Source organism: Pelobates fuscus, chromosome 5 (genome assembly GCF_036172605.1).
Source record: "Pelobates fuscus isolate aPelFus1 chromosome 5, aPelFus1.pri, whole genome shotgun sequence".
Taxonomy (NCBI): domain Eukaryota; kingdom Metazoa; phylum Chordata; class Amphibia; order Anura; family Pelobatidae; genus Pelobates; species Pelobates fuscus.
This window is the reverse complement of record NC_086321.1, coordinates 207,312,462-207,456,640: the sequence shown is the minus strand read 5'-3', so window position 1 is coordinate 207,456,640 and position 144,179 is coordinate 207,312,462. Positions and strand designations below refer to the sequence as shown.

At 44.1% G+C, this 144,179-nt stretch overlaps 2 protein-coding genes across 3 annotated transcripts; both read right to left on the bottom strand.

Annotated features, from left to right (window-relative positions):
* Window positions 1-25,252: 25,252 nt before the first annotated feature.
* Window positions 25,253-113,071, bottom strand: GOLM1 (golgi membrane protein 1). Of its 2 annotated transcripts, none has more exons than XM_063454983.1 (10): window positions 112,950-113,071; window positions 54,886-55,027; window positions 54,457-54,636; window positions 52,509-52,563; window positions 44,687-44,780; window positions 42,615-42,726; window positions 40,874-41,012; window positions 38,920-39,279; window positions 28,927-29,052; window positions 25,253-27,283 (listed from the first exon to the last, which is right to left on the bottom strand). In XM_063454983.1, the coding sequence occupies exons 2-10, from the start codon at window positions 55,009-55,011 to the stop codon at window positions 27,210-27,212; spliced, it is 1,266 nt and encodes a 421-aa protein (XP_063311053.1). In that variant the 5' UTR covers window positions 55,012-55,027; window positions 112,950-113,071; the 3' UTR covers window positions 25,253-27,209. The 2 variants fall into 2 exon arrangements, with proteins under 2 accessions (XP_063311053.1, XP_063311052.1); XM_063454982.1 differs by lacking the exon at window positions 112,950-113,071 and adding an exon at window positions 112,809-112,940.
* Window positions 113,072-119,737: 6,666 nt separating this feature from the next.
* ISCA1 (iron-sulfur cluster assembly 1) lies at window positions 119,738-143,528 on the bottom strand. The gene is made up of 4 exons (XM_063454980.1): window positions 143,332-143,528; window positions 138,060-138,113; window positions 135,766-135,871; window positions 119,738-122,741 (listed from the first exon to the last, which is right to left on the bottom strand). The coding sequence occupies exons 1-4, from the start codon at window positions 143,410-143,412 to the stop codon at window positions 122,593-122,595; spliced, it is 390 nt and encodes a 129-aa protein (XP_063311050.1). The 5' UTR covers window positions 143,413-143,528; the 3' UTR covers window positions 119,738-122,592.
* Between the last annotated feature and the right edge of the window lie 651 nt (window positions 143,529-144,179).

The following is a 144,179-nucleotide window of genomic DNA, read 5'->3' as shown; positions in this document are numbered from 1 at the left end:
GAGTAACATCAGGCGGGTGTTCGTCCGTCTTGCGTGGTGCTGGATTGAGAAGAGTCGGAGGGTGCTGTCTCTGGCTTCTCTTCCGGGGATGAAGCCCGTTTGCTCTGCGTGGATCAGGTCCGGGAGAAGATGTTTCAACCTGGTCGCCAACACTTTGGTAAACAGTTTAGTGTCCACGTTTAGTAAGGATATCGGTCGGTAGCTGCCGCATGACAGTGGGTCTTTCCCTGGTTTCAGTAAGACCATTATAGTCGCCGTCATGGATTCCGTACCCAGGGTTCCTCCGTCTCCCACCGCAGCAATTGCCTTAGTCAGCCATGGCAGTAGTGTACTCGAGAATTTTTTATAGTACTCGACAGAGAAGCCATCCGGGCCAGGCGCCTTGCCCGTCTAAGACGATTTAAGTGCTGCCGCTAGTTCTTCCACGGTGATCGACAAGTCAAGGGTTAGAGCCGCGTCCTGAGGGATCGTGTTCGTGATCGTATCGGTTAAGTACTTTTGTATTTGTGAGCGTCGGAGCGTGTTTTGTTCCCCATCTTCTCCTGGTGGGTGTAGGTTGTATAAAGCCTGGTAAAATGACCTGAATTCATCAGCGATTTTCTGTGGTAGGGGTGTCGTTTCCCCTGAAGCGAGGCGTATTTTGTGTATTTGTCTGTGGGGCGTAGATCCCTTCAGAAGTCTCGCCAGGTACTTACCTCCTTTATTCGCGTGGACGTAGTAGAAGTCCTTCGAGCGTTGCATTGTCCTGAGGTGTCGTTTGGTAATAAGTTCTTTAAGAGCATGCCTTTGTTCCATTAGTTCGCCATAGATTGTGTTTAGTTGGGATCTCTTGTGTTGGCGTTCCGGTAGTGCTTTAGAGCGATATAGGTCAGTCATTTCCTGTATTGCTGCTTTCCTCTTTTGCGTGGCGATGCGTATAAGTGTGCCGCGGATGACACTCTTGTGAGCTTCCCATATGGATATTGGGGATATATCTGGAGTGTCATTTTCCTGGAAGTACTGCTCCAGCTCCTGGTTTATTTGCGTCTTGGTATCCAGGTCCATCAGGAGCGTCTCATTGAGATGCCAGGTCCACATGGAAGGCCGGAATAGGGGGGACGCCAGTTCGACCTTCACCGAGTTATGGTCTGACCATGTGGCTGGGTCGATGTCTGCTTTTTGAAGGTGAGAGAGTCCCTCTTGTGTAACAAAGAGGTAGTCAATGCGGGAGTAGCGGTCGTGGAGAGCCGAGTAATATGTATAATCTTTAGTGGAGGGATTAAGTGTCCTCCAGCAGTCAACTAACCTCAGAGATTCCAGCGTTCGGCGTATAGCTCCGATGTTGCGTTGTGAGAGACAGCTATGTCCCGTGGATGAGTCTAGCGTTGGGTCCAGTGGGGCATTAAAGTCACCCCCTACCAGAAGTATCCCATCTGTAAATTCGTCTAGGACGTGTAGTGCGTTCCTTAAAAAGGAAGCTTGATTCCTGTTGGGAGCGTACACTGTCGCTAACGTATAAACTTTATCTGCTATGATGCCTTTTAAGAAGAGGTACCGCCCCTGTGAGTCCTGTTTGCGTTCTAGTTCCCTGAATGACAGCTCGGCAGCCAGGACAATGGCCACTCCAGATTTGTGGGCTGTAGGGTGGTTGGAGAAGTATGCGTCCGGGTAGTGTTTATTTCGCAGCCTAGGTGCCGAACCCTCCCTAAAGTGGGTTTCCTGGAGCATGGCCACCGTGATGTGTTTTTTCTTCAATTCTCTAAGGAGATGTGTCCTACATTCAGGAGTGTTCAGACCTCTGCAATTTTGGGTAAGCACCCGCAGGGGCGTGTCGCGGTAGGCCATAGCGCCTATGGGCACCTCAAGACACCCTAAGTCGCGGAAATCTTTTAACCCCGCGTCGTGTGGTTCTCGGATCCCTAGCACAGATCCGTACAGGGAAAGTCGGGGTGAGGGACAAGGCATAGAGAAAAAAAGGGGGGGGAGGAGTTGTGAGTGGAGTGCAGGAGCGGGGCCCACCAGGGTTGGAGGCCCTAAGAGAAAGAGTCAATAAAGAGCTTTGTTGTGTAAAATGAGGAGCACCTCAGGGAGGTGGAGATCCTCGTAGATGTCGGGTGTGTCCCGAATCTAAACCCCCTGTCCAGAGAGGAGGGGGGGGGGGTCTCGTGCCACAAACAGCACCAGTAGGTATTCGACCCGGGACCTGCCCAGAGGTCGAGGGGACCCACAGCCTGGTCGTGCAATCAGAGCACGAGTGTAAAATGTGGGTAGCACGGTATGACAAATCACGGCTTGAACTATCTTGCTTTGCATGTAATGCGTCTATCTCATATATTAGTTTCCCCTTTTACTTTGCATTAGTGAAATAAATTAACTTTTGTACAATATTATAATTTTTCGAGTATCACCTGTATATTAATAGTTTTTAATCTTTCTTCTTTGATTTCCTTTAATTTACATGCTTGTGAGACCTGTTTTAGTTGATAGGAGAAAAAAACATGCCACGGTGTCTCACGGTATAGATTCGTGTATATTTTGTGGTTTCTTCACTCTGCACATGTTGTCAATCACCATATCTTGATTTCCCAGGTTGATGTCTAAGGCAGTTAAAAAATCCAATAGAAATTGTCTCCTTTTATCATGAGTGACAGTCTCTGGAATATTTCTTATTAGAATATTCTTCATTCTGTGTCTGTCTTCCATTATATTTATTTTTTGTTCTAGTGCTCTCATTTCCATTTCAATTTTTTCTTGTGGTTCTAAGATCATCTTGTACTGAAATTCCATCTGATCATATTTTTCTTCCATCTTTGTTAATTTCATTGCTAATTCTTCTATTTTTTTTTTTATTTAAATTCTTTATTTTTGCACACGATAGGTAAGGCAAGATTCATACAACTTGAAGGCTTGCGCAGAAGCCAAAATATACACAAACAGTTTTGTAAATGCAACAATGCAACAACAGCATATATTACAAGCCACCTTGATAATTCTATTCAACTTGCCCCCCATCGAGGGTTTTATATTGTTTATACAGCATAAGTATTAAAATTCCTCACTTTTGCCCGAGGGTGTCATAACAGGAACGGTACTATTGTGTGTCCTGCTTAAAAGCCTCAGTGGAAGAGATCGGTCTGAGGAAAACAGTCTTAACGACAGCTGTCCTCCAGACACGCTTATCCCTAGTTTCCGTGGCGCCTGATCCCCATCGGGGATTTGGAATTATGCTATACTTTTTGGCTGTTGTCTTCCAATATCTATTCGAATAAAGGACCAGGAATATAAGGTAACGTGTCCGGTTAGCGTTAACCCACATTAGTGATACAAGAGGTCACCTAATAGCCATAGCCAAACCATCCCGAGCTTCCCCGTACAGGTCGTCACAGTCAGCTGACTCTAGTTGGAGGAAGTTTATATGACTCGGGGAATTACCCTTTGTCCCACAAGGGGCCTGTCAGGAAAAAGGCATCCGGAGAATATGATATCTCCGCATTCCCTTATCGCACCGATCGTATCTGAGGAGATGTTGGGTATACAGGCAAAGTGAGGAACCAAGAAGAATAAGACCTTCAATAAAAAGAGAAAACCTACCCCCGAAACCCGATGCCGAGAAATCAGGGGTGGTTGTAGGAGAAAGAGAAGTAAAAGATCAGAAGAAGAGAAGAGAAAAAGAGGTGAGGCGCTGGAACTGGGACGCAGCGAGAGCGGGGCAATCAGCCCGGGGCATCGCGTGACCGGCAGTGGGAAAGCCTAAGAGCCCCCCATGCCCCATCTTCCTGGTGAACATATTCCGTTTACGCTGATCCTGCTACGCTATTATCCCAGGGCTCCCAGAGTTTTATGAACTTCTCTGTCGTACCCTTCACCCGTGCCGTCAGGTCGTCCATCAGTCGGCAGTCTCGGATCCGTGATATCACGCCTGAGATCTCTGGGCCTTCCGGGGAGAGCCAAGCTGTCGCGATAGTACGTCTAGCCCCGAGGGTTAGTTTATGTACCAATGTCTGCTCCCGTTTGGTCCATCCGTCAAGGGGTCTATTCAGTAAGTATACCCATGGATCCAGTAGTAGGGGTTTGTTAAAGGTCTGAGTCAGTAAGTCCTCTACTGCCTTCCAGAAGCTACGTAGTTTTGGACAATCCCACCACATGTGGAGGTATGTACCCTGGTTACCACATCCCCTCTAGCAATCATCGGTATCCAGTTTGTGCATCTTATATAGTTTGACAGGGGTGGTATACCAACGGAACATAGTCTTCCATGATTGTTCTTGGAGAGTGACGCAGACGGAGGAGTTCTTATTAGCCTCCCATATGTCCTGCCATTCCACCCCCTCCAGAACCTCTCCCAGATCTGCCTCCCACTGGTTCGGCGTAGGTCAGACGTCCCCATTCTTTGTTCTCTGAGCTAAGGTGGGCGTACAAGAGTGTGATCATACCCTTAGGGACGGATCCTTCTCGGCACAGCTTCTCATAGAATGTCATCCCTGTTTGTGCAGCTCCCTTTATATGGGGCTTTTTGGCGAAGTCCCGAATCTGAAGATAGCGAAAGAAGTCTGATGGTGTTAAGTGGGAGTCCCGTCACAGGTCGTCGAACAGGATTATCTGTCCGTTGCGGTAAAGTTGGTGAATCCGCCTTAACCCTAGTCCCTCCAGATTCCTGAAATCTCTAGGAGCCATTCCCGGTGGAAATTCCCTGTTCCGGAGAATCGGGGTCAAGGGGGAGGGGGAAGAGGACAGTCCGTATTTGCAATTAGTCTCGTCCCAAATGCGGAGCGAGTTCTGGATGGACGGGCAGAATGCCCGTGTCGGGGGCCTGTATTCCTTCTGGACCCACATGGTAAAGTGGGGGACGTCGCTCCCCGTCATCCTGGATTCAATCTCCACCCATCGCCTCTCCCCTGTCGACGAGTGCCACATCGCAACCTGAGTCAACTGGGCTGCCAGGTAGTAGAAGTAGACGTTTGGTAGGCCCAGTCCCCCTCTATCCCTACGTCTGTAGAGGACTTGGCAGGATATCCTATGTCTCCTATCCTGCCATATAAATGCGCTGATTGATCTTTGTAGCGGTATCAGTTGGGTTTTTGTAACTCGGATCGGCAAGGCTTGGAATAGGAACAGGATGCGCGGGAGGACGTTCATTTTAACCAAGTTAATCCGTCCGATCCAGGAGATGGGCTTGTCCGTCCACTTCTCCAGGTCTCCGGTCAGAGTGCGAATCACGGGGTCATAATTAGCTGAGTATAGGCGTAGAGGGTCGGCCGTAAGTTGTATACCCAAGTATTTCAGGGCGTCTCTTTCTATTTTAAGGCCGTAGGTCTCTTGAATGCTGTGAACGGTGGCATCTGTGTTGCGGTCACCGGCCCGCCGAGCCTCACGGTCGTGCCCGACCGGCACGACCGCTCCGACTACACGAGCTTACCTGCTCGTCGGCGAGCCGGGAACCGCGCACGTAGTTCTTCCGGGCATCGCGCCCAGATCCAAGTTGGCGCCGACCGCGTGGTCGCGTCTATTGCTAGCCCCGCCCCCGAGAATTATACCAACGTGCGCGTGACGTCACGACGTCAACGCACACGCACGTTTTGGGGTCAGAGGTCGCCCTCTGACCAATCATAGCCTAGAGAGGGGTATTTAAACCCCTAGCTTTCCCCATTACTTTGCCATGTCGTGGTTTCAGTTTCCTGGGTTCCTGAAAGTGCTGATTCTGTGTTTCTGATTTCCTGGTATCCTGATCCTTGGCGTTTCCCTGGTTATTCTGATCTCTGGTTTCCCTGACTTGGCTTGTTTTATCGGTATTGAGTATTTTCTGGCTTCCTTGACCTCGGCTTTCCCTTTGACCATTCTCTGTCTCTAGCGTATTAGTCCGGCCATTCTAAGGTCCGGTTTACGCTCTATCCTATTATTTTCCTTTTCTTACTTATGTATATGTTTACATAGTTTCTGCGTGCTGGACCACATTACTAGTCGTGACATTACGACATGGCCATGGATCCTGCAGAACTATGCAAGCATATGATCGCATGTGAGAGTAGGGTGGAGGATATGGACCACAGGTTAGACCAATTTGCCCAGGCATTTCAGACCTTGCTCCAGAGGACTGCCTATTTAGAGGTTCCTCCGGTACCACCTGTGGTTCCGCCACCTGTAGTGGTTCCCGTACCACATAAACCACCGTCCATAACCTTGTCACCGCCCCCTCGCTATGGAGGTGATTCCACGGAATTCAGAGGTTTTTTAAACCAAATTGAATACCACTTTGAGGCCTCCCCAGGTTCATTCCCAACAGATAGATCGAAAATTGGCTATCTGATGAACCAATTAACAGGAAAGGCCTTAACCTGGGCTAACCCCTTATGGGAAAGTGGTGACGCAGTAGCCCGTGATTACAATACTTTTCTTACGACCTTTAAGGCTACGTTTGAACCTAAAGGCAGGGAGAAGAACGCTGCCAAAGCCCTTATGAGAATCAAGCAAGGCAATCGTTCTGTAGCCGATTATGCAATAGAGTTCAGGACATTAGCATCTGAGGTTGATTGGACCAATAGTGGTCTGGTGGCTGCTTTCTCTGAGGGTCTAGCTGAGAGTATACAAGATGAGACTGCAGCTAGAGACCTTCCGGTTAATCTTAACGAGTTTATTGCATACATGATAGACATTGATAACCGGCTCAGAGAGAGAGAGAAAAACAAACAACGTAACAGACGTTCTAATTTGTCCATAGCCCCTCGTTTCTCTAACCCAGTGGTGAGTAGCCAAACTCCTCTTCCGGAACCTGAACCCATGCAATTGGGTAGCGCTAAACTCACTGAGGCAGAGAGACAACACAGACGTAACGAGGGGTTATGTATGTATTGTGGCAAGAAGGGACATCTAAGATCGTCATGCCCGGTTCGGCCGGAAAACTTGCACACCTAAGGCACGTACGGGGACCGACCTTAGGTGTGATGTATATGTCCCCTAAATTGACTAAGAACCGTTTCCTTGTCAAAGTAACCTTATCTTTCAAGAACACTACTGTTCAGTGTGAGGCTATGATTGACTCTGGGGCAGCGGAGAATTTCCTAGACAAAGAATTCTCTGCAAAACATCTCATGCCCTTAAGACATAAAGAGAAACCTATAGCAGTCGAGGCCATTGATGGAAGGCCTCTTACCCAGGCTTTCATCACACACGAAACCCTGCCAATCACTATTTCAGTGGGTATTCTCCATTCTGAAGAAATGACCTTTCAAATTATATCTTCACCTACAGTGCCGATAATACTCGGTTTTCCTTGGCTCCTGAAACACAATCCACGTTTGGATTGGATTGAAGGAGAGATTGTGAGTTGGGGTGAGTGATGCAAAGGTGTTTGCTTTAAGCAAATCCCACAACCTATTTGCACCATCAATGTTCCTGTTACACCTCCCTTGACCACACAAATTCCACAGCAGTATATGGATTTGAAAGAGGTATTTAACAAGGTCCAGTCAGAAGGGTTACCTCCTCATAGACCTTATGACTGTACTATAAACTTATTACCAGGGACTATGCCTCCCAAGGGAGGAATCTATGCCTTGTCCCCCCAGGAAAATCTTTGTTTGGAGGAATATATTAAGGATGCTCTCAGAAAGGGTCATATCCGTAGGTCCTCCTCACCAGCCGGGGCTGGATTCTTCTTTGTCTCTAAAAAAGAAGGAGACCTACGCCCTTGTATTGATTATAGGGGTTTGAATAGGATTACCATTAAAAACGCCTACCCTATTCCCCTTATATCAGAGCTATTTGACAGATTGAAGGGAGCTCGAGTCTTTACCAAGCTCGATCTCCGAAGTGCATACAATCTAGTCAGGATTAAGGACGGTCACGAATGGAAGACCGCATTTAACACCAGAATGGGACATTACGAATACCTGGTTATGCCGTTTGGATTATGTAACGCTCCAGCGGTATTCCAGGATTTTATTAACGATGTCCTAAGAGAGTACCTTCACATGTTCGTTCTAGTGTATTTGGACGACATTCTCATCTATTATCCAGATCTAGAGACACATCACGATCATGTGAGAATTGTACTGAAAACCCTGTTACAAAACGGCCTTTACTGTAAACTGGAAAAATGCCAGTTTGACCAAACGGAGATACAATTCCTTGGATACGTTATATCTCCGTCTGGTTTCCAGATGGATCCTCGCAAACTGGAGGCAGTCTTACAGTGGCCATTACCCAAGGGCCTTAAAGCTACTCAACGCTTTATAGGTTTTGCAAATTACTACCGCAAATTCATAAGGGGATTTTCCTCCGTGATTTCCCCTATAACCAATTTAACAAAAAAAGGAGCAAATTGTATATCTTGGCCCAAAGAAGCAAGAGAGGCATTTGAACAATTAAAATTTTTATTTTCCTCAGCACCTGTCCTGACCCATCCTGATCCATCCAAACCATTTATCCTCGAGGTGGATGCATCAGAGACAGGAGTTGGAGCCATTCTGTCTCAAAGAGAAAGTCCTGATACACCTTTACATCCCTGTGGATTTTACTCTCGCAAACTCACACCTGCAGAGAGGAATTACGGCATAGGGAATAGGGAACTTTTGGCCATTGTACTTGCCCTTAAGGAATGGAGGCATCTCTTGGAAGGTTCCAAAGAGCCACTTTTGATCTTTACTGATCATAAGAATTTGGCTTATATTGGGGACGCTAAGAGACTGTCCTCTCGTCAGGCTAGGTGGTCATTGTTCCTCTCCCGATTCAATTTCGTAATTACGTACAGGCCTGGTACTAAAAACACCAAGGCAGATGCACTTTCTCGGCAGTTTGAGACAGATGAAGTACCAGAACAGGTGATATATCCTATTGTACCTCCTGAATGCCTCATTGCCACTACTGTTTCCGAAGTGTCTTCTCCACTCTTCTGTGCCATAATAGCAGATCAAACTCAGGCACCTGTGGGAAAACCTCCGGACAAACTGTATGTGTCACCTCAGTTTCGAAAGAAGGTACTAGATTTGTTCCATGACAACCTCACAGCGGGCCATCCTGGAGTCCATAAAACTCTCTCAGCCGTCTCCAGGAGATTTTGGTGGCCTGCTCTTAGAAACGATATCAAAGATTATGTTGGGGCATGTCAAATATGTGCCGTTTCTAAAGTTCCTCCTAGGTCACCTCCTGGACTGTTACAACCACTGCCCATACCTAGTGCTCCATGGACCCACTTGGCCATGGATTTCATTGTGGATCTACCCAGTTCTAACGGGTTTAATACAGTTCTTATGGTTATTGATAGATTCACGAAGATGGCACATTTCGTCCCACTTAAAAAATTACCATCTGCCCAAGATCTAGTTCAAATATTCTTGAGAGAGATTTTTCGGTTGCACGGTGTACCCAAAAACATAGTATCTGGCAGAGGTACCCAGTTTGTTTCTAGGTTTTGGCGTTCCTTTTGCAAACAATTGGGCGTCGAACTCTCCTTTTCATCAGCATATCACCCTCAAACTAATGGAGCAGCAGAGAGGGCGAATCAGTCTTTAGACTAGTCTTTACGTTGCTTTATAAATGCCAATCAATCTAACTGGTATGAGCTCTTACCCATGGCTGAGTTCGCCAGAAACAATGCCACTCATGAATCTTCTAATCACAGTCCATTCTTTGTTAATCAGGGTTATCACCCCACTGTTTTACCTTCTGCATTCTCAGACACAGATATCCCCGCTTTGAACACCCGTTTAGAATCGATTCATGATACCTGGGATTCCGTCCATTCAGCTCTGCAAAAAGCCTCATTCCGAGCAAAGGTCCAAGCTGACAAGAAACGGGGCGCTAATCCTGTCTATCTTCCAGGTGACAGGGTGTGGCTCTCCACAAGACATATCAAGCTTAAGGTCCCATCCATGAAATTTGCCCCTCGGTACATTGGTCCCTTTCGAGTTACCCAACGTATTAATCCAGTGACCTATTCTTTGGCACTACCGGCTCATATGAGAATAGCGAATACTTTCCATGTGTCTCTGCTCAAGCCCCTTACTTGCAATCGCTACACCAGGGTATCCACTCCTCCTCCGCCCTTGGTAGTGGGTGATCAAGAAGAATACGAAGTCCATTCTATCATGGACTCCAAATTATCCAGAGGTGTCTTGTCCTATCTCGTTGACTGGAAGGGTTATGGTCCCGAGGAACGTTGTTGGGTTCCTGCTGACCGGGTCCATGCGCCCCGTCTTATCCGGTCATTTCACAACCGCTTTCCTCTTAAGCCGGGTCCTTCCCGCCCGGTGCGCGGTCTTCGAGTGGGGGGTACTGTTGCGGTCACCGGCCCGCCGAGCCTCACGGTCGTGCCCGACCGGCACGACCGCTCCGACTACACGAGCTTACCTGCTCGTCGGCGAGCCGGGAACCGCGCACGTAGTTCTTCCGGGCATCGCGCCCAGATCCAAGATGGCGCCGACCGCGTGGTCGCGTCTATTGCTAGCCCTGCCCCCGAGAATTATACCAACGTGCGCGTGACGTCACGACGTCAACGCACACGCACGTTTTGGGGTCAGAGGTCGCCCTCTGACCAATCATAGCCTAGAGAGGGGTATTTAAACCCCTAGCTTTCCCCATTACTTTGCCATGTCGTGGTTTCAGTTTCCTGGGTTCCTGAAAGTGCTGATTCTGTGTTTCTGATTTCCTGGTATCCTGATCCTTGGCGTTTCCCTGGTTATTCTGATCTCTGGTTTCCCTGACTTGGCTTGTTTTATCGGTATTGAGTATTTTCTGGCTTCCTTGACCTCGGCTTTCCCTTTGACCATTCTCTGTCTCTAGCGTATTAGTCCGGCCATTCTAAGGTCCGGTTTACGCTCTATCCTATTATTTTCCTTTTCTTACTTATGTATATGTTTACATAGTTTCTGCGTGCTGGACCACATTACTAGTCGTGACAATCTGGCAAATGGATCGGCATTGCGCTGGTCTTGCTCATGTTGGCCTTATAACCCGACATCGCACCATACTCTCTGATGACTCCTTGTAGAGCGGCCATGGAGTCCAGAGGGTTAGTAATGGTAAGGAGGATATCATCGGCGTATGCCGATACGGTGAACTCACTATTCCCCACCCGTGCTCCCTGTATGTTTGGGTGATGCCTTATGGCTTGGAGCAGAGGTTCCAGAGCCAGTACAAATAAGAGGGGGGAGAGTGGGCAACCCTGTCTTGTACTGTTAAACAGCCGAAACTGCGTCATAGGGGCTCCTGTGATCCGCACTTGTGCCTGAACGTTGTGGTACATGGCCTTCGTGGTTGTTATGAATTCATCCGGGAACCCCAGGTGTTTCAGTACCGTAAATAGAAATTGCCACCGCACCCTGTCAAAAGCCTTTTCTGCGTCGATAGCTACCACCAGCGTCGGTACTTTCGAGGTCACTTGTTGCCAGATCAAATCTATATTCCTCCGAGTGTTCTCAAACTGCTGTCTATCCGGAATAAAGCCAACTTGGTCGGCATGTACCAGAGAGGTCAGTAACGGGTTTAGTCTATCTGCTTGTATTTTCACCAAGATCTTAAGATCATGGTTGATCAGCGAGATAGACCAGTAGTTTTCAAGTGCGAGTGGGTCCTTATTGGGTTTGGGTATCAGTACAATTGTAGCGAGGGCCATTGTCGGATCCAGCCGACCCCCCTGCCGGAGGTCGGTAAAGAGCCTGGTCAATGGAGGCACTAATTCTTCCCTAAATATTTTATAATAAGAGCCCTCGAAACCATCAGGTCCCGGTGCCTTATTGCTTTTTAAGTTAGAAATGGCTTTACTTACCTCCTCCTCTGAGATATCCGCCGCAAGAGTACCCACGGCCTCCCCCTTAAGTTTGGTCATCCCAAGTTTATTAAGGTATTCAAGTATGATCTCTTCCTCACCTACATCACATGTCTGCTGGTCCGGCGTATGGTTGTATAATTGTTTATAGAAGTTTTCAAACACCCGAGCGATCTCATCGGGCCTCGTTTTGGTCGATCCGTCTGGGTGTCTTATGGCTGTTATATGAGAGCGTTCCTGTCTGGGTCGCAGAGTCCTGGCAAGGAGCGAGTCCATTTTGTTGGATTTTTTGTAAAAAGACCGCCGCGACCATACCATGGATCGCACCGCATCGTCAAGCAGCAAAGTCCGGATGTCCCTCCTGACAACCTCCAATCGTTCGAATGTCACCGTATCTGGGGCCGTTTGGTGTTTCAGTTCAAGGGTCCTCAGTCGTTCCATTCCTCAGAGTTTCCAATTGAAGATGTTTCAGTTTCTTTCGTCTAGTAGCCAGCTTTATGAGGGAGCCCCTGATGACAGCCTTGTGGGCTGCCCAGATCGTGCTCGCGGAGACGTCTGGGGTATCGTTTGTGTCAAAATATTCATGGATTTCCCGACGGATCTGTTCCCTCAAAGCGGGATCCTGTAGCAAGGATGTGTTTAACCTCCAATTCCATGGAGAGGCCACGCAAAGGCTGCCCAAAGTAATGGTCACGTCGGCGTGGTCGGACCATGAGATGTTACCGATTCTCGAGTCGACTATCCTGGGCATCCCTGTTGCATTGGCGAAAAAGAGATCGATCCGTGAATACGTACCATGCGGCGCCGAGTAGTACGTGTACTCCTTATCCCCCGGGTGGTGGGCGCGCCAGACATCCACCAGGCCTGAGTCCGTCAAAAACCGGTTGAGCAACCGATCTTGGCCCCCTCGGCCCCCTCGGCCCTGGGACATCGGGGTACCGTCCCTAGTGCTCCTGTCTACTGCCGGGTTCGGAGTGGCATTGAAGTCCCCGCCGACATAAACCATACCATGGGGCAATGTCGCAATTTTCTCCTGGAGATTCTGCCAGTAGGCGGGGTCTGGTTGATTAGGGGCATACACGTTGATGAGGTGAATCGTATGCGAGTGCAAGATGCCCGAGACTATAATGTACCGCCCCTCCGGGTCTGACTCTTGGGCCGTTCTCCTGAAGGGGCAGCTGGATTTGACCAGGATGGCCACTCCATTGCGTTTACGGAAAGACCTGGCTTCATAAGAACCCTTGAAGACATGGTCCTTCAGGCCAAACTTGGCCTGCTTAGGAAGGTGCGTTTCCTGTATAAATGCTATATCCGCATGTAGCCTCTTGAGTTCCTTAAACAATAGGCGACGCTTCCTGGGAGAGTTGAGACCCTTGACATTCAAAGTAGTGATTTTAAGTGTCATCTTGTTTCACGGTCCCCCCGCTTTTGAAGACCGGGACATACGGGTCTCCACTCCCCCCCCGGGTCCCGCGACCCCACCAAGGCCCGCCCCCCAGCTCCGCACCTCTTGAAGAGAGAAGAAAGAAAGAGAAAAAGGAAAGAGGAAAAGGGAAAGAAGAACCAGGGCATCCAAACCCAATTGGATGCAGAGAAGCACTGATCTCACCAGTAGCCAGTGTTTTGTGGGTAGCGTGTTCCCTCATCCCTCACCACGATCAATGCGATAAGGGAGCAAGGGTCCCTGCGCTCCCACTCGAAACGCGCCCGCTAAGACCTATATAGACCTAAATGGGCATAAGTAGAGCCTCCACCGGTTATTGAACCATTTGAGACATGAAAAACTGCCACTGTGGTACCCTGATCAGTCATCTGTCTATGTCTCGTCTGTTGGGCCCGCGGAGCCGTATCCACCCTCCCCCCGTCTGGGCCATAGCAAGGTCAGGGCGGGTCAGACCGTATGGGCGGGCCTGGGTCCGGAGTCTGAAAGTATCTCCCGAGGGGAGATCCACTACGCTCCTCCATCCGTCTACAGCCCCGCAGCGTCCACGACGGAGCAACATGTATAGGGGGCCCACCGCAAGTTATATCTAGAGTTGCAAATGTGAACCCCAATAAGAATGAGTATAAAACAGTGATAAACATATGTGTCAAAACGTGTGTACAGAGCATATAGTGTAAGTACAATTAATAATGCAGCAAGGTTAGCAACAGTACGCAGCCCATGTCTGGATGAAGCGCCATCGCCATGCCGGGGGGGGGGGGGGAAGAAGCAGGGCAAGCCCCACAAAATCAACCCGTGGGCCGCCACGCCCCCCAAGGGGGGGGGCCCCGCAATGCGAGGAAGTATAAGGTGAGAATCTGAAACAGGAGAAGCAGGGGGGGGGGCAAGGGGCCCACCCCCCCCCCGCATGCCGACGGCGCAACCATTGGGCCCAGCAGCCGGAGGGAAACCAGCCGCGTCATAACTGATACAATGTGGCTATATTCAGGCCTTTACCAATAAACTTTCAAGCTGTAAGTTGTAAGTCAGGGGGTCCAAATGACATCCCTCAATCCCTTTAATGAGGCGGAGCCTCGACCTAGATACAATGCTAGACAATGTGAAAAGCCATGTACAAAAATCAAAAACATCGGACAACTTGATGCCCTTATAAAAATACCAGCATACTAATCATATCTGTTCCCTTTAAGTACTTACATATATTTTTTTTTTTTTTTAAACAAAAAATGAGTTTTGCCCGTAACATAGGGGCGGAGGGGTACACAGTGGCGGGGAGACACGTATGGAATTAAGGTCATAGCAACTTGTCCCAATTGAGCTAATAGTCCCCCCCCCCCCCCTTTTTTTTTTAAGCTTATTTACTGAGTTAAACATCTAAATATATATACTGTGCTTGGCGTTTTTAACAGTTTTTAATTATTTTTCCTCATCATTTTTTTTTTTTTTTTATTATTTAAATAATTATGTCGTAACTTTGTCAGAATCAAAAGTCCAAATACCTGTACACTTGATTTTTTTATTTTTTATTTTTTTTTTTGTGTATGTTTTGTGCTTTCGGTGTTAAGGAGTTAGTGCATTACCAACTTCAGTGTCCCCTGTCATCTGTGATTTTTGGAGGCATTAAATGTGTGTGTTAGGCTGAGAAAGTGCCGAACCCTTTCCTAAGGCATACACTGAATCCTATAGGAGGCAGAGGGGGGGGGGAGGTGAGGTGGGGGAGGAAGACGGGGGGAAGGAAGAAGGGGGGAGGGAGGAGGGGGGAGGGGGAAGGAGGGAGGGGGAGGGGGGAAGAGGGGGGGAGGGGGAAGGAGGGAGGGGGAGGGGGGAGGGAGGAGGGGGGAGGGGGAGGGGGAAGGAGGGAGGGGGAGGGGGAAGGAGGGAGGGGGAGGGGGGAGGGGGAGAACGGGAGGAGGGGGGAGGAGGGGGGAGGAGGGAGGGTGGATGAGGGAGGGGGGAAGAGGGATGAGGGATGGGGGGGGGATGAGGGAGGGAGGAGGGGGCACAACGATCCAAAAAACATAAGTGGCATAGCAATACAAATACAGGCTAATTACAATAAACGTGACAATTACAGTTCCGTCCTGGTGTAATTTCACTTAGGGACAGGTAAGGCAGGAACCGGATGCCCAGGAGGCCGGTGACTTCGGGTCGGAGCCCCAAGCCCACTGAAAAAGCCCACACATATTGACACCCAGCCTCGAGCCCCCCTAAACCAAGTGAGGGGTACCCGGGCTGCCCAAAAAAAAACTTCCTTCCGTGGCAGAAGTGGTATACAGTAAATAAGGGGAAACAGACAAACCGGGGGTAACAAGTGTTTCTGCAGAGGAGTCCCGCAGTGAAAGCATTAAAACAGAGGCAGCAGGGGGGGCAAAACAGGCACCGCTGGTCTAGACCCGGCCAGGGCTTTAAAAAGGCCCAGCATTGGCCCCAGCCCCATGACCCGTACCCCCACCCAAAAGGGAAGACGACAGCCTCCCCGACCTGTGTGGACACCCCCCCAGAGCAGAAAGGCAGGAGCCCCCCGGGTACGGTGTGGGGAAGGCACATACAATACCCTGCGACCTTCAGCGATGGCTCCTGGCTCCGGCGGCACTCCAGTCGTCGGCAGCTGAGGGAGGTCATCGATGTACAGGGAGACGTCTGGGATCTCCGAGGGCGGCTGAACTCCAAGGCTCCGCAGGAAACGCTGGGGATCGCCGCCAGGTGATAGAACGTGCGCCCGGTCACCCCTGAACACCTGCAGCTTGAAAGGGAAGCCCCAGGCATACTTCAGGCCTGCTCCTCGCAAGGCCTCAGTGATCGGCCGCCACTCCCTCCGGCGCTGCAGTGTCGAGGGCGCCAGATCATGGTATCGGGAGACAGCAACCCCCTCGTGCCGGATGGGCCCATCTCGGCTTCTTCTCATGAGGGCCTCCTTGGTGCCAAAGTAGAGGAAGCGTACAATGACGTCCCGCAGGGTGTTGATATCCGCCCTCTGGGCTCGCAGGGCTCTGTGCACCCGCTCAATGTGCCACTGTTCTTCAGGGAGGTCAGGGAGGAGAGGCCGTAGGAGAGTAAGCAGTGTCTCCCGCAGATTTTCGTCCCGCACCTCAGGGAGCCCCCTAAGGCGGAGGTTGTTCCTCCGGGACCTATTCGCCATGTCCTCCAGTGCCAGGTCAGTGTCAACCATGCGGGCCGCCATCCGATTCACCCGTTCAACTACATCGTTGTGGGCTCGAGCGGTGGTATCCATGCGGTCCTCCAGGGCTGCAGTGCGTTCCCCCAAGGCCCTGATATCTGCCTGGAGCACAGCCGTGGACCTGGCTATTTCACCCGCCAGGAAGGCCCTGACTTCAGCCAGCTTGGCCAGGACAGTATCCTGTTCAGCGGTCGATGCCTCAGTATCGGCCCGGGTCGGGGTGCGCGGAGATCCTCCGTCGCCATCTTGGCTCCCTGTCCGACCAGGCCGTTGCATGGCGAAGTGGTCGAGGACGGAGGCCCCGGATTCCGCTGTTTTTTCCCCCTGCTTTTTTGTAATCCTCCTCTCCATGTCTGGGGACCCGTTTTGGGGTAATTTGCGTATAGATAGGTCGCTTTAGTGGGCTTTAGGGCGCGATGAGTGCGGAGCACTAGTGAAACACGTCCGTGTTCATCGACGGTTCGGCCACGCCCCCTGCTAATTCTTCTATTTGTTGTTTTAGTTGGTTTGAAATTATTTGAATCTCTTTTTTTTTTAAATTTCCGTTTGACTTTCTAGATTGATTTTAATAAATTCTTGTAAGTCAGACACAGAATTTCTCCTATCTTCCATAATTTTTTTTAATTTTTTTTTAATTCTTTATTTTTTGTTGTGCATGGGAATAACATAGCTGTGCCTGCAATGCCCCAACAGCATGTGCATGCGCCAGAATAAGCAAAATATGGATAACATAACAGTTGGTCAGCATTTTGAGTAGGCTGCACATTTTAAAAATAGATAAAAAGAGTAACGCTCGGGTAACCAACAAACGTGTAGCTAAATAGGTCTTGGGTGTCCGGTTAGTTAAGGGTGTGTGGGCAGATCTTTCCTCCATGAGGCAAGGGTGTGATAAGGTGTGTTTGGTGTAAGTGCGAACCTGTCTTTGTAGGGCTAGTTACGGGAGCACTGCCTCTTTCTTGCTTCGCCTATATGTAGTGTCCCAGCCACAGTGCAATATGTGGTGGGGACCAGTCGTGGAACCTGTAGTTCGAGCGAGACATGCTTGTCTATGTGGCAGTTGGAGTGTAGGTAGGTAGGTGCCTCGTTCTCCTGAATGGGACTCCGTGTAGCGGGGGCCTGTTTTCCGGCGGGCTTACGCCAGGACAGACTCCCCTACATCGTGCCGGCTACTAATGTAAGGAACCCATTAGGTGCTTCATTTTAGGTAGGGCGAACAAGGTGTATTCGTCGCTGTGTCTCTCCACCTCAGAACAGTGATGCCCAATTTAAGGTAAACCCTTTCTACCCTGTCCTGTTCCCATTAGCCGTATGTGGGTTGTAAATAAAGGGATAGCTGGTCGTACCACAACCTAGAACTATGTACAGAGGGATAAATGTCCGTAAGGGGAAGCGTGGTGGCGGCCACCTCCATTTAGCAGGCTGCCGGGTGTTCTTAGTGCTATCCAGGGGAGCTTTGCTGCAGTGTCATGTACCCTGTGTATGGGTAAGCCAGTGTTTGGTGGTATGCAGATTTGCCTTGGGAGGTGCCTTTGTTGGTCTCGGGATCCTAAACAAGCGCTCGATTACCACCGTTTTTGCCTGTTTGGGGGTCAGTATCGCTGCTAGGAGTCTTCTCATAAAGTGTGGTAGCTCTGCATTGGGTACCGTATCCGCTACCCCTCTGATTTTTATATTTTTGCTGCGCCTGCGGTCTTCCAGTGCAGCAAACTGCCGTTCAGTGGCTATTTGCTGATGATGAAGCATGTGAATCTCGTTGTGGGAGTCGCTTTCCAGGGTTCCCATACGGCCAGTCAGGCCTTGCAGGTCCCTGCGGAACATTGCCATGTCTGTTTGGAGGTCCCTTCTGAGTCCTGCCAACAGTTCCTGCATGTCAGCCTTAGTGACCGGAGCCGAGTGCGGTTTGGAGGTTTTAGATGCCGGTTTCGGGTTTGGTTCCCTCAGGGCAGGTAAGTGGGGGCCCCCTGGTTCCAGGGTTTGGTCATCTGAGAAGTCGGAGCTGTCTCCCATGTAGGCGCCCATCTTGGGCAGTGTGTCGCCATGTGCCTGCCGCCATAATTTAGCATTTTTTGTCATTAGCTATGTAGATAAGTTAAATATTTTTCAAGTAAAAGTCCAAAAACATGTATTTTTTAAAAAAAAATCTTTTACCTTACTTATTTATTTATTTTTAAAGTAAAATATATGACATGATACAAATAATGGTATGTAAAGAAAGCCCTTCTTGTCCTGAAAAAAACCCAATATTTAACTTGTATGGGAACAGTAAATGAGAGAGAGGAAAGTTACAGCTGAAAACATGCACCACAAAAGTGTTAAAACAGCCCTGGTCCTTAACGTACAACATGGCCAAAACAGTTCAGTCCTTAAGGGCTTAAAAAAATTGGGAAGTGATGTATGCCCGTTTAGACAGAGGCAGTCTTTTATAGACATTGACAGAGTTACATTGTGACTCAAACATTCTCCCTCCAAATTGTCTCAATGAGCTCAGTAAAGCTCTAACACCACAAGCACAATTTAGAATTTTTTGGCATACACTGTTTCATTATGTTTACCTGATTTATGATGTACTATTTAGGAAATGTTATGCTATACTGTTAACTTGCAAAATATCGGATTCTATTGCATGTATATACTATAAAACACTAAATAAACAATATAAATAAGATAAAAGGGCAGTGTCAGCAAACTTAAAAAAAAATAGGGATGACCAAAAGGTAGATCAATACTAAAATAAAAAATCCCCATGATGCTTTGCTTTTTTAAGGTTGGCAAAGCTTCATTCAGATGTTTCTTCGACAAAATCTTTGATTTAACCTTTTGGTCAATCCTGTTTGAGAGGGTATAAATCAGCAGGTAGTACATGGTAAAAAAAAAATAAAAACATTTGGAAATGTTGACAGGTAATAACAAACAGCAGTGAAATTGTGGATCATCAGATCTAGAGTATAACAGTGTTTATTTGAGATTGTTTTTCTGTCAGCTTTTACAGCCTAACATTAGCATATTCTGTTTTCAACTGACCACAATTCAAAGCTTAGAAAAAATAAGAAACAAGAAAAAAAATAAAAATGATGTTTCAATGCAATGACACTCCCCTGAAATAAGTGCTTACCACTGGTGCACAAATCTAGTATGACTGAATTATAATTTTCCTTAAAAGCTTTTATGTAATTTACCAGTATCATAAATGTGATTCCAGTACTCATTGTTCAATGGTGATTCCACTGGGACTGCCAACATTTTACTTTGTGATCACGTGGTAACTAACTACAACATGAGCATTTGGGTTAAGCCCTTTCCAGCCCTAGTGCTGGCCAGTGGTGTACACACAATCTATGGGGCCCCGGTGTAAAACTGATCCCCCCCCACCTCTTCCCCCCCAGTCCCTCCCCCCGACACACACACACACACACACACACACAGACTCACATACATACATACATACATACATACATACATACATAGAGACACAGGCACACACACACACAAGACACACATACATACAGACAGGCACACACACATACAAAGACACATACAGACAGGCATACAGACAGGCACACATACATACAGACAAACAGACAGGCACACAATGTTTTAGTCACCCTCCTGTTTACTACCTTTTAGGTGCAGGAGGGTGACTTTCCCAGGGGTCCAGTGGAGGCTCAGTTTGATGGGAGTCAGAGTACCCACTCTGACTCCCTCTGCCTTATGGGCAGTCACTTCCTCCCAGCGTGTGATGTTATCACAGGGGGCCCGGTCGCACTGCTAAAGCACCCTGCGCTGACCATGCCTCCTGACAATCCATCTCCATCGGGGGGCCCTGACAGCATGGGCCACCCGATGGACCCCTCGGACGGCGGCCCCGGCGGTTTACCGTGCGTGCCGGGGCCGCAAAAGATGGTGAAGGGTACCCCGTCGCAGGGGTCCGGGCCCCCCCAGAGTGACGGGCCCGGGCGCAGCTGCGACCCCTGCGACCGCGGTATGTACGCCACTGGCACTGGTATTACTGTGGCCAACAGGAGTTTGCCATCTGTATGCCTTACATTTAGATTCAATTTGAAGCTAAAGGGAACCCTCATAACCCATATTTTTAATAGTATGCTTACTTGGGTGTGATGGTGTGTACAAAGGACATTCAATGTAGAACTCCATACATCTCTACCTGGTACCTCCATCTTAGCTCCTTGTCAATTACGATTACAGAGAGGTGGAATGAAACAATATTTCTGTTTCTCTTCCTCAGTGTGCCCTGTCTGCACCTGGAGTGAACTTGATTATGACATAATTTGCTAAATAAAAAAATAAAAAAAACAGAGCATCACACAAAAAGGTTATCACAATTTATAGGTGATTTGCAATATTTTATTGAGAAATATTGCATTTTTCCTATTCTCTGTATGCTTTCTCTATGCTGACTGCCAGGTGCAAAGGACACGGTTTATAACAATGATTGACAGGGAGCTAACATGGAGACGACTAGTTAAAGGATCAAGATGTGTTAATGTCTGCATTTTATTTTTCAAGCCTCACAAAACACAAATTTGTTAATGTGTGTGTGTGGGGTTAAATATAATGCCATAGGAATTTAAGCAAGTTTATTATCTGGTAAATGAACCAGAATTCTGAAGAGAAGCAGCACCTTTTTTTTTTTTTAATTCTTTATTTTCGTTGTGCAAGTGATAATGCATCTTACACTGCCACAGCGGCGTATGCAAATGCAGTTTGACACAATAGTACAATATGTATGACAGTTTGGTCTTAGCACAGTTTTCATATTATGAAGATATTCAAGCTATTATAACATGGTTTATGCGGGACTCGACAAGTTTAGCATTCAGAGTTACTCGAGTAAGAGAGGAAAGAGACGTGGCCCGCTTAAAATAATGATTTGCACGCTACGTAGCACGTTTAGGTTTCATGGCATTAGGTCCCCGGCCATAGGTCTCCCTGTGTTCTGCTAGTACGTTAACATATTAGCTGGAGCAGAATAGACTTAGGTGGAGTATACATATTGGTAAGGCCAGTATTATTAGGTACGTTAAGCAGTGGTATTAGTACAGTACCCTATCTCCTGGAGTGCATGGTCAGGTAGCATACAATTCTAGTATAGGAGAGCTTACATGTGAGGAGGCATTTAGGGAGAACATGCACAATTTTTGTAGATTATAAAGGCAAGCGCAGAACCATATCTAGCTGTGACTAGTGGTATGCACTTGTGGGCGACTAAAGGCCTTCAAAACAGTATGACATTTAGCAAAAAACATAACATGACAACCACAAAAAAGAAAAAGAAACAACGTTATGCTGAATAACGCTTAGCGCCTAGCGTGGTCTTGTTTGGCAAGATCTGATTTTGGTCTCGGAAATATTACTTGCTACTATTTCACCTTACAAAGAAAGGAAAAGCAAATCAACTTAGAATCACAGTGCTCGTAAGGATGTCCGTGACCAGTGTCTCTGAGTGAGTGCTGCTGAGCCTCAGCCTATACCAGTCAGTGGCAGAATTGCTTCATGGCTAGGGATAACTTCTCTCCAGGGTCGGGTGCCTCTCCAGCCCCAGGTCCAAGTGAGAGCCGCCATCTGTGTACCACCGACTCGGGTACTTCTAGAGTCCGAGCCTGACCCTTTTTTAGGGTAATCGGAGGATATAGATGCTGTTCGCCGCTGTGTGCGGTCTATCTTCCATCTTCGTGGGCGATGTAGGGCTTGCTTGCCCCGTGTGGCTCTCGGCCTGGGTGGGCATACGTTTGGGTATACATGCTGCTTCACTGTAGTTGTGCCCTGAGTAGGCCCCTGTGCCGCTGGTTTCCCGCCTTTCCTCACTCTCTTCACGGGCCCCGCTGCAAGGGGTCGCCGGAGTTTGAGCCAAAAGCGGTGGAAGATCAGGTCAAGCCGTGTCATGGCCTCAGCGATATAGTCGCGGGAATCCCCCAGGGTGGAACTCGCTGTGTTTGAGTTCACATGAAGAGGATCCGCCATTTTAGGATCTCAGAGAGCCGGTCACCGCAGTGTTCTCGCCTTGGTAGGTAACTGCGGACGTGCTTAGTCAGCTCCGGGGAGACCGGGATAACCCCCACCGGTCGGGGGGGGGGGGAATAGGGGTGTTGTCGAACCCAGTCTAGATTCAGAGCTCGGAGTTCAGAGCTTCTCCCTCGCCCCGCTCCCAGCAGGCCGCAACAGGACTCCCTGGTAAGTAATAGGACAAGTCCTCGTTTGAAGTGACAGACAGCTTGCCCGGGTGTCCCCTGCTTCCAGGAACAGTTAGATTTGGTCTCGGAGGCCAGTAAATCGGGAATTAAATCCTTTTGTTGATTTAATAGAGCAGGGGAGCTCCAGCGTTTCACGTCTGGCTCGCTTGGCGGTCAGGCCCCGCCCCCCTGAAGCAGCACCTTTTGACAGGAAAATAGAGGTAGACATTTCAGAGTTCAGAGCAGGCAGTGAAGGTTTAGTAAAAAAAATCCAAAGATCAGCGGTCAGGTACCAAAAAATAAAATCAAACAGAGTGTAAAACAGCCAGAATCATCTGCATGTGACAGCACTGGCTTAACAACAGGGAGCTGCTTTTAACCCCTTAAGGACACATGACATGTGTGACCAGGGCCGGCCTTAGGCATTTAGACGCCCTGTGCGCCCCCCCCTGTCATCCATGTATGCTGTAATGTTTGTGTTGTCTGTGTATGTGATAGTAGGTATGATGACTGTGTGTGATATGTATGCTATGTGTGATATTTGTAATGGGTGTATTAACAGTGTGTGATATGCGTGTATTGGTTGTATGTGAGTCAGACGGCCATACACACACACACAGGCAGACATCCACACACACACACAGGCAGACAGTCATACACACACACACACACAGTCAGACGGCCATACACACACACACAGGAAGACATCCACACACACACACACAGGCAGACAATCATACACACACACACACAGGCAGGACAGTCAGTCATACACACAGACACAGACAGTAATACACACAGACACACACAGAGGCAGACAGTAATACACACAGACATAGACAGTCATACACACAGACACACACAGAGGCAGACAGTCATACACACAGACAAACACACAGACAGCCATACACACAGAGGCAGACAGCCATACACACAGAGGCAGTCATACACACAGACACACACACAGAGGCAGACAGTAATACACACAGACACACCGTGGCAGACAGTCATATACACACACACACAGGCAGACAGTCTCACACACACAGACACACACAGGCAGACAGTCAGTCATACACACAGACACAGACAGTAATACACACAGACACACACAGAGGTAGACAGTAATACACACAGACACACACAGTCATACACACAGACACACACAGAGGCAGACAGTCATACACACACACACAGACACACACAGGCAGACAGTCATACACACACACACAGGCAGACAGTCATACACACACAGACAGTAATACACACAGGCAGAGAGTCACACTCACCTGACAATCCCACAGTTACCTGTGGAGTTCATTGTGGAGGCAGTGCAGCTCCTGGTGACTGTTTGGTGGGGAAGCAGGGACTCCTTCCTGCTTCCCCTGCAGCAGTTTTCCGGCGCTTTTAGCTCCGCCCCCGCCGCATGGTAAGCTCTGCCCCCGCTGCAAATTTGAAAAAAAAATTAAAAATCCCAGCCGGCTGTGCGGCCGCACGGCGCCCCCTGCTACATGGCGCCCTGTGCGGCCGCACAGCTCGCACACCCCTAAGGCCGGCCGTGTGTGTGACATGTCATGATTCCCTTTTATTCCAGAAGTTTGGTCCTTAAGGAGAAGGTGTGTGGAGCTCAGGTCCCATCTGTTTTATTTGTACGTCCAGTGTTGGTTAACGTCTACAATCTGCCTGTTTTGTCTGTACATCACTATGGTACCAAAAGGCAGAGTTGGAAACCCACCTACACCTACCCACCACAGCTGAGATTTGGTTGCCGGATGCCAGGAACACATAAGTGTTACAAATGTCAACCTAATGAGTTCTAAATATTCCCAATTTAGCATTTATGTTGGAAACGAAAAATAACTTACAACAGTATTGTTTGGGACCAGTTTTGTTTTAAGTTTTTTGTTATTTTATTTCTACAATAAAAAGCTTTTCAAGTTACCAACTATTCAGAGTCCTGGTTGGTTTCCTGACTAACAGTGGTGACTACAGATCTGAGAAGGGGATTATAGCCCCCCCAACTACATCTGAGCTCTTTTAATTTTATACTCTTGTGAGTGCAATCTATCGCAGTGAGTGCGGTTTTTGTTTTACCTTATTGTATTACATTATGTTTTGTTTATGTATTTTCTTTTAGACTATATCAGGTTTATTAGATTTTGTGTTGTATATATTTATGGTTGTGTCAAGATTACTACCTGGGAAGTGATCTGTGGAAAGCTTGCACATTTTTTCAGTTTATTTATTTTTATTTTTTGTATCACTGGTTCACAGATTAGTATTAAGTGTCTTATACCATTATAGACTATTTTAGTGCCTAAACATTAAAGACTATTTTTTAACAATTATAACTCTATGCCCCTATTTTTTGAGTTATTTATTTTATGTATGGGTAAACCTTTGGCTGGTTTTTGAGAGTTAGCATCTGAGCAAGATTTTGGTTCTTTCTCTCAATATACCCGCTTTAAGAATTTTCTCTCTTCATCTGTGGAAAGCTGTTTAAATTATAAAGTATTTTTTTGACATATTTCATATTGTGGTGGAGGTCAAAGGTTGTTTTTGTAACAATATTTCCTGTAAGCAGACTACTTAAAATGTAAAATGGACATACGTATTTAAAAAAAAAAAAAAAAAATGCTTCATAAGCAAAATTAAATGTTCATTATAAAACCGAGGAGACACAGAGGACAAAACACACAAAATAGTTTTTGAAGAAATGTAATCAAATATGTTCAGAAAATACAAAACAAATGACATAAATTAAAACAGAACTTCTAATGTACAATTTTAAGCCAAGTGGATACAAACAGTACCAATCCCAAGAAAAATATCCAATTTCTTGCCCCACATAGATAAAAATTAAAAGCTTAGACTATGTAGTGATTGAGGATTGTTTGTTTTTTTTTGTAACATTTATGCAAAGCATGCTAAGGTATTAAATGTTTGGCAAACATTCTGACATTAATTTTACAATCAAATGTTAGAAGGCAAAAAAATACATCAAACGAATGTACCAGATATCTGCATGTTTCTTGCAAATGTTATAAAACATCTACCTCTGTGATTAGCATTTTATATGTAGAAATTGCATTGTGAGTTTGCTTTTAAGAGTCAATAAGTTATTTTTTTATTTTATCTAATCAATTAACAGTAGAAAAATCCTGCCTCTGGTCTACAGATTATAGTGACATTCTCAAAGTAACAATTTATTTTTAATCTACAAAAAAGGCTATTTTAATTGGTTTTATTTTTTTTAAGGCACACAGAGAGAGAGAGAGAGAGAGAGAGAGAGAGAGAGATGTGTGTGTGTTTTCAGCATTCTCACTAATATTACTAACTGTTTGAAATGCCCCTGCCGATTCTTCACTGTTCCATACTGTTAAATACAGTTCTCTAGCTGTTAGTGAGCTAGAATATCCATAAACCTTTTCAAAAAAATAGTGGTGGATAAGTGAGTTCTAGGTGATCTATATTGGACAAACCCTTGCCTAATCTTTGGTTATTCACCTCTTGGGGGTCAATTACAGCTGGTGGACCACAGTTTCTAATTCCCTACACAGTAACAAAAAGTGTGTCATACTCAAGAGTTGTTCTGAAGATCCTGACTAAATTGAAAGTGCAACCTACAATCACACCAAAATACATTCTTAAATAATATATATATATACTTACTGTGTTTAGTCAATTTCAATGTAATTCATTATAAATCATTAAAAGCACTACATTTTTCATTGTTTCCACTTTCCAAGTATTTTGTAGAAGTAAAACACGTGTCCATCTAATTAGCATTTGCGTGTGTTCTTGACAAGGTAGAGAAATGAGACTTGACAATAATTTCATCAAAGCAATGTTTACGAGAATTATGTCACATACGTCACTTTGTCCTATCCCAGTTTATACTAGAAGTAGGACATGGTTTTTGCCTATTTCTTAAACCATTAAATAAAATGACATATTAAAGCACTGTGTTACAATTAAATTGGACTCATTGCTTTTATCTGGAACAATAGTTCTCCTACAAAGAATACTACATGGGTAAAAAATTAATTAAATTTGTCTGAAACTAGTCGCTTAGATGTTACCAGTTTCTAAAATAAGTTAAGTTCTTAAAAACCGAGTCATTAAACAAGAAGGAAGGCAAGTTTATATTACCCCACAAATGGAAGTGTAAGATCTGCATGATTACCTAACCCAATTAAACCTAAAAAGTTACTCTCTTGAAATATTAATGGGAATATTTAGATTTTCAACTGCTCTGAATGGATTTAAATGTTATTTAATCTGTAAACATACATTTATTACAACAGACCCCGTCCTGTACATATTTTTTTACTATAAAATTGCACTGCAGTTTTTTTTTATTTTTTTTTTTAAAGCCTACATTCACTAAAAAATAATATCACACATTCTAGTTAATGATTTAAAAATAGTCAAATGAATGTTACATTTTTCTATAATTAAGTCTTTCTTAAAGCTGCAAGGTGTCTTGTGGATAAAAGGAATCTCTTGAATTAAAGGAATTGAGATTTGTCTTCAAGTTTTGCTGGAGCGTGCATTTTCTACTTCATCTGGTCCCATAGACAGTGGCCTTTCTTTAAAGGCATTGTTCAGTCAGTTGACTGAGAACAATTCATGTTTCTCACAAGTGTTTGAAATAGTTTATTTTTTTAGATTTGGATCGCGGTTGTCGTCTCCTTCTTGAACAAATTTTTTAGCATCCATTGCTTTGCGATCTAAAATGTGAAGACAAATGAAATAAATTATTGTTCGCAAGTACTAATTGTACTGTATGGATGAGCACTCATTGCCTTGAATATTGTTAACCATGTTAATGAATTGTATGATCTACACCTAGGTTTCACCAACCTTTGGTACACAGGGGACAGTATCAACATATCCACCATTTGTCACCCCCATGGGACATTCCATTAACTGGCAATTGTGCAGAACTGACAAGTTGATATGCAGATTTTTTTTTTTTTTTTTTTTAAGCCATCTGCTATTTTGGCAATTCCCATGTCAATTTTCTACAGTTCCTAATTTAGAAGATAACCCTGTCAAAGTCTTCAATAACATATTTTGTGTCCACACAGCAAACAAGGGAAACTATGGTGCCAGCAAAACAAAGTTGTTTCAAATCCCTTCTGTCACTTACCTGATTCCATCGCCGATGTCTCTTGGTGCTGGATCAGGTTCTGCATCCACTCGCGTAAGTATTTCCCCCATAGGAAAGCATGTATAATGTTTTCCAATGTGGTTTTACATGACGCTGGATGTCCTCGTGCATATCACGAGGACGTCTTTCGACAGTTAGACGATCAAAAATTGCCTACCCACGCAAAAGTCTGGATGGTTATTCACTAGAGGTGGAGTTCACTAGAGGTGGAATTAAAAACTGCAATAATTACCTTTGCAGTGTTAAGGGATCTGGGTCTATGCACCCAAACCACTTCAATGAGCTTAAATGGACACTCCAGGCACCCAGACCACTTCTGCCCATTGGAGTGGTCTGGGTGCCAACTTCCACCACTCTTAACCCTGCAAGTGTAATTATTGCAGTTTTTTATATACTGCAATAATTACCTTGCAGGGTTAACTCCACCTCTAGTGGCTGTCTACTAGACAGCCACTAGAGGGCACTTCCTGACTCATAGCAAAGACTTTGCTAGAGCGTCGCTGGACGTCCTCACGCTGTGTGAGGACCTCCAGCGTCGCTCAATTCCCCATAGGAAAGCATTGAAAATCTTTTTTAAATGCTTTCCTATGGGGAGTGCTAATGCGCATGCGCGGCATTGCCACGCATGCGCATTAGATCTCCCTGGCCGGTGGGCGGGATCAGTCTCGCCCACCGGCCGACGGAGTCAGAGGGAGGAGCGGCGCGGAGGAGGAAGCAGTGACGAGGGACATCGTCGCTGCCTTAGGTAAGTTACTGAAGGGGTTTTCACCCCTTCAGCAACTGGGGATTGGGGGGTGGGAGGGAGAGGGAACCTGCAGTGCCAGGAAAACAACTGGAGTTTTCCTTTAAGTTGTCTGGGTGCCTATAGTGTCCCTTTAACAATTAAATACCAGCCCACTTGTGACGTAAATTAGTACAAGATCAAAGGCAAGATGTATTATATGCAAGATGGTTAACAATAGTTCTTAGTTTTATTCCACAGTAAAGAAAGTTGTAAAAAAAAGTATTAAGCATTAAAGTCTAAGAACATTGTAATTCAAATAACCAACCTTTTTTTATCCCTTGGATAAGGTAATTGCAAGTATGGAGGCACAGTCATCAATCACCAGTTTAGCAACCAAAATGGAAACTAGCACACGTACTGGCTGATCAGCAAGCCCTTGAGCTAAGCAAAAGATGTAAGAGACATGGCAAACCTACCGACTAAGTTCTGATTGTTTTCCAGTTGTGCTTGCTTGTCTGCCTCCGGCTCAGCTACATTGCCCTCATCTCCATTATAATCATCCTGTGCATCTTTACCATCATTGTTTCCAATCTGGTTTGGTACTGTGGAAAAAAAAAAAAACTATACTTAGCAAATGTTGTTTTGCAAATGCAATTTTGTTGATTTAGTCCGCATTCACTGTTCGGAATTTATGCTTGAAAATGGAGAGTATGACTGTTGATAAATTAAACAAAATATAATGTAGGTGATAAATGTACAGATAAGCCTGGCATGGGTGGATTGTAATAATACACCTGTGCCAAAGGAAACACTAGCACACACATCGACCTTAAACAGAAAGCCAAAAAAAAAAAAGGCAACAGAAATGATATAAATACCAGGCAGAACAAATTCTTGATTTAACATTTGTTATTATGTGCAAGTGCACAGACTTGGAAGTCACAACACTTTACTGATTTGGACATTAATAGAGGTGTGTCATTTGGAATAAATATATGTATTTTGCTACCACGTTGGTACATTTAATATCCGGACATTTGTGGATATATTGTGGGCTTTAACTTTTGGTTTGTTCTTCAGGATGTCTAACACTTTTGAAAAGTCCTCATCTTAAGATGTCTGCTGGTATTGACTGATTGATGGATTAAACATCACAAAGTCACCAATAGGTAATAGTATATCACAAAAAAAGATCATACATTATCCAGGCTCAAAGGAACAATATCACATTACAAACACAAACTTGTATTACCTTCTCCCCGCACCAGGCTGCTCTCTATGTAGCCATCCTGCTTCCTTGGCTGAGATCACCCATCTTCAGATATGAGACCAACTGATAAAAATAGCGGAGGTGCCTCTAGTGATGATCAGATTGACAGCCACTAGAGGCATTTAACCCCTTAACGACACAGCTTCAGAAGTAAAAGGTCAGCATGACAGAAAATGTCCATCATGTGTCCTTAAGAGGTTAAACCTTGCAATGTAAACATTACCATTTCTGCAGCAAAGTTTTCAACTATAGGGACATGGCATCCAGATCACCTCATTGAGATGAAGTAGTTTGGGTTCCTATAGTGTCTCTTTAATTCCCAAAATAAAAGCCAATTTTTAAATAATGTTCTTTTGATTTAGATATTAAACCTCAATGCTTACCTACAAGTACTATAAGTGAAAATAGTTCTCAAAATATTTGTTTGGATTATTTTCTTTTTTTAGCTTCTGAACTGCATAAACAACTCCTACATAGAAGTACTTGAGAGTCTGCTTTTGTAGACAAAAAAAAAGTCATAAGAAACCCATGTTCTGAGCACAATTTCAGAAAAAACAACACAGAATGCCTACAAATGTACCTGATAATTATTTTGATAAAAGGTTCTAGGTTGAGGGGGCGTGGCTAGCCGAGCTGCACATCAGACGTGTTTATGTGGAGCTCCTGCTTCACCAACTCAAAATAGACTTTAAACGCCACAAAAAGAAGAGCAAATACCTGGAAGTTAAGCTACAACCAGCATTAAACCCCACAACAGAGAGATGGGACGGAGGAATAAAAAAAACACCCACCTGGAGAGTTCCTACCAATCTGATATGAGGCGATCCTTCAAAAGGCCAAAACAGCCTCCGCAGCCTAAAATGGCACTGAGTAGGCCCCGAAGCGCCAGCAATTCCGACTCATCCATAGAAGGGGAGAACCCCCAGGCCGCAACCTCGACCGCCGAAATATATGGGTCATAAGCGTCGGACTCAGATGACTCACCCTCCACAAAAGGCGACATTAAAAAGCTTCTCCTGGACCTACGGGAGGTGTGGAAGTCTGACCTAGCTGGAGTACGGACAGAGGTAACCAGCATAAAAGAGCGCTTAGAGGGGGCGTGGCCGACTGCCGGACAAGATGGACGCATAATCCTCACCTCCGGCAAACGGGCAGACAATCCAAGCTAATCCTACCATACAGAACACAATTTTGACCTTGATACCGACGATGTCGCACAATAAAGGCAAGAAGCACTCAGCTAAGGCGGAAAAATCGAGCTTCTTCCAGCCCAAGCTTCAATCTCTGCACTCGGGCCTACTGCCGCCCAACCAAGATGGTGACGAGAGTACCGGAGATGAAAATGCAGCACAACTCATGCCTGAACAGGGGGTCGTCCTAACAACTAATTACCTTACCCAAGCACTGGAGACCCAATCCCGCAAGCTCATCGGATCTTGGAAGCACGATATGGACTCCCTCCGCAAGGATGTCCAAGAGATAGGGAAAAGAACATCGCACATCGAAACGAAGCTCGATGAAATGGCGGAGGCACATAATGATCTTGCCACACATGTGGAGTGTCTCGAGCACAAGCTGTTACTCACAGAAACGAAGCTGGCGGATATGGAGGACAGGTCACGGCGAAATAACCTGCGATTGCGAGGGGTACCCGAAACGATACTCCCAGCGGAGTTACAAGCCTATGTGAGAGGCCTGCTCCACGCTTACGCGCCCGAGATCCCATCCGACATGCTGTTGCTGGATAGGGTTCATAGGGTGCCACGTCCGCGCCACATCCCTGAAACCTCTCCAAGGGATGTTCTTTTACGGGCCCATTATTTCCACATCAAGGAGCATGTCCTTCGGGCTAGCAGGAGCAAGCCCAAGCCCCCAGAAGAATATGCCGCAGTACAAATCTTCCCAGACATCTCGGCAACAACCCTGCGCAAGAGGAAATAATTTTCCGCCATTACCACCGCCCTTCGCTCTAATGGAGTAAGATACAGATGGGGTTATCCAACGAAGATATTGGTTACCAGAGAAGGCTCCCTCAAAGCCATCCTGACTCCTGAAGAAGGCGCCAACCAGTTAAAGTCCTGGGGTATTAACCTACAGCAAGAACCTGCACAGGGCCCACCCCGAGGCAAGCTTTGCCTGGACTGGCAGAAGGTGCCCGGCACCCGCTAAATCATGACGCCGGCTGCATGAGAGACACGCAAGTAATGAGCACCACACATCCCCTTTACACAGGCATATTGGAGTTGGAGGGGCCTGGCGAGACTCCCACCCCGACAAATCTCTCCCACCACCAGTGATCTTACCTATTTACTAACAATGGGACATCTTTCATAGTTGGCACTGAACTTACTGATGTGCCGCGGGACAATCGCCCCTGAAATGGCCTGATGAGCATTGTAAACTTTTCCAGCTGTCCTGTGATGGTAACGGTGGGGAGGAGGGAAGGGTTGCATGGTGGTTGTTGGTCCTAGCGAGGTACATGCAAGTTAAGAGAGGTCTGGGCCGACTAGATGGAGCTGGGAGGTGGGGGCCCGGCGCCTTCCCCCGGTCGTTCCCCTCATAACGGGGGGGGGGGGGGGCGGGGGGACGCGTGGGGTACTCCGGTGACAGTATATATGCCTCATACAGCAATTAAGCTCCCGCGCCTGTGTGGATCTGTGTGGACCGCCCCCGCTGGTTAATTGTTCTTGATGTATGTTACAGGACACTGACGCAGACTCCTGAGCCCCCGAGCAGCCATGGGTAAATCACAGAGGTGACAGGGACTCCCCTGGGCCTGATTGGAGTCTGAGTCGGGGAATATGTGGGGGAGTGTGGGTACTGCACGGGGGGGTGTCCTCGCGGCGGATGGGTGGTGTGGGCCCTGGCTCCTTCCCCTTGTCGTTCCCCTCCGAGGGGTGGGGGGGGGATGGGGGGGACATGCGGGGTGCCTCGCGATCCGCACTGGGGTTCTTTATATTTGTACTCTTGAGGTGCGACTCGTGTTGCTAAATTGTACAGTAATTTCTTGGCACCAGGCCCTAAAAATTGATGTTGAAATTGTACTCGCTGGGCTACCATTAACAAACTCCCGAGTTAGCATGCAGCTACGGACTACTCCTGTGGAGTGGTTGCCCCCTAGGCCCCAGATAAGGTTGGAAACCATGAGGTCTATTGAAAAGCTTACATTGTAATATGACCGCGGGCTCCTCCAACGTGCCAACAAGGCCCGAATAGCTCGATACCTGTTACACAGGCTATTATACATACCTCTCATAACGCAGCACTTGCCGCTGTGGTCGCTCATGCGGCTGGCCCATCCCAGCTCTTTCCTGAAACTCACACAATCCACACAATATACAAAAAAAAAAAAAAAAAAAAAAAGGTTCTGTCATGATTTGAAACTAACAAGCCCACACGCCACACCACAGGAGACGAATGTTTCCGCACCCCACGGTGCTTCTCTACCGCACCAATCCCCTGGTATGGGGAACATGTATATATCCTACCCCTAACACCCCTATCTCTACTATATCCCAGTTGTCCCCTCCCTGCCTGAGGTATACTAGTTTCACAAAATGTAGACCTACCAGAATACTCCAAATAAACCACCTAATAATACAACCTGAGAATACAAACTATTAATGTGTGCGGTCTGAATACCCCGCACAAGCGACGTGTCTTGATAGACATGGCCAAAAAAAAACAAAATAGATGTTCTATGTGTTCAAGAAACCCACTTTACGCACACCAAAATACCTAACTTTGCACAACAAGAATATCCCACGCAATACCACTCCACGCATTCTTCTAAATCCAAAGGTACTTCCATACTAATCCATAAATCGCTCTCGTTTGAACTACTCCAAATCAAAAAGGATTCCCAAGGTAGATATGTCATTCTCCACTGCACGATCAACGAAATCAACTACACACTCGTCTCAGTGTATAGCCCGAACACTAACCAACGTAATTTTTTACACAAAGTTCTATCTAAAATACCCGATCCACAATTACAAAACTTGGTCTTATGCGGGGACCTGAATCATGTACTCGACCAAAGTTTGGACACGACTACCTCCGCTGATACTAGGAGGCAGGCCACCTTGAAACCCCAATGTAAAGCAATAACGAAATTGCTGCTTGAATACAACATTTATGACTCGTGGCGCACAACCCATCCAAACACACGTGAATATACACATCACTCGCGTGCTCATAAAACGAGCTCCCGTATTGATCACATTCTCATAGCTGCACACCTCCTTACATCGATGATAGACTGCACGATAGGGGACCTGACATGGTCGGACCACGCGCCTGTAATGTTAACGCTACAAGACAAATTCCCTTTCAGAGGCACCTCCCCATGGAAACTAAATGATAGTCTTCTGTTTGATACCGCATTCAAAGATACCTTAGAACATGAAATACAATTATACTTTGATACAAACTCAACACCACACATAAGCCCTAAAACTGTATGGCTCGCCCACAAGGCGGTAGTACGGGGCCTAATCATCAGCCGAGCGGCTTATTTAAAAAAGAAAACACAAAATGAATATACCACACTCCTCAAAAAACGTAGAGACCAAACAAACGCCCAACTCATCTCTCCGTCTACAGCAGGTCAAGACGAGATATATCACACCACCAAGATGATAAATGACCTACTTTTCCAAAAGACATCAGATACGCTGATTAAGCTGAAGATGAAACAATACTCCCAAGGTAATAAAGCGGGGAAGGCGCTAGCTTATCTATTAAGGCAGCAGCAAACTAGATAAAAAATACCGCACATTTTTAACCCTGCAGGTACCAAAATCACAAACCCACAACGGATAAACGACACTATGGCAGAGTTTTATGATCAACTCTATAATCTTCAACAAGATAATAAAACACACCAACCCACAAGTCAAGAAATTCACAGTTTCCTAGCACAGGCCCAACTTCCCTCCATCAGCCCAACACAACACGCAATGATTCAACAACCAATCACTATCGCCGAAATAGAAAAAACTATAGACGCCCTACCACAGGGGAAAACACCGGGCCCAGATGGCCTTACGAATAGGTATTATAAATGTTTCAAATCCCAATTGGCCCCACAATTAGAAAAAACGTTCAACGCCATAATCGCGACCAGTTCTATGCCCCCAGAGATGTTGATAGCCCATACAGCAACGCTTCCCAAACCGGGGAAGCCACCAACCAAACCCCAAAATCTGAGACCTATCTCGCTCTTGAACACTGACACAAAGTTGCTAGCAAAAATCTATGCAAACAGACTGGCCTCAATCATCCCATCAATTATTCACACTAACCAAGTGGGATTTGTCAGGGGGAGACAGGGCTCGGATGGCACCAGGAAGTTACTGGACTTGATGTCCAGCGCACGGGCCTCGGGAAGACCCAGTGTATTCCTTTCGTTGGACGCTGAAAAAGCGTTTGAAAGTGTGCACTGGGGATTCCTTGAGGCCACGTTGATAAAATTTGGTTTCCCTTCGAGTTTCATGTCCCTACTGGCAGCACTATATTCCACACCGTCCGCTCACGTTGCAAACAGTGGCTTCCTTTCTAAAAAATTTAATCTCTCTAACGGGTCACGTCAAGGGTGCCCATTATCCCCGCTGCTGTATATCCTAATACTGGAACCGCTAGCGCAACACATTAGGCTGAACCGCAATGTCAAAGGCATACGAATAGGACCCATAGATCACAAACTTACCATGTTTGCGGATGACATCATGCTATCCATGGAAGCACCGCACACCTCACTTCCGCATCTACACAGCATCCTAACTGAATACAGTGCATGCTCCTACTATAAGCTGAACATCTCAAAAACGCAGGCAATGGGTATACACCTACCACTCCACGCTTTACAGGAGCTAAAACAAGCCCACGCCTACGATTGGCGAACTGATCAGCTCACTTTTTTGGGGGTGGCATTCACGGCTGCACCGCATGCCATGCTACAGGCCAACTATACCAAACTAGTACACAAACTGAAAAGCCAAATCATAGGTTGGTCGGGCAAGTATGTCTCCTGGTTGGGGCGAATTGCAGCTACAAAAATGTTGCTTCTACCCAAACTCCAATACTTATTTCGTGCGTTGCATATCAAACTCCCAAACACCTTTCTCCGAGACACACAAACTCTTATAAACACATTCATATGTAACATGAAAAAATCGAGAGTGGCAGCATCCACACTACATAAACCCTTCAAACAAGGAGGTCTGGGACTCCCACATCTCCACACGTATTACTCAGCGTCCATTCTCAGTCCAATAATCACAGCATTCCATCAAGACCCCCCGCCAGAATGGCTCACCATTGAGTCCGCTTACACAGACGGACTTGATATCACTACACTGGCATGGATACCTCGCTCACTTAGACCCAAATACAAAAATATGCTACCTACGACAAGGTTATCCTTGTCCACATGGGATACACACCACACAAAAACATGGCCATCAGCGCACCCGTCGCCGGCTATGAAACTACTAGCCCTCACAACTCTCCTACCCTAATTTAATGCAAAAGAGTGGATCTCACATGGAGTAACGCATCTCCACCAACTATCCAATAAAGGCACAATGCTCACGTTTGAACAATTACAAACTAAATATCACTTACCGCAGACATTTTTTTTCTCACACATACAACTCAAATCATGGCTAAGCAAACACTATATGCCGAAAGTCCAACCAGGGCAAATCAGGCAGTTGTCGACGATTGAACAACTGTGCCTGCAGCAAAAATTGCCAACCAAACCCATGTCTCATATGTACCACGAGATTATCCGTAAATCATATCTCACAAAACCCCTATTCCAATCTGCATGGGAACTAGATTCCAATATGGAATTAACCGAAACACAGTGGCTCCGCATATTTTCTGCCAACAGACACTTATCGATGTGTACCTCACATATAGAAATATCCAGGAAACTACTATACCGATGGCACATGACACCAATCAAGTTGAAACACATAAATGCCCAAACCACAGGGAAATGCTGGAGATGCATGGCCCATCCTGGCACAACATATCATATCTGGTGGTCGTGCCCGAAAATTATACCATTTTGGATACAAATCTCTGAACTAATAAAAGCCGCCACAAAGGTCGCTATGCCACCATCACCTTCCCTATACCTGCTGCAACTATTCCCCCCTAACATACCAAAGGCAGTTAAATACTTAACGTATCATATACTAATAGCGGCACTACAACTAATAAGCAGGTGTTGGCTGTCGGAGCACACTCCACAAATATCAGCGTGCACCCAAATCATAGAATTATCCAAACAATATGAAACTATGGCCAGAAAGACGAAGCCCATGCAACTGTTCTGGGTGATAGCCTGGGAGATGTGGGATACGCGGGCAACTGCTTCCCTCCCGGTTAGGGATAACACGCCCACATGAACCACTCCTCATAACGAACGACACATAGTATAGTCAAGACAAACAAGGAAAAATAGGAAAATGGAGTACTGTATACCTTGATAACCCCCCCCCTCTTTCCCTCCCCTGTTATTATTATTATGTTAAACACACAAAAAAAGGTGCACCAGTTCTCAAAGAACAAGAACCCTACTGTTGTAGGAATGTAAAGTCATGCATTAAATGAATATAGAGTAGAATTATTGCAAACCTGTATGTAATATTTCAATTGCACTAATGAACATGTGACAATTTATGTGGAATTATATGATGGTATATTTCCAGAAATGCATGCTGTATTAGCATTGTATTAGCATTGTATTAGCACTGTATTAGCACCGCTTTAAAAATATATATAAAAAAAAAAAGAGCGCTTAGAGACAGTTGAAACATGAGGGGGTGAAAGAGACACCTTGCTGACTGATGCCAGAAGACAAATAGACACACTAACGCTCCAACTCCAAAGACTCACCCACTCAGTTATGGCGCTGGAAACACGCCACCGCAAAAGGAATATCCGCATTCGCGGAGCCCCGGAAGAAATAGGCTCGGAGGCCCTACTGACATACATAAATAAAATGGCAGTGATAATGGGGGCGAAAAAATGAGGGGATACCTGGCCGATAACGGCAGCATTCAGAATCCGGAAAGTCCCGACCGCCCCAGTGGACGCACCAAGGGACATCATAGCCGTCACCCGAGATGTTGCGGTTAAAACTACACTGATGAGCTACTCCAGAAAGACTCCCACCATCACAGTAGACAACCACCATGTGAAAGTTCATGCCGATCACCCGCCAACTGAGGGACAAGGGCATCAGGTACCGATGGGGAAAGGCGGGTACTCTAGTGGTCCCACTAAAAGACTCAATTTTAACACTGTCCGCAGATGAGGACCCTGCAGGATTTCTTTAGGCCCTACAGCTGCAACAACAAGTGCCCACGGAAGGAGTGGGAGAGAATAAGAACCGTGAGAATAGCACTGGGGCAGAGAAAAAACTGGGAAAACGGCACCCGCAGAACTCCTCACGGACCTGAAAGGGTAAAAGACTGTAGCTTGCGCACCACATACTGAGACAGAACTTGAGACAAAAGAAGCACCGAGTTGCAAATGACCTATCTGACCCTAAGTTTATGTACCTATGTTTTATTTGCAGTCATAGACCACCTTTGATAAGTATATTTCGATCTCTTAAACAGATTATGCACGCAACAGGACAAGATAAGATGCAAACCACTGTTGATTATTTTTTATTTTTTTTGTTTAAAATTGTATTTCCTAGACTTGGACATCCGTTACCAGGTGTATGATTATAGTTATATTCTTTGTCTTCTGTCCAGATGGGAGTATGTTTAGACTAAAATACCGTCCAATTAGTAGATATTAACTATATTGTCAAGAGCAGGTTTATCTTACATGTCTTTTCTTAGAAGGGCATATCCTGATTACATAGAGCATGCCTCATATGTATAGACAACGTACCCAACATCAGCATGCTCATAGATTGGAGAATGAAAAATGTCTAGTTTACATTGTTTACTCTTATTGTAAAATGTACAGTATTTTGACCTTTTTTTTTTTTTTTTAAGGGCCGTGAAACTATAACTAATGTATGCTTGTCAGATGTTCATTTCTGCTGTCGTGGCCAACTACATGTGTAAGTACATTTCTGCACACCACAAATAAAGAATATTAAACAAAAAAAAAAAAAAAAGGTTCTAGGTTAGTTATTACACATATGTCAACCATATATGCCCACCTTTATCTTCTGACTGATCTTCCATATTTAGCAGTTCCTCTCGTTCCACTTCCTCATTTTGTGCTTCTTTTTGCGCTGCCTTGTTTTGGACATCTTTCTTTAGCTCCTCATTATACTCCTTTTCTGCGTCTACTGCTTCTTCCAACGTATCCTCATTTTCAACTGCTACACCTTCTACTTTATTCTCCTTATTTTGCAGGGGTGCATCTTCTGCCTTGTTTTTCTCATTTTGTACTGGAGCGTTTTGTGCCTTATCCTCCTCTTCTACTCCATTCTCTTTGTTTTGCTTGGGAACTTCATGGATTGGGGCAAGGTTTTTATTGGAGAGGTCAATGATTCCTTTTCCTGCAATTCCGTTTTCTGTAAATAAAGGAATTCAGTTACACTGCAGTTACTGGCAGGGCCACCCATAGCATTTGTGGTGTCTGTTTGTAAATGTGCACTGGTAGTTTATCTATTAGAGGAGTATTTCATGCAATTCTGTTTTTCTTTATTTTATTAAACACTGTACTTTAAAGGTACACCGCAGGCACCCAGACCACACCAGCTCATTGAAATGGTCTGGGTGCAATGTTCCTGTCTCCCTTAGTTCTGCAATGTAAATAATTAGAAATAATTACATTGCAGGACTAAGACTGCCTCTAGTGACTGTCAGACAGCCACTAGAGGCACTTTCTGCTTGCTAGGCAACTTTTGGTCGCCTTACTGTAGCTGGATGTCCTCACGCTCTGCATGAGGACATCCAGCAAAGTTAAATCCCCATAGGAAAGCATTAGAACAGTTCTTTCCTATATAGAGGACCTAAAGCACTCGCCGCACTGACACATTGTGCCCCCCCACCTCTTTCAGATGGGTGAGGTCAGAAAGGATTTATTAACCCTTTACATGCCGGGGGTTCCGAGGGAGCTATAGTTAGTGTAAGGAATACAACTTTTCATTCCTTACACTACAGAATCCCTTTAGGAAAAAATATAAAAAGCACACATCTACACTACATTCTGAGACAAGCCATTTGCAGCTGAAATGATGAATTCTATATTTATACAGTCAGATGCAGACTTACACGGATTAATACACACAGGCTCACACAAACTGAGAACTTCATTTGCTGGGCCTGGATCCTTGATGGTCTAGCAGCTGCAGCTGGAGCTGTATTCAGTCCATACACCCTATGCATTTCAGCTTCACTACTTCCTCAGCACAGAGATGTGACATCATATAATGTCATAACTTGGTAAATGGTCTCATATTGCATGAATGGACGTCTATGACCATTGTTAGAGGCTTGAGCAGTGGGTGAACATGTGCCACACTTCCTGTGCCCCAGATCCCAGACAGTTCTGTCCTTTGCACCTGGTAGTCAGCACAGAGAATAGAGAAAAACATGCAGACAAGAGGAGAAATGATACAAGGATTCTATTTCTCCCCATTACCAATGTTTGCCCTGACTCTGCCTTTTCTAAACTGGTTTATAATGTAATATGCTCTATCTTTAATGTAAGTTCAAAAGAAAAAACAGAACATCTCAAGTAAAAAAATAACATTCTTTGAACGGTTGCGAACTCCTACTCAGTGAGCTTTCAAATCAGAAATGGATGTATTTTTTGGAGATGCTGTACAGCTGTCAGGTCTCTACTTCAACAAGCTGAGAGCCGATCTACAAACTTCTACAACCTTCGTGCCCTTAGTATTATATCAGCATGTCAAACACACAGAGATGTGTCAGAAGGTGTGGGATTTTGGAGAATAACAAATATAAAAAATAAAAAAAAAATAAGAAAATCTATACAAAAATGACACCCAAAATAATAATCAGCATCTAACACACAATTACATTAGTGAGTGCCAGGACTGTGCCTTTAATTAACACCTAGACAAAAACCAAGAGAAACCTGCTTCAAAAAAAGCAATATCTGAAATAGCTTTTACACAAGGAAATAGAATTGGAACATACCATCACTGTTTGGAGGCTCAACTTTTTTGACATCCTCTACTTGTTTATTGACATCATGAATTGCATTGTCTTCAATTTCCTGTGGGATCTCCTTTATATTGTTGTCTTTTTTGTCAACATCTGGATTTGGGATTGTTGGCTGGGTGAAAATGTAAAACAAAATTAAATGCGCCCAATGTACATTAAACAAACCCATATTATAGACATATTGTATCCTAAAACAGAGTTGAACAACTCTCATTTGTGTATCTGACAGTTTTGACATTTTACCTGCCTGGAAATTAGTACTTAAAATTGTACTCAAATACAACATTCCAATTTCAGCAATGAAAGTGTTAAAATCAATCAAACTAACATTTATTAGAATCCCTGAAGAATCTCTTCACTCCAGCTCCGATCCACCTCTTGTGAAGTCATCATTACCGATGACTTATGTCCTAACAGATGCTCCTCGTGGATACAAATACTTCATTGTGATTCACAAACAATACATCTCTAGGAGAAGCATATAAACCAATTCTTTATGAGAAGCATTCACCTCTGCTCTGAATTATAGTGCAAACTTGGCAAGGTAGGACATCCTCCCAGCTGTCTGCTTGGCAATACTAATGGGGATTTATAAACGTGTGGATTTCTCTTGAAATTGGTGTTCTTATGAAATGAGCCTGCAGGAGCATGAGATTAACCCCTAAAGTACTTCAGTATGCTGAAGAGCATTAGGAGACTTTGAACGGAATTGAATTTTTATATTAATACTCTTAACAATATGAATAGTCACACCTAGGCTGACACGTCATTTTTTTTTGAGTTGAGAACTTAGTTTTTTGAGTTGAGTACAGAACTGTTTTGCTGGTCACTGTGAAAACAGGCTTTAAAAATTGATTTCTACAGATTTCACAAATAACATCTGCACATAATTTTGCCACTGTGGCATCACCATGAACATTCTATTTCAGTTTTAAGACAAGTCGTGGTTCAGGAAGGATTACTAGAGAAGAAAGCAGTAATAGGACACATTTCCATCATTTAGCAAGAAGGCAGTAGCCAAGATTGAGAAGGGCTTATCATAAAGCACAGAGATAAAACGGGGAAGAGATGAAGATAATGTATATAATAAATTAAACTAATGTGAGGGAGCTTCCAATATAAAACATTTCAACGTTCCTTTGATGACGTACACGAATAGTCCCATGTATATTTTCCTGTTTAATTATTAGCATTTTTCCCATTACATTTTTTAACTGGACTTATTTTGCATGTTCTCTGTGTGTTTATGATTACACACATTTTTGTCTGCACTTTCCATCAGTGTTGTGAGAACATATTTTTTTCCATGTCGGCTCTTTCAAAGGTTGTTGAGGAATGACTTTACAGAACTTCATCGCTGAAGTACGCAGCTATTACATAACACAGATTAGGTCTGTCTTCGGCCAACTGGTTGTTTAAGTGCTTTTCAGATTCATTATTTTTAAACAGACGACTGAATAACAAAGTTTTTGTCAATTCAACAACCACTTGGCCACTACAATTAATATCGAGCTGACAAAAATGAACTAGATAAAGCCGAGAGCTTTTTTTTAGCTAAGGCTTGTTACCTGAACATAATGTTAGTATTTGTAATTATTCTTTTTAGCCATAACTAACAGGTACATAGTTACGCGGTAACACTTTATTAGAGATGTGTACGTTCATACTAACCAAATGCTATATTTTAGATCACGCAAAATGTCAATAAGTATACCTTAGACTGCTCAGATTTGATCAGATCCTGATTGGGATCGTTCCCTCTCGCCCTCCGTAGCTTTTCTTCGCACTGTTCCATCTGCTCATTCATTTTGCTTCTGCACTGGGTTCTATTGAAAACAATGTATACTTTTCCATTAAACAAAGATATATACATAAAAACATATTCAAAGGAGGTGTATTTTAGAGTAAGGGAAAACATTGGTGAGGAATGGGTTATGGCCTATTTTGAAAACCTTTTTATTGACCTGGTTTTGTGCTGTGCATTTTGATTTGAAGAGTTGCCACAGAGCCAGTTCTACAGCCAATTAAAAGTTTTTAGGGCTTATGAAATATTTCTGCACATTTTTGTAAATGTATATTTTTTATTTTTGCAACAAATATGGACATGAACTAGCCACTTCAATTTCAGAATTAGCTGCAACATCTCCAAAGGCAACAAATATCTAATTTATAATAAAGAAAAATTATTAAATTTGGGAGCTGTTAAAGGGTATCTTACCTGTTTTGTTTGCTTCTAAACAACCATTTTTGGCGGGGCATTACATATGGCAACCCTCACCCTATACTGCCACCCCTTCTCTGTATCTATAGGCCCTGCAAGAGGACACTTCTCATAGCAAGAAAATCCTGATGACATCGACATGCTGGCTTCACAACATCAAAAAAGTCATAAAAAAATAATTTAATAACATATCTACTGCTCTATTTCCAGAGCCAAAGTTCCCTGCTCACTTCTCCACCTCCTCCTCATTGATCCAATTTAATGGTGTCCAATTGCACATGTGTGGAAAACGCCATGTGTGCATTAAAGTTTACCCTTAGAAACCATTGTATTTAATGCTTTCCTACAGGCTTTTCTGTCACATGACCAAAGTTATTTCTTCAGTGTAGCAGAAGTGCCTCTAGTGGTTGTCAGTATGACAGTCACTAGAGGTGGATTTAACCGTGCAATATAACAAATTATTCTAAATTGCAGGGTTAATAGGACAGGGTCACTGCACCCACTGAGATGCAAACAATTCCTTGACTGCATTACACATTTTTAACTTGTTTTATATTATGAATAATACAAAACTGAGCTACAAGTGAAAGTTTAACTTTAATGTACACAAAATTATTAACTAAAAATTAATACATGAACATGGTGTGTGGCTTCATACAGTTATTTAGAAAAAAAAAACCAGACATTCAGAAGCACAAATCTCAAAACTACACAAGAAACTAGACATGTGCAATTCGTTTCGTTCCAAATATCAATTCGGACAAATTTCGGGCAATTCGGACATTCGGATACTTCCGAATGTCCGAATAGCTGAATTGCCGAGGTTCTGAAGCGTCAAAGTTCCAAAGCACAGAATTGCCGAAGTACCAATATACCCAGTGGAAGAATGAAGAATGTTACACTGTATACCAGTTTAAATAAAAAGTATACAAACATAGCCAGGATTCAGCTGTAAGCATTTGCAAAACTTACAACAATCGAGTAACACGTTCATATAAAATGTAACTTCCATTACAGTAAGTAGATAACTCCCTAATTTCCACAGTATTATGGATTTATCTACCAAAAGGCTGGAAGACCTAACTTGGTCTTTCAGACAAATTTACTAATAGTAAGTAAAAATTACTTCCTATTAGTAAATTCTGCCCCTGCTCGCTATACCGCGAGTAGGGGCATGTCTAGTAAACAATGAGCCGGCTGCAAGAGAACATCCGAAGTCCCGAAATTCCAAAATGCCGAAGGTCCGAAGTGTCGAAGTTCTGAATGCCGAACTGAATATTTTCCCCATGCACATCCCTACAAGAAACCCTATTTATTTCTATAAAAATTTAGTAAGCAGTTTATAATGGGAAATTACAGCAGACAAGGTTCTGGTCAGGATCTCATGTCCTCTTGAAAGTGAGTCCGTATTCTCTTTCCAAAACCTTGTCCTACTGAACAAATATTTTTTCAGGTTAATATTTTTATTTTATTATCATCACCAAGAGTTTCCATATGCATCTATACATCTAAGATGTTTGAACTCATATTTATTTCCTTTCAATATCAATGAAACAAGCACTTACAGCTCAAATGTAGACTTCTTGTTCTGATTCTCTTGTAGTTCCAAAAGCTCCTTCTCTGCATTTTGTAAGTTCACCTCGAAGTCCCTGACCTGACCTGAAATAAAATGATGAATTTACAAGTACAGTTTATTCGGGGTGTACTTATTAAAAGTCTGAAGCCAAAACATTTGCAAACGAGAGAAATCTCAATGTATCAATCATGGTAAAATATTTTATAAATAAATATAAAAAAAAATAATAAAATGGTCAAATTATTCCCTCCCTTGACCCCACCCATGGGTGATAGGTTGGACCCTAATATTAATAACAATTAGGGAGGAGGACCTATAGCCAACAGCCAACTCCCTTGATAAATGCCATCAACAAAGTACTTTTTTTTTTTGAGGTAGTGGAAAGTTTATTTACAATGGAGTTACAATGAAAGATATAAATTAGATTAAGCATGCTGACCAGATTTAATGAAAAGGGTCACAAAACTAGCTAAAGATACAAATTGTCTGAAAAACCGGAGGAGTAAGGGAATGTCATGTAAAATTTTCACTACCAGTTTACGGTCGACTACCCTACAATTAACAAACCCTTTATAAAAGACACACTTATGTACAATTTGTAAAAATGAAATTTCAGAACAAAAAAACAAAACCCCCAACAAAAATGAAGCACGTTCTCCACAGATTCTCCTTGCTAGCTGTATATCCTTTGGCATAATGGTTACTCTCTTGGCATGGATAGCACACAAGTTGGTATCTTCAAAGAGACCAACAAGTTAAGCTGCACTCTGGAACCTTAAGCTGCACTCTGGAACCTCAGATCAGTTCTTGAAGTCTTGAGCAATTTCCCTCACAAGATGCTGAAATGGCAGATAGTGGGTCAACAGCTCAGTAGACTTCTGGTATCTTCTGATTTCTCTCAGAGCAACAGTGTTGACACCCCCTGTAGAAGGGGCACTCTTCCTAGTTGCTTTAGTGGCAAGCTGTTTCCTTTGAGCTTAACCTCTAGTAGACTTACGAGCAGTCTGCTTGGTACTATCCATTGCTTTTCACTTGCAAAACCGGGCAGGTCACGAGAGCGCACACATCGGTCAAACGAGGCGAGCGACTAATCACAATGTCCGTATTCTGTCGTCCAGATGTCCCTATACAGCAGCAAATCATTTTGCTCCGTTTGGTACGGGGCCATTTGAACTTTATTGTTCGTAGTAACTATCAGAGCTATTCACTAATCACGTGATAGGAATACAGTTACCTATTTTGCCAAAATGTAAAAAAGTTAATTGCTGACAACATTCACAGTTGCAATGTTGGATAATGTTTTGCAATAGTTTGCATTACTAAACTGAGTCTATCAAGAACAATAACACTCTCATAGACTTGATTGTTCCAGAGCATTTCCCTTTCAGCTCTGTCTTCTGCTAGTGAATGTGTTCTCTGTTTCCTTCAAGCAGAGTGAATGTGATTGCTAGTCATGAATAGCCAGAAAAGCTACTTGGTCCCATTAGCAATACATTTAATTTGCTGTCCTTCTATGAGATCATATGCTTCTATCCTCATCATGTTGACAGACAATAGCAACAGAATCAAATGCAAAAGCCACACCTAGAATCACCTCCAGACCTTTTGTTAGCCATCCTTTCAACACGGCAATGACATTCAAAGGGCCAAGAAACTGCCTAGCAGCCACATGCCTGCTTAAAAGGAAGTACTGCCCACAAATTAAAGAATGTGCACTCTCTTGTTTCATTTCAAATTTTTTTTTTTTACTGAAATATAGGGTTGGGGGTAGTATGTGGCTTATTAGCCACTTTCTCAACCACATACCTAATAAAGCTGTCAGGCCCCACGTGCAAGTGTTTTTTTTAACCCCTGCAGTGACATTCCGTGTATAAGATGACCCCAAATTTAGACTAAAGAAAATGTCGAAAAAAAACATTGTCTTATACACGGAAAAATACGGTAATCATTAATGTATGAGTCATCTGGTGTTCAATGTTAGGCTTAAATAACCAATTGTTTTAGAATTTGCAAGCTGTAGCCTCAATTGAATAAGCTTAACCCCTTAAGGAGCAAACTTCTGGAATAAAAGGGAATCATGACATGTCAGACACGTCATGTGTCCTTAAGGGGTTAAATACATTCATAGCTGGCAAACATTGTAACCTTTCAAATTGGTGGTAATCCAGAGGGTGAATGTCCAAGCAAGTGACAGGCTATATTATAATAACTGTTTTTATTACTCTGATCTATGCTGTCAATAAAATGCACAACTTAATATGTAAAATATTAACTATTTTCTAAAAGTCCACAAGTCCTATTGAACATGTTCACAGTATAATCAGACTTGTTCTACTTGTTTTCATGATACTCTGATTGAAAAGGAGCTAAAATGACATTTACATATATCCAGTGAGTTAATTTTTGTACAGGACAATCCTTGCCAAGATCCAGTTCCCCTGCACTTCATGGTTACCCTGTGTAACGGACCGTTTCAGCATGAAAGGGGAAAAAATCCGTTTAGGCGATAATCCCCTTTTCTGGACACAGGCACAGCTACTGCAGAACACCACACTCCCGATCTGGATACGAAATAACACTCCGAACTGGAACAGCTGAACAAGAAAAGCATACAATCGGCTTATACTCTTGGCAGTCAGCTTACAATCCAATCCCCCCCAAGAACGAGACGACACTTCATTTTGAGGGTTAAGCAGGAACTCAAGACTGGGACACCCAGTCTGGCTTTTATTACCAACAAGTACATACAGGACACTCCCAGGGGGAGGATGAAATTAACCAATCACAGGGATGTACCTCCCACACATTTCCTCCCCTTAGATTAACACTTAACACAATTATACTGTACACCTTTTTCCCCAATTCCTGGATGTACCCCAAAAACAGGGGGTACACCTTTAAATCCAGCATCGCTGGATAGCCCTTATTCAGGGGGACAACATATCCAAAGTTCAAATAATTCGGATGAATGGTTCGTGAGATATGGGGTTCCAAAGATTTGACCGACCGCATGGGTAAAGTATCCGAAAACAGTTCCATGCATTTTGGCCCTGCGGTCGGTCACAAACAAGGGAATGAAAACAGGCGAATTGCCTGTGTTATAGAGCCTGGAGAGGGTTTGAATGAATTCCCTTGTTTGTGGGGTTCTTTCTACCGAACGGCGGGTCATTCGGTAGTTTCCATACGAATTTCTGGAAGTATGGAGGTCTCAGCGGTGTTTGCCTAGTCAAGTGTCCGATTTTAGTTCCAGACACTCGACGGCAAAACACCGCTGTTCGGTAGTTAAAGATGGCCGCCGCCACGTGTTTGTTTCCCGAATGGCGGCCACCCAGAGGACAAAGGATACATTACACTGATTGCCAATTACCCGTTTGCAACATTGTTGCAAACTGTAATTGGAGGCACACTTATTCCTGGGTGGTCTGGTTGTTCGGTAGTTTCACTCAATACAATGAATGGAGTGATTCTACCGAACAATCAGATGAATGCTGTACATATATATAACCCAGGTAACTGCATACAACAATACATACATGACATTAAAGTATTAAAGGCAGGATTACTGTACTACGCTCCACAGTCTTAAAGGTACAGTAGTCCCAAAAGTTCCAATATGTCCATCGCTGCTTTTAAAGGGCCAGCAGCAGCAATACAAATTATTACCTGCCCAAGTATAGTTTCTAAAGTGCAACACGTCCAGGGGCCATAGTCAGCGGGCAGGAGGCCAGCAGCCAGGCCTCTCCAGTTCACAGTGGCGAAGCTGGTTTCGCCACATTTCTCCCCTTTGCCAATTAGACTAACAGGGTACCTGACTTTCTGCCGGTCAGTGCCCTGGTTAGTCCAGCAACCCACCCACAAAACAGAAATAACAGAGCAGCCCACCCACACTAACCGGTTACTACATCTGGGTGAGGAAGGATTTTGTCCAAGTTCTGGTGTTTCACCACTGCTGGGTGGGAGACGGGTAGGCTGCCTTGGTGGGTTGCTGAGGGGGCAGAGACCAGCGGTACTCTGTCCTGTTGCCAGCACTACCACGGGAGTAGTCTGGTGGGCGTCTGGTTGCTGGAGACTGGCTGTCTCCCCTTTAGGTGCACAGCTCGACTGCTGGAGGGGGAGACCGACTGTCTCCCCTTTGGATCCATCACACTGAGGCTGGGGAACAGGACCGACCGTCCCTATCCCTTGTGCTGTAAGTGCAGAGACTACGGTCCCATCTGCACAGTTGTGGGGCTTAACATCTCCCCTTGGTGGGTTAGGTTGCCGTGGGAGAGAGGGTGTAACAAGTTCCTCTCTCTGGATGGCAAACTGCCGCTGGGGAGAAAGGATGGCACCTTCTGCTCCCTGGGGTACACACTGCCGCTGGGGAGGAAGGACGACACCATCAGCTCCCTGGGGTACACACTGCCGCTGGGGAGGAAGGATTGCACCTTCTGCTCCCTGAGACACACCCTGCCGCTGGGGAGGGAGGACACGGCTCTCCTCTCCCTTTACTTCACACTGCCTTCCAGGCACATCACTTTGCTGCTGGGGGGCAGGAACAACAACCTCTGCCCCCTGTAACTCAGCCTGCCGCTGGGGAGGAAGGACGACACCTTCATCTCCCTGGGGTGTACGCTGCCACTGGGGAGGAAGGACGACACCTTCATCTCCCTGGGGTACACACTGCCGCTGGGGAGGGAGGACGCTGCTCTCCTCTCCCTTCACTTCACACTGCCCTCCCGGCACATCACTTTGCTGCTGGGGGGCAGGAACACCAACCTCTGCCCCCTGTAACTCAGCCTGCCGCTGGGGAGGATGGACGACACCATCAGCTCCCGGAGACACACACTGCCGCTGGGGAGGGAGGACGCTGCTCTCCTCTCCCTTTACTTCACACTGCCTTCCTGGCACATCACTTTTCTGCTGGGGGGCAGGAACAACAACCTCTGCCCCCTGTAACTCAGCCTGCCGCTGGGGAGGAAGGACGACACCTTTAGCTCCCTGGGACTTACTCTGCCGCTGGGGAGGATGGACGACACCATCAGCTCCCTGGGTTACACACTGCCGCTGGGGATCTGGGCCGACTGCCCAGCATCCCTGTAGGGCCGGTAGAGAGACCTCGGTCCCATCTCCACCTGCCTGTTGTGGTTCCTCACAGGACCAATCTATGAGGACCCCTACTTCGGGTTCTTCCTGCCGCCTCGGGGGGGGGCGGCTAACCTCCTCGGATGCAGCCTCTACTCTGCTGCTGTACCACTCTTCCTGCTCATCATACTCTTCGTCCATCTTTGAGTTTTGCTCAGCCATGACCTGGTTCCAGATCCCCTGGAATGTGTCCATGGATATATAACCCCCATACTGGGCCACTTGCTGCCTCACCTTGGCCATAAAATCATCTTCAGCGTCAGAGCCTTCCATACTTGTCTGCTCCAAGTCGCTGGATACCTCTGCTGCCAGGGGCGCTGCACGAATGCTAACGTTGCCCTCAATTTGTAACTCCAAGGAATTGGTGTTCTGTAGCTGTCCTTCTGGTTGTAGGAACGATCCCGCCGCTTGCCACCAATTGTAACGGACCGTTTCAGCATGAAAGGGGAAAAAATCCGTTTAGGCGATAATCCCCTTTTCTGGACACAGGCACAGCTACTGCAGAACACCACACTCCCGATCTGGATACGAAATAACACTCCGAACTGGAACAGCTGAACAAGAAAAGCATACAATCGGCTTACACTCCCGGCAGTCAGCTTACAATCCAATCCCCCCCAAGAACGAGACGACACTTCATTTTGAGGGTTAAGCAGGAACTCAAGACTGGGACACCCAGTCTGGCTTTTATTACCAACAAGTACATACAGGACACTCCCAGGGGGAGGATGAAATTAACCAATCACAGGGATGTACCTCCCACACATTTCCTCCCCTTAGATTAACACTTAACACAATTATACTGTACACCTTTTTCCCCAATTCCTGGATGTACCCCAAAAACAGGGGGTACACCTTTAAATCCAGCATCGCTGGATAGCCCTTATTCAGGGGGACAACATATCCAAAGTTCAAGTAATTCGGATGAATGGTTCGTGAGATATGGGGTTCCAAAGATTTGACCGACCGCATGGGTAAAGTATCCGAAAACAGTTCCATGCATTTTGGCCCTGCGGTCGGTCACAAACAAGGGAATGAAAACAGGCGAATTGCCTGTGTTATAGAGCCTGGAGAGGGTTTGAATGAATTCCCTTGTTTGTGGGGTTCTTTCTACCGAACGGCGGGTCATTCGGTAGTTTCCATACGAATTTCTGGAAGTATGGAGGTCTCAGCGGTGTTTGCCTAGTCAAGTGTCCGATTTTAGTTCCAGACACTCGACGGCAAAACACCGCTGTTCGGTAGTTAAAGATGGCCGCCGCCACGTGTTTGTTTCCCGAATGGCGGCCACCCAGAGGACAAAGGATACATTACACTGATTGCCAATTACCCGTTTGCAACATTGTTGCAAACTGTAATTGGAGGCACACTTATTCCTGGGTGGTCTGGTTGTTCGGTAGTTTCACTCAATACAATGAATGGAGTGATTCTACCGAACAATCAGATGAATGCTGTACATATATATAACCCAGGTAACTGCATACAACAATACATACATGACATTAAAGTATTAAAGGCAGGATTACTGTACTACGCTCCACAGTCTTAAAGGTACAGTAGTCCCAAAAGTTCCAATATGTCCATCGCTGCTTTTAAAGGGCCAGCAGCAGCAATACAAATTATTACCTGCCCAAGTATAGTTTCTAAAGTGCAACACGTCCAGGGGCCATAGTCAGCGGGCAGGAGGCCAGCAGCCAGGCCTCTCCAGTTCACAGTGGCGAAGCTGGTTTCGCCACACCCTGTTATTTCTCTTTTTCATGAGATCAGCTTGGTTGATGTATATGAGTATATCCCAGAGCTTTGTGGACATAATGCTGGTATTAAAGTGTATCAGTACATGTAAATAAAACACATTCTTATTCTAACGGACCTGAATGAATTACTATGACGAGTTCACAGAGTCACGTAGAGTTTCTTTGTAACACCTTTTCCCACAGCCACTATCTCTGGAACAATGTGTCATGCAACAAGTTAGTGGCTAAGCTTGGTGAGATGGTTTAAGCTTGGTGAGATTCAGTATTTAAACTCCTCTGTTTTTCATGAATCCTTGATGCCTGAGCGTCTGATTATTCAGGTGGCCAACTGTTTTTCTGCCCCTTAGACTACTTTCACTGCCTATATAGTTCACACTGTCAAGATTGCCTTCCTTAATTTCTCAATCTCTCTTTATGACCTTGGCTTGAGATGGTTTTTCTGACAGTCTAATGCACAGAACAAACAGTTCAACATAGATATATGAAGGGGGATGGGGGGAGCTGGTCAATTGGAGAGGGTAGTCTTATCATATAATTAGCAATTAGCTATGGAGTTGAGGTTTGAAGAGGAAAGTAAGTAAGACATATTTATTTTTGTTAGTCTACACACAGGGTGACTGAAACTGTTCTCTAAACGGATAGCAGCTATACGACGGCTGCTATCAGTTTATACACAGCTCGGTTCACTGCTTAGTCGGTGGCTTGGCGCTCTCTTTGGGGAGGAGAAAGAGCATTCTTTACTGCAGACACACCCAAGAGGTTTTGCCTTGACGTGGCAGGTGAGCTTACACTTGAATGGCCATTGGAGTGATACTAAAAAACTATAGTTATTTAAATGTGCACAGGGATTTGGGATAGTCCGCAAGTAACTCTATCCTTTAGTATTTGTTTTATATTTAATAAATCCAAAGTATTTCTGCAGCTTAGATTATTTACCTTGTAGAATCTGTATCCGTCTATCCTTTAGCGTTATATTGTTTATTAAAGATTCCTGTGCAAACAGAAAAGTGAGAAGGAATAAACACAATGTTATTTCATAGTATAGGTTTCTGCATTATTCCATGACCTCACTAACCACATGACCTGCATTAGATTTAATACAAGTACATTTATTTTCCAAGAAGTCATTTAAGCACAATGCATGAGTTTTCTCATAGAACAAGGCACATATTAATCCTATTGTAGAAACACAGCACTTGCCTCAACATCAAAGGGGAACGTAGCCTTGTTCATAACCGGATGTAAAAAAATAAATAGGCATATGTACAGGACTGGAATAGAAATCGTCATTTTTTCTCCCCAATAAATGTCTTCCCTGTCATTGATTTCCAATACTGTGCTTGTTTGTTGTGTGTCCTGTTGTATGTGCTGTCTCAAAGCTAGATATGTGACATCGCAACTACACAAGAGGGACAATTCAAACACAGCGTAGATCAACGTTAAATTTGCTATTGTGACAGCTAATTTGCAAATTAAATTTCCCTCATTAAAGGACCACTATAGTGCCAGGAAAACATACTCGTTTTCCTGGCACTATAGTGCCCTGAGGGTGCCCCCACCCTCAGGGTCCCACTCCCGCCCGGTTCTGGAAAGGGGAAAAGGGGTAAAACATACCTTTTTCCAGCGCTGGGCGGGGAGCTCTCCTCCTCCTCTCCGCCTCCGTTCCGCCCCGTCGGCTGAATGCGCACGCGCGGAAAGAGCTGCGCGCGCATTCAGCCGGTCGCATAGGAATGCATTATCAATGCTTTCCTATGGACGCTTGCGTGCTCTCACTGTGATTTTCACAGTGAGAATCACGCAAGCGCCTCTAGCGGCTGTCAATGAGACAGCCACTAGAGGATTTGGGGGAAGGCTTAACCCATTTATAAACATAGCAGTTTCTCTGAAACTGCTATGTTTATGAAAAAAAGGGTTAACCCTAGAAGGACCTGGCACCCAGACCACTTAATTAAGCTGAAATGGTCTGGGTGCCTAGAGTGGTCCTTTAAACCCATCAAACCTTCAGCTCTATTTTTTTTTCTCCGTTTCACTTTGCAAGTATTGGTTTATACATATATGCGTGTTGTCATGTTCCTTTTTCTGCATTTGTATACCCACTTTAACCAAGTATATGCAAGTATGTCAATAAAACTTTTATTGGTGAAAACAAGCAAACCTTCAGCGCTAGGCCCTAAAACCAGCACTCATTCAGCCCAGGGCAACACTGCATTTATTTAAAGGCAAACCTCTAAAGCTTAATTTAATGGTTCTGGGGCATGTAGCCCACACTTGCAGGATCAGCAGTGTGGTCTATATGCCCCAGAACTCAGACAACCACTAGAGGGACTTCCTGGGTGAGGTCCTGCAACTTTTGCAGAATCTACATTCACCGTGCCAACGTTTTACATCCCCAGGTTCTGCGTGGGCGGCAATTAAAGGGACTTCCGCTGCACTGAGAGCATAAAGCTTGGTCACGGGACTCATAAGCCCATAGAATAGCCTATAGCGCACATTTTAGTTTTTTCATTTTTATGGCAAACAGTGGAGCTGTATTTGTCTAGGGAAAGGGGCACTATAGCAGTAAGAATACAGATTAGTATTCCCAACGCTCTAATATTCCTTTACATAGTTCAATATTCAAGCACCCTCCTAATAACAGTATGGCACAGACCAAAATAAACTACTAGTAAAACAGCCCACTTGTCTCAGATTGTAGAATGTCATTAAATAGTATTAGATTCTTGTCTTTAAATGTAAGACAAGATATCTTTTAATCCTATAACAATGTTTGCAGTGCTCTTTTTCCCCTCAGGCAGACTGTCACTGTCTGCATTTATATGTAAATAGATATAATCCCGTTTGGATTTCCATTCTGCTGTGGAGTTCGCCCTTAAGACCTACTTACCTTTTCACTGTTATACAACAAGTTTACACTTTGCAACTGGGAACTGTGCAAAGACTGGATATTGTCAATTTGTTCTTTCTGCTTAGCCAGCTTTTCTTCAAATTCGTTCTTTTTCATTTCCACAGCCCCTCGCTCAGCGGCTGCCCTGTGCATTTTCCCCTCCAGCTCCAACACGTGACTCTAGAAGAGGCAGATTAACATTGCTCATGTACACCTAAAAAGCCACATGCATGTCAGAAAATGTTTTAGAAACCATTGCAGCTCTTTACTTTAGTCGCCTGAAAACTTTTTGATGCCCTGCTGCCCTTTAATGGTGTCCTTGTAGGTCTAACAGAAACTCCTAATACTCAATTTGCTGAAAGCAACACACAAAACATTTAACCGTCAGTTGTTTTCTGGCTAATAATTCTTTGAATAGAAGAACCCTACCTGTAGTTCCACACATCGGGAGCTTGTCATCCAGTAGTTTATCCCCAAAACCAAAATACACGACAGGAGGACAGCAATGAGAAGAGGTGGGGACTTCATTCCTCTGCGGCCGCTCCCCAATCCCATTACACTTGTGGTAAACCTGAGACAAAATAAGACCGTACACGTCAAAAATCATCTACACTGCACTTTAGTTTAACATTTTTAACTACTAATACGGTCCCTTACAGCTTCTGTGTACCTAGTCAAAATTGTTGAATCATTTTTTGTATTTTTTTAAAAGTGATTAATTACTGGAAACTAGCTAACACGCTGACTAAGTCTTAGATTGCCTCTAGCAAAAAGATCATGCAATGTTAAACAGCTCAAAAAAAAAAAAAGGAAGTGAGGAAAGTTCCCCGTGAAAAACGGAGCTCTAATCTCACGACCGCTACCCCCAATTTACAATGTCAAAACAGTTAAAACTAAAAATAACAAAAACTTTAATAGAACACACATAATATCACACTAACACACCTAGTGTATTACCCCCAAAAATGTGAGGGTTTAGGAAAAAATAATAAAAAGTGAAACAATGCGACTGCAGTAGTACAGTGGCAGGACAGTACGGCAAAAAGCCTTATGGGGTAGGGGCAGCAACAGCCTTCACATAAATGCAGTTAGTTACTAGAGCATTGAGACAAAATTGCAATAGTGAGGAAACATAGTTGCTGACAAAGACCTCCCACAAGGCTACAGCCTATTTATAACTCGTTCGTACCGAGAAGCAAGGAAAGAGAACATTGAATTCTCCTAGTCCAAGCTATTCTTGGTTTCCCTATACCTTTCGATAATCCTAAGGAGTATATGCTTAATTGTAGCCAGTAAAAAAGTCCCTGGTCTATCTGGTGCCATCAAAGGAAAATAAATCGAAAGGATAGCGAGATAAAAAATAGAGGAAAAGAAAGTATGAAAGTGGCTGAGTCTAAACAGAGCTAAACAGAAGGCTAAATCGCCATAAATGCTCCTAACCCAGAATCATAATAGTCACTCTATTAAATCTCGAAGACTGCAGGGTTTCCTGCAAGCTGTCCAGGCACTCGACAAAAGTTCTATCCAAATACAGGATCGTTTCAAGTAACAGTGAATCAGGCTGCCCAACGCGCGTTTCGGCGGTCTAACCGCCTTTCTCAAGGGCAAATCGTGCATACTGAGCCTCTCCTTGCCTCCCTTAAATACCCAGGAGTCCCTACCTGTTCAGAAGGGGCGGGGGTCCATAAGTGGCCGCCAGCCGAATGAGCTTGATTACGGCTTATGGTATGCGCATGTCCGTACTTGATTCCAGGCGCATGCGCAAGGACTTTAATTTATTTCCTTGTAAGTATTCATCCAGGCATGCGCCTGGACTTAGTCTCCGGACCTCCGATTATTCCACTACGCCAATGCGTCCTCGTCCGAATGCCAGCGCATGCGCAGGGACTTAGTTTTCAGTATGCGCATGCGCGCGGACATAGTCGTCGAGCGGAACGATCGGTCCCCTAGAGAAGGCTGATCCGCTTCTAATAGAGAGCGGGTCAGCCCCATACGAGGGGATACTTTTAGTAGTCTTACAAGGACTTAAGTCCTAAAGGGAATTAACTTCAGTATATATAAAAAAGGGCTGACAACATAGGTATGATTCCTCAATCAGAACTCTGTCGGCCAAATCATATCTGCTATTGGGCATCAATAGTCTCTGTCGTAATAAGACAGATAGCCTCATCAGTCATCCCGAAAATCAATTATGAAAGGGGATATGTAAGGTAGGGTATTACTCCTGGTATTGTCTATTATAGGCGCTCAGATAGAGGAGGGGAGGCAGAGTATATGGTCAGTAGTAAATTAAGTGTCAGTGAGAAGAAAAAAATAGTTCAATCAAAAGTTATACATTAGATTAATATGTACAGTAAAAGAGTGGTGTATGCAAAAGGAAAGGCATGGTTCACAAGAGGACCTGCGCAATTGGTCCCTATCCGAAGATAGGTAATGAGACAAAATACTTATCAAATAAATGGGGCAAAGGAAAAGCCCTCATTGAGGCCACCAGGTTGGAGTGTCTTTAACCTATATATCCATTTGGATTCTCTCTGCCTAAGGATTCTGTCAAAATCCCCACGTCTCTGATTCCTCTTAACCAGTTCGAGGCCACAGAATCTGAGGTTATTTGAGTCACCATGGTGGTGTTCCTTTAAATGTCTAGATACAGGTGTTTCTAGGCGGTTCCTTGGGGACCTTACATGCTCCAAGATTCTTTCTTTGAAGGCCCTGAAGGTCTTGCCCACATACCTCTGTCCGCAGGAACATGATAGAAGGTACACTAATCCCTTGGTATTACAATTAAAGAAATCTTTAATCTTTATAGAGTCTTCCCCTGTGCTGTCACTTATAATTTTTGAGCCTTTGGAGATGTATCTGCAGGCGACACACCTACCGCAGCCATATGAGCCGCAAGGTGGGGTGCCTAACCAGGTGGCTCTTGGTTGTACTGGGGTAGAAAAGTGACTTGGTACCAACATATCACGGATGTTACGTCCCCGTCTGGCCGTAATGTCAATATGGGGGCCAAGGACGTGTTTAAGATGGGCATCATTTAGCAGTAGAGGCCAAAATCTGTCCAAAGACCTCCTAACCTCGGGCCAGCCTGCGTCGTATGTTGCAATCATACGAATTTTGCAAGCTTCCGTAGTTGTATCTTTGTCGGATTGGTCACAAAGAAGTGTACTTCTCTGGGTCCCTAGTGCCCTTTTGTACGCCCTCTTCAAGCAGCGATTCGGGTAGCCCTTTGCTTTGAAATGGGCTCTGAGTTGTTGTGCTTTGAGTTTGAAATCCAAAGTATCGCTGCAATTCCTGCGGAGGCGGAGGTATTGACCCGTGGGGATACCTTCTTTAAGTGGTCTCGGATGATAGCTACTCCAGTGGAGAAGCGAGTTTGTAGCCGTTGGTTTTTTATATAATGTAGATTGGAATGTGCCTCCCTCGTCCATGATGATGGTCACATCTAGAAAATTAATAGAGCGTCCCCCAAATTCGGATGTGAATCGCAGGTTCTCTTCATTCTGGTTAAGAAGAGATACCAGATCAGAGAATTCCTGGGGGGTACCTTGCCAGACGATTAGGACATCGTCAATATAACGACCCCACCATAGAATCTTGGGTAAATATTCTGCCAAATTCTCAGATGTAACTATCCAGTGTTCCCACCACCCCAGGTGAAGGTTCGCATACGATGGAGCACACGCCGTGCCCATAGCGGTACCCCTCACCTGGTGGTAGAACTTGGAATTGAACAGGAAATAGTTATGTGACAGAATAAAACCCAGTAGGCGTAAAACAAAGGTTGTATGAGAGTCATCTTTACGTGATCTCTGATTGAGAAAAAATCCTACATGTTCAATCCCCCTCTCATGAGGGATGGAGGAGTAGAGGGATTCTACATCCAGGCTACAGAGATTCGCTGTAGGTGGAAATTTGAGCTCTGATAGTCTGTTTAGGGCTTGTTTTGTATCCCTAATATATGAGGGGAGGGCCTCCACAAAGGGTCTTAGAATCTTATCAACGTACAAGCTACCATTCTGTGTGAGATTATCCACACCTGAGACGATTGGACGTCCCGGGGGTTGCTCTTTGTTCTTGTGAACCTTAGGCAGGCAGTAGAAGGTTGCTATCTTGGGGTGACGATTGAGGATGAAGTCATATTCGTCCCCCGACAGCAACCCTCTACTGCGGCCGTCGTCCAGAATTTCTTTATATTTCTGGAGATAGTCGTTAGTGGGGTCAAATTTGATATTTTTGTAGGTCCCAGAGTCACCCAACACCCGTTCTACCATTTCAACATATTTGTTGACGTCCATTATCACGACATTACCCCCCTTGTCCGCTGGTTTGACAATGATATCACTATCGTCTTGGAGTGATTTCAAGGCCCGCTGTTCCTTTTTATGGAGGTTGTCATTTGATCGAATGGAGAGGGATCTAAAATTGATTTTTTCAATCTCGTTCCTTGCTGCTTCAAGAAAAAGTTCTATATTCCTGAAGCCAGCAAAACTCGGTGTGTATCTACTCTTGGGTTTTAGGTCGGTATATTTGTGGGTGATAGTTGGGTCGTTCTCATCCAGGAGAGAGAGGAGGGTAGTCAGGCACTGATAGTCTTTGGTCGTGAATCCAAGATCTCTAGCTTTTTTCTCATTCTGAATTGAATGGAATTTGTGTAATGCCAGTTTGCGAATAAAAAGGTGGAGATCTTTGATCCAACTGAATCTGTCAAATGGTGGGGTCGGTACGAATGATAGTCCCCTTCCAAGAACCCTAAGTTGGTCTTGGTTCAATATACGAGAAGACAGATTCATGACTTGTGACTCAGTTACTGTTTTTCGGGTGGCATCTAGTACCTTCTCCTTCGCCCCCCTCCCCTTGGGTACCTGGTTTGGTATCTTGTACGTTGACTTGGGAATTCTTCCTGGTTGCCCATGGCTAAAAAATTAACCCCTTTCTTAAGGATCCCCCTTGGATTGGGAGCCATTGTGGAGGTGGACGGTTGTGGTTGGGACTCAGCTGGAGTTGTTTGACTACCTGAGTCTGTATCAGAGGAGTCGTAGTCAGATGTTAAGGCATTATCTGAGGTGCGTCTAATTCTTCGATTAAATGATTTATAGATGTTCCCAGTTTAATGGACGTCAACAAATATGTTGAAATGGTAGAACGGGTGTTGGGTGACTCTGGGACCTACAAAAATATCAAATTTGACCCCACTAACGACTATCTCCAGAAATATAAAGAAATTCTGGACGACGGCCGCAGTAGAGGGTTGCTGTCGGGGGACGAATATGGCTTCATCCTCAATCGTCACCCCAAGATAGCAACCTTCTACTGCCTGCCTAAGGTTCACAAGAACAAAGAGCAACCCCCGGGACGTCCAATCGTCTCAGGTGTGGATAATCTCACACAGAATGGTAGCTTGTACGTTGATAAGATTCTAAGACCCTTTGTGGAGGCCCTCCCCTCATATATTAGGGATACAAAACAAGCCCTAAACAGACTATCAGAGCTCAAATTTCCACCTACAGCGAATCTCTGTAGCCTGGATGTAGAATCCCTCTACTCCTCCATCCCTCATGAGAGGGGGATTGAACATGTAGGATTTTTTCTCAATCAGAGATCACGTAAAGATGACTCTCATACAACCTTTGTTTTACGCCTACTGGGTTTTATTCTGTCACATAACTATTTCCTGTTCAATTCCAAGTTCTACCACCAGGTGAGGGGTACCGCTATGGGCACGGCGTGTGCTCCATCGTATGCGAACCTTCACCTGGGGTGGTGGGAACACTGGATAGTTACATCTGAGAATTTGGCAGAATATTTACCCAAGATTCTATGGTGGGGTCGTTATATTGACGATGTCCTAATCGTCTGGCAAGGTACCCCCCAGGAATTCTCTGATCTGGTATCTCTTCTTAACCAGAATGAAGAGAACCTGCGATTCACATCCGAATTTGGGGGACGCTCTATTAATTTTCTAGATGTGACCATCATCATGGACGAGGGAGGCACATTCCAATCTACATTATATAAAAAACCAACGGCTACAAACTCGCTTCTCCACTGGAGTAGCTATCATCCGAGACCACTTAAAGAAGGTATCCCCACGGGTCAATACCTCCGCCTCCGCAGGAATTGCAGCGATACTTTGGATTTCAAACTCAAAGCACAACAACTCAGAGCCCATTTCAAAGCAAAGGGCTACCCGAATCGCTGCTTGAAGAGGGCGTACAAAAGGGCACTAGGGACCCAGAGAAGTACACTTCTTTGTGACCAATCCGACAAAGATACAACTACGGAAGCTTGCAAAATTCGTATGATTGCAACATACGACGCAGGCTGGCCCGAGGTTAGGAGGTCTTTGGACAGATTTTGGCCTCTACTGCTAAATGATGCCCATCTTAAACACGTCCTTGGCCCCCATATTGACATTACGGCCAGACGGGGACGTAACATCCGTGATATGTTGGTACCAAGTCACTTTTCTACCCCAGTACAACCAAGAGCCACCTGGTTAGGCACCCCACCTTGCGGCTCATATGGCTGCGGTAGGTGTGTCGCCTGCAGATACATCTCCAAAGGCTCAAAAATTATAAGTGACAGCACAGGGGAAGACTCTATAAAGATTAAAGATTTCTTTAATTGTAATACCAAGGGATTAGTGTACCTTCTATCATGTTCCTGCGGACAGAGGTATGTGGGCAAGACCTTCAGGGCCTTCAAAGAAAGAATCTTGGAGCATGTAAGGTCCCCAAGGAACCGCCTAGAAACACCTGTATCTAGACATTTAAAGGAACACCACCATGGTGACTCAAATAACCTCAGATTCTGTGGCCTCGAACTGGTTAAGAGGAATCAGAGACGTGGGGATTTTGACAGAATCCTTAGGCAGAGAGAATCCAAATGGATATATAGGTTAAAGACACTCCAACCTGGTGGCCTCAATGAGGGCTTTTCCTTTGCCCCATTTATTTGATAAGTATTTTGTCTCATTACCTATCTTCGGATAGGGACCAATTGCGCAGGTCCTCTTGTGAACCATGCCTTTCCTTTTGCATACACCACTCTTTTACTGTACATATTAATCTAATGTATAACTTTTGATTGAACTATTTTTTTCTTCTCACTGACACTTAATTTACTACTGACCATATACTCTGCCTCCCCTCCTCTATCTGAGCGCCTATAATAGACAATACCAGGAGTAATACCCTACCTTACATATCCCCTTTCATAATTGATTTTCGGGATGACTGATGAGGCTATCTGTCTTATTACGACAGAGACTATTGATGCCCAATAGCAGATATGATTTGGCCGACAGAGTTCTGATTGAGGAATCATACCTATGTTGTCAGCCCTTTTTTATATATACTGAAGTTAATTCCCTTTAGGACTTAAGTCCTTGTAAGACTACTAAAAGTATCCCCTCGTATGGGGCTGACCCGCTCTCTATTAGAAGCGGATCAGCCTTCTCTAGGGGACCGATCGTTCCGCTCGACGACTATGTCCGCGCGCATGCGCATACTGAAAACTAAGTCCCTGCGCATGCGCTGGCATTCGGACGAGGACGCATTGGCGTAGTGGAATAATCGGAGGTCCGGAGACTAAGTCCAGGCGCATGCCTGGATGAATACTTACAAGGAAATAAATTAAAGTCCTTGCGCATGCGCCTGGAATCAAGTACGGACATGCGCATACCATAAGCCGTAATCAAGCTCATTCGGCTGGCGGCCACTTATGGACCCCCGCCCCTTCTGAACAGGTAGGGACTCCTGGGTATTTAAGGGAGGCAAGGAGAGGCTCAGTATGCACGATTTGCCCTTGAGAAAGGCGGTTAGACCGCCGAAACGCGCGTTGGGCAGCCTGATTCACTGTTACTTGAAACGATCCTGTATTTGGATAGAACTTTTGTCGAGTGCCTGGACAGCTTGCAGGAAACCCTGCAGTCTTCGAGATTTAATAGAGTGACTATTATGATTCTGGGTTAGGAGCATTTATGGCGATTTAGCCTTCTGTTTAGCTCTGTTTAGACTCAGCCACTTTCATACTTTCTTTTCCTCTATTTTTTATCTCGCTATCCTTTCGATTTATTTTCCTTTGATGGCACCAGATAGACCAGGGACTTTTTTACTGGCTACAATTAAGCATATACTCCTTAGGATTATCGAAAGGTATAGGGAAACCAAGAATAGCTTGGACTAGGAGAATTCAATGTTCTCTTTCCTTGCTTCTCGGTACGAACGAGTTATAAATAGGCTGTAGCCTTGTGGGAGGTCTTTGTCAGCAACTATGTTTCCTCACTATTGCAATTTTGTCTCAATGCTCTAGTAACTAACTGCATTTATGTGAAGGCTGTTGCTGCCCCTACCCCATAAGGCTTTTTGCCGTACTGTCCTGCCACTGTACTACTGCAGTCGCATTGTTTCACTTTTTATTATTTTTTCCTAAACCCTCACATTTTTGGGGGTAATACACTAGGTGTGTTAGTGTGATATTATGTGTGTTCTATTAAAGTTTTTGTTATTTTTAGTTTTAACTGTTTTGACATTGTAAATTGGGGGTAGCGGTCGTGAGATTAGAGCTCCGTTTTTCACGGGGAACTTTCCTCACTTCCTTTTTTTTTTTTTGAATTTCTATACATAGAGGGTTAAGCCCTATACTACCCCTGTAACCCTTCCTCAGCTTTTTGGTCAGAGTTTTCTCTTTGACTGAGAACTTATTTGTTAATGTTAAACAGCTCCTATAATTAGAAATCAATATATGTAAATTAGACACATTTAAAAATAATAACTGAGAAAGGTAGGAGGAGACTGTGCCCCAAACAATATATGTAGAAACTTATACATACACAGGTCTTTTTTAAATAAGTACAAGAAAAAATACTCCAATGGCGAAGTAAGTTCTAATAGATCTAAAAAAAAGAAATAAAGTAATGTACTTACATTTACCAGAGCAGAACTTGCTCTGGTATATACAGCATGGGTGGTATAATAAAAATGTACTATTTATTTACCATACAAAAATAAAAAAAAAGCTGTATAAAATAGCATAAAATAGTATATATACTGCTTTTGTTGGTTTTGTATGGTAAATAAATACAAAAAAAATAAGTTTACCAGTTCTGCTCTGGTAAATGTAAGTACATTACTTTTTCTTTTTTATATTTATTAGAACTTACTTCACCACTGGAGTATTTTTTCTTGTACTTATTTCTACATATGTCCTGCATACTGCACCTTACTTGAGACACCTGGGACGTCTATACCAGCATATATCCTTAGACGGGGATTGTTCCGTCCATGCGTAATACAGCTGAGCTCTGAGTTAGCTCTATCAAATGTGAGTGATAACCACATAAGATAACTTCACCACCTATTCACCAGATATACTGTACTGCACTATTATATTTTTTTGCTTTTATCTTTGAGGTCAACTGTGTGTACAGGTTTAAAAAAATAAAAAGACGTGTATGTATAAATTTCTACATGTATTGTTTGGGACGCGGTCTCCTCCTACCTTTCTCATATTCTACTATCTACAAGGTTTAGGAATCCTTGTATTGGTTACTGCAGCCCACAGTTATCCTGTGTTTAATACTATAGTGAGCGCCTACTAACTTTTTTTTTTACCAGATAAAAACTACTTCACTAAGTTGAAGTGGCTCAGTAACCTCAAACTTACCTTAATCCTATGGTTCCCTCTTGCAGAATCTGCTGTGCATTTCTGATAAATTTCTAAGTAAAACATAAGTCAAAGTAGGGACTACTTTGTCTTGTATATTTTTCCTATGCTTGACAATATTGACAAAGTGTGTAGTTCATCTGAAAGCTAGCTCCACTCTTTAAGATTGTCAAGCATAGGAAAACTACACAAGACAAAGACCTTTGTCTTGTGTTTTTATTGAGAAACACATCAGCAATGAATAACAGATTCTGAAAGAGGAAGAGTAGATGAAACAATAGTAGGTGAATTTGGGGCTCAGTAGAGGGCAACACAGAACTTTTATATGTTTAAAGGGGAGTTTTTTTTCACAGGAAAGTCAAGCCAATGAAATATGAACAAACTATTTCTTGAGAAAGGCAGAAAATGCAGCATCTATGTCTGAAAATATTCAAGTGACATACATACACCATGGGCATATCACAGTATAGTTAATAATTATATTATCAGCTCCAGGTACAGCAATCCATCACTAATGAGCCTGTTGACTCACATGGCATCCTAGCTTCAGCAAGTTATCATTTGAAATTCTTTTCAATGATTTGCCCCAGGTCTGGCGGGACAATACCGATTTGCATACCCCGACAGTTGGTAATCCTGCACAGTTGCCATAATAAATGTAGACATTGTTATAGTGCCTGCAGTTCTGCCCCCCATCCTACCCCCCAAGACCATTAATTTCACTAATTAAAAGGCTTGGAAGCGTGGCATGCCTCCATGCCCTCTGGTTATAAGAGCCGGGAATCTTACTTCCCAGCTTTCACACTGTGATGTCACATGCGCAGCGCTGTCACAGTTGGCCATAGAGAATCATTGAATATAATGATTCTCTATATAAGAATCGTAGGCGCATTGCGGACAAACGCTGCGCATGCCCCAACGTTCTCCAATGCTCCTCTATGAGTAGAATTGGACTGGCCCGCCAAACTCAGGAGGAATTGAATGCAGAGGGTTAGAAATCTTGAAATCTTTAGCAGTTTGTAATTGTATATACATGAAACTAGAATATGAGGAAATACGTATTTCCCACAGTACAGCATTACGAGATAAAAATAACCCTCCACCACAATCAGAATCTCCATCTAAGGTGTCATGCTGCTTTTTATGCAAACAAAAGTGTTGCTGTCTCTTTAATTTCCTCTCAATTTGAATGTTAGTGTTTGGGCTGAAAACATCAAGAGAGAATAATGCATGACTGACAAAAATACAAAAAATAAAATAAAGGGAAACTTCAAGATGCCAAGGTCATCTGAGAATAGAAATAGAATAGCATATACATCAGAAATGATAACAGTTTTAACAATCATATTATAACCCAGAACCATGGGTTGAACAGCAATGGGCAGCTGTGATTGGCTGGGAATATTAGCAGATTGCTTTCAATATATCACTGTGGCCATTGCAGGTATGAATTGCAGACGTCAGATTGGCAGGAGAGATCCCCAGCAAAGAGGGAGCCCGGCACTGGAGAAAGGTAAGTGGCTGAAGGGGATTTACCCCTTCAGCAAAGCGGGAGGGGGGCCCTGAGGGTGGGAGGGACCTAATGGCCTTATAGTACCAGGAAAACCAGTTTGTTTTCCTGGTACTATAGTGCTCATTTAACATAACACGAGTATGCCTAATAATATGATCACGCTATTCTTGTAGGGACAGTTCCCTGGTGTCCTCAAAAGTTGGGACTCTCCCGCCGAAATCAAGAGAGGTGGAAGGCCTGGTCTACAGTGTCCTTTTAATGATGAGCTACAATGTTTATCCTGCATTGCCATCTGTGTGAGAGACAAAAGGAATATCTCTGTTCACATCCCATGAAGATGGTGTAATGGTGTAAGTAGGCATCCCCTGACAATCGAGACCCAAAGTCTGCAGAGAATTGAGGCCCAAAGCCTGGATCCCCCATTGAGGTAAGTTTGTAAAAAGTCACACCTTTTTCAACAGCAAGGAATCTAAAAAATCCCCATACCTTATTATGTTCCATAAAGCCTTAGTTGTCTGGTGCAGTGATTGTCACCAGCCCAAGATAGTAGAACGTAGGTTAAAGAAACCGTGTTTGCCTGGACCTACTTTCTACCATTATCTACTTAATTGGGGTTTGCCAACCCTGTCCTTTATGCATCTGGATTTCACTTAGGGAGTGCGGAATCCTTCATTTTTGAATCAACACCAGCCAAAGGTAGACTGTGTTCAATGTTCAATAGTGAAGGGTTATGGACCTGTGAAAGTGGATAAGACAACCAGTTTATAATTAAATGATTAAAACCAAAGTCATAAATCTCGGGGAAGTTACATGGTTATTTACTAAAGAGACAATTTTCAGGAATAAATTAAAATAAACAATATACAATGGAGGCGTGTAAAGTATGCAATATTTTAAAACTAGAGTAGGAAGAGAGAAAAAAGCAGCTCCTTCTTTATTCTCTGGGATGAAGGAAGTACTATTGGACAAAACACATTGAATTGCTGCTGCTACCATTTGGACTTAGTTTTTTTTTATTCTGTATTTTGGTTTTACGGTTTTATAGCAATCTGCAATCTGTAACCGGATTGGAAGGTGCCCATTTAGTCCACTTGGATTGTTCATCAGTTCCATCTGGTAAGGGCTATGGATCTAGCTGACCTTGGTCAGTATGTCGTCCCTGGGTCACCGTCCTAGCCACATCTGTATCCCGCGAGGGCTATCCCTTCGGTGGTCTGAGCTATTTGGGGTGTCCTGGTAACGTTTGGGTCAGGTTATCTAGTTTCCCGGCACCCCTATAAGGGTCTGTCGTCTTAAGGTGTACCTTCCCCTCTGCAGACTTCTGAGAAACGTGTCAAGGTAGACTTATGGGAGGTCATCTGAGCAACCCAGGGTCGGGGGAGAGCCTCAGTTTTACGTAGTATCAGTCTGCCTGCTGTGCATGCGCTATGCAGGGCAAGTCACGGGAGCTTCGGGATCCGGCTATGTACCGGGGACCTAGTGGTTCTGTTTCTCAAAACCTGTGCTGTGCTACCGGTTGATTCAGGTTGTCAGTCCTGGATTGTTCCAGGTCTCTGCAATATGGGTAAATAGGTCAAGTGGGAGTTAAGTCGTCTCGTTATCAGTCTAGATCGTGGGGGAGACTGTTGGTTGTCAGTGAGGAATAGGTGGTGGGTGTCTATGTCCTTGAGAGGCAGGGTGAGTGTTTTGGTGTACTGCAGGTTTCAACTAAGTTGGTGTGGGGGCCACCGTTCTGTCAGCCACGTACATGGTCCATGGATACCAGGTCAAGGCACACTGCTCCGGTCTCCCGTGTAGGTCAGCTGTCAGGGACTCCATTGTGTGTATGTCTTCTACCGTCGCTACCCACTGCCTCAAGGTGGGCGCAGTTGGCTGTTTCTACATCCTAGGGATGAGGGATTTGGCGGCGTTGAGGAGGGGCAATTCCAGGGATTTTTTGTATGCTTTTAGTGGGCTACGGGTGTGGTGCAAGAGCATCGGTAGGGGTGCCAGGGGAATATCGGAGCCTGTGATGTTGTTGATCTCCCTTCTAATTTGTTCCCAGTAAGGGGCGATTACTGGGCATGACCACCACATGTGGATGTAGGTGCCAGGGTGTGTACCGCATCGCCAGCACACGTCTGACGTGGCGCAGTGCATGTGGTGCAGTGTGTCTGGCGTTCTTTACCAGTGTGTGAGCACTTTATAGTTCAGTTCCTGAAATTTTGAGCTAATGGAGCATTTGTGCGTGAGGGTGAAAATCTTGTCCCAGTCTTGTGTAGTGAGTGTCACTCCCGCATCTCTTTCCCAATGGTCTTTGAACCTAAGCTCAACATCCCTAGTCGTCCGGGCCATGAGTAGTGTGTAAAGAGTTGAGATACCCCTGGTGATGTGTGTGCAGTGTACGCAAAGGGTCTCGAAGTCGGTTAAGGGTCTGTGTATGTGCCCCCGTCCCGGCAAGGATGAGTAGTATGATTTTATTTGGCAGTATCTGAACTGTTCTAGAAATGAGGGTGTTCTGTCGGGGCAAAGCTCTCCGAGCGTTTTGAGACCGTTGGTACTGAGCCACTGGTGTAGATATGGCCAGTCCGACGGCTGAAGTCCGGCTAGGTCCCCGCGCGTCAGCGTATCTGCCAAGTCCGGGTTATGTGTGAGTGGGGTTAGGGGGCTGGGTGCAGTGGTAAGTTGGAGACGGTATCGGGTAGCCGTCCAAACCCTCAGGGTTGCGTCTATGAGGGGATTCTTAGTTTGTAAGTCTGCGTGTGTGGCCGTGTGTAAGCATGCCTCTCTTTTATGTATGCAAGTGCAACATTGAATTAAATTTTCTTTTCATATACAGTATTGCACTATTTGCCATTTTTTATCTTTACATATATATCTGTGGAGTCGAAAAGTGAAGATACCAGTCACATAAATGACTGCCTCTTAAATAAGAATCTAGTGGGGGCGGAGCCTGACTGCCGATGAAGATGGCCGCGATCTGAGAGAGCTCCGTGGCGGCAAACGCAACTTAAGCACAAAAAACGGGCATTAACACAGGCAATCCACCCGTGAACCGAGCACTACATACCCGACCCACACCGGAGCAAGCTGAAATGGGAGGTGGACGAAAATCCAAGTCCGGAACGGCCGTGGCACCAATCTTCAGAACCAGGTCAGACAGAGAGGCGCCATGCGCACACAGCATGCAGGCCTCGGACTCAGACTCTGACACCAGCATTACTAGCCATAGGAAGGAGACATCACCCCTTACCAGGCAAGACCTCAAGGAACTACTCACAGACATGAAATCCCTAGTGGCAGATGAACTTACTAAGCATCTGGCCCCAATCAATGAAGGCCTGACCGCCCTAACTAAGCGCACACACACGCTAGAATCCAAAATGGCTGACGTTACCGCCATAACCTCCAACCATGAAGACAAATTTAAAGACATGCAAGAGCAAATAGCCTACCTGGAAGACTTGCAAGAAGACCTTAATAACCGGTCAAGGCGAAACAACATTCGCATAAGGGGCCTGCCTGAATCCGCTGCACCAGAAACCCTTAACGCCATGCTCCTTGAGGCCTTCAGCAGCTTGCTGCCAGACGCCTCGCCATCCGACCTCCTCCTAAACAGGGCACACAGAGCCCTTCGCCCACCCACAGCAGGCTCATCGCAACCCCGAGATATTATAGTTCGCTGCCACTACTTCCACATTAAGGAGGCGATCATGCGGGCCACCAGAGAGACCCCACTGCAGATTGAAGGCCACACGGTGCAACTATACCAAGACCTAGCACCCACGACCCTCCGCAAACGCAGAGAACTTAAACCGCTGACCCAAGCCCTCCAGGCACGGAGAATTCGCTACTCATGGGGCCATCCCTTCAAACTTATGGTGCGGCGAGACAACCACACATACACGCTATACAGACCATCGGAAGCCCAAGAATTCGCTACGCAATTAGGCCTCCAAGACCTAATCCTAGACCCAAACGCTGCCCCGCAACGACAACCAGCGGCTCAACACGGACCATGGGACCAACAGCCACAAAGGGAACGCGACAGAAGACAACGCCCTAGACAGCCTCCAGCCTAAACCGAAGCCCACTGTCACAGCCGCGTCTTGGCTCCATTCATGGCACCTTCACTTCAAGCCCACCCTACTAACCGACCCCGGACACACAGAACTAATGCCATCAGCACTGCCAAGCCGAAACTAACGACCTAACCGCAAACCCCAGAACCTGCCAAAATGCACTCAACACCTATACCTGCCCTCTGGCCCTCAGGACTCACTCACTCAGCATCACCAGGGCCTTATCCCAGCAGACGCGACCACCCACCACAGCTACCCTTGCTGCCGGCCTTGAGGCATACCGGCCTGCCGACCTCAACCTGAGGCCACAACAGGCTCCAGCGACCCACCCCAAGATCCACAAGATGCTGTCCATCATCCACAACCGCAGATGAAGGCGACCTCACCCAGCGATGAAGCACTCCAACTCACACCCCAAGACCCGGCTGATAGAGATCGAACTGTGAAAACTCTAAGTACATTGGGACTACAGTAAGATCACAGCGGGGACAACCTTTTTTTGCCTTATTCCTACTGTTTGGGGTGGGGGGAAATGGACAGGGTGGAGGGACCCGGGGCCCTGGTGGTCCCCCCTCCCCCCCCTCTTCTGAGGTGGGGGGACGGCGGGCCGCGACGGCCTCGGGCAGGGATGACATGATATGATATATGCACCATGTGGCTCACACACAACCTCACTTGAAGCACTGGGGGGGCTGGGGGAGGCGGGCTTGATGGAACACAGTGGGACTCTGGCGGCCTTCCCCCCCCCTCCTCCCAACGGGGGTGGGGGGTGGCGGGCTGCGGAGGCCCAGTAACAGATAAGGTAACGGCTCCCTTAAGTCACAGAGCACGCAACCTGGCTGAAGGACGGGAGTGCGTAGACAGTAAATTACAGATGGTCTGGGCCCTGGCGGCCGTCCCCCCCCCCCCCCTCCCACGGGACGGGGGGGGCGGCGGGCCGCGACGGCCTAGAGCCACTCAGAAAAGACATTCCCCGTCAACTACAATGACCCCAGACACTCACGGGAGGCACTATAGCCCCTCACGTCCCCAGAGAGACTGGGACCGGGGCAACACGACCCTCCGGCCTGGCCGGACCACCCACACCTAAAGAATGATCAGCCAGGTCAGTGCCACCCTGCCCCGGACAATCTCAGACAAAATATTGACTACTGATTGATCAGTAGCTTAAGACAGGATGAAAAAGCCTGACAAACCATAGGGAGGTCAAAGGCAGGGACCCCTGCAGGGAGGTATTTCCCAGCCACACACAACTACAGTAGTTTAATACTTTGACATTCCACCCACTTAAGGAATAAAAGCAGTTTCAATCTTGGCTGATCAAGTATAGATACATGATGACAACCCAAACTATTCTTATCTTACACGCATGCCATACAGCTCCTTGTGATATATGTAATAACTTGTGATAACTGTTAAAAATGCTTATTTCGCAGGGCACTTATTGTATCCCACAACTTGTTCCCAGAACTTGTTCCTGTGTGTCCCCCTCCCCCCCCCCCCCCCCGGACAAAACAGAAAAGTAACAGAAGGGTAAAGCCAAACACAAAAGACGCGACAACCTCTAAACTCCATTGTATATAGTTAAGAAGCCTACCTTCCAGGTTTCATTCTCCCCGGTTCCTTACTAAAACAAGACTGCCCATACGAACCTATTTGCCGTTTGCCGCCCACTCTCAGACGAACGACCATTACTCCCCCCACATAACCTGTTCCGTACCGCCGGTCTCCGATTACACTGACCAGTGAGACCCCCGGTACCACAGTTCACCTTTGCTGGCAACTGACGTAAGACCAGCACGTTTACCCCCCTCCCCATACACCTTACCCGTCTTCTGAATCCTCCTGCTGCCCTTCCGGGACCACCCGGGCCCAAACCTCCTCCCTTCCTCCCCACTGACCAGTCCAACACCCCCCTCATACGCTACGACACCTGACCAGACCATTCCTGACCATGCCACTCAACTTACATTGTGTCTCCATTAACACTAAGGGCCTTAACAACCCCAAAAAACGCCATGCCCTATTACGATGGGCACACAACCAAAAAGCAGACATTCTCCTACTCCAAGAGACACACTTCACCCCCCACAAACACTTCCCACTCAGGAACAAACACTACAACCGCAGCTTTCTCGCCAACTCCCCAGAAGCTAAAACCAAAGGGGTGGCTATCATACTTAAAGCATCCTGCCCCCTGAACGACATCCAAACCTTCCCAGATAAACAAGGTAGATACCTCACGCTCACAGGCAAAATAGGCTCCTCAACCTACTCCATCACCTCCCTATACGCCCCTACAACCCCAGAGGCAACCTTCTGGCAAACATTCTCAGCACATCTCACTACGATCAAAGCCACATTCACCATTGTAGGTGGCGACTGCAACGCCACACACCACCCGTCCATTGACCGCACCACCAAAACTCAGAACGACCCAAGACCGTCACACAACGACGCTCCCTTCTCCCACTTCCTACACACACACAACCTCCTGGACATCTGGAGAGCCCAACACCCCTCAACTTTGGACTATACATTCTACTCCCACCCTCACAACACTTACTCCCGCATCGATTACTTCCTCATCTCCCCAAACATAACATCGAGAATCACACACACTTCCATTGGTCACATAACCTGGTCGGACCACGCCGACATCTCCCTTACCCTCTCAATCCCCAACATGACACGCCCCTGGACTTGGAAACTTAACTCACAACTCCTACAAGACAAGCTCATAACCTCGTCCCTAGCAGATGACATTAAGGAATATTTTACCCTGAATGACCCCTCCGTGTCCTCCCCAATCACCCTATGGGCGGCCCACAAGCCAGTAATCAGAGGCAAACTCATAGCAATAGCCACAGCGCGTAAAAAGCAGCACAACAGACAACTAATGGATGCCATCTCAGAAATAGGCCGCCTAGAAACTCTCCACAAACGCCACCCGACCCCCTCACACCTTGACCAACTCACGACAGCGAGAGCCCTACTCAAACGCCTCTCCCTCTCAACCACGGCCAAAGTACTCACATGGACCAAACAAAGGTATTATGAAAAGGGCAACAAGGCAGACTCGATGTTAGCTAAACGCCTCAAAAACTTAACAGACACAAAACGAATCTCTAAGATCCGCACATCAGAAGGTACAATGAGCACTGACCCACACACAATCGGAAAAACCTTCCAGCAATACTTCACGTCCCTTTACAACCACACCCCGGACCCCCAAACCGACCTCGCTAGATCCTTAACGGACGACTTCCTTAAGAAACTCTCCCTCCCCTCCCTCACTGACACAGCCAGAACACTTATCTCAGCAGACATATCCCCAGAAGAACTACAAGCAGCTATAAAATCCCTGAAACCCAATAAAAGCCCCGGACCTGACCGCTTCACAGCTATCTATTATAAAACATTCGGAGACATACTCACCCCACGACTATGCAAAGTCTTCAATGCAATGCTCAAAGGCAACCCTCTACCACCCGACATGACGCAAGCCAACATTACCCTCCTACCTAAACCCGGGAAATCCCATGAAGACCCAGGCCACTTCCGCCCCATTTCACTCTTAAACATAGACCTAAAACTCCTGACCAAAGTCATGACAACGAGAATTAATCCCCTCCTGCCCAAACTCATCAACCCAGACCAAGTAGGCTTCATCCCCCACAGACAGGCACAAGACAACACCAGAAGGGTCATAGACCTAATCTGGTACGCCAACCATAAACGCCTCCCGACCGCCATACTCTCCCTAGATGCCGAGAAGGCCTTTGACCGCCTTCTATGGCCCTATCTATTCAAAATCCTTCGCAAATTCAAATTCCCACAAGAACTCACCCACTTTCTCCAAGCCATGTACCACACCCCGACTGCGCAGCTACTAATCCCCAATATCACCCCCCCCTCTTTCCCTATACTGAACGGTACCCGACAAGGCTGCCCCTTGTCCCCCCTACTATTCGCTATATCCCTCGAACCACTGCTGGAGACCATACGTAACAACCCACACATCAAAGGACTCAAAATTAGGGACGACACATTCACCATCGCAGCATACGCAGATGACATCCTCCTCACCCTGACTGACCCCATCCTAACCCTGACCACCCTCATAACAACCCTACAAGACTACTCAAAGATATCGGGATACCAACTCAATGCCACCAAATCAGACCTCATGCCGCTCAACCTGACAGAACCCACTATCCACTCCCTAAAACAAGACCTCCCCTTTCGGATTTGCCCAACGGCAATCACTTACCTGGGAGTCCAAATCACTAGTGACACCACCGCCTTATACAAAACCAACTATCCCCCACTCTTCCAGAAAGCAACCCAAAACCTGGAGCGCTGGAAGCAGATGAACATATCTTGGCTAGGAAGGATAGCTTCCGTTAAAATGAACCTTCTACCCAAACTCCTCTACGCCTTCCAAGCACTACCCATCCCCTGCAATAAAACGGACCTCAAAAGACTACAAACTGCTATAGACCGATTCATTTGGAACGGGAAAAAACCCCGCATCCGCAGAGCCACATTATATGTTCCCAAACTCTCCGGAGGTCTAGGCCTCCCCAACCTTACCCACTACCTACATGCAGCCCACCTGACACAAATCCAACATTGGCATCTCCCCCCCGCACACAAACGATGGGTAGACCTGGAACACCTCATCTTTGGCCGAGACCACCCCTCCCAATACATGTGGCTCCAAAGGCAATACAGGCCACTGCCACCCCCCACTTCCCCAGCAATCACCCACTCCCTAGACCTCTGGGACCGACTCAGCGACAAATTTGACCTGTCCACAGGCCTCTCACCCCTCACCCCAATCCTCCGCAACAAAATGTTCCAACCTGGCCTCACACCTCAACACTACGCCCATTTTGAAGACCGCGACATAGTTAGGTTGGGACACTTCTATCCCAATGGCAAGCTCCTGCAATACACAGAACTCCCCAACCCCGAAACCCTAACCACATTTGATCACTTCCGCTACCTCCAACTCCGCAGCTTCGCAGCGACCGACACGGTTCGCATAGCAGCCACCTCGTCCCTGACCAGGTTTGAAAGAGACACCCTACAGTCACCATCCAGGAAGAGCTAAATCTCATCTATCTACATAAACCTAACCACACACCACACGCAGATAGCCCTCCCATATATCACGGCGTGGGAAAAAGATCTCGGACCCCCCGAGGACTCCACGGACTGGGCTGACATCTGGGCATCCATTAAATCTATCTCAATCTGCGTCACCCATCAAGAACAGGCATACAAAATGCTCTTCAGATGGTACCTCACCCCCTGCCGCCTGAAGGCCATGAAACAAAACCCCACCAACCTCTGCTGGAAAATGTGCGGGGAAACAGGCACATTCCTCCACTGCTGGTGGACATGCCCTAAACTTACACCCCTATGGAAAACTATGACGACCCTCCTATCTGGACTACTCAACAAACCAGTACCCCTTGACCCGTGGGCCCTTTTGCTCTCTAAGCCCCTGGACAGCTTCACCCGTAGTGAAAATAAGCTCATAGCAAGAATAGCCCTAGCCACACGCCGAGCAATCGCCGAAAACTGGTCCACAACACGTATACCCACTCACTCTCAAATACATACGAAAATCACAGACAGCATAGACATGGACAGACTAACAGCACAGATACATGACACCCCTAAATCATTCCACAAAGTCTGGGACCCATGGCTCGACGGAAACAATGCCCTCCCATGGTGACATACCAGACCTGACGACCTACACCACCGACGCTAACCACGACTAGGGTGAAGCGCACAGCTTCAACCCACCCTTAACCCAACCCCACCACCCTGGACTCGGAGGGAATACCCGGAAGGGCAGCAGCACTCTACTCGCTCCTCCACAGTTCCTCTCCCTCCCCCTTAACTACCCCCCTACTTAACACTACCCTCCCTGTACCACCCACCCTAACCTCCTGGCCCTACGGACACAACCACAACCTCTGACCGACTCGAAGGCCACGCTCCCCCAGACAGTTATCCCCATCCCCCCAACAATGGGAGGACCACCACTGAAAGCTTCTGGCTAATGACCCTACGACCTCAACTATCTCTAATAACCGGAATAACCCGGAACAGGTACCTCGAAGGACGCCTCATAACCACCCCTAGAACCCGGTAACTCCACCTGACCGCAGGTAACACGACCCGAACGGTCGCACACGTAGCCTTCCTGACTCAAGGTCCTCAAAAGAAAAGGTTATGAGAGATACCAAACCACAATGCCAGAAACATGTCCTACTGAAATATTTTGTATCCTATTGTAACCCCCTAACTAACCAACCTCTTTTTTCTGTAAAAACGTTCATTAACTTTTGTTCATGAAAACTGAAAAATGAAAAATAAAGAATCTTTAAAAAAAAAAATAAGAATCTAGTGTTCACAAATTAACTTTTAAAGGGACACTATAGTCACCAAAACAATGTTCGCTTAATGAAGCAGTTTTAGTGTATTGATCATGCCTCTGAAGTTTCACTGCTCAATTCACTCTCATTTAACAGTTAAATCACCTTTGTTTCTGTTTATGCAGCCCTTGCCACCCTTGCCACACTTGATGCAGCCTGCATGATAAAAAAAAATGGTTTAATTTTCAATCTTAAAATGGTTTCATTTTTGATGTTCGTTTCTTCTGAAGTCTTACCATTCCCATTTGCACAAGAAAAATGAAAGGGTTCCATGTAGAACTAAGGTGGTTATTGTGTAATGATTCTCCTCTGTATCTAATGATCAGATCTTCTGAAGTTTCTTGGATAATGTGGGAGGCTCACTTCTGAATTACCCATCAAAAGCCTACCATCCCTGGACAGCAATGATAAGGTGTAAGAACTGGGGGGGAGTTGGCCTCAGTTTTTTTTAAACTAATCCAAAACAGATGTATAGAAAATTGGATCAGTGGGTTTATTGTCCAATGACTCAGAACACCATAACCTCTACAATTAGCTATAGCGCTTAGAGACACCCTCTAACAAGTGATACCCGTAAGTGAAATCTGCAAACCCATTTTTAAATTATCATTTGTGTAAGTTGTAGTTTTTTCTTTGTTTACCAAATCTTCTGGTATCCCAACTTTTGAACACTTTAAAGAAGGCTTATTCTGTGTGATATCCCATATAATAATGTTTGGTCAGGACAATAGTTCCTGCTCAGTGAAACACTGTATAAACAAATATGAATCCTAGGTCTCGTGTTCTGTACATGGTACTAGGAAACCAACCAATATGCTGTTTGTTGCTTCATAGGGTCCAAAGGACAGGTAGTTAAGCTGTTAGGTAAATGAGAAGAAGCTACAATTAAAATATCTGCCTAACTGTCTAACTTGTGTTTTTTTTTTTTACATTTAACAGTTCTTTCAATTGTTAAACATTCATCCTATGCAGAAATCATTAGTTGCTAGAGTTAAAGTGATTAGTCAGCCAGAACCATTTATACTAGATAAAGCGGCACTCTGTGCAACATGAACATTGCAGTCACTAGCCACACTTCCTTCCTTTCTTTACTGCAGTTACGTGTAAAAGAAAAAATAAGTGTTTAAAAATATTGACTGTCTGTGTCAGAGAGCCCTGCCCTGACTGCCGCTGCTAACCTCTGCTGCAGCTGAAAAGCCTCCTTGGACAAAGTGGTTCATTATCGGCACTCCTCTAGTGTACCTCAATTGCCAGTGGGCAGTGATCTGAGGGATGAGTGACATGGTCATCAAATGTCTGCTCACTTACTCCAATCTTTGTTTAGGGTTATGACAACAATGTGGCAAATACTGCTTTCACTTGTTGCTATGGCTGACTAACCACTGGGGCAGCGCAATTCCACAACATATGCTGGGATATCCTGTTACTGGCACAAAATGTGGAAAGTCATTGCCTGAGGACAATACAGGTAGATGGTCCACCAATTGCCCATTGAGCTATTTTTTCCCCTTTTAAATAGCATGCTGCCTAGGCTTATCGACCTACAGACATTATATAAAGGAACACTCCGAGCACCATAACCACTATAGTTTACTGTGGCAATTATAGTGCAAAGAGGGCCCAGGCACCTCCTCAATGTAAGTGGTAAAACCATTTTAGAACACTCCGATATCTTACCTGGGGTCCACTGGGCACCACTCCCCACTTCTTTCCTGCTCTGGAGAGCTAAAAGTCCCTACTAGGAGCTTTGGCTAGTTCTTCGGAGCCAAGCTCTGTAGTGCAGGACAAGCTCATTGGCTGAGAGCGTTAGTTAATGTCTCTCAGAAAATGAGATAACCACTCCAAAATGTTTTCAGTACTTACATTGTGGGGCGCTGGGGTACTCCTGGCACCAGGGCCGGCGCGTCCATAAGGCGGCACAGGCGGCCGCCTTAGGGCGCACCGGCTCCGGGGGCGCAAGATTTCAGTGACCGGCAGGAGGGAAGCTCTCCCTCCTGCCGGCCACTATCTCGACCCCCGGCGCGGCAGGGCTGCGATCAGGCGCTGCGAGGGAGCTCTAACCTCTCTGCTCTGCTCCCTCGCGCGCTGTCTAGTGATGCCGCGGGAGCCGGAATATGACGTCATATTCCGGCTCCCGCGGCATCAGCAGACAGCCCGCGAGGGAGCAGAGCAGAGAGGTTAGAGCTCCCTCGCAGCGCCTGATCTCAGCACTGCCGCCCGCCGCCCAGCAGCCCCACTGGACCCCAGGGAATGATCCACACCAGCTCTCCAGGTAGGGAGGCTGGGTGGATATTATTTATGTATTAAAATAATTTGTGAATGTATGTGATGTGTCTGTGTGTGAGAGTGTCTGCGTGTGAGAGTGTCTGCGTGTGAGAGTGTCTGCGTGTGAGAGTGTCTGCGTGTGAGAGTGTGCGTGTGTGAGAGTGTCTGCGTGTGTGAGAGTGTCTGCGTGTGAGAGTGTCTGCGTGTGAGAGTGTCTGCGTGTGAGAGTGTCTGCGTGTGAGAGTGTCTGCGTGTGAGAGTGTCTGCGTGAGTGAGTGTGTGTGTGAGTGAGTGTCTGTGTGTGTGTGTCTGTGCGTGAGTGAGTGTATGTGTTACTGTGAGTGACTGTGTGTGTGAGTGAGTGTCTGTGTGTCTGTGAGTGTGTATGTGTCTCTGTGTGAGTGAGTGTGTGAGTGTCTGTGTGTGAGTGAGTGTCTGTGAGTATGTGTCTCTGTGTGTGTGCGTGAGTGAGTGTATGTGTTACTGTGAGTGACTGTGTGTCTGTGAGTGACTGTGTGTAAGTGTATGTGTGTCTGTGAGTGTGTGCGTGAGTGAGTGTATGTGTGTCTCTGAGTGTGTGCGTGAGTGTATGTGTGTCTGTGAGTGACTGTGAGTGTGTGCGTGAGTGAGTGTATGTGTCTGTGAGTGACTGTGAGTGTGTGCGTGAGTGAGTGTATGTGTGTCTGTGAGTGATTGTATGAGTGTTGCATGTGAGTGTGTGTTTGTGAGTGTCTGTCAAATCAGTGAGAGTATCTTTGTCATTGAGTCTGTGTGTGACTATCAGTGTGTCTGTCAATGAGTGTCAATCAGTGTGTGTGTGTCAGATCAGTGAGTCTCTGTGTTTGTCATTGAGTGTGTGTGACTGTCAGAAGAACACTAAGGGACAGGGAAGGGAGGGGACCAATAATGGACGGGGAGAGGGGCTGGTTAAGAGGCACATAGGTGAAGATGTTATTTTTGAATGGGGGGGGGGGGCAGAAAAATACATCTTCACCTATGTACCCAAAAATCCTTGCACCGGCCCTGCCTGGCACCATAACCCCTAAAACATGCTGAAGTGGTTATAGCGCTTTAAGTGTTCCTTTAGGAAGATTAGTTATAATTTTAAAAACAAATTGCATTGGAGAATAGTTTTAGCTGAATAGAGAACTCTAATCAGTATGAAGGCAGAAGATGTGGCTATGGTGTATAACCATGTCTTATCAAACGGCCATGAATACTTTACCTATACGATAAGATCAAGAGTGTCAACTATAGGTTATCGCAGAGCTGGCCAAAAAAAACCTGTGCATGATATCACTATCATAGTTAATACCATAAACTTACTGAACCTTTTATTTTTAGAAATGCTGTGACAATTTATTTAAAGTACATGTTTTTTTTAGTTTCTTTTACCTTTTCTTAATAGAACAAACTCTAGATAGAACTAATTACTATTTAATTGTGCACTGCAAAATTAATGATCAAATAATAGCTGACATTTAAAGTACACTTATTTTGCAAATCTGACATGTCATGGTGGTACTTTACTGAATACAGAGTTTGCTAGCCACACTGATAGCAACTATATATCTAAAAGCTTATTTTATATAATAACCAGAATGGCAAAATCTATATAAATACAGTGAATAAAGTATCAAAAGTCTTAATATGTAACATTACCAAAATGTTAATCACAGCATCCACAATAGTTGACATTATTTATCCATAACATTGAACCATGTACATTATTAACTGCTGTATTGAGTCATACAATATATTTTAGAATGCAATGTATGCAGGTCATTGTTATCCTCATATTTTTAACTAGACCATCTAACAGCGGTTCCCAAACTGTGCACACAGGGGTGACGCGGAATGTTTCCCCGATGCTATGATTATAGCACCAGGGAAACATTACTGCTCAACGGGGACCCGGTTCAGTGCTGCGTTCCTTCAAGACCGTGACCGGGCCCCTGTAATGTCATCCGGCTGGGAGTGACAGCTTGTCACTTCCTCCCAGCATCGTGCAGAGAGATGGCAAGGGAGGGAGAGGAGCACGAAGAGCCCCAGACCACTTCACTCCCTCCCCAACAGGACCAGGACTACAAGCCACCCTCCTGGCCACACAAGGTAAGCTAACAGGAGGGTGGCTGGATATATAAAAAGAAAATCACTGTGTAAGTGTTTGTGTGTGTGTGTGTGTGTGTGTGTGTGTGTGTGTGAGTAAGTATGAGTGTGTGTGTGTGTGTGTGTGTGTGTGTGTGTGTGTGAGTAAGTATGAGTGTGTGCACCAGGGTGTGCATCTGTGTGTATATTGACATATATATGTCAATGTGCTTCACACATTTGTTTATATGCCTCTGTGAGTCAGGGTGTGTGTTTACATGTCAATGTGTGTATCTGTGTCATGCTGTGGGTATGTATCAATGTTTGTGTGTGCCAGGGTGCATGTGTGTATGTGTCGGTGTCTATATGAATTTGTGTGTATGTGTCAGTATTTTTATGCATCTGTGAGTTAATGTGCATGAATATCTGTGTATGTATGTATGTGGTAGTGTATGTGCATTCATCCAATCAGTCAAACACCAGAACAACATACAAGCACACTTCTGCAATCTAACACAAATATTACATACAAACACAACCCTGCATTCAAACTCGAAAAAATATATACAAACACACCCTTTCACTCAAACACAAATATTACACACAAATGTACACCCGCATTAAAAAGTGAACATAACATTCAGACACACCCCTGTATTAAAACACAATAAATGTATACAAGCATCCCTTCAAACACCAACACTGTACATTACACTATAGCGCCAGTAAATTATACAGCACAAATTTCAGGTTTTGTTTTGGTCAGAACTTGTACAATTGCCTCCGTCATTAAGGCGTGTAAAGGTTTAACCCAACCACCATGACCACTTCAGTGTTGGAAGCGTTCATGGCTGTAGTAGTCTGGATGTGCACTGTTTCTGCATGAAATATTACGTATCCAGAGTTATTTGCACTTGCATGCCAGGGCATACACTCTGTTCAGGACTGTCTAATGTCAATCTCCTGTCGCCCACTCTGAGCCCAGCGAAACAGTCCAATCACCAGCTTCTCTATCAGAACGTGAGATTGGACCACGCAAAGCACCTTGGTGATGTCAACTGGAGATGTGAAAGGCAGTTTCACCCGGTGCGGGATTCCAGGTAGGTAAATAAAAATAATTTTAAAAAATACTTTTTTGCAGGTTTCATTGCACAACGTAGCAGGTGGGACCTAATTAGTAGTGGCTAATAGAGCAATTAAATAGTTCAATGCACCCCATACAGTTGGAGTAACCCTTTAAAAAACCTTAAAACCTAAGGTTAATATTGCATTATTTCCCCCAAATACTATTATGTGAATAATTATGGCTAGGATTTCTATAATCCTAGATGAGTACTGAAATATTCACATCCAGGTCCAACCAAGACTGGTGAGAGTTACACTCCCAGGCATCAGGTGCTGATTGCAGCTACTGTCTTTAGTCCAGTGCAGGGAGAGTAGTGGGGGACAGAGAATCACCTAGGTTCTTCTGTTCTCCTAGGTTCTTCTGTCAATAAATAAGTTTCATAGAAAAAATTAAATCTGAATTAATACTGCCGGAGCTACCGCCCACAAATCCCACAATACAGCATGGGGTTTGTAAACATAACCTTGCCTGTTGACAGCCCAGAACCACTAGTGACACATTAAAGCAGCAAAGTATTGCCACATTCTCACCCACAAGTGATTTATAACAGTAACGTCTTCCCCTTAGAAAAGCTTTAACCTCAGAAAGAAATCCAAAGTACTTTTTATACCTATATTAAAAACAAACAAAACAAATGTACTTCTCATCAACAACAAAAATATTACTTTGGGTCATCACTTGGAAATGTGTTTCAGGAGTTACCTGTAAACATTGCAAAAATCAACTTGAACAACATGCATTCCTCCAATTAGCATGTACCGCAGAAAGTAACATTGGCTCCAGCACTAAATCGTCTTGGAGATTTGCCCAATCAAACGTCCACGTAGCAACAAGTGAACGGAACTGAATATTAAAACTCCTTCATGCTAGATATAACAGATAATTCATTAATTGTGCAAACAATGCCAACATTGCAATGAAAAGTTAAGTGAATACTGGCAATGTCAACCTTGTATGATTGATATTTGTACTTTAAGGATCACTGGCTGCTGTTCCAGCCACAGATGTTTGGACTAAATGAAGTGTTACCTCGGTGCGGAAATAGCCACATCACCAGCAAATCTGAACACATACCTCGATACCTCGCAGCGTGCTTTCTCAGATAGTTACCTCCTTGGTAAAGAAAATCTGCTTTCTTGTGGCAATTGTGCGCACATTAGTTTATATATGGCATGTATTACATATATAGCAGCCAGCAAATTAAAATAATCCAAAACTGTTTTCTTCTCAAGTTAGAAAAGCTGTGCTTCATCAGCAGCTGAAACACAACTCCCATAAATCACAGCCATGCCTGGCTAAGAATTAAGTTTGTTGAAATTCAATTGTCTACACATAACAGAGCCAGCTAAAAAAGTTAGGAGCCAGGTTTTTTTAAACTAACACAGCTGTAATTTCAATGACATAAATACAATTCTTAAAGGGACACTAGAGTCACCAGAACCACTAGAGCTTAATGTAGTGCTACCATAAAGTTACGTAGGAGCACAATTTCCAGGTGACAGATGGGTTAAGGATGCACAAAGCTCCCTACCCACCTGTCAGTTTTTGCAGCACAACTACATGGACTGAGGTAGAGGTATAGTCTGTCCCTGCAGGCATTTTAATGTAAACACCGCCTTTTCAGAGAAAAAAAAAAAGTGTTTACATTACTGCCTGAAGGCACCTCTAGTGACAGTCATTCAAACGGCCACTAGAGGTGCTTCTTAGTCCAGTGCTGCACAGTGTGCATCACCTACATTCAGTGTCTTCACTCTCTGCATAGAGATGCTGAACACTCCCCACAGAGATGCACTGATTCAATGCATCTCTTTAAGGAGATGCTGACTGGAGCAGAATTACATTTTGCCACGCATGTGCAACCTCCAAATGCTTTACCACCTTTTCCATGTGACCAGAGGCAAGCTGGTCACCTAAACAGACACACTCAGGTACAGACACACACACACACTCAGTGACACAAACACAGACACACACATCCTCACAGACACAAACACATTCAGACACATACATACTCACTGACAAGGCACACACACACATACGCTGACAGACACACACTCACACAAATTCTCTCACACACTCACAAATTAATAATTTTTATTTAAGTCCACCCAGCCGCCCTACCTTTGGGAGAGCGGTTGTTGATCCTTTCCCTGAGATCCAGTGTGGCTGCTGAAATCTTCAAGCTCTTCTTGCTCTGCACCCTTGCACGCCTTTTAGTGATGCCAGGGCTGGAGTGATGTCATATTTCGGCACCACGGCAGGGCTTGCGTGGGAGCAGAGCAAGAAACGCTAGAAGATTTCAACTCTCTCGCTGCCCGGCTCCACTCTCCCTCATCCCTGAATGGGCTGACAAATCCCAGGCACCAGGACAAAATTCCTAGTCACCATGGCAACCTGGTATTTGTCAAGTCCTGCCGTAGAGATTTGTGTTGGACTTGTAATTCTATCAAATCAAACACATATAGATCCATTGTACAAAGAACTCACTTTTACTGTGCAGTACATACCAAAAACTACACATAAAAGTTCCCATTTAATATGGTAACTGTGTATCAACTAATAGGGAAAAAAACACAAGTCATTCAACGTCTAATTACTTATTCTTTGATTTGATGAGATTACTATTGGTACAGACTGTATGCAGACTCCAATCTGCCAACGCCTCTTAGCCCATTGTCTCCCCAATCGGTTAAACTGACTTCCCAGGACATGGTGAGTTTAACACTGAAGGTAAGCATGCACCTGGTGCTACCATAAAGTTACACAGGAGCACAATTTCCATGTGATAGATGGGATAAGGATGCACAAAGTTCCCTACCCACCTGTCAGTTTCTGCAGCACAACTACATGGACTAAGGTAGAGGATATTTTTTAGCATCTACCAGGTGTGCCAGTTCGCAGCTTGCTGGAGGAGATGGAGAATGAACAGCAAGGAGCTTCCGATCCGACCTGGTAGAGAAAGTAAAAGACCCTCTACCACGGTCCATGAGGTCACGCTACAGACAAAGTAAGAGAGAGCCACAAAAGAGATGGAGGGGGAAAACACAACGGAGGAGTAAGAGACATGGGGAATGGAAAGACACACCAAAATGGTTAAAAAAAAACAAGTGGATTTAAGGGACACAAAGGGGGAAGAGTAAAATACATAGCTGGGGTTAAAAGACAAAAAAGAGGTTAAGAGGCTCAACAGGGAAAAAAATGGGGATAACATACACTAAAGTGGGGTAAGACATTAAAAAGGGGAGATAAGATAAATGACCATCACAAAAGGTGGATAAAGACACAAAAGCGGGAGTAATAACAACAAAAGAGGCAATAAAGACGTGAAAAGTGGGTAAAATTTAAAAAAAAAAAAAGAAGGTTGGGTAAGAGGGGCAAAATGGTTTTAAGAGACTCAGCGGCCTACACAAGACAAGACTCATTTTGAGGGTGGCCAAAAATCCTTGCCACGGCCGTATAAATTTGATGCAGTTCTGAGCGTAATAGAGAAGGCTTCTAGAAGGACATAAACATGATTATTAACTAAACGATTTGTAAAATTTAGAATAAATAAAAACTTTTAATAAAATAGCCAAGCTATAACTATAGTGGAGATGGACAATTATTTTCCAATCTGCTCTTTAGTGGATAAAGCCCATAGCTATGCTGTGATATAAATTCCAATGAAGTCAGGGTATATCATATATAACAGGGCCTCCCAAAAGGTAGATCCCCAGATATTTCCATGATGTTTTGTCATTCTGAAGGCATGCAAAGCATCATGGGAGCTGTAGTTCTACAACATCGAGTGATCTACCTTTTGGGTACCCCGATATATAATATGTGGCAGAGTGGTTGGATCCAACCATAATTTAATAATGTGACAATAAAAAAAAACAAGCATAATCCATTCTTCACAGTCCGATTTACTCGGCCCATATCCCTTATTTTTTTTTTTTTTTTTTTAAGAAGCTCTCAACTTGAACTGTAAAATGATATTCTAAAAATGGAACATGAATGCAACCAATTCTATGTTATAAAAAGAAACCTGTAATACCACATTCCTTAGAGGTTTATACCGTCAGCATGAAACAGGATCCGGTTAGGTGACATGATTTCATTTTAAAACAGAATTCACTTTTACAAACAAAATAAAAATTTCAGTAACTATTATATAGACTGAAAACAAATCTATTTTGCGATTTTTTTATGTTCCAATGAATATCACAGCAGGCCAATGATGTCTAAACTGATATCGTCCAGCTATTTTAAACAGCACTTCCCAGGGTCCTCAGAGAAAACTGACCAGACAGCACAATGTCTCAAAGGAAATACATGTTAACTAAAAAATGTTTGTATGTATAAAATAAATAAATAAAAAAAAAAAATATTATGAATGAGCAGGTTTAAAGATTAACACACAACATAAGCCGTTTTTTTTTTTTTTTTTTTTTAATTCTTTATTTTGGTTGTGCAAGCATTACATCATACCTGAGTGGCCACGACAGCCATATCAAGCGTCATAACAGTAACAGCTGAAAACAATATCATGGCATAGGAGGTACTGCACATTTTTTTTTTATAAAGGGAGAGCATGTAAGGAGAAGACAAAGAATAAGACATTCGTGGTTTGTGATAGACATGCTAGCTTAAGTGTGTATATAGCAAAGTGTTCTCGCTCGACGTTACGGTGAGGTGGGTTGCCTTGCATATTGTGTAAAGGGAGACGTTTAACTAGGGCAACAGTGCAGGTGTACAGGTTCTCGCTTGGGTGATCACACATGGTGTCATATGTTATGCTGTAGTGTGGTTGCTTTATGTTGGTTTGTGCGTTGCCTGCGGGGTGGCAATACCTATGTGAGTAGGTGCTAATGAGTGCCCTGTTAGCTTCAACAACATACAGATTACGTAAAATAACAAACGAAATATGTTGCCAGCAAAATCTTAGTAGGTCACTGTGGCAGATCAATCACCCTGCATATTACACAAAACAACATACAATATATTTTGCAATTAAGATAATTATTAAGCGTTAGGTTACCTGTTGATTAAACGTTAGGTTACATGCTGAGCAGACATTAAGCTAGATTACATGCAAGGCTGTACTCGATTGGGACAGGTAAATTAGTGAACGTTAGGTTACATGCTAGACAGACAGGCCTCTAGTTAGACTGCTTATTTTTCATCATAAGTAACTTCACAATTTATGGATTGATAGGCACCAGCACCACTATGATTGCTGATAGTGACGGTGAGCGGCAAAGGGCCTAGCTCGTATCTCAGTCCTGGCTCCCAGGCTATCCTATGCCAGCCAGGGGTACCGCACGATCCCTTCTCGAGCAGTCACCCTGCAGGACAATGTCCCTGATTGCAGGCATATTGGTCACCTCTGCGGTCGCTTGTATGGTCCCCTGCGTTTCAGGCTGCGGTTTCGAGCGTGTTTGGCGCCTTTGAAGTCGCCTCCATAGTGCCGCTGTGCGTTTCAGCGAGGAATGGTGCTTGATCCGCCGCCATGTTGGTGATTTTCCCGCTGGTGGGAAGGTGCGTCGCATTATGCAGGTGGTACTCGTTGGTGGAGAGGCAGGACAGCTCATCTGCCGTTTCAATTTCCTCCAAAAATCGGTGAAGTGCCGTTTCAGCCTGGAGAGGATGTCTTCTAGGCCAGCTCTGGGTCGTGGAGACCACGCGGTGTCCGCCATTTTGAGTGTGGCGCTGAGGATGCCTCCGAGACTCCGGTCGTAGCAGAGGTGAGTAGCGTGTTTGGGTTTAAGAGTATAAGCTGGTAGTCCCGGTCTGCTTGTGGTCCCGATGTTATCGCACATGTCCTCCGACATCTGTATTTCAGTGCTTGGATTACAGGTCTTGGCGGCCTTGCTACAGCACCGCCGGTGTTTCGCGGTATTCGGGGCCTGGGGGTGGGGACCGGGATCACCCCCCCGGTCCAAGTAGGGGGGGGGGGGTATGGGGCCAGTTCCCCACGGGTCCGACTCATGGCTGGGTGCTGATCGGTAGGCAGCGGGGCAGCGGCCGTCCACCCCGCTCACCTCCAGAGTAGGCCTTAAGGTGCCAATGAGGAACCCCCCTCCTGGGGACTGAAGCCCGTTCGGCCAGCCTCTCCCTGGATCCAGGGCTCTCTGCCCGCTGAGGGCCACCGATGCTGGACGGTTGTCTGCCCAAAATCGCATTTTCATTGCTTATTTGGGCCTAATTTGCAGGAGCTGGTGTCGAGTGCGACCATCCAGCTCGGCGGTCCGGCCCCGCCCCCCGACATAAGCCGTTTTAAAGTAGAAAAACCATACAGCAATATTTCTAATGATAAAACCAATTTTAGCATGGAAACCTAAAATAAACCTGCTTTTTTTTTCTTTCCTGAAAAAAAAAAAAAAGCAGCATATTTAAGATATTCACATAATTCTGGTAACGCAGGGCGATGTCAAGTCCCAAAGAGAAGTAAACATAAGAAGGAGGCAGCCGCACAGGGAACAAAATGAATTGGGTACCTTTAAGATTCATCAACAATTACATCTGGGAGTAGCAGTGTTTTGCCAACAGGATACAAATAAACATTCTGTTGAAGCACATCCAAAAGATTTATCCATAGCGGATTTAACCTTCACTGTTAGCAAACTACCACACAATCATAACACAATCTCCCAAGGTATAATTATCAATCCGCATGCATTATCAACCTTACATGGGTCAAACATTGAGGACACTTTGCTTTTTTAGCCAGTGCAAATGAATATGTAATTAAAGAGACCTTTCAAGCACCATAACTACTATAATGTGCTTGTGAATTCTGCTACAATGAGTGCCCTAGTGTTTCAGGGTAAGTAGTCAAACAATTTGTGAATGGTATGACAACATACCTGGGGTCTGCCGGGCGCAAGTCATTTCCTACAGCAGAGCTGAAAGATCCTGCTCTGAGTTAACCTTGACACTGGACACTCTCAGACAATTATCTGGCCTTGCACTGCAGGGCTTTGCTTAGGGGAGCTAACCAAAGCTCATGGAAGCTGTGACCAGCACCCAGCAGATCTCAGATAAGTTGACAAACCGTTCGCAAATGGTTTGACTACTTATCCTGGTAGTGGGCTAGGGCACTCCTAGAACCATAACCACTACATGGCACTGTACTGGTGTGGTGTTTGGAGTGTGCCTTTAATTGTTGGAATGTCTACTCTTCCCAGTTTTTTATATTACTGCAACCATTTTCTATCATTATATTTCAGTTTGCTTGCTTACAATTATACTTAAAGGGAAATTCTAGCATCGAAAAACTTCCTCTCAATTAAGTTGTTATGGTGCAAGGATGTCCCAGGTGCCGTCTTACCTTAAGCGGTTAAATTGTTTCTTAATGAAACCACCATCACTCTTAGCCTATCAGCAGCAGCTGGTTTAAGGCTTCCTGATTTAAGCATTGGACATTCATAAGAAGTAGGTGTGTGGGGGCACCTACTTCCTATTAACAGTTTAATTTAACCCCTTAAAGTAAGATGGCACCTCCTCCACAAAACAAAGCTCAATTTTTAATTTGTTGTTATGGTGCCCAGAGTGTCTCACTAAGTACCTTTCATTTCCAAGTCTGAAACCCTTCTTCTCTTTTGGAATCTGGTTGATATACAATCTGTGAGGTCAATATTGTCATTACGTCTGTCTTCTGAGGCAGCACAAGGTGCCATCATCACCATCACATTTGTCCATTAGCTGCATATTGCTCAAGGTACTAATCATACTACTAAACCAAAAAGGTGAAATGCTGGTCAGAATTATACTTATGAAGATTATCTGTATCACTTTCCTAATTACGATACTACAAATAGTATCGATAGTAATATACAGTTGACGGTCCCATCTAGGAATGATATTGGCAAAATTTACACTTTGTATCAAATCCTGATCTGCCACCCAACACTTACATAATCCAGAATCCACATGGACACTATCAAGGTAAAAATAGCTCTTGGTACCTTGTGAGAACACAGAGCATGTACCTGTTTCTGACAGTGCTTTTCACATGATTTTAACACATTTAACCCTTTCCATGCCAGAACATCTAGTGGTTCAGGTTTTATTTCATGTTTTACCCAAAGGATTTTGTCTGTAATGTAATCTCGTTAGCAGATATATTATTCCAAAAAAATTTATGGGCACAGGAAAGAAAAAACAAAACATTTTGCCTTCTGATGTTTAGAAATGTCAAGTGCTGCCAAAGTCTATTCACTAAAGTGGCACAGTCACTGAATTTGTCTCCAGTGGATGCCGCCATTTTCTTCCTGCCAGTCCTCTTATGCTCCTGGCAGTGGTCATTGTTACTGTAGTACGGCTATATTCTTGCGCATGCGAAGAGTACAGCATTGAGGTCTATGGAGGATCTTGCAAGACTGCTGTATCCACCATAGGTACAGCCTATATCTCTGCAGCTGTCACGGCCTGGAGATTAATATTTATTGATGGCGGTAGCGCTGCCCAGTGTCAAGAAGTGTCAGGCATATGAAGTATACCGAGACATAGCAGTTCCTATTTTGTCTCAGTATATCTTTATGAAATAATAAACTGAGTGGCGGAGGTGTGACAGCGCCTCTTTTAATTATTGGGTCTCTACACAGTATGACAAATGGGGAAATGGACGGTTACAGAGTTATTATTTATTATTATTAATTATTATTATTATTGCCTTTTATATAGCGCCAATAGATTCCGTAGCGCTTTACATTAGTATACGAGGGGGGATTTTAACTATAAATAGGACAATTACAAGAAAACTTACAGGAACGATAGGTTGAAGAGGACCCTGCTCAAACGAGCTTACAATCTATAGCAGGTGGGGTGTAAAACACAATGGGACAGGAAATAGCACTAAAGTGAGAATTGCTGGGAAATTATTTAATCAATCTGTGAATTCAAGCTTAATGGTCAAACTGGAAAGATTTTTCACGTCAGTTATGCTTTCAATTTGGTTACTTTGGCCTTAAATTTCTAATTGATATTTTTAATTCCTAACAATTCTCAATGTAGTGAATAACCCTGAAAGTAACTCCTCATCTAACCACCGCCCTATGTCACTACGACAGTTTGCCTCTGCTTTAACTCTCTGCTCGACCCGCTTCAATATGGATTCCACACTCGTAACTCTGTTGACACAGCTCTGGCCAAAGTATCCAATGATTTAATTGCTGCAAAATCTAGTGGTTACTACGCTCTCCTAATTCTCGTTGACCTGTCTGTTGCTTTCGACAATGTTGATCAACAACTTATTTTCATGCTCTGTAATCTCGATCCAAGAGATTCTGCTCTTTCCTGGTTCTCCTCCCATCTATCCGAGTTGATTCTATCTCTTCCTCTTCTCTGAAACCACTCTCTGTTCGTTTCCCCTTCTCAGATCAGCTGGATTGGCTGCAGAGGGACTGCCTGTGCTGTCAGGCAGGTCCTTTGTGATATAATCATGCCCAACCAGTAGCGTAACTACCAGGTGGGTCAGCTGTGTGGCTGCAGAAATGGGAGTGGGGTGTCAAGAGGACAATGGCCAAGAGGCCAATGGTCTGTCACAGGGACCCGGAAGTTAAGTCACCCCGAAGCAGATGCTAATTCACTATGGCAGAGCAGGCACCTGCTTACCTGAATGGCAAGTGCCTTCTCTGCCAAAATATACCTGGGGAGATAGGGGGTGGCGCCGGTGATGAGGCACTGATGTTCTTCCAGTTCTTCAGTGCTTTTTTGTACACTCTGCTGTGATGCTGGGAGCCGGAATATGATGTCACTGCAGCCACACTATGATGTCACTGCAGCCACTGTACTCCAGACAGAACTGACCCTCTTTAATGCTGGTGCTGGTGCATGCAGCTATCCTCTTTCGCCTCAACTATTGACATCCGCTTCTCAGTGTCTTATGCGTTCCCAGCTTGTCCTGTTACAGTCTATAATGAATGCGGCGGGGAAAGTCATCTCCCTTTCTGCCCACACCTCCGACACCTTCCCTTCCTGTCACTCCTACACTGTTTCCCATCAGATATAATTATCAATTTAAAATTCTGGTACAGATCTTTAAACAATGCTGTTCCAACCTACCTATCCTCCCTAATACAAAAGTGCGTCCAGTCCAGCTCTTTACTTTCTGCCAAAGACCTGCGTCTATCCTCTGTTCGTACTCCCATCTCTGATGCCCACCTTTTCTAGGGCTGCACCATTTCTATGGAACTCCCTTCTCCGCTCTGTTAGGCTCTCACTCGGCCTTCACTCCTTAAAAAAAAAAAAAAAATTGAAAACTAATTTCTTCAGAAAAGCAGATCAATTAAACTGTTAATAGCTTTCCTTTCTGGCACCTTGGTAACCCACCCTGCTTCCTCTCCTGCAACTGTGTCATCCAAAAAAAACTAAGCCTTTGTTGAACACTATTCTAGCAACCTACGTTTCCCGAACATGAAATATATCTTATCATTACCTCTTGTGCCACTTTACTCCACTATCTCTAGAACGTAAGCTTGTTTGAGTAGGGCCTTCAACACCCTCTGATCCTGTCTGTCCAGCTTGTTTTGTTTCCAATACATGTCTATTAGTCCACACATTGTACAATGCTGCGGAATATGGTTTGTGATTTATAAATAATAATAATAATAATAATAATAAAGTGAGAATTGCAAGTGAATACAAAGTGAATTTCAAATGTAAGGTCAAAAGAGCCAAACTTTCTATAAGTCAGCTCAGAGAATTGTCACATTAGTGAATAACTGTCGGTCTTTGATCACAGTTCTTGCGCTCCATATATACACTGCTGGGAAGGCTAATCAGGGACAGTTTGTGTGGAAAACTGCAAAACCTTTTTTAAAAAATATATAATCAAACCAAGAAGTAGCAAGAAATGATGTATCACTAATGATACAATATGTCTTCTGTAGGGATCTCCTTATTGAAGTGGAATAAAATGCTTACGAAAGGATCCTTGGGGGGTTCATGGGCTTAGGGGAGAGAGGAGAAAATATATAAATGATTATAAACAGAAGGCAAAAAGTTCATATTTGAGGAATTCTGTGTTGTACTAGAAAGGTTGAAAGGGGAATTAATTATTGGGTAGAATGAATCTGTGACTTCACAGGGATGAACTTAAAGTGTTTGGCTATCTGCCTCTGGATTACAGCCATGTAGAGAGAAAAACTATCTAGAGATACAAGGTGCACTTTAAACAAAATAAAGAATCAGATGTCTTTTCAATTTGGGAATATTATAATGATATAGGGAAAATAAAGAAAGTAACGCGTGAAAAATATTTGTGGGCCTAATCTAACAATGACTCAGCTGGCTGAGTCTTTTTTAAAGGTTGGACGTTTTCCCAGGATGACGTAATATGACTTTGCCTGGTGATGCAGGTCACTGTTTTCAAAGTGAATATATTTGCTGTGAGTGTAGTTAATCGTGACACTCCCGATATTTGGCTATATCAGAATATCAGGAAGACAGCAATTGGAGGCGGATTTAACCCTGCAAGGTAAAGATGACAGTTTCTGAAAAACTACAATGATTTACATTGCAGGGTTAAAAGGACAGGACCACAGCAATAAACATTCTTTATTTGTTATGTTGTAGGTCTTAATACAGTTTGAGTAAATGAAGAAGAAAGCATATATCCATTCATTACAAAACAAAATAGAGGCTGTCATACAGTGTGTAGCTTATACACAATAATCAAAATTGACAGCAGGAAAGGTTGAAAATTAACTTTAGCAACAATATATGAACAAGTAGGATTAAGGGTACAACTGTGATACCAATGTGAGACTATGAGGGTCAGACTCTGTGACACAAGGCTCTGTTTATATCTATTATGGCTTGACTGTTGTGTGTATTTGTGTTAACTATTCACTTACTTCAGGTGGAAGGGGTTTTCATCCACACTTTATTACCCACCACAACGCTGTTGGTATCTACTTTACAAGTAACACCAAGCCTCCATTGCAAGCCAGTAACCAACCTTATGCTGATGAGTTGCATGAACAACGAAACAGCTGTCCACGAGTGGCTCACTGGCTTGAGCCTCTTCCTGAGTTGTGTTTCAAAGCTGCTGTATACAGAATACACATACTCCAAGGAATCCATGTTTAAAATGGAATTCTGAGGCAAAAATGTGTTAATTTTGTTGAGTGCATATATATATATATATTTTTATTTTTTTATTATAATTTTTTTTTCTCCAGGCATTAATATTTGCTCCCCCTGGGCTGGGCTCAGTGCGCAGACATTTCTGTCAATGCCAACCACGTTTAGGCATGTATTGGCCCTTCTGCCTGTCTTTCTTCTAGGCAGGTATCAACCCATCTGCCTGCGCTTCCTTCAACTACTAACTTTACAAAGACACTTACAGCTCACATGCCAGCTCTTTACCTACAGGTCACCAGTACCAGGGAACAGTGCAGCCAAAAAAAATAGGCTTTAACCCCTTAAGGACCAAACTTCTGGAATAAAAGGGAATTATGACATGTCACACATGTCATGTGTCCTTAAGGGGTTAAAATACCGTCAACAGACAAGTGAAAAATAAAAGTTGTGTAAATTTACATAATTTACAATTTACAAAACGATCTATACACAAAATTGTTGTGTCATGGTAAATGTATATGATAGCTATGCATCCCTTACTTCAAATAAATGTTTTACTACTATTTTTTTCAATCAACAAGTGCTCAGAAGTAAAGGGGTTGTTAATTAGTGTATATTCTTTATAAATTAGTGGGAACCGTGGGGCTGTATAGCCTCTGGGCAAACAAAAACACGCCTCAATAAGAGAGTACACAGAAACCCGGAAATAGTCATAAAATATAGTCATGTAATAGTTAGCATAAAAATGCTAAATATTACATGTAACAATATGGTTAGTAGGCTCAAGAATCAGTAAATAAAGAACAGCTTGTAAAAAACTGAGAAAGACAGAATGTGAACAGGAAAAGTTATAAAACATACCCTATAACTCATAACTTTATGTACTCATAAACAGTGAAATTAGAGACATAATAAAAGTGGGTTTGCCAACTAGAACAGGCTAAATATACCTGTATTTATGCTTATGTGGGATAACTGATTCAGCTGTCACAAAAATGTTCAATCACCTAAGCTATGAATAAAACGACTTAACATAATTAGCAGGATCTAGTTGGGTTTTGTTAGCTCGGATAGCGCTGGCCCTGCAGGGGCTGGCAGGGGAGGTATGCCCGATGGCCAGTCCGGGCCTGTATCTGACTGTATGTGTGTTTCAGGCTGTGTGTGTGTGTCAGTGTGTGTGACGAACTGAACCTCGTCACGGGTTCTTGGAGGGACCTGCTGGCCAGTCTCTTGCCTCAGGACTATGGGCCCTGCAATATACCTTTCCCAATGCACTTAAAAAGGCTCTGTTCATGTGAGTTATGTACTTTTGTACTCCAGACAGAGAGACCGACCGTTAGCCCTGATTCCCTGGAACAGTTTTGGGCACAGGACCATGTGCACGGTCGGTCAAAAAGAAGACTTCCAGGAAATTTCTGAACCCCTGAACTGATCTGGGTGATTTTTGGATATGTTGGTAACCCAGATCAGGGCAATCAGGGTATGCAACTTTTTTTTTGTGGGGACTTTGTGTGTTTTAAGGTACTTTTGGGGTGTTTGTAAAAATGTATGTTTTTTCTGTGCTTGAAGATAATTGGATTAGATTAGTACAGTTCCTGATCCAATTATCTCCCAGGCAGAGGGGAGGGATTGTGTGTTTGTTTATGGGAGTGTCATGCATTTAACCATTGTGGTTATTGGTCTGTGACTTGGTGCTGCAGTTCCCCACAACGTCCATGTGGGTGTACCTCTTGCATGGGGATTGTCATATAAGGCCAAGTGTGGCTCCCATTAAACAAAGATTCATTTTACCCCTTCATGAAGTCTTGGCTTGGGGGATTGGAGAACTACATTCACTCTGGGGATTGCTATATCACAATACCCCTGAGTATAATCACCAGCTCTTATAAGAGCTGTTCCTGCTAAGCTCTCTGGACTAGGAGAGGTCTACCCACTGGAAGCTGGATCCTGGTCTTGGGTCCAGGGTGGGTGGAGGACAGCGAGACCCCAACCAAGCTGCGGCGGTTCGTGGGGTTTACGGTAGTGATGGTGTTCCAGTATAGTGCTTATGGTGCTCGCAAGTACTAGGAAGCAGCGACTGACGTAAGTACCTAGTCGGGATGCCAGGCGGTCCATCACAGTGTGTATCTGACTGTGTGTATCTGGCTGTGTTTGTGTCAGTGCGTGTATGAGTATGTGTGTATGTATACCTGTGTCTGTATTTGTGTACTTGTGTGTTAGTTTGTATGTGTACCTGCATGACTGTGTATGTGTACCTGTGTGTGTATATATGTGTGTCAGTGTGCGTAAGTGTGTATCTATGCATGTGACAATGCATACATCCCATCATTCCAGTGCCACACACAAAAACACTACTACATTCCAATGCTATCATTGCACTCAAATACACCACTGCATGTGTATCGGTGATCCTGCGTGTATCTCAATGTTTGTGTAAGTGTGCATCTGTGTGTGTGGCAATGCATACATACCAGCATTCCTACGCCAACACTGCACACAAATACACCCCTGCATATGTACCTCTGTGTATGTGTACCTGTGTGTCTGTGTGTACATATCTGTGTAAGTGTGTATCTCTGTGTGTGGATGTGCCAGTGTTTTTATCTCTGTGTGTATCTGAGTGTGTGTATCAAAGTGTGTGTATCTGAGTGTGTGTATATGTATGTGCCTGTATCTGTGTGTATCAGAGTGTATGTGCTAGTGTGTGTGTGTATACGCTATTGTATTTGTGTCAGTGTGTGCATGTGTCCAGGTGCGTTCATGTATCAGTGTGTTTGTGTGTATCTGCGTGCTAATGTGTATGTATACCTGTAAATGTATAGAATGTATGTGCATACATCCCAGCAATCAAACATTACATGCCAACACTCACCTGAATTCAAACTCAAAAAGTATATATAAATGCACCCCTTCACTCAAACAACAATACTACACCCTACATGCACACACATACTCTATACAAAAACATGCTCACATTCAAATGCACAAACACTGCTCTCAAATACAGCCCTGCAAGAATGGCCAAATTGTAGATCCCCAGCTGGCATAGCATTTTGGGAGTTGTACGACAGATGAGGATCTTTTCTCCACTCTTGCGCTAGAGGGGAGGCCCAAAAACGTTCTTGCACCAGAGCCCTCTCTACATTAGTTCTGCCACTTAGTTGGCGTGGAGGGCATTATTGCATGCCAGGGTGTGGAAGTGTGAGGAGGAGGCAGGATCTAGGGGACCCAAGCAAATGCTTGCCTAGGGTCCATTTAATGTTAAAGACAGCCCCCTAAGAAACTATACAAGCAGGAGGAATTTTAACCCCCTCTCCCCTTACATTAGTTATCTGAAGACATGCTTATAAATGGGGCAATTATGTCTCAAACTGATTTAAAAGAGATTAGGATCTCCCAGAACCATGATATATCCAAGTAACACAGGTGATTATCGATTGGAATGCCCATTTATTTATTCTAGAATAATAACTATCTATATGCAATGTCACACACAATGGCATACTAAGGGGGGGGGGATGGAGGGGGCGGTCCGCCCCGGGTGCCACAAGGGTGGGGGGTGCAATGACCATGGTCTGGGAGCTAGGGCAGTTAGGGTGCCGTGCGGCCAGAACAGCTCACACAAGCAAACAGCTGCTGAACTGGCCGCACGGAGGTAAAGTGGGGGCGGAGCTTAGCAAAATCGGGGTGGAGCCAATCCGGCAGCGGGGCGGGGCTTAATATGGCCCTTACCCGCTGCTGTTACTGCTGCACATGGACGTGCAGCAAGAAGGAAATCCACTCCTCCTCCAGCTCCTGTCTGTAAGTAATAGTGTGTGTGTGTGTGTCTGTCAAACTGTCTGCCTGTAACTGTGTTTGTGTGTAACTGTCTTCCTGTAACTGTGTGTGTGTGTGTGTGTAACTGCATGCCTGTATGCCTGTAAGAGTGTGTTTGTGTGTGTGTGTCTGTCTGTCTGCCTGTAACTGTGTGTGTGTGTGTGTGTGTGTAACTGTCTACCTGTAACTGTGTGTGTGTGTGGTGTGTGTAACTGCATGCCTGTAAGAGTGTGTTTGTGTGTGTGTGTCTGCATCCCTGTAAATGTGTGTGTGTGTGGGGGGGGGGACTGCATGCCTGTAACTGTGTGCGTGTGACTGCATGCCTGTAACTGTGCGTGTGTCTGTCTGCCTGTAACGGTGTGTGTGTCTGTCTGCCTGTAACGGTGTGTGTGTGTGTGTGTGTGTATGTGTGTCTGCCTGTGACTGTGTGATGTTGCCTGTAACTGTGTGTGACTGTAACTGTGTATGTGTGTGTGACTCTCTGCCTGTGACTGTGTGTGTGTGACTGTCTGCCTGTAACGGTTTGTGTGACTGCCTGGCTATTACTCTGTGTGACTACCTGTAACTGACTGTGTGTGTGTGTAACTGTCTGCCTATAACTCTGTGTGTGACTGCCTGCCTGTGACTGTTTGATGTTGCCTGTAACCGTGTGTGACTGTCTGTCTGTGACTGTGTGCATGTGACTGTCTGCTGCTGCCTTTTACTGTGTGTGTTTGACTGTCTGCCTGTGACCGTGTGTGTGTGTGTGTTTGTGAATGTATATGTGATTGTCTGCCTGTAGCTGTTTGCATGACTGTCTCTGACTGTATGTGTAACTGTCTGACTGTGTGTGACTGTCTGCCTGTAAATGTGTGTGTGGGGCTGCAGGGATTTTGTAGAAGAGGGCAGGGGTTTTGTATTGGGACAGGAATCTTTATAAGGGGATTTGTGGAAGGGGGTTGTAGGAGTTTTGTAGACGGGGGGCAGTACAGGATTTGTAGACGGGGCGGGACAGGGGTTTGAAAGGGGGGGCGGGGGAAAAAACAAGGGTTTTGTAGAAGGGGGCTGACAGCGGTTTTGCAAAGTTTCCAAATTTGTTCAATACATAAAAAAACAAAACAAAAAAAAAATACGGAAAACATTTTCAAAATGTTACAGGTTTTTTGGGGGGCTGGGGGTGGAGAGAGAGGGGGGGGGGTGAGGGGGTGCCAAGCCCAGGATCCGCCCCGGGTGCCAAATGTTCTAGTCACACATACTTAAGCCCTTAAGGACATAATAAGAGCTGGCAGACAGCCACTACAGGTGGAGTTAACACTGCAATGTAATAATTTCATAAATTACTAAGAGATAATATCAAAATGGATTTAAGTGAAGTCTTCAACTCTTTCGCAACACCTAATAGCATACCAGCAGAATTGCTACAAGCAAATATAGTACCAATCGCCAAGCAAGAAAAGGATGTAGAGAAAATAAAGAACTATCGTCCAATCTCTCTTTTGAATACTGATATTAAACTGTACTCGGCCATGATAGCAGAACGTTTAATAGAGATCAAGTTGGGTTTGTCCCAGGTAGGTCGTCAACACATAATATCAGAAGACTAGTTGACATTTTGAACTCCGCACGGAAGACAGGAACTCCCATGTTGACCCTGTCATTGGATGCAGAGAAAGCATTCGACAGGGTCAACTGGGAGTTCATGAGGCAATCACTACAGGCATTTGGATTGGAGGGAAGACTTCTCGAGAATATCTCAGCTCTATATACCGTACCAACAGCAAGAATTATGGGAAATGGCTTTAGATCAGAGTGATTCCCATTGTCCAATGGAACAAGACAGGGGTGTCCCTTTTCCCCGCTACTTTACATAATATCTTTAGAACCTCTGGCATCAGCCATTAGACAAGAAGAGAAAATTTCAGGTTTTGGTCATAAGAAAGAAAATATAAAAATAAACCTTTACGCCGATGATGTGATTATAACTTTAGAAAATCCTTTACAATCAATAACACAGCTTATGACAATTATAAAAAATTCTCACAGGCTTCAGGTTATAAAGTAAAAATAGACAAATCAACTATCTTAGCAAGTAATGTAAATATTGAAGAAAAGAAAGATAAAAAAGAGGTTTGATTTTGTCTGGGTTGAGAAATCATTTAATTATCTGGGAATAAATATTTGTACGGATCCACAAAAAATAGTTGAGATTCATTTTCTCCCATTACTTCTTAAAATGAATAAGCTACTAAAAGACTGGAGAATTCTGGAATTTTCATGGTGGGGCCGTATAAATATAATTAAATCTTATATCCTACCAAAGTGGTTGTATTTGTTTAGAATGATCCCTTTAAGAGTACACGATAGTTGGCTGTTAATGATCCAACAATCCTTCTCCAAATTTATATGGCAAGCAAAGAAACCAAGAATGGCAAGAAATTATTTAGTGATAAATCAAGTCAATGGAGGAGTAGGACTTCCAATAATTCAACAGTATTACCAAGCGAGTACTCTTTTTCACTGTATTATTTCACAACAGACAGAGTCTAAATTAGAGAGATGGTATGCAATAGAAAAAGAAATGTCAAATAATAAAGATCTGTTAACTCTCTTTTGGTTCACTCAAAAAAAGAATTCGGATAATAGTCAACCAAGTTCTGAAAGTATGGTGTTACAAGATGTTAGAGAATTATGGAGTAAGATAAGGAAAAATCTGGGACTCAAAAATCGTATTATCAACACTTTACCGATCCCAATACTGGAAAATAACATGGAGGATCTAAATTTAAAAAATTGGACCAAAGAAGGCATACAAACTATAAAAGATTTAATGACAGGATCAAATACGTACTAAATTTGCTCTTCCAGAAAATGAAAAATATAATTATATAAGGATTAAAAGCTACTTAAATAAAGTACTAGATAAAGAAAAATCAGAAGCTAATTGTAAACTAAGTAACTTAGTAAAGGCGAAAGATATGAGAAATCTACTAAAAAAGTGCAACTCGATAGTGAGACATGGGGAAGAAGATCTCACATTTCCGGGCATAGAGAAATGGGAGAAAGATTTGAAAATAAAAAAAAGTTTGACAAAAAAGAGTGGAAAAAAGCATGGCTAACAGTTGCTAAACATATTAAATGTTTAAACTTAGTGGAGTTGCATTTTAAGATAATAAACAGACTCTATCTGGTCCCTAGCCGTATGAATAAAATAGATCAGAACATATCAGACATATGCTGGAGGTGTGATAAAGAGGTAGAAGATTCGATACAAATTTGGTGGAGCTGTCCTCTGATAGAAGAATTTTGGAAATTGTTTCTAAGTAAAATTCAAGAAATAACTGGAACTAAATTCCCCTTCTCTCCTGAAATGCTTATACTGCACCTAAATTTTAGCCAATACAATTTGGATCTGCAATATTTCTTTACTCATGCTTTACTAGCAGCTAAGATTTCAATATCTAGAAGATGGAGAACTAAGATATTACCAAACTGGGAAACTGTAAAAAAAAAAACAGCTAATCCTACAGTTAATAATGGAAGGAGGTGTAAATAGAAATCTGAAGAAAAAAAAGATTGTTGATATAGATAAATGGCTAAATAAGCTGGCTGTAGTAACTTAAATTAGCAAATAAATTAGGAAATAAAGGGAGAATTGTCAGGATCGTGACAGGGATCCAACACGCAGAATGCAAACAGGAGATAGGTACGTATACCGGACCTTAGAATGGCCGGACTAACGTAAGGAGTAGGCAAAGAATGGTCAGAGACAAGCCGAGGTCGAGGGAACGAGAGAGCAGGTAAGCGAGAGACAAGCCGAGTCAAAAGGATAAGAGAGGTAAGCAGGGTCGAAAATACAAAGCCAAATCAAAAACCAAAAGACAATAGAAATAAGAGCACTGAGTGACCAGACTAGCTAGAACCACGACAGGGCAATGAATCATTACAAATAACACTCTTTTATACCATGGCTCTTTAATTGTTGGCCCCGCCCCCAACAAGTCCTGATTCGTGGTTTCTGGCGGGTCGGGACGTGATTGACGTCATGACGTCAGCTAATGAGCGCCGCGTCATAAAAGGAGGCGGAGCTATCGCGGCCGGCGTGTAAACGGCCGGGGAGACTGAGGAGATCGGGCGTGCCAGCCCCCTTTTGAGGACGGACGTCCTCTGAGGTAGTCACCATAGGTAACATGACAAGAATAAAGTAAAAGTAATAACAAAGCTAACCCAGGTATTAATATAGGAATATTATAGAGGACTATTAGAAAGAAAATTTGTCACCATCTTTGTGTTTCTAGTGTATTTGCTTTTTTTTTTTTTTGATAAATCAATGTTTTATATAGTTTAATAAGATATGTGGACTGATTAAGAAGGAAAAAAGGGAGAAAAGAAGAAGAAAAAAGGGAAAACATTGATGATGACTAATGTACCAATGCCTGAGTTACAGGAACTGCAGTAGAAATCTACTGGCGCGTACTGTCTAAAAAAAAAAAAAAAATTAAAAATAATACAGTGCGGGGTTAAACATGAAGGGGCACTGCACCCAGACTACTTCAATGAAATGAAGTGGTCTGGATGCCTATAGGATCTATCACGATTCTGGTAACCCAAACACGCTAACAGACACACACACATACAGAAAAGGTGCCGTACCGGACCTTAGAGTGGCCGGGCTAAGCACACACAGAATAGTCAGGAGACAAGCCGAGTCAGGGGAACCAGAAGACAGGAAAACGAGAAACATGCCGAGGTCAAAGGGTAGGAGAAAGTCACAAAGTCAGTTTAACAAGCCAGAGAGTACGTAACCAGAAAGCACAAGTTCAGTATCAATACTATAAAGCAAAGACCACAACAGGGCAGGGAGGAACAGGAAAGGTAAGTATAAATACCCTAGGTTTAATTCTGATTGGATAACTTCCAATCAGAATTAACAATCACACGTGGGAGATATCTAAGCCTCCCACTGTGATTGTGGTACTGACGTGACCCCGGCGCTTGCATAAATTAACGACCTTCCAGCGTGCAGCGTTATACATGCTGCCGCTGGGAGGCGTGAAGGATGCTTGCGGCGAGCGGGGGAGAGGAGACGCCGCTCGCCGACAAGTAGGAGGAGGAGAGACCGCGGGCGGCGATGGACTGAAGATGAGTGCTGCAAGTTGCGTGCAGCCTCCCCTCCTAGCCGCCCGCGGACCCCTGACAGGATCCCTTTAAGTCTCTCTTATTATGTTACATTACACCAAAATGATCTGTATCTATATTGAAACTAAATAAAAAAAAAATTACTGCAGGGGGTTGATTTTCAGCAAGATCACCTTCAAGATCTTTGTAAATTTCTTAAGAAACCATAACATTTGTTCTGTTCTGTGTAATACAAATTTGAGGGGTCCCCTATCACCTACTTATAGGAACCTTCTCCAGGCAAGGTGGTGCAAACACATGCAGGCCAGTATTGTAGTCTACTCTCTAGAAGCCGGGGAGGCGTCCTCCCTGGCCACCTGAGAGCCCCTCTATTGCATTTCTGATGCTTTCAGGAACCCAAAAAGAACCCCTCTCCAAAGGGTGGCTTTAAAATGTCCATTCAATTAACATATTTATTATAAGATTACTTGTCTCTTGCATTTAGAAAAAAAAACTATTTTATAGTTTGCCAGCATGATTGATTGACTAGTGGCTAAACTGATTTATATTAATGGGAAACTATAAGGTCAGGAACACAAACATGGATAGTGTTAAAACCACCATCTAGCCCCCCTTCCTAAATATAGTAAAAGCTTACCGTTATGCAAGTTGACTGGTTCTGCCCCTGATCTGCCTCTTTGGCTGACATCAGAAGTGATGATCTCAGTCAATCACAATGCTTTCCCATAGGAAACCACTGGATTGGCTGAGATTGTCAATTCTGATGATCTCAGCCAAGGGGTCATTGAATAAATGCATCTCTATGAGGAAGGTTCAGTGTCTCCATGCAGAGGTTGGAGACACTGAATGACAGTACAGCAAAGTGGCAGCACTGCCCCAGGAAGCACCTTTAGCAGCTATCTGAGGCATGGCAGTGGAGGTATCCTTAGGTTGTATTGTAAACACTGTATTTTCTCTAAAAAGACAGTGTTTACTGCAAAAATTCTGCATGGACTTATTATTCTCACCAGAACAACTACATTAAGCTGGGTAATAGAGGGGTATTATTAAAGAAGGATAATTATGTCCTCTCTCTTTTCTCTTTAACGCTAACAAAAGACAAAAGTGCACTAGAACAGGTCTTACAGGTATTTGTCACAACTGAAATCTCTCTTCATTATGAACATACTAGTAACAACGAAGGAACAAAGTCCCATCCTTGTTTGCTACTGTATTACTTTTCACATCAACTACCACAAAGAGTCCATTCCATTTTGCAATCACCAAAAATAAAAGACAGGAGTGGCTGTAGTTTTGAACTAAAAACCTCAGGACATCTCACTCCGTCTACATATAGTTTCAGGTTTTAGCTTTACTTATGAACTAATTAATTCTTAGCAAATTCCAATAACTGTAGGCAACCAGACCAGAGCAGCTCATTGAAGTGGTCTGGGTACAGTGTCACTATTGCTGCAATGTTAAACATTGCAGTTCCAGAGAGGGGAGGGGGGTGTGCCAGGGAGGGGGAGCAAAGGAATACAGCTTTGTATTCCTGGCACTATAGTATCCCTTTAAGCTATAAAACACATTTTCATTATTGAGATTCCTATTACCCTTTGCAGGGCTGAAATGTATTTTGCCTAAGCATCATGACCAGGAGAGGGCTGGCACTTTTGAAAATGTTTTGTTGCATCAAAAAAGTGACAAAAAGGGGGAAAAGGGGTGTCTACAAACAAAACAGATCACCGTTCTAAATTACGTGTTTCATGAGTCAAAAGCAAACATACACATACTAGTAAGTAGATTAAAGAGTTCATTTTAAACTACATTACTATGATGCTCAGCCCTTTTATCTATTCACAACAAATTTGAGTTCAAGCAATCAAATAAGAAGCCTGTCAAACACTTTCTGAAGATTTCTTGAAATACTGTGTTAAATGGACACTTCAGGCACCAATACAACTTTTATGCATTTGGTTGATTTTGGTCTCATTAATATGCTGTATTTATTTGCATTCTCAAAAATCTTTATCAGTTTTTCACAAAATAAATGAATAAATGTTTAGACATGCTTCCTCCCAGAAAGATTTCCTTATCAAAAAAGTATGCACAACGAGTGAGCTAGTTTTAATTCACAACCTGGCTGCAGACAGTCAGAGAAACTCTAAACTGGTAGTGATATTATTATTATATGGCCCACTGGGTACCCTCTCCTTCTAATGCAGGCTGGTTAGTTATTCACACCATCCAGTTCTGTCAGTGACTGATCTTTGTGCTTACATCTTACAGGGAAGTATTTTTCTTGAGGGCGGATGGGAGCTAAAGAGGTAGGCTTATTATGGTACAGCACTCTGCAAAACATTTATGTTATGCTCCAATTTTAAGTTTGCAATATTTTTTTCAAATCTTTATTGTGAATGCAGAATACACAATATTCATTAGGCATAATACTGACAGTAAAAGAGTCATGGATAGTATAACGACAGTGTCAAAATGCAGCATTAACAATGACATTCACAATTTTTGAGTTTGCAATATTTGAATTAATCCCCTCTTTGTGTCCCATGTAATATTGTACTAAGCAATGTGGCAGAAGCCATGGCCCTCCATAAAACTGAAACACTCTGAAATATGTTGTAGAACAGCCATGTCAAAATTGCGGCACACAACTAATATTAATGCGGCCCGCTGAGTGTAAGCTGAGTGTAAGCTCTCCCTACTCAGTTCCCCGCAGTGATGCCGTGAGTCGGAATATGACGTCACTCCGGCGCGTGAGGGAGCTGAGCAGGGAGAGCTTACACTCAGCGCTCCCTCACTGCCTGTCTGCCCCCAGCCTGCCTGCCTGCCCAGCAGCCCCACTAGACCCCAGGTAAGAAACCAACCCAAGCTGTGTGTGTGTGTATGGCTGTGTGTGTGTGTGTGTATGGCTGTCTGTGTGTATAGGTGTATGGCTGTGTACAGGTGTATGTCTGTATGTATGGTTGTCTGTATGTATAGGTGTATGGCTGTCTGTATGTATAGGTGTATGGCTGGCTGCGTGTATGGCTGGCTGCGTGTATGGCTGCCTGCGTGCATGGCTGCCTGCGTGTCTGTCTGTCTGTCAGTGAGTCTGTGTGTGTGTGTGTGTGTGTATGTGTCTGTGAGTTTATGTGTGTGTCAGAGTGATTCTGTGTGTCTGTCAGTGAGTGTGTCTCAAGGAGTAACGGGAGGATCCCTACCCCTACTCCCACACACACACACACACACAGCACCCCTAACCCCCACACACCGCCCCCCCCCCCCACACACACACACAGCACCCCTACCCCCAACACAGACACAGCACTCCCACCCCCAACACAGACACAGCACCCCTACCCCCACAATACAGCACCCCTACACCCCACATCACAGCACCCCTACCCCCGCCCAGCACCCCTACACTCCACACAGCACAGCACCCCACACCATCAGCCCCAATATACAGGGAGTGCAGAATTATTAGGCAAGTTGTATTTTTGAGGATTCATTTTAATATTGAACAACAACCATGTTCTCAATGAACCCAAACAACTCATTAATATCAAAGCTGAATATTTTTGGAAGTAGTTTTTAGTTTGTTTTTAGTTTTAGCTATTTTAGGGGGATATCTGTGTGTGCAGGTGACTATTACTGTGCACAATTTTTAGGCAACTTAACAAAAAACAAATATATACCCATTTCAATTATTTATTTTTACCAGTGAAACCAATATAACATCTCAACATTCACAAATATACATTTCTGACATTCAAAAACAAAACAAAAAAAATCAGTGACCAATATAGCCACCTTTCTTTGCAAGGACACTCAAAAGCCTGCCATCCATGGATTCTGTCAGTGTTTTGATCTGTTCACCATCAACATTGCGTGCAGAAGCAACCACAGCCTCCCAGACACTGTTCAGAGAGGTGTACTGTTTTCCCTCCTTGTAAATCTCACATTTGATGATGGACCACAGGTTCTCAATGGGGTTCAGATCAGGTGAACAAGGAGGCCATGTCATTAGATTTTCTTCTTTTATACCCTTTCTTGCCAGCCACGCTGTGGAGTACTTGGACCCGTGTAATGGAGCATTGTCCTGCATGAAAATCATGTTTTTCTTGAAGGATGCAGACTTCTTCCTGTACCACTGGTTGAAGAAGGTGTCTTCCAGAAACTGGCAGTAGGACTGGGAGTTGAGCTTGACTCCATCCTCAACCCGAAAAGGCCCCACAAGCTCATCTTTGATGATACCAGCCCAAACCAGTACTCCACCTCCACCTTGCTGGCGTCTGAGTCGGACTGGAGCTCTCTGCCCTTTACCAATCCAGCCACGGGCCCATCCATCTGGCCCATCAAGACTCACTCTCATTTCATCAGTCCATAAAACCTTAGAAAAATCAGTCTTGAGATATTTCTTGGCCCAGTCTTGACATTTCAGCTTGTGTGTCTTGTTCAGTGGTGGTCGTCTTTCAGCCTTTCTTACCTTGGCCATGTCTCTGAGTATTGCACACCTTGTGCTTTTGAGCACTCCAGTGATGTTGCAGCTCTGAAATATGGCCAAACTGGTGGCAAGTGGCATCTTGGCAGCTGCACGCTTGACTTTTCTCAGTTCATGGGCAGTTATTTTGCGCCTTGGTTTTTCCACACGCTTCTTGCGACCCTGTTGACTATTTTGAATGAAACGCTTGATTGTTCGATGATCACGCTTCAGAAGCTTTGCAATTTTAAGAGTGCTGCATCCCTCTGCAAGATATCTCACTATTTTTGACTTTTCCGAGCCTGTCAAGTCCTTATTTTGACCCATTTTGCCAAAGGAAAGGAAGTTGCCTAATAATTATGCACACCTGATATAGGGTGTTGATGTCATTAGACCACACCCCTTCTCATTACAGAGATGCACATCACCTAATATGCTTAATTGGTGGCTTTCGAGCCTATACAGCTTGGAGTAAGACAACATGCATAAAGAGGATGATGTGGTCAAAATACTCATTTGCCTAATAATTCTGCACTCCCTGTATAGTAAAAACCAAAGAAAAACAAGTTACCTGCGCTCTCTCCTTAATCCCTATGTATTTTTAAACAAATTTAGTTGTTTTTTAGTTACCTCCAATGGCCATGAGGTAACTAAAAAACCTCAATTTGTTTACAAATACATAGGGATTAAGGAGAGAGCGCAGGTAACTTGTTTTTCTTTGGTTTTTACTATATATTGGGGCTGATGTGTACTGTAGTCATTGCAGCCGCCCAGTGATGGGAGTGAGCGCAGGACTTATCTTTCTGCATTTGCATCCATTTTTTGTATCACTCAGCCTTGTTACAATGCAGCTGTCCATCCCATGTGTTCCCTATTAAGGGTTAATAATATATAGGGGTGTATATAAAAAAATACCCCTTTCTGTCTCAGTAGAGATTTTTGCCAGAGGCTCAAGGAAGCAAGGTGAATGGTTAGAGTTAGGACCCACCTAGGGGGGTCTGCCTTGACGTTGGCAGGTGGGCTCATCCTCTCATGGCCATTGAAGGTAACTAAAAAAACTCAATTTGTTTAAAAATACATAGGGATTAAGGAGAGAGTGCAGGTAACTTGATTTTCTTTGGTTTTTCCTATGAAGACATGCATGCATTGCATTATGCAGTTTGTCATTGGGGTTATTTCTAAAAACCGCTAGCAAAAGCTGCAGATCTAGTCTGAAGCCTTTATAATCCCCCTTCTTTCTTAACCCTTTCTGTGGCTGCCCATAGCTCAATGGGAAGTCTTTGCAAGGTGTTCTGGGCAATGACTGCCTCTTGAGTTCAGCTGCACTGAAATAACAAACCAGGAAGTAACAGACCTTTTCTAAATTTAAAAAAAAAACAAAAAACTGTTGGGTATAAACAGGTTAAATTATAAATGTGCCAATTTGTATTGAAATCTGCACGTTTTGTAAACTTTAAAAAAAATACCATATTTAATGGCCCTAGACTGACAGATAAGGTGTACAGACCTTTAAATACATTTAAATCCATGTAGCTCAGCAATGTGCTCAGCCGCAGTGAGCACAGTCTGAGGGAGACCACCAGATTCTCCCTTAATGCCCCCAGCCGACTGTTTCCCAGCACCAAGTTCTATGTGATCGGCATGCGCCAGCATGCCAGAGCTGCAGCATGAGAGGGAGCTCTCCCATTCATGCTGCAATCACTTAGTAGAGGGCACTCACCGAATGCTCTGTATTCGGTGAGCTGTGACATTCCTCTGCTGAAATCAGCGTAAGAAATCCCTCTGAGTTATGGTTAGTGTTGTAGGGTAAGGGTTAATGATGGATTAGGGTTAGTGTAGGGCTACGGTTAAGTGTACATTTAGGGTAAGAATTGTTATAGGATTAGCGATACCTACCACAAATTAATTTAAACCCTAAACATGTGAGGCATTTAGCAATCAGGACTAATATGCACATTTATTTTGGAGTTGCACTTCATCTGTTAAAATTATTATCTGCAAAATTGTGAGAAAATTATTTTTCTTTTGCATCCAGACCCATTTTTAACATTTTGTTCCACTTAAAGATAACCCCTTAAATTACGGTCGAACAAATTCACTTTGATGTCTCACTTTAGTAAAATAATCTTGACAACACAAATTCTAGGTTTTGTTTTGGTTGGACAATTGCCTTCGTCCTTAACGGGTTCATGAATAGACTACGTGAAATAGAAAACAGTAACTACTATTTTTAATTCTACTATAGAAAAATATACTCCGAGCAGCAGGTAGCCTCTATCAGACTCACATATGTAAGATTATTCACTACAGTATAGTGAATTTCACATTTAAAACCAGCATAGCCAACCTGGAAAATGTGTCCAATTCAGCCATTTTGGCCTGAAATTTTATATTCACTCTGAATTCCCAACAAGTCTAACTTTAGCAAATAACCCTGAAAGACTTGTCACACCTGTTCATTAACACTCCTTTGTGCATTGCTTTCATTAACACATGCAACCACTGTGAAGAGCGAAGAGCCTTTGAAAACTCGCAAATGTCAGCCCTGTGTTTCATCTACTGTAACCGGTTTGAAAAATTGTATATCACATGCTTATATCACACTGTTATTAAAGCAACACAAAATCATAGACTTTACAGTTTACTAACTTCTCATTTAATAATTAAGCATCACTGTTGTAATAGATTGATCTAAAATGCCTGTTCATTTCTATTTTACATGATTTCCCTCCAGGGCTGGACTGGGTGATACAAAGCAGCCCTGAAAAAAATGTATGCCAGCCCCATAAGTCATTGTGCCATGTAGTAAGTGTGTGTGTCCCCGTCAGCCGGCAGGGGAGACCTAATTATTCAATGCTTTTCCTAAGGGGAAAAGTCGGACGCTGGAGGTCCTCATACGGAGCATACGGAGCACCAGATAACAGACGTTTTAATTACAAAAGTCCCTCTAGTGGCTGTCTGGTAGACAGCCACTAGAGGAGGAGTTAACCCTACAAATTAATTATTGCAGTTTCTCAGAAACTGCAATAATTACCACTGTAGGGATAAGGGACATGGCTCCCAGACCACTTTTATGAGCTAAAGTGGTCTGGGTGCCTACAGTGTCCCTTAAAGTGTCAAATTGTTATCATATTGATCAGTATTGTTTTACACTTGTGGAAGAGAGGTAAACTCTCTAAAAAGTCTTTTAAATATTTTGTTAGTCCAATAAAAAAGGTATTATTACATACTACATTTATTATTTTGGCATCTTGTCTACTGGATTAATACGGCTAATCCAATCTACATGTACATTATATATATATATATATTCTATGTTTATAAATAAGTGGAGCAGGATAGTAGAGTGCAGGGGAATGTTGGGAGGTTATGTTAAGTAGGGGTTTAAAACTTTGCTCCTTGAGTTACCTCAAATGCTTGTACACAGTATTTGCTTTAAAAAAAAAAAATATATATATATATATATATATATATATTTACTCAAATATGTACTCAATTTCAGTTTGTGTGTATGCAGGGGCATATTTATATTGATAGTTTTATGTGTGTATGTATGTAGTATGTGTGGATACAGGTGCATATATTTGGGGCAGGTCAATGTGTTTGAATGTAGGGGCATATGTGTGTGAATGCATGGATGTGTGTGGAGGGTAAGGTGCGTAAAGGGGCGTACATGTGTAGTGGGTTAATGTGTGTTTGTGAATGCAGGTTTTTTTTGTGTATGGTGGGTACGATCTGAAAAAGTGGTGAATTTGTAGCCCTCACGGTCTATAACCCATTCCCAACTCCAATAGCTAGTAGCCCATTACTGCCCCATAGCTTGCAGTCCATTCTACTTCCATACCTCCGTCAGACTTTTCCCCATAGGAAAAGCATTGAATAATTAGGTCTCCCCCGCCGGCTGACGGGGACACACACACTTACTACATGGCACAATGACTTATGGGGCCGGCATACATTTTTTCCAGGGCTGCTTTGTATCCCCAGTCCAGCCCTGCGCAGGGAATAGAGTCTAAAAATGACTTTGGGCTAAAGGGCGAACTGCACTGGCAAGGAGGAAGAGTGGTTGCAAGTCAATATGCATTAACTCGTGTAGATGGATGTTTGCCAACGTTAGTAAATTAAACAAAAACACAATGCCAAAGCTTATCACAGAACTGAATCAGCAGCGTTGTGACAGTCACAGTTTCAACAAAAACTGTATACAATGTGAATTTACAACAGGGCTGCCGTTTAAAAACGACATAAAGGCCAATTATTTAAAAAAAAAAAATGAAATCAATTGTGTCATTTGGTTCTATGATTTTTCACTATGTTTGTAAATTGACAAAGGAACAGAGGCCATTTCAAAACTATTGTGCCATCACTGTTTTCTTAAGCTTTCTGCTAATCAAATTCAGACAGGCATAATGCACACCAGGATAATGACAGTTCTTTTATAGCCTCCCCCAATTAACAAGTATAAAACAAAACGTGAACATTTTATGGGAAGTCATGGGGTATATAAATGTCCACATCTATAACATTATATGAACACATACAGTTCAGGACTTGCATGATGAAACACAGGGTGACCTTACTTCATTTCAGATCTTTGATATCAATATACTGTATTAGGTGGTTTTTTTGTTTTGTTTTTAATATATCTCTATCTGGCTAGAAGCCATTTAAAAAAATATTAACATTTCTTTTAACAAATGCATTTTTAAATGAATATTTATAAATCAAAACTCTGCTCTGATCACATTTCTTAGGCAAAACATTTTTATGTGTTTAAATTTTATTCAAGTCTGTCAAATGGCTAACATCCTTATTAGGAAGACGCACCATGCATTTGCTTTTAACACTGTTGAACTTTGTCTCTTAACCCCTTAAGGACACATGACATGTGTGACATGTCATGATTCCCTTTTATTCCAGAAGTTTGGTCCGTAAGGGGTTAAACTGATCAAGTCGTCACACCTATGGAAAGTCACACATATATGTGCTTTTCTAGGGTCATGGTTATAAGCAAACAAAATGTGGGATAAATAAAATATATTGCAACCAAAGCATATGCAAACTTATTTTAAACTGCAATGAATTAGAGACGTAACATACTGGTATCAACTGGTAATCCCTAAATTCACAAATATTTTAAAGGCACACATTTGGGTAGATTTACTACCCATTCTTATATTACCTTAAATGGATTAAACAAAAACAAAGGATAAAAACGTCTCTTATCAGTCGATACCCAGGATATACTGTAAGGTACAATCAGGATGTGGCTGACCTTTTTAAGCCAATACTGTTGTAAAGGTAATGATGGGATCCAAACTGAATTTAAACTTTTATAATTAAGCCTCAAAAACAATGTTGCACATCATAGTGTACGGTAATGCACAGAGTATTGTGGCAACAAAAAATATAAACATCATCATCATTGCTATTTTTAGTAAATAGTACAGGGATGATGGTGCGATAACAATAACCTTTCTAAATCACTTAATTCCACATAATCTAACTAGTGACATGCTCAATTTTCAGAGTACTAAGCAAAGTTTATCTTCCGTTAGCTGGCTGGCTGTCAGCCAGGCACTGGATATACTATGTCACTAGTCAGAGCTCCTAGCATGCTAATGGCTGGGGCTAGCATGCGGATAGCTGGAGCTAGTTACTCGCAAGGTTCCGTGAGTTCGAAAGCAGAACTTTGGAGCACAGGAACACCTACCTCTGTATATGCTGGGCTCCAGCCTGCACACTGCAGTCTAGACGTACTCTCTCCAGATGACCTTCTCTCCTTTACATACACTTCGACAGCAGACTTCTTCATAAGACTGACAATACCTATGTGTGTAGACGTGCCACTCACCCCGCCTCTCTCTATAGCACAGCCCGTGAACGCCACATTCACCCAGACTGGGTTTTCCTCACTTTAAGCTTGTTGCTAGGCAACCATTGGCCTACCGGCGACAAAAAGGAGAGTAAGTGAGGAGTGGCACTGTGGGGAGGAGAGAAGGAAGAGGAAGTAGATGAAAGGTTAAAGGAGAAGAGCCTTGGGAATGAGTTACAGATCCCTTGCAGGATACCTGACACGTTTATACATTTTCTATAATCACATATTTAAAGTGGTATTTATCTGTATCTAGTATTCTGACAGGGTCAAGGGAAGTGAATGGTTGGAAGTATATGTAGACACATTGGTCTGTGCCTATTTATCATCAAATTACATTATCTTGGAAAATCTCCATTATAAGAACTCACATAAATTTTGGTTCAAAAAGTGTAAATATTTCTGAATTGGTAAACCTAAATGGAAACATTTCTGAAACACAGATACATACACACACACACACACACACACACACACACACCTTAACACACAGATACATGCATACCAACACAGACTAAAAGATACACACACTGACACAGTACACACTGTGTAGACACTGGCACGTACACACAGATGCACAACCTGCACTGACACACAGATACACACATTCAGATACACACAGTGACACTGACTCACAGGCGCATACACTGGCACACACCTTAACACACACACACTGAGAGATACACACAGTGACACACACTTTCAGATACACACAGACACATATACACACAGTGACACATACACTGACACACATAAACAGTGACACATTAATAGACACAGTGACACATACACACTGTCAAATACACACACATGTCATTTTATATATATATGCAGTCACCCTCATGTTAGCATACCAGTTGTCTGCAGGAGGGTGACTTGCTGGCTGAGGCTGGTGTGTGTGGGGGGAGCAGCTGCCTCTCTCCCTTCTGCACAACGTTTTCTATATGAAGATGGGAGGAAGTGACCGTCTGTCACTTCCTCCTAGCATCCCATACTACGGGGTCCCGGTCGTGCTATTAATTGGCCACGGCGCTTATCAGGTCCCTGTGCAGCAATGCCCATCGAATGGCCCTAAGTGCATGGGAAAATCACCGTGGCAACCCAATTTTGTTCTCATGGAACCCTAGGGTTCCACAGAACACCAATTTTGGAACACTGGTTAAGACATATAAAAAGCAATGCATCATTAAAGGACCACTATAGGCACCCAGACCACTTCAGCTCAATGAAGTGGTCTGGGTGCCAGGTCCATCTAGGGTTAACCCTGCCTGCTGTAAACATAGCAGTTTCAGAGAAACTGTTATGTTTACAAAAGGGTTAATCCAGCCTCTAGTGGCTGTCTCATTGACAGCCGCTAGAGGTGCTTTCCGCGCTTCTCACTGTGATTTTCACAGTGAAAAGATGCCAGCGTCCATAGGAAAGCATTGAGAAATACTTTCCTATGGGCTGACTGAATGCGGCGTGGCTCTTGACGCGCATACGCATTCGGCGGAAGAGGGAGGAGAGTCCCTAGCGCCGAGGGAGCCCGGCGCTGGAGAAAGGTAAGCCTTTAACCCCTTCCTCCCCCTAGAGCCCGGCAGGGAGGGGAGCCATGAGAGTGGGGGGGGACCTATTAACACTATAGTGCTAGGAAAAACGAGTTTGTTTTCCTGGCTCTATAGTGGTCCTTTAAAGGGATTCTCTATGTCTAGGCTCTATCATAACCCAGGAACCCAGACCACTTCAGCCCATTGACGTGGTCTGGGTGCCAACTCCCCTCACCCATAACCCTGCAAGTGTAATTATTGCAGTTTTTATAAACTGTCTACCAGACAGCCACTAGAGGGACTTACGGCTTCTTACATGACGTTATACATGAGGACCTCCATTGTCACTGGAATACCCATAGGGGAGATCCCTATAACGGGAGATTCTAATGCGAGCGTGGCCATTGCCGCACATGCGCATTAGGTCTCCCCGCCAGTGGACGGCGGGTGAGGAGCCTGACCCAGCACCGAGGGACATCGGCGCTGTATTCAGGTAAGTGACTGAAGGGGTTTTAACCCCTTCAGCACTGTCGGATGGGGAGCGGGAGGGAGGGGGACACTCCAGGATTCTACAGTGCCAAGAAAACGGGTTTGTTTTCCTGGCACTAGAGAATCCCATTAATCTTAGGAGTGTATCCTGGAGCATGGTTGTTCTGAGACATTTAGATGTTGCTGGAGGTGGAGTTGTCATGGTGCTTTGGAAAAACCCTTTAAAGACACATTACTGTGAGTATTATTGCTGTGGTTCTCTGGAATAGAGGGATTAAGGCCCAACATCGGAACTGTGACTGCTAAATAGGAACATTTGGGAGGTATGCAGTGGCGGTTGGTAAAATATTAAGACAGTAGCACCCATTCAACACAGAGTAACACATAATGACATTAATATTTACCACAGAACCAAGGACAATGAGGAGACAATCAATACAATCAGGGTCGGACTGGTCCAAAGGGAGCAATTGCCAGGTGACCGGCCAGTCACTGCATGTAGCATGGCCAAGCAAACCGCGGTACAGAATCTTCTGTATTCTCTACCCGATCTGAAAGGAAGTGCTGAGTGCAACAAACAGCTTCCTGTCACACCGGAGTAGGGGTTGCCAACCCCTGGTACACGTTGTTCTGCCCCGGGGTACTTGAAAAATATTGGTAATGGCGTTGGTGCACTTGCACTGCTCAGGTGTCACCTGGTGAATATCCATCTGGGATGAAGTGGCAGCTGGTCACTTACTTCCAAGTTGCACAGAGAGAGCCACATGTGTGTATCTGTGTGTCAGTGATTGTATCTGTGTGTCTGTATCTGTCAGTGTTTGTATCAGTGTGTCTGTATCTGTATGTGTGTCAGTGATTGTATCTGTGTGTCTGTGTATCGGCACATTTGTCAGTGTTTGTGCGTATGTATCTGCATATGTGTCAATGTGTGTGTTTCTGTGTCTGTGATTCTGCATATGTGGCAATGTTTTTTGATCTGTACATCTGTATGTTTTTTATCATGTGTATCTGTGTATCTGCATGTGTATGAGTAAGTTTATCAGTGTTTATGTGTAACTGTATGTGTGTCAGTGTTTGTATCAGCCTGGGGCAGGGGAGAAGCAGGGAGAACCTGGGGCAGAGGAGAAGCAGGGAGAGCCTGGGGCAGGGGAGAAGCAGGGATAGACTGGGGCAGAGGAAAAGCAGGGAAAGCCGAGGGCAGAGAAGAGTGGGAGATAGAGCACAGAAAAACATGTATACATTTGAAATAACAGCAACTAAATTAATTACAAACATTTCTCTAATATGAAGGTACATTTTATGGAAATGGGCTGCCAAGGGGTACTCAAGTGAAAAGAGGTTAGTAAACACTGGGTCAGAATATACAGAAGATCCTCTACTGAAGTCTGCTTGGCCACACTACATGGAAGTTAGCAGGCACAGGAGCGTGAGGGAAAGACACATGGAGGGGATGGGGGGAAATGAGACAAATGGAATGGCTGGGTGGGAACTGAGACACATGGAAGGGATGTCGGGAAATGAGACACATGGAGGAGCTCTGAGGGAGAGACACACAGAGGGGCTTGGAGAAAGAGACACACAAAGGGCTGGGGGAGAAATAGACAAACATAAGGGCTTGGGAAGAGAAAGAGCCACACGGAGGGGCTCTTTCCTGCAGCTCCTCCAGCTCCCCAGTGTAAATCTCACGAGTCCCGTGGCCGTCAGAGCGTTGCCATGGGTTACCATGGCAATGCTCCGCGCGGCACGCAGACCGCGAGATTTACACTGGGGAGCTGCAGGAAAGGTAAGAGCTTGCTGCCGGCCCCACCACTGCTCAGCCCATACCACTGGACCACCAGGGAATGCCATAGCCCCCGCTGTGGCCAGCTAACAAGCAGGGAGGGCGGACAAAAACAAAAAGGAAAACAAATTAAATATTAAAAATGCCCTCCCACCACCCAGTTTACACACACTACACAAACACACACACTCTGCATCATATATACACACACACACACTGCATTCACACAGACACACACTCTGCATTCATTATATACACACACTACACAAACACACACACTGTAAATAAATATTCAATTAATGTAATTTTATTGGGATCTAATTTTATTTAGAAATTTACCAATAGCTGCTGCATTTCCCACCCTAGGCTTATACTCGAGTCAATACGTTTTCCCAGTTTTTTGTGGTGAAATTAGGTGCCTCGGCTTATACGGTATATTGTAATATATTGTCCTACTAAAATATGTAAATATATATGTCTTTCTTTTTTCAAATGTAGTGAATTCCCTTGCTCAGTAAGACCCCAGGCAGTCACTGGGGCAATTGGGGTAGATAAATTATTATATAGATACATTTGGCAGTGGCCATGTCTCCATGTGTTTCTTCCAAGATGGCTTCTTGCTTCTCTCTCCTGTTGGCACTGTAACCCTACCCCTATTGCTATCTGCCAGAGATGGCCCCTGAATATAGAGGCCAACAGTATGCCTTCACTAATGGGCAACTTGCCCTGCTGATCACTTCTGGCTAGTTCAGAGCAGAGGGCTTCTGGCTCTCACTGGAGGAGGTGACTGGGGCAAGGTGGATCCCAGGTAAGTTGTCGAACTGTTAGCAAACACTGCTTGGAGTGTTCCTTTTAACCATACATTTAAAGATTGAACAGAGAGTTTTACTACACCCTCCCTCCCATTGTGTTCATACTTGCATTGTCATTTTTTTTTAATGTTACGGTTGTGCAATCTGCATCTACAAAGAAAAGGAACAAAGAGATTGCACTTGATGTTGGTGATACATTTCTGATAAATTACAATAGTGACAACATGTTACAGTTTGCAGGATAGTTCATATGCAGATTTTCTTTTATCAACAGAGCCTACTGGATTTACAGGTTTAAAACATGAAGCTCTATCACAGTGCTTGGATTTTGGCTGTTTTTTTTTTTTTATAATCTAAATGTATTTTATGTAAATGAACAAGCTTTACTTTTAAAATTGTGTCATAACCAGGCATTTATAAAGATAGTCATAATCTTTTCATGACCTTTATCTTAAACTGCATAAAGAGATAACCAGCCTTTAAGAGTGCAGTTTAATCCATTAATTGGGTTCAGGTAGGACAATTGTCCCTACATTAGGGTGTGACTGGTAAAACCCATGTGCACACCTATGATTTTGCCTCCTTTGGGAACTAATAAATAGGACATGTTCTTGACATCACTATTACAAATAAAATGCCAGATATGGATTTTGAGTGTTATGGACTGTATGTAACACAGTTATACATATGTTTAGCTCATCCTTGAAATTACCTCAGGTTTACAGCAGGGTGATCATGTAAAGCAGTTATTGAAAAGCTCTTCTTTAGTTCTAAACTCTGGGGAGACATTACTTACCATCATCATTTGGAACAGAATCTAATTTCTTGTAAGGTTTCCATTTGCGTGGGACTCCAAAAATAAATGCTTAAAATCGTGACGAGATTGTACACCAAGCAGGTTAATGGCACACCCGAAGCAGGCGGCTATTCACTAAGCCAGCGTAGGCACCTGCTTATATGGATGGTAGGTGCATACTCTGAGGAAATATATCGGAGGGGAAAGGAGGCAGTTAGCGGCGGTAAGGAAGCGCTAATGTTCTTCCATTTCCTCACTGATCCCTCGCACCATACGGTGATGCTGGGAGGATCAAGCCATATGACGTCACTCCGGCCCCAGCATCCCTAAACAGCACATCAAGGAGCAGTGATGAAATGGAGAAGACCTGAGGGTAAAAAATCCCTACTGGACCCCAGGGAAAGGACCTGTACCAGGGGTTTAAAGAAATAAAATTATTTTGTGAGTGGGTGAGCAAGAATGTGTAAATTGGTGACTGTGCCTGCCAGTTTGTGTTTGTCTGACAATGAGTGTCTGTCACCGAATGTGTTTCAAATTAGTGAAATTGTGTCTGTCATTGAGAGTGTGTCAGTGTCTCTGTCGCTGAGAGTGTGTCAGTATCTGTCAGTGTGTGTGTGTGTGTGTGTGTGTGTCAATGTATGTGTAGGGCAATGTATGAGCACCTCGCAATCAAATGCCAACTGTACATACAAACACATTCAAACACTAAACCAAAGTACACCACTGTGTTCAAATAGCAACAGTACATACAAATATGCAACTGCATTCAAACGTTAGTTAATGCTTTCCTATGGGGATGCCGGCGATGCTGGAGGTCCTCATGCATAGTGTGAGGACGTCCAGCATAGATTAAAACACTTTTCGGGTTTTAAGAACCAGGAAGTCCCCCTAGTGGCTGTCTGAGAGAGCCACTAGAGGAGGACTTAACCCTGCACGTTAATTATTGCAGTTTATAAAAACTGCAATAATTACACTTGCAGGGTTAAGGGTGATGGTAGTTGGCACCCACACCACTTCAATGGGCAGAAGTGGTCTGGGTGCCTGGATTGTCCCTTTAACTGTTGCATGTGAATAAAACCTCATACGCAGCTCTACCATCAAGTCCTCAATGAAGTGGTCTGGGTGCCAGGTCCCCCTAGTTTTAATTCTCACGGAGTCCAGCGTCAAATAAGATCCCCATAAGAAAGCAACTTTTTTTTTGTTTACATATAGGGGAGAACTAACCATAATGCTAGTTTTATTTATTCTTAAATAAAAAACGGTTATATTTTCAATCAAATTTTTATCAAACAAAAGATCCTCATTACTAAAATAAATTACCAATTTAACTTAAACTTCAGTGTGATAAAAGACATACAATGGTATATTGTGCCACCAACATTTATTTTTCAAACCAAAAGTTATATAATGATACATATACATCCCAGTTCAAGTTCGACACCAACTTGTGCGTTTCAAAAAATCTCCTTCAAGAGAAAGGGATATCAGTGCCAACTTAACTTATGCAACCAAAAGATAACGCTTAGAACATTTACAAACCATGTCCCTTGATAAATAATAATAATAATAAAAAAAAAAAGCAGCAAACAGGTAGCTCTATGGTGCAATGTTTGAGAGGGCAAAGAACATGAAATGAATACCTAATATTGTCATTTTAACAGGAAGGAAAATAATAGTTCTTAAGGATTAGAAAGCAACAGAATTTTACAATACACACTACTGAAGTATTATAAGTGTTCGATTTGTGACACTGTTTGTTTTACACTGTATATACACATTATTTTTAGTTGGTCACACCAGTTTCATTACCATTTTTTTCTAAACTGATTTTACCACATTTACTATAAAATGTATTAAGGCAACATGGATTCTTACATAGTTGTACCTTATCGTGTAACAATGTAAGCTTTTAGTACAGTGCTGTTGGGAGTATTTGAACTATATTGAGCAAGCACATAGGATGTATTAAGGGTCAAGCATAATCATCATTGCCATATCTACTGCAGTGTACATATACATAACATTTTCTAAATAAGTTATACTCTATATCGGTTAGCCATTTATAATTAACATATTCAAACATCCTGTAGTATTGTAGCAAAATGAAGAACGGGAGCTGCACTAACAGATATTATATATAAAAATGCTGAATATTTAATTTCTAAAATCAATGGAAAAACTTAGAAGTAAAAATCTAATCTAAGGAAAAAGGCAATTTATTACACAAAATGGACAAAGCAAGTTTAATGCAGCTCCCACATCAGTAGGATTTATTTCTGTCAATTGCCTGGGAAATATTTTTAGAGTGTGTTAATAAAGGAATCCAAGTTTGTTGTAATAAAAATATAAAAAAAAAAATCCCAAGTTAATTTTAAGGGGAACAATCACTTTTCAGGAATTTATACCAATGAATAACCCTAAAAATCACCCACATAATTTGGTTTCTTTTAAAGTGTATATTGAAGATTTAGCAACTGGTGTCACAATTTAGAGAGGGCATAGTCAGAGCACTCTATGCTTTAGTAAGAGAAGAAACAAAAATATTGTTACTCTACCTCCACATACTATATGAAAATGACAAAAAAAAACCCAACACATGTGAAAACACAGGGGGATAAATAGCATAACATTAAAAAGTCTTTGGATGTAACAGTATCCCGCTTTAAAAGAGTCAGTCTAAGCACTATAACTACTACTTTGTGGTAGTAAGAAACTGGTGTCACGCACCATTTCCCAGTTGTGTAAGTGGTCCGACACAAAACAGAGTGTTGTCCCACAAAACTCACGTGGCCAGTTCATCAGAGGTTCAGACATTACACTTAGCAATGTAAATTTTTTTACCAATATTTGGATAGCATTGAGGAATTGTCAGATGATAAGCTCAGTCTTTTTCTACTGTCAACATGGACAAAAATGATATTGCCAACATGAAAGAGCGCAATTCATTTAGAAAGGGACTGGGTCCTAGGTGCCTGGGGACCTGATGTTAAAATCAAGCTGCTCACAAAATGGTTTGACACAGAACTGGGTGACAGCACAGGCTGCCTGCAACCACTACAACCTCTTGTGCTGCGTGTCCCTTGGCATTAGCAGAAAGGGTAAAAGAACAGAGATTTCATAAAATCACCAAATGTAAATTGACCCGTGTCTAGTAATCATGTATGTTTGTTTGTTTCTCCTCACTTCACTAAGAGCATATACACTTTCAAAATATGTTCTTTATTTGAAAAAGTGTTTTTTTTTATTTTTAAAAACAGACATTATTTAATGTTGTACACATTAGGGATCCTATTAAATACAATACAGTGTTGATCTATCACATTCTTTCTATGATTATAAATGGATAACCAATTTAGTAGGTAAGGCAGATAAGCATATTTGGATAAATCCCCCCCTCGCCCCCCAAAAAACCCTGGTCTTTTAGTGTATAAATCACGCTTACATGCTGGCTTGAAGCACACTGACCCAAGACAAAGCACCTCAAGGTAATGTTTTTTTACAGACCCCGTTGTGTAGAGAAACCAGATGTGTAGAACTACCTGTGAGTTCACAATACATTGAATATATATATAAAAAAAATTTAAGATGCAAAAACTATTGCTCCCAAAAGAACTTTCATTTCTGTTCTATCAATAACAGTGATCTACCATAAAATGATGTTTATAGCTTTATATTCACTCAAAATGTTAATGTTCTAATTGTTGTATCCTTGCAACAATTTCTCCATTAGGCCGTGCATTTTCTTTAATACTTTATTTAAAGAATGATTATATAAAGTAATGAAACCAATTCAATGTCTATTTGATTTCTCTTTGAATTCCTTATGAAATATTCCTGATAATTCAGACAAACGTCCTGGTTAACGAAACCTAAAGAAGTGTCTATGCATACTTTCATTTTACACTGCATTATGTAAAACATGTTCTATCTTTAAACAGAGGTACAATAAAAACACATGTTCTCTTTTAGGATAGATTCCTGTTAAGTTACAGATTTGAAAACCTGGAAATTTAAAGTTCAGTTACTGATGCTGCTTGCCAAAGTTGTAGGTACGACAGGAACAATTAATAGAGTTTTGTTCATAAAACACACTCAAATCTTATTAGATGAAATCAAGTAAGCTACATTTTATGAAGACTGATGATCTGACAACGTGCATTACAATTAAACATTACGATGAAGAGTACTGTTCATTAAGTTGAACAAAGGCAGCATTGTGTCAAATATTGAAGCTTTCACCACATCCACAAGTTCCTTTAATGTTTGGGTTATTAAAAACAAACTCGCTTGAAAGTTTATCTTCTACATAGTCCATTTCAGTTCCTAAGAGAGTGAGCTGTGCTTTCTTCTCAATGAATACTTTCACTCCTGTTATGGGGGAAAAAATAAAATTAAAATTTCAGCAGATTAGACTGATGGATGCCAGATAACATTTTATAGGTGGTTAAGAAGTCATAACACATATTGCTTTGTTTATATAGTACCTCCATAAATAAACAAATTTTAAAAATTCATAGAGAAGGCATATACACAAAATACAACTAAAATTAAATCATCATCTAACACCTCAATAATATGTTAATCAGAAACCACATAAATGCCCTCTCCATAAGAATCCTGTAGTATTCTTCTATAATGCACCTAAGGGGTCTAATATACAATATAACGCGAGTAACAGTATAGATATTGGAAGCTGAGCCTGATACGTTTTTCCCATAGAGAAACTGGCACTTTTATAAATGACTTTGTTAGACCCCCTGGCTTTAAAGCAGATACCGTGTCCTGTTACTTTATGGTTTGTTTAATTTAGTGGAGATAAACTCAACAGGCAGGCAACTGCCCAGAGCACCTGCATTGGAAAGACTTCTCAATGAGATGCATTGGGAAGCCTGTGATTGGACAGCCACAGAAAGTCTGGTTTGGAAGAAGATTAGTGCTTGCAAAGGCAGCAGACAGATCTGCAGCTTTTGCAGGCTGTTTTTAGCTTTACTTCCAATGAAAAAATAATGAAATGCATGCATATTTTCAATGGGGTAAATCTAATCAACGCTTTTTGTATTTGGGCAGTGGAGTGTCCTTTTATTAACTACCAAACCATTTAAGGGAAAATTAAATAACGGTTGTAAAACAATATATAGGTATGTGGCGGACCGCCCATTAACCCCTTAAGGACCAAACTTCCGGAATAAAAGGGAATCATGACGTGTCACACACGTCATGTGTCCTTAAGGGGTTAACCAGACTGGGTATTTCCGTCAAGCACGCTCCCTAGCCATCACCAGGACACCAACCAGCGTTCCAGCCCCTCGCTGCCGCAGCTTGGCCAGGGTCTAGCTGTTGCTTTCCATGCTGGAATTGGGTCCTGGATCCAGCTTCTAGTGATTAAAGCTCTCCTGCAAAGCGTATAGCTGTGTAGCTGGTACACCCAAACACTAGTCGAGACTGAGTGAAGGATAAAAAGGAACTGGTTTATCATTGCAAAGTTGCCTGCTTTTATACACAGCCCCCAGTATGGGGTCTCCATTCAATGCAAGACAAGCCCCTCCCATAAATGTGTGCCTGGGAGATAATTGCATTAAAGACCGGTAAGCGAATTATCTCCCAGAAACAGAGGGGCAAACATAAAAATACCCAAAAACATAAAAATATATAATATCTCGACAAATAATAAAACCCCAAATAGCCCTGATCTGAGCGCCCAAGTTCTAGAAATAGCGCTCAGATCCATGCTGTGTAGGGAAACGCCACCTTGTTAAAGTTCAGACCACTTTCCGGAGCTCCTGCATCCAAAATAAAGGGTACTCTGGCTGGCTCTTAAGTAGCATTTGTGCCCCCTTAGTCTCAGGCACCTTCCCTCCATAAAGCACTCTCCTAAGGGGTGCAAAGTTGTTCAAAACCCCGCACCCAGTTGTCCGTGAACCGCTCGGTCACCTCATGCCGAAAACAGTTCCATAAAATTTGCAGCCAATCCTGGTGAGGTGACCGGAGACCCACAAAGTTCTCATGCCAAATTTTGTTCCATAATGATCGCGGCCAAGTACTGCTGAGGACAATTTGTGGGTTTCTTCATGCGAAGAGCGCCAGAGATCTAGTGTTCAGTTTCATCGAATGAAGGGAAAGTGCCGAACAGGGGCACCCAGGGAAAGCTGCTAATCGCAGCTGGACAGGGTTAACTCCCAAACAGGGTCTTTGGATACGGCCCATAATCCTTGGGACTAGCTAGCAAGCTCCTCTGGGAGCTTGGGGCATTGGCACGTGTGCCACAACATACTGTATAACTATATGTTGTCACATTGCCATGACGTTGCCCATACCATATCATCCTCATTGCAGCCACGTTGCTTCTTTGGACTACACGTACTAATACATGGAAACACAAATATTACAGACACTCACTGATACAACTTACAACTGCCAGAACAGACAAACACAAATATTCACTGCTTCCACACAGATACAAACAAGGACACAATGTCAGACATAAAAACACTCCGACATCAAAATACACTGACAGTAACACACACACACACACACACACACAGCAGCCATGCTGCTATCCTGCTACATTATGAGGTGTAGTGTAACTTCACATAGTAATGGAGAAGGGAAGAAGAGTGTGCTCCATTTGCTTATACCAGGGACACCCAGGTATCATTTGATACCCGAGGCTTCACTCAGTAAGCTGGAGACATATTTGGTGGCCCCAGATTGACAGGTGAGCTGCGTGCAACGATCAATGTGAACGCTGTATACAGCTCTCAAAAATTGAGATTTAAATAGCCATTTACAGCAATGCATTGTGAGCAGGGTTGAATCCCTTGTCACACTATTGAGACCCAGGTATTAGCCACTATCTGGGCTCCCATTTGTCACCTGTGTACATTTAGTGACCCCCAGGTTGACAGATGAGTTGTATGCAGCACTTAAACTGAGCAATTTACACAGTACATTATTCAGCGTTAATGCAGCTGAAGAGATCCTGGTAGAGGCTCATCACATACCCCTTGACGATTGTCATGGGCAGCTGGCAAAGACCAGCACCAATCACAGTGTGATTGGCAGAGACGGAGGTTCCGCAATACATGTTGATAGAGAGCGGTCACAGAAAAGGGAATCCTAACATTATTGCAAGGGTTGTGTACAAATGATGCTCCATTAAGCTGAACGATTCAGGAGGAAGTCTTGCACCATGTCAGACTTTCTCCATTACAAATTTATCTTCCCTCCATACAAGCTTATTTCACCTCTCTCATCAGTACATACAAGAATCACAGGCAACTTTTCTGGCCTGCATGATCCCATTCCATATCACCTTATTAGATCTCGTCTTGTGTCATCCTTAACGCTTATCTTGTACTGTTTTCTTCTGGCATTATGCCCGCTCCCCCCCTTAAAAACGTGTTAAAAACAGACTCACCTCCATGTGTAAAATGGGTTTTGGATTTGATCATCCATTCAGTAATGCTCAGATTTCATTTTTCTTCAATACTTTATTTTTGAGAAAAGCATTTGACATTTACATAGCATAGAGTAAACATTGCCAGTTATGCGTTATGAGGGTCAGCTTGCACGTTGTTTGTACATAGCGTGGTTCTTTTCATTCATGGATAGCTCGGCATTTCGGTTTGTAAAGATGCTTTAATTTTTATATTTGTACAACATGGTAATCAACCTTGGTATTGGTCTGTAGTCCCAATAACCATTTAATGATAGAAATAGAATCAGGAGAGAAAGAAAGAGAGAGAAGAAATAAAACAAGAAAGGTATTGGAGGAATTTCATCAGGGTAGGGGGTGCCGGTGCCATTGGACTTAGTTTGTCCTGACCCACCTCTAAGAGGGCCCGCCCAACTGGAGGTTGGGTTGATTCTCTCCTGTCTGTGCTATTGTCTCAGGCTAAGTCACTAGAGGTTTATGGTTCCCACATTTTCTCGATTCGTGACGTATATCCTCGGACTTTAGCAGTTAGGCTGCCCGTGAGATATACGTAATTTATGTTTGACAGAACTGCGCTTACAGGGGGTGTTTCTGCCCTTAGCCATATTTGGGCTAGTGCTCTCCTTGCCGCTAAAGTCACCTTATGTATTAGTTTTGCTCTCTTTTTGTGCAGTCATCTAGGGGTCTATTGAGTAGGTACGTCCATGGGCTTAAGTCTGGTGCTCTATGGAATATTTGCGATATCAGAAACTGGGTCTCCTTCCAGAAGCTTTGTACCTTAGGGCATTCCCACCACATTTGGAGGTAAGTGCCCTTCAGGCCGCATCCCCTCCAACAGTCGTCCGTCGGGGTCTTCCCCATTTGGAGCAATTTTACTGGTGTAGTATACCACCTGAGGAGTGTCTTATACACTTGTTCTTGGAGAGACACACACATATGGACTCTGATGTGTTTGCCTCCCATATTTCCCTCCATTCCACTCCCTATAGTACTTCCCCCAGTTCTCTCTCCCATATGTCAGTGTAGGTGAGTGTGCCCCATTCCTTAGATTCTGAGCTAATATGAGCATAGAGTTTCGAGATAAGACCTGGCTGTGTGGTTTCGTTGAGGCACATTCTTTCGAAGAAGGACATGTGCCCTGTTGCTGCGTGTTGCAGGTGTGAGAGTTTCATGTAGTCTTTGAGTTGTATGTATCTGAAGAAGTCAGCTGGGGTGAGGTGCGTTGTAAGTTATCAAATGTGACTGGCGTGTTGTTCTTGTACATGTGGCATATCCTCTGTAGTCCCGCTGTTTCAAGGTTAGCGAAGTCTCTTGCTAGCATTCTCTTGCTAGCATTCCTTACAGAATCATGGCTAGATGAAAATGCGGGGCCTATTCTGGACACAGCTATTCCAGGCAATTACACAGTGTTCCACCGCCCGAGACAAGATCGCAGATCGTTATGATCTGTGCAAAATCATCCTTAAATCCCAGACCAATATCAGTCCAAAAACCCCAATCTTTCGAATGTGTAGCTGCCAGCCTCTCAATAAATAGAGGATTCTGGATTCAGTTAATATACAGATCCCCAGGAGATGGGAAGAGATTTCTTCAGGAACTCTCAGACCTTTTGGCTGGCTTAATCCTTGAACACCCCAGATGGCTTATATTGGGTCATTTCAACACTTGGATTGACACCCTATCCCTTGATAAGTGCACTCAGCTTCACACAAATCGTCGCCACTTCCACCCACAGAAAATGTCACACACTTAATCTAGTGTTTCAGTCTGGACTGTCACCAGTAACTGTAAATCCAGTTGTTTGGTCAGACCACCACTCCATTCCCTTCTCCATTGTATTACAATCAGCCAGACCCCAGCCTCAGAACCTGGTCAAACACCGCTCATTAAAAGGGGTGACGCCATTGGATGTAACATCACATATGGATCTAAGTAAACTAGTGGGCACCTGTGAAGACCCCAGCTACTTAGTCCGACTCTACAACAAAACCATGAGAGATACCCTAGAAAGCATTGCACCAACACGCATATGCACTGTCAAAACCCACAACAACGCACCGTGGTTTGATAACCCCATCAGAGAAATGAAAAGAACAGGCCATAAACTCGAGAGAAAGTGGCGCAGGACACACGATCCAGAGGATAAAGCCATCTAAACAGATATCAATTCAAGATAACTCTTGAAAAAAATAATTTTTATCATGCGAAATTGCACTCTCCCACAATAGACCCAGGCAACTGTTTCGCACAGTAGAAAGGCTTTGCAAACCAGCATGCATGCACATTCCGGCCAACTTTTCTCATGATAAATGTGAAGCATTTACGATCTTCAGAGACAAGATATCCTCAATCCGAGCCTCTATCACAGCAGGCCAAAGTTTCACACCATAAGCACTACAATGGAATGCCAGATTGCACAAGTTTATGGTCCACTTTTACAAATGGGGATATAAATGGCGTTAAAAGAACCATGCAAAAGTTACGCCCTACTAAATGTGACTTAGACCCTGCTCCAACTCAGCTTATATCTGCATGCATTGGAACACTCGCCCCAGCCCTCACAAAAATAGTGCAGTGTTCACTAAAAACTGGAGACTTTCCCGATCCTCTAAAAGAAGCTTTGCTAAAACTACTCCTAAAGAAACCTTTATTAGACCCAGACTGCATGGCTAATTACAGACTGGTATTAAATCTTCCATTTCTGGGGAAAAGAATTGAAAAGGTAGTGGCAACTCAACTAGAGGCCTATCTATCAAGCTTAACCCCTTAAGGACACATGACATGTGGGACATGTCATGATTCCCTTTTATTCCAGAAGTTTGGTCCTTAAGGGGTTAAGACCGCAGCCAAATGTACAAGTTGTGAACCAAAAAAAATTTAAACAAACCACAGATTTTGACTATATGTCAGTTCAACAATAATTTACCTCTTTCATATTAAATGCACCCACACTTATTATATATCATTTTATTCAGGGGAAACAGGGCTTTCATTTAACATCAAATATTTAGGTATGGAACATAACGCAATATGAATACAATAAAAAAAATCGTATTTTCTCTCTTTTTTTATAAATTCTTAGTTCTATGTGACATTCTAACTGTGAATGTCATAATACTGTTTGCTTTTACTGCAATAAAATACACATTTGTGGGGGGCGGGGCCTGACCGCAGAGCTGTGAGGACGCTCACCACAGCAGCTCCTGCTAAACTCGGCACTTAACGCTAATTTCACAGACCCACAGGCACTTAATCGTGAATTTAAAGCTACCACTCGAGAGCAGACACAGAGGGGAAGAGAAAGATACCTCTCCAGCGACGAACCGAGCACAACTCACAATTGGCCCTACAAGCATGGCGGGCGCAGGGGAGACGGCCGCTCCCCAGCTGCAATGCCACGCCGGGAATCTGTCTGCATGCCCTCGTTCCCCCCCCCCTCTGGACCGGTGGGGGTTATCCCGGTCTACCCCCAACCGACTCCCTAGCAAAGCGATGGGCCAGTACCGGCTTCGTGGAGCCCGAAACCCACCGACCCGGCGGTCTTTAATATGGCGGATGCCTCTCACACCTCCGACGCATGGCGGGAAACGGAGATGAGGCTGAACAGCATCTTCGCCAATTTCTGGGACTCCCTGGAAGCCCGCATGAGAGCCTCAGAGTCTGAAGACCCACTCCAGGCTTCACCACAGCACACCTCACAGGAGGCCAGACGGGGACAAACAGCAGCGCAACCCCAACAACAGATTTCTCACAAGGGTGACGCTAACCCGAATCGGAGGGGGCAGAGTCGAGTCACAAGGCCCAACAAAATCAGAAGCTGGACGGAGGTGGAGGGTCAAGTACTCTCACCCCCCATGCAAGGCAGTGACACGGAGGGGACCACCGAAGCCGAGCACAAGACCTCCCCAGACAAGGCAAGCGAAGTGGAGGGGAGCTGGATCAGGGGAGGTGACTGCCTCAGGAAGGTACATACAATGCTACCCCAGCCCAAGACAGGCGAACCTTACCCGACACACAAATTGGTTGGAGCTACACTCAGTGTCTTCAGCAACTCTACATGGCCCAGGGGATGTCAGCACCTTCACACCGAGGAGACCGCACCAGCTGCACAGACCACCACATGAGGCACATACACAGCCCCAACAAGGCATCGGCTGACCCCCAAAAGGACTGAGACTCAAAGCCAGGCATAGTACCATCTGTCACACAGATAAATACACTACTAAGCACGGCTATGTCCAGGCTAATATGTCCCTCGACATTTAACTCACACTCAGCAGTCGTATTAATAATATGCCTATTGTACCTGACCTACTCATGCTTCACTATTACTTATAGCCTATACACCCTTTGCAACTCCAAATCAGTCTAACCTAATACCTACACAATCGACTGACTGCACATAACGGTGTTTTTTCTACTGAAGTATAATCAGATAGTTACCTAGCTTGCCATCACCTTGAAACTACAGCCTGACAATTTATCTACCTAATACGTGACTAAAATATTGCATAGCCTAATGATTCTCTTTTCATAGTTAAGCTAGACAGGCATTGCATATGGTTATGTCAAGTTTTTGTTATACGACATGAAAAAAAAAAAAAAAAAGAGGCATCACTTCTCAGGAAAATGTAATCTCTTAAAGTTGAATGTACCGACCCCCAACTGTAAACTGTTATTGCATTTCCCTCTTTATTTTGTACCCCTTCTCATATGCCTCAATAAAAGAAAGAATAAAAAAAATAAAAATACACATTTGTATTCAGCGATGTCTCACGTTTTATGGTGTTTTGGGAAGTTACAGGGTCAAATATAGCATGTTACACTTTTCAGTTTTTTCACATTGAAATTTGCCAGTTTGGTTACGTTGCCTTTGAGACTGTATGGTAGCCCAGGAATGAGAATTACCCCCATGATGGCATACCATTTGCAAAAGTAGACAACCCAAGGTATTGCAAATGGGGTATGTCCAGTCTTTTTTAGTAGCCACTTGGTCACAAACACTAGCCAAAGTTAACGTTAATATTTGTTTGTGTGTGAAAAATGCAAAAAACTAATTTGAAAGCCAATTTTGGCCAGTGTTTGTGACTAAGTGGCTACTATAAAAGACTGAACATACCCCATTTGCAATACCTTGGGTTGTCTACTTTTGAAAATGGTATGCCATTATGGAGGTAATTCTTATTTCTGGGCTACTATACGGTCTCAAAGCCAACATAACCAATCTGGCGAATTTCATTGTGAAAAAACTGAAATGCAAGCCTTATATTTGACTCTGTAACTTTTGAAAACACCATAAAACCTGTACATGAGGGGTACTGTTATACTCAGGAGACTTTGCTGAACACAAATATTAGGGTTTCAAAACAGTAAAATGTATTACAGCAAAAATATCGTCAGTGTAAGTGCCGTTTGTGTGCGAAAAATGCAAAAAATTTCACTTTCCCTGACGATGTCATTGTTTTAATACATTTTACGGTTTTGAAACACAAATATTTGTGTTCTGCGAGGTCTCCCGAGTAAAACAGTACCCCCCATGTACAGGTTTTATACTGTCTTGGAAAGTTATAGGGTTAAATATAGTTAGCTAGCAAATTAAATTCCCTATAGTTTCGGCCTGGGTTGTTAGGCAGGTCCTGCAAATTGTAATTAATAAAAAGGACCTAATTATGTAAAATTATTACATAAATATATATGTAAAATTATTATATATACACGTGTGTGTGTGTGTGTGTATATATATATATATATGTATATAATTTTTTTACAATTATTTTTATTTATATATAGGTATACATATAGTGATGTATACGTATATACTTAGGTATATACATATATATATTATTGCGTTCTACGTGTATTTTGATATCTATATATATATATATATATATATTAATATAAAAATACAGTTAGAACGAAATTACACATATATATTTTTATTATTTATATTTTATTTTTTAACGTATTTACAAATTTTTTATTATAATATATATATATATATATATATATATTTATAATAATTATGTATATATTTAATCAATATCCTTCTACGTGTTTTTTGATATTAATATATATATATTAAAATACACTTAGTGTATGTGTAAATGTGTGTGTCATATTTATATATATAACAAACCACAGATATATATGTATGATCTAAGTATATTTGATTTTTAATGTAATATATTTTATTACTAACATTAAGGGGTTAAGAGGGGAGGAGAGGGGCAGAGACAGTGTCAGACAGTGATTTTACATCACTGGCTGACACACAGGATCAGTGATCACAGTGACTGGCTGTCACTGTGATCACCTCCTGCAGATTGCGGTAATTGGCCACAGTGGGAGTGCCTGGGTGGCAAGGCATGCCCCCCACCGCGATCTGCAGGGGGATCCTGACTGCAGTTACTATGGGTCAGCCAATAGGCTGACACATAGTAACCTCTGATCGCAGTGACAGGCTGTCACTGCGATCAGATCGCAGGGAGAGGCTGTCTCTGCATTCAGATCGCAGAGACAGCCTCTCACTGCGATCATACTCTGCAGATCGCGGTCACTGACCGCAGGGGGACTGCCTGGGGGGCCAGGCATGTCCCCTGACCGCGATCTGCAGAGTGAAAATGCCGCGGCTCCATGTGTCAGCCGATTTTAAAATCGGCTGACACATGGTAAATACCGATCGCAGTGACAGCCTGTCACTGCGATCGGAAGCTGCAGACCGCGGTCCCCAGGCACAGGGGGGCTGCCTGGGGGGCCAGGCATGCCCCCCGACCGCGATCGCAGCGGCCATGTGCCGCCGGCCACGTGGGAGGCAAGACCGCCCAGGACGTTCTATGCCGTCCTGCGGCTTTTAGAGCCGGCCAATTAAGGACGGCATAGAACGTCCTGCGGTCTTAAGGGGTTAAACATCTTTGATCCTTCCCAGTCAAGTTTCAGATGCCGCCACAGCACTGAAACAGCTCTAGTCTGAGTGCTAAATGATCTCCTTATGGCGAGAGACAAAGGGGATTACTCCACCCTAATCCTCTTGGATCTCTCAGCTGCATTTTACACCATTGATTTTAATAGATCGCTCACAGCACATCTGTGGTCTACGAGGCACAATCCTTAACTGATTTAAATCTTTCCTCACTGGTAGATCACAGAGAGCAACAGGATCAAGCTCATCAGCACCAACAGAACTGGCCTGCGGAGTTCCACAAGGATCCATCTTGTCTCCCATGCTATTCGCAATTTACTTGTTACCACTGGTGGACATCATTAAGCGACATGGCCCAAGGTATCATTGTTACCCTGATGACACAACTACTTCTCCTTTGCTCCAGATACCACAGAGCCAATAAGCCGCATCAACCATTGCTTAGCAGACCTCATAGAATGGATGACTGCTAGTTGGCTTAAAGTGAACCCGGACAAAACAGGGTTACTCTTGGTGAGGGGACCCTGGGCAACAAGACGGAGCTTGGAGGCTCTGAACTCATCAGTTCATCAATGGTACGAAACCTCAGAGTGCTGATTGACTCTGGACTATCATTTAAACAGCAGATTTCCAACATAATAAAATTTGCCTACTTTCATCTGAAAAACAGCCAGGATAAAACACTTAATTCCACCGGATGATATGCCAACATTAATCCATGCATTTGTAATACTCTCGGCTAGATTACTGCAATGTACTTTACAATGCAGTAATCTAGAAAAATAACTCAATCACCAGACTGTACAAAATGTAGCAGCCAGACTACTGACCACTTAAACTCGCTCCGGCTACATAACACCTGTTCTCCACTCCCTGCATTGGCCTGCTAACCTTCAAAGCCTTAAACAATTAAGGCCCACAGTACCTGAAAGAGCTCCTGACACCCTACATCCCATTCACTTCGGTCAGCCAGTAAATTCTTCCTGTCAGTGCCAAGAAGAAAGAAAGAAAGACTCAAGTTACAGGGCATTCAGCCACGCTGCCCCTACCTTCTGGAACTCTTCACCGTGTGAAATTTAGAGACACCGTCCTTACAGAAATATATATATATATATATATATATATATATATATATATATATATATATATATATATATATATATATATATATATATATATATATATATTTTTTTTTTTTTTTTCTGATTTCACACGGTGAAGAGTTCCAGAAGGTAGGGGCAGCGTGGCTGAATGCCCTGTAACCTGAGTCTTTCTTTCTGAGATTATATATATATATATATATACACACACACACATACATACATACATACACATATACATATACATACACATATATATATATATATATATATATATATATACATACATATATACACACACACACACACACAAAAAAAACCTAAAGACCGACCTCTTCCATCAGGCATTCAGTACACACAGCTGGCCTTCAGAAACTCCGAACTTTTGTGTCTTTATGTTTGTATACTTGTAAAGTGCTTTGAGTCTCACAGGGAGAAACACAACATATATATAAAAAACAATTATCCTAAAAACAAACCCCCCACAAAAACCATAATCTTTCTCTTCTACCATCCCATATCTCTCTGCTCCCTAGAACGACTTGCCTTTACTAATCTGGCATTCTTTCTCTGAATTGAATCAGTGCACCTCTATGATGAAAGTTCAGTGTCTGCATGCAGAGGGAGGAGACACCGAATGTCTGGATGCATTTTAGGCAGCCATGACCCAGGAAGGATCTCTAACAGCCATCTAAGGAGTAAACACTACATTTTCTCTGAAAAGACAGTGTTTACTGCAAAAAGCCTGAAGGAACTGGTTATACTTACCAGAACAAATTCTATAAGCTGTAGTTGTTCTGGTGACTATAGTGTCCATTTTATCAAGTTGTTTTGCTCTGGATTATGTTTGGGCATATATATTGTTAAGACAAATTATAAAGTTGTATATAATATTTATGAAAAACATTTCCTATCTTCTCTGGATTCATATTTTATTTGTACATCAACTGCGCAACTACTAATTTCTCATCTGTTAACCATTTAGAAAGGTTATTGTCTTTATAATATTATAATCTTATTTTTCTGTTGCTAAAACATTCATTTTGTTGTACCTCTTGAAATTGTCTCAAGTTTTTACGAGTCAACTAATTTTTTTATTTTAATGATATTAGCTAATCTATAAAATTTTATAAATCACTGCGCCATAGATTCGCCTCTATCCCTTTTAATTAGATTTTTAAGTTTAAATCAGATAGCCTCTAATTATGGCTTTGAACACCTGGAGGAAGGGACGGACTCAAATATGGTTATTGGGACTGGATACTATGATGAAAACCTGTTAGGTAAAATGCACTGTGTTTTTGGAAAGCTTATTATTGGTGATAATTATTCACTTTAGTTTACCATTTGTTATGAATTTTTAGTTTTCATTCCCATTTTTTTTGGTAGTGATTCAAAACAATTTGTATAGCCCGGCAGATCACAAGTAAGAATTTGAACTGATCTCAAACGACTCTTTTCAAGAAATAATGCCAGGAGAGCGCTATTGTAAAGTGAAAAAAAATAAAGACATAAAATGACATGCGATCCCTTGAATAATAGAAAATTTGTTGTACCTTAAAAAAAATAATAATTGAAAAAAAATACATATATATTGCTCCTAGATACAGTGGCCACAATACACAGCTAAAGCCATTGTAAGACAAAGTATCACAGAGCAATGATTATAAGAATAACTAATCAGAGCAAAACACCTGGTTGACAGCCAGGGGGCGTTTCATAGTTTAATTATTAAAGTGCAGATGATTTCTTATAGAAAACTGGAATGGAAACAGAATATTCCTTACCCATAAAGCAATTCAGCAATCTGTAGTGGTCCTTTATTATGCATAGTCATTGGGGCATATCCTAAAAGAGCCAAGCCAAGCCACCCCCACCCTACTCATTTTTAATACGGGGGAAACGGGGTACAAAACACATTATATACAGACAACTTACCATCCTGTACCACTTCTTCATCAGAAGGTCCCTTGGACTTTGCATATTCTAAGTAGTATGACAAACCATTGCAACCCCTTGTGCGAACGGCTACCTTTAAACCATGCTGTCAAAAAGAGGCAGTACAAATGAAAACATAATCAAGGTTACACACCAAAGAGAATGTCTTTCTAAGGGATTTAGCAAAAGATATATATTGAACATAGCAATTACTTTTAAAATAATTTGAATTCAATAAAGAGCAAGATAAATAAAAAAATATTTTGTGCAAACTATGCCTTTTTGAGAAACTTGGTCTGAGTGCCAGGTCCATCTAGGATTAACCCTTTCTGCTGTAAACAAAGCAGTTTCAGAGAAACTGCTATGTTTACAAATGGGTTAATCCAGCCTCTAGTGGCTGTCTCATTGACAGCCGCTAGAGGCGCTTCTCACAGTGAGAGGACGCCAGCGTCCATAGGAAAGCATTAAGAACTATAGACTGGCTGAATGCGCGCGCGGCTCGTGCTGCACATGCACATTCAGCCGATGACGGAGAAAGGAGGAGGAGAGTCCCCAGCGCCCCCCCAGTCCCCAGTCGCTGGAAAAAAAGGTAAGGGATTAACCCCTTCCTCACCCAAGAGCCCGGCGGGAGGGGAGCCCTGAGTGTGAGGGGGACCCAAGGACCCTATAGAGCCAGGAAAACGAGTATGTTTTCCTGGCACTATAGTGGTCCTTTAAATTAAAAACACAAAGATACACAAGTGCGTGAAGAACGACTTAAAAGATAATACATGCATCTAAACAATTTATGTCTAAATAAAGTTGTTATGGTGCCAGAAGGCACTCATAACTCAAGGGGTAAAACTGTTGCCTCCAGGGATAATGTCCACTCCCCCCAGGCAATATCTGGCTTCAGAATTTTCAGATTCAGGAAGCACAGATTGCTGCCGGGCAGAGGCGCTGCCAATTGGGTGAGAGCAGTCAGCTCACCCTCTAAGCCTATCAGTGAGACTCTTAATTCACTAAATTGGCTTGCGAAAGACAGTTTAGTGAAAAGGGATGATTGGCGTCAATGGGGAGTAAACGATGATAGCGTCAGCCAGTCAACGGCACCTCTGCCCGACAGGACTATAAAACACTAGTGTTCCTTTAAGCTACAGTTTTTTTTTCTTGGAGTCTATTGAATGCCATTACGCTTTAGTTATTTTAAAATACAAAATATAACAGGATCAAAATTACAAGTCAGGCCTAAAACTTACTTGCCAGGGCAAATATGCACAAGCTTTAAACTAATCCTAAAGCTATAGTTTACCTGTCCTTACTCTTTTCTCTTTTTCAGCCCCCACTCATCCAAATAAAAATGTTAAAAACTAAAAGCGGCTTTGTCACAGTCTGGGCACCTTGGCAAAGACCCCCAATTGTGAACCTCGCTTGGGGTCAGAGTGAGGCCACTCTGCCTCAAATCAATGTTGATTATCTCATCCAAAGCTTTCCCGTAATGAAGCATGTGGAGGTTAGTGTGCATGAGCTGCATAATGCCACGCTGCACCAGTCAAATAAACTAAATAAGAGTTGTTTGATCAATAATTGATGTTAACTTTGTTATAGCTGCAGAAGGACCTTGAGTGGCTGTTGTCCTGAGACATAAACTCTCGTGGCACGTTAATCCTGAAACATGAATATTGCCTTTCCTTTAAAAAAAAAAAAAAAAAGCAGTGTTTTCAGTTGCAGGATTAAACATACAGGCACACAGACTACTTTATTGAGATGAAGTAGTTTGTGTGCCTACAAAGTCTCTTTAAATTTTCAAAAAAATCTGAATTTAGAGAATAACCCCGTGTCTGAAGACAGGGGTAACATATGTGCAAAGGGTTAGAATGCAAAATAAATGAGTATTTGCGTGGAGAGGAGTGAGTGAATTTATCCGTGTTTCTTTGTAGAGGGCTATTGTGTGTGCATGTGTGAATGCAGGGGTATAAAAAGGTACAGAGGGCTATTGTATGTGCATGCAGTGATATCTCGGTAGGTGAACGGTCAGTGTGTGTTGGAATACAGGGGTGTATGTTACACCCTTTCCCCTACCCATGTCACTTGTTGCCTGCCACTAGATAGGAAATAACATGAGGAGGGATTGTGATTTGAGAAGAGTTAGTGATATTAGGAGGTAGAGGGGTCACTAAGGAGGAGGAGAAATAATGACATGTCACCGATTTCCTTCCCCATTGCCTCATGATCTCGAATTCCAAAACAAAGATCAAAACTGTAACCTTTAGTAAATTTAGACAAAAGTCGCAAGTGGTTGGTTTTCTACTTACGTTATCAGGTTTATCGTGGAGTAACTGCTTTATTTTATTTACAGCTGCAGGTGTCTGAAAAACAAAATTAGATAATTTAAAACCATACAATACATCCATTTTTAATGCCATATTATGATGCTATAAAACACAAAATGCTAAAATCAAAACTCTACATACAATTGTAACATAGTAATGGGGTAAGGCCTCAGTACGGTGGCTATAGAATACATCAAATTGATGTAGAATCTTTAAATGGTGTCAACACTAATCTTAATCATTTTGTGTGATTATGTAGGCTCCATTAGTCTTTGGTCTAATCTTGTACTAGACTACTATCACTTCAACAAAAAGAATAGTATGTCACTGAAATTTGCTACTTACATTGTTCACATGTATGTGAAAGAACATCTGATGGGCAGAGTATATAGATTGCTGTACATATAACTTGTTCTCTCCCTCTTATAGAGACAAAATGTTCCCTTCGTGCCCCACAAGTGCAGGCTATTGTACTAAATGGGGGACCTGGGAAAAATACTGAGACAAAGTGCCACTTTAAAGAAGTAATTTAGAGACAAAAATGCTGCCAAAGCGATGACAAAAGGCTTTGCTTAATACTTTCAACTCAAGGACATGCAACTACGTCACAACTATACTGGGCATAAACCCATTTAGGATGTATTGACACTTTGTAATGTTTTCTTGTGAGTAGGATTAAATCCCTGCTCACTCTAGGGAGTCCAAGGTATCAATCGATACTTGAAGCTCCCCTCAGCCATTTTTAGTAGCCCCAGACCGAGAGATCAGCTGTAAGCAGGGCTCAAATTGAGCGTGAACACTGCTCTTTAAATGGGGATTAAATCCCCAACAACAACAGTGCTTTTTAAGCAGGGTCAAGTCCCTGCTCACACCAGGAGATGCGGTTATCGATACAAACCTATGGCTGCCATCTCTCATCTGGGGCCATACTCCGTGACCCCAGACTGATAGAGGAGTTGTATGCAGTGCTAAAACGGAGTAGTGTATACAGCTCTTTAAATAGGTCTATAGCCAAATCAGGCGACACTCGCCTGCCCTCCTTGCTGACCATCAGAATTTATGATTCTATCCAATCCAATGCTTTCCCATAGGGAAAGCATTGGATTGGCTGACATAGTCAAGGAGACGGGACAGGGCAAAATGCCAGCTTGGCCAGTCACTGAATCAATGCAACTCTGTAGAAAATTCAGCGTGCCAATGCAGAGCGTGGAGACGCTGTACAGTAGTGCAGCACTGCCCATGGATCACCTCCAGTGGCCATCTGAGGAGTGGCCACTGGAGGCATCCCATAGGGGACAATGTAAACACTGCCTTTTTACTGAAAAGGCAGTGTTTACATGAAAATGCCTACAGGGACTGATTATACTTACCAGAACAACTACATTAAGTTGTAGTTGTTCTGGTGACTATAGTGTCTCTTTAAAATTACAGTGGACCAAACATACATTGCAAATTCTAGGTTTTGCTTTGGTTCAGAACTTAGACAACTGCCTCCACTCTTAAGGGTTTTGATGGGTGTTTTCGTGCAATAAAAAAAAATATAAGGATGACAAACAGTAAAAGGGCAGGGTTTGTGCAAAAAACAAACCACTACATTTGGACATGATTTTGAGGCTACTAAAAATCATTTGATGCTACCCTTTCCTGCATCAAAATATTTCCATGTACAAAGACCGGGGCTCATATTTGGACCTGTAAATTCCAAAAAAACCAGCAAAACTGTATATGCATGGGCATTGCTGTATTTGTGGGCTGTTGTAGAATACAAAATGTGTGATTTAGTGGAGTAAAAAATAAAAAAATAAAAACCACCACAGAATCCCATGCTGAACTTGGAAAAACATAAACATTCCTCAATTATTCTACATTTTAAAGGACCACTCTAGGCACCCAGACCACTTCAGCTTAATTAAGTGGTCTGGGTGCCAGGTCCAACTAGGGTTAACCCATTTTTTTTTATAAACATAGCAGTTTCAGAGAAACTGCTATGTTTATAAATTGGTTAAGCCTTCCCCCTAATCCTCTAGTGCAGTGATGGCGAACCTATGGCACGCGGCCATAGGTCCGCCATTAATGCAGAGTAGGCACCTGCCTGCCCGAAACGGCAGGCGCCTACTCTGCTTCCGGGTCGGGAGGCAGAGGGAGGGATCTGTGATGCAGCTTCCCTGTCCTCCAGCGCGATGCTGTGTGGAGCGTTGCCGAGCGCCATGGCAACGCTCCACACAGCATCGCGCGGGACGACAGGGGAGTTGATTCACAGATCCCTCAGCCTGCAGTGCTTTCCACCACCGGACCACCAGGGATGGCTGTGCTGCGCCCCCCCCCCCCCCCCCCTCCCTACTTCATTAAAGGTAAGAAGGAGGGAGGGGGGGAATACTGACACCCAGCACCCGCACCCCTACCCCCCCAGCAGAACCCCTACCCCCCCCAGCAATAACCCTACCACCCCTTCCCCCCAGCAGTACCCCTAACCCCACAACAGTACCCCTACCCCCACAACAGTACCCCTATTCCCCCAGCAGTACCCCTTCCCCCCAGCAGTACCCCTACCACCCCCACAACAGTACCCCTACCACCCCCACAACAGTACCCCTATCCCCCCAGCAGTGCCCCTACCACCCCCATTAAAGGTAAGAAGGAGGGGGTTAGGGGGAGGAAGGGAGGGGGGAGGGAGGGAGGGGTGGGATACTGACACCCCCCAGCAGTACCCCTACACCCCAAGCACCCCATCCCCCCAGCAGTACCCCTACCACCCCTTCCCCCCAGAAGTACCCCTACCCCCCACAACAGCACCCCTATCTCCCCAGCAGTACCCCTATCCCCCCAGCAGTACCCCTATCCCCCCAGCCATGCCCCTACCACCCCCAGCCGTACCCCTGCCCCCCAGCAGTACCCCTGCCCCCCCAGAAGTACCCCTGCCCCCCCAGAAGTACCCCTGCCCCCCCACACAGTACCCCTACCGCCCAGCAGCACCCCTACCTCCCCACAGCACCCTTACCCCCCCACACAGCACCCCTACACCCCCCACACACAGCACCCCCCCCCCACACACAGCACCCCTACCCCCCCACACAGCACCCCTACCCCCCCACACAGCACCCCCCCCCCCACACAGCACCCCTACCCCCCCACACAGCACCCCCCACCAAACACACACAGCACCCCCCACAAACACAGCACCCCCCACACACACACACACACAGCACCCCCCACACACTTACACTGCACCCCCCACACACTGCACCCCCCACACACACACACAGCACCCCCCACACACACACACACACACAGCACCCCCCACACACACACACACACAGCACCCCCCACACACCCTCACACACACACACAGCACCCCCCCCACACACACGCAGCACCCCCCCCACACACACGCAGCACCCCCCCCACACACACGCAGCACCCCCCCCACACACACGCAGCACCCCCCCACACACACGCAGCACCCCCCACACACACACGCAGCACCCCCCCCACACACACGCAGCACCCCCCCCACACACACGCAGCACCCCCCACACACACGCAGCACCCCCCCACACACACACGCAGCACCCCCCCACACACACACGCAGCACCCCCCCCACACACACGCAGCACCCCCCCCACACACACGCAGCACCCCCCCCACACACACACGCAGCACCCCCCCCACACACACGCAGCACCCCCCCCACACACACGCAGCACCCCCCCCACACACACGCAGCACCCCCCCACACACACGCAGCACCCCCCACAAACACACGCAGCACCCCCCCCACACACACACACAGCACCCCCCCACACACAGCACCCCCCCCACACACACACACAGCACCCCCCCCACACACGCAGCACCCCCCCCACACACGCAGCACCCCCCCCACACACGCAGCACCCCCCCCCCCACACACGCAGCACCCCCCCCCCCACACACGCAGTACCCCCCCCCATACACACGCAGTACCCCCCCCCATACACACGCAGTACCCCCCCCACACACGCAGCACCCCCCCCACACACACACACAGCACCCCCCACACACACACAGCACCCCCCACACATCACCCCCACACACACACACATCACCCCCACACACACACACATCACCCCCACACACACACACATCACCCCCACACACACACATCACCCCCACACACACACACATCACCCCCACACACACACATCACCCCCACACACACACACACATCACCCCCACACACACATCACCCCCACACACACACACACACATCACCCCCCCACACACACACATCACCCCCCCACACACACATCACCCCCACACATCACCCCCACACACATCACCCCCACACACACACACATCACCCCCCCCCATCACCCACACACACACACATCACCCCCACACACACACACACACATCACCCCCACACACACACACACACACACACACCCCCACACACACGCAATTGCAGTGTTGGCACTTTAAGGGAAAAAAAGTTGGCATGTATTGCGGTTTGGGCACTCGGGCTCAAAAAGGTTCGCCATCACTGCTCTAGTGGCTGTCTCATTGACAGCCGCTAGAGGCGCTTGCGTGATTCTCACTGTGAAAATCACAGTGAGAGCACACAAGCGTCCATAGGAAAGCATTGATAATGCTTTCCTATGAGACCGGCTGAACGCGCGCGCAGCTCTTGCCGCGCGTGCGCATTCAGCCGAATGGGAGGGTCGGAGGAGAAGAGCTCCCCGCCCGGCGCTGGAGAAAAGTAAGTTTTAATCCCTTTCCTCTCCCCAGAGCCCGGCGGGAGTGGGTCCCTGAGGGCTGGGGCACCCTCAGGGCACTATAGTGCCAGGAAAACGAGTATGTTTTCCTGGCACTATAGTGGTCCTTTAAAACAGATTAAATTATGGGTCATATACAAATATTTGATGTCAAACGAAAGTTCCATTTTTAACTAACAAAATGACATATAAGTGATAAATGATGGCTGGACAGACATACAGCTCATAGGCTAAGTTTTGTTTAAGAGGTTGGAGTATCTCGCAGTGTGAGAGGAGAGCTGGAGCTGCTCTGCCCGCGGTGCCCTTGTTCTCTGAGTCTCTGTACATCCACTCACCGCCGCTATCGCAGAATGATACATACACACACAGTGACCGAGTCTCTATCGCACAATGATACATACACACACGGATCACGCATGTCAGCACTGTGTTAATGCCGCCCGTCAATGAGACAGTTAGATAACCCGCCTGGGCCTCCAGTCACTGCGCTCGGACTCACCAAGGTGAGGGCGGCCCGGGTGGGCTGCAGCTTCCTCTTGCTGACCGCCCTAATGGTCGCTCTCACTAGCGAGGCCGACATATTGTTGTTGTTGTCACTCTGTTGCCCATGAAGGGCAAGGAAGAGCCTGGTGCCAAGAGACGGGCGCACTGACGGCTGGACTGGTGACAGCTTCCGGTGTCAGCGGGACAAGAACGTTAAACCCCGCCCACTGCAACCAAGCTTATTGGCTGAGAGCTCCTGAGTCCTGATAAAGGGGCGGGGTTACCAGAAAGTGATCAACACAACCTGGGTGTCACAGTGTGCCTCCAGCATGGGCTGCTCACTGCTGGGATAGAGAAATAAATAAATAAATAAAAATAAAATGTGTATATATATATATATAAAAATATATTGAGAACAATGCATCCAGAACTACACCCTGGGACCCCCTTGTCTCAAGGGTTTCCTTTATTTGTACATGTTGATTTCTTTTGGGTTACCCCCTACTGTGTAGCTCTGTGTTAGGCTCCATTTAGGTCTGACCTGATACCCTCACCTAGAGTGAGTATACAGATCATCTCTACCTTTCTTCCTCTCTTCATTATTATGTTATCATAAGTTTTTGTGATGCCTGGGTGTCCCGCTGTTTTGGACCTATGAAACAATGTCATTACTTTTTTCCTGTCCCTTCCCTGTACAAGCAATAAACCTGTAGGTGTTTCAGATGGTGCTTGGTTTTGATATCTCTTCACCTTATCCAAAAAGAGGGAAGAGATATCCAAGTGTGAAGCTGCAATAATGTTGGCGGAAGGTGGTTCGTGTTGCCTGGATATAGCATTTGCTTTAATGTTACGGTATCCAGGTCT

Coding starts and splice junctions, on each gene's coding strand:
- GOLM1 (XM_063454983.1), bottom strand. CDS start 55,011: ATGGGATTGGGGAGCGGCCGCAGAGGAATGAAGTCCCCACCTCTTCTC. Junction 42,727..44,686: donor AAGAAGTCTACATTTGAGCT/GTAAGTGCTTGT, acceptor TGTTTTCAATAG/AACCCAGTGCAGAAGCAAAA. Junction 27,284..28,926: donor AAACAATCAGAACTTAGTCG/GTAGGTTTGCCA, acceptor TTCACATTTTAG/ATCGCAAAGCAATGGATGCT.
- ISCA1 (XM_063454980.1), bottom strand. CDS start 143,412: ATGTCGGCCTCGCTAGTGAGAGCGACCATTAGGGCGGTCAGCAAGAGG. Junction 138,114..143,331: donor CCCGGGCCGCCCTCACCTTG/GTGAGTCCGAGC, acceptor TTTGTTTTTCAG/ACACCTGCAGCTGTAAATAA. Junction 122,742..135,765: donor TGAAGAAGTGGTACAGGATG/GTAAGTTGTCTG, acceptor CCCCCATAACAG/GAGTGAAAGTATTCATTGAG.